This window comes from Coturnix japonica, chromosome 1 (genome assembly GCF_001577835.2).
Source record: "Coturnix japonica isolate 7356 chromosome 1, Coturnix japonica 2.1, whole genome shotgun sequence".
NCBI lineage: Eukaryota > Metazoa > Chordata > Aves > Galliformes > Phasianidae > Coturnix > Coturnix japonica.
Genome location: NC_029516.1, coordinates 65,232,277 through 65,376,455, shown reverse-complemented (window position 1 = coordinate 65,376,455; position 144,179 = coordinate 65,232,277).

Genomic DNA, 144,179 nt, shown 5'->3' with positions numbered 1-144,179 from the left:
CACACAGTCTGGGAAAAACAGCTTTAGAAAAGCACTTGACGGAGACATAAAATGCAGACCATGCGAGGAGGAAAAAAAAAAACCACACAAAAACACAAAACCAAAAACACAACAACCCATTTTTTCATATTTCTTTACCTAAAATGGCATAATAAAAAAGCAATTTGGAGTAAAATTATCTGAAAGTGAAATAAAGAGTGAGCAATTTTAGAAATAGGTTGGGATGCAGGAATGGAAAATATCAGGGAAGGCATTGTCTAATGTCATTTCGGGCTACAGCCATCAGATTTCATGGCCTTTTAAAAGCAAATCTACATTAAATAACAATGCGTAAATAATGATGATTGTGTGCTAATGAATTACGTAGTAGCACTGAGCTAAATTACACTTTGGGAAGGCGTATATGCAGAGTAAAATGTCTGCTCCACTGCAAAGTCCTCAGACTACATTACTCCTTGAACGATCGTTCTTGTTGTATTTTTACTCAGGGAAGTGAGCTACCTGAAGGTACTGACTTTTCCAGCTTCAGTATGGCCCTAGTGATACCTATACATAAGGGAGATCAGGCTTACATAGTAATTTAGCAAAACCCTTTTATTTCTGAGAAAGGAAATAAGGCACCAACTACAGGACATTTGTTCGGCGAAACAAGCAGTTTCTTTTTGTGATGGAGTTCGAATAGGAAAGAAGCGTCTAGCTCTTGAGCATCTGCATGCCCTCACTATCCTTTTGTTTCACTCCACACAGCCCTGTGACCGCATGGGCCCAGGCAGCCATCTCCTGGTCTGCTTCCAGCAAGGGCTGAGAAAAGCAGCCTCCCCCTCTGCTCAGAGAGGAAGGGAGGAACAAGAGCAGAGCAGTACAAGGGAGAATGTGGAGCTGCCTCAGTGCTCCTGCTGTTAAGGTGGTCATTAGTGCACTGCTCTGACCCTTGGATTCATCCTGTGCTTGCACTGCTTCAACATTAAGAACGATTGTTTATCCACGCAGTATGTTGTATCATTTTCATGTTAAGACTGACAGACAAGTGTAGGATTTCTCCCACCTGAATTCATGAGTTGAGACATCTCGTTTTCAAAATGAGGATTCTGTCATTTTCAGAAGCTGTGTACGTAAGCTCTGAAGAAAACTGAGCACTGATGCTGAGAATCCAGATCACTAACTAAGCTGGAGGCCTCATCTGAGCAAGCTCATAACCTGGTACTTTAATTTAGTTCCCAGGCCTAATCTCCTTGAAGCAAAAAGCATCAGAGCCCAGCACCAGAGCCAGAAGCAGCAGCCATGAGGCCTCCTGCAATCAGTAAACTACATACGTGTACAAAAATTGGCTGTACATAAGCTTATAGATTCTAAGAATTGACAGATACATTTCTAAACCTTTTCAACATCTGGTCATTCTGGGAGCAGAGTGTCAAGGGAAGCTGAGTAGATTTGTCTCGAGTTCCATTAAAGTTAGTACGATATACAAGAATTTCATAAACATCCCCCCATGTTCTTACAAGCTGTGGAAGCAACTAGCACTCCAGATAGCTTAAAAGAAAGCGCAAAAAAGAGAAGTCTGCGTTTCTGTTACTTATTAGCAAAATGTAAGGCATAACCCTTGTGAGAGACTACTGAATGCCAAAAGGAAAGTGGGAATCCCCACGGGAGCAAACTGCCATGTATGCACACACCAGTAGGTTTAAAATGGAGCATAGTAGCATGTGAAAGCACTTCAGAAATAACTGACTTAGATGTGGCAACAGATGCAAAAACTGGCTAAAATGTAAAAAAAAAAAAAAAAAAGAAAAAAGAAAAAAAAAGAATCATAGAAACACCAAGTTTGGAAAAGATTTAAAAGATCATTCAATCCAGCTGTTCACCTATCACCAATAGCTCCCACAAATCCATGGCCCTCAACACAACGTCCAATGATTCCTGGAACACCTCCAGGGTCGGTGAATCCACCCCCACCCTTGGCAGTCCATTCTAGTGCCTGACCACCCTTTCTGAGAAGTAACATATTTGGGAGTAATTCCCACTAATGGATTAAAAACCTGCCCTTCTGCCATTCTCTTTAGGAAAGGAGACATCAACTTTCTTGGACATTTGGGAGATTTGGGCCCATAGTAGTCTAAAGGCTCATTCAGGCTGAAATTCACAGAGTCACAGAATTGTAGGGGTTGGAAGGGACCTCTAGAGATCATCCGAGTCCAAACCCCCTGCCAAAGCAGGCTCCCTACACCATGTCACACAGGTAGGCGTCCAGGCGGATTCATCCCACAGTATTCAGTATAAGGTACTGAATATAACTTGTGCTTTTGGCTGCAGGTACAGTTGGTGGAACAAGGCAAAATGATAGGTGCCTTCTGAGGTGACAGAAGGCCCCTCTGCCTATACAGATAGTACAGGAAGATCTCTGTGACCCCAAGAGGTCAGACGTGTCTGTTTTACAAAGCAGCCATACTGCCCCCAGATAACTTAGATTCCACCGTGCTGAAAAAACAAATGTTAAACAAAAACTGGTACTTAATTAAAACTCTGATATTCGCCTCTTCATGGCACTGCTGCACATATTTCTGTTTTTTACATTTATTCCATTTTTAAGTAACTTTTCAGTGGCATTAGAATTGACTGCAATATTGATCCCAATTTGGCTGGATTTTTGGTGTGCTAAAGCATGCAGAAAGGCAAATATAAGAACAGGAAAGACACTGACTAGCTCCCTTTGGCTTTTCTGTATCAGTGCTTGCTAGAACAGTGTTAGTGGTGCAGGGAGTAAGCAATATTCTGCCTTGAGATGAAGTAAAGGGTGAATAGTGAAGCCACATCACTCCATATTCTGGCTTAGAAACACCTATTAGAGACTTTTGCAGAATTATAAAAGGTCTCTTTTATATTTAATAAAAGTTTGGCAAATTCACTTCATGGTTTAAAGAAAGTTTACATTGGAAGTGTACACTAAAATACACAGAGATAAATTTAATGAAGTTGTTCCAGTGTGAAAAACTGGACCGCCTTTTATAAATCTTTTCCAATACAAGTTTAAGAACCCAAATGGTTGGGTGAATTTTATAAGTACATGATATAACTTCTCCAGAACTCTCATCCTACCCTATGAGACTAGAAAAATTAAATCAAGAAAGGTGTGTAAATAACTAAAAGCTGAGTTCCCAGCTCTGCTCTCTGGCTATCACATTGTCCTGGAATGACGTTTCACACATTTTTTATCATTAAATATGCAGACCACTGTTTCTCCAAAACAGTGAAATCACTTATGAAATAAACTCCCTTTGCTTTCCTGAGCTCAGGGTACTGCTCAGTTAACATAACATACAGCCTACAGGTTTCAAGCTCACATAACATTCAGCTATTTAATCATATTATTTCTTACCATAGACAACAGAGTACAATGTATTTTCCAAAAGGTCTGCTACATTTAACAGCTCCATCAGCTAATTACAACTAGAACCGCTAATTTGGTAGTCATAAACAACTCAATTCTCTTCACCCTATTTTTCTGCCATTGCTCTTTATAAAAGAAGCACTTATCATTTTTACTACTGGCAAAGAAAGATACAACACATTCATTTAGGCTTTCAGGCGAGATAAGTTAAACTTGCACGCTTACAGTGGATGCTAAAAACACCCAGCCAAAAGAGTGTAACTTCCATGGTACTTCACACATATGTCATGTCTGACAGAAAGCTCAGGAAAGAAGGAAAAAGAAGCATTTCTTAGCATTTTTGGAAGCAGCAGATTCCACCACGCAGTTGCTCAATTTCTCATTCTGCAAGGAGAATACTCGACTGGGTGTTTCAGCCCATTTAACTTTGAATCCTGACAAAACAGCCTTTGAAGTCCAAAGGCTTTTTAAAGAAATTGCTATACATCAGATGGGGAAATCATCAGGAGCAGAGATTAGACATTAAAAGGTGTTAATGAGAATGCTTTGAATACTATTAACACCTCAGAAAGCTAAGAAGCCCATGGGTAAGACAGAAGCAAACCTGGCATTTTCAGAAGGACGCCCATACTGAAGATGAGCTCACATACCTGTAAGAATGCACTCAGAAAGACTACCTTCTAGGTTTGTTGTTCTGCCAGCTGTTCTCTAGCAGCCTTTCACTCTTTCAAGTCACAAAAGCAGCACAACACTACACATACAGCCACAGGAAAAGGACTCCAGGTTTGCTTCTGCCAGCTGCCTAGTGAAGTCAGCCTAAAACAAAGTGTAGAACCAATAGACAAGCACTGATTACTGCTTTCCTGAAATGCACTTCATTTCAGAGATGCTAATGGAGAAATGCTTGAAAAACATCATTTTGGAGGATGAAGAAAGTTGTTGTTTGCTAGGCAAGGCAAGGTAAGATCAATTGGGAGAAATATACTAAACAGCTAACATATCTTTTGAAGCAAGGCATGAATGCATGCAGCTGAACATTTCCATCCTGACTTGCCTGTGCTCCCCTATGGTTCCAGAGTTTTTTACCTCTTCAGGCAACACAAGACCTTACCAGACAGGCTGTGGAACTGTGTGTGATCTCTGCTGCCAAGCAGATCTGGGGAAATCCCAGTCTGGAAGCTGAAAATGTTGGCCCAGTTTTCAAGAAGGCAAAGAAAGAAGACCCTGGTAATTACAGGCCTGTCAGTCTCACTTCAGTGCCTGGCAAAAGTGTAAGAGAACGTTATTCTGGGAGTTACTGATAAGCATCTGACGGACAACGCAGTTACTGGTTACTGACAACAGAGACTCACAAGCGTAATGTCCTGTTATTTGAACTTAATCTCCTCTTCTGACAGGTTTACCATCAGGTTTGACCAAGGGAAGCCGGTTGATGTAATCTTCTTGGATTTCAGCAAAGCTTTAAATACTGTTTCACACAGCATCCTTCTGCACAAGATGTCCAGAACACAGATAGATAAATGCATAATGCAAAGGGTGAACAACTGGCTAACAGGTCAGACTGAAACTGCTATAGTAAATAGAATTCAGGCTGATGGCCAGGCACCGATGGAGTCCTGCAGATCTCCACTCTAGGGTATTTTCTTCAATGTTTTCATAAATGACTTGGATAGAGAACTTGAAGGTATACTAAAAAAGTTTGTGAACAACCCAAAATTAGGAGGAGCTGTTGGCTCCCTCGCAGGTACAGGCCTTACAGACATATCTTGACAGATTGGTGACTGAGCAATCACCAACCACATGAAGTTTAACAAGTGCAAGTGCTGTATTCTCTACCTGGGACTGGGCAAATCTAGCTATACGGACAGACTGTAGGACAAGAGGCTGGAGAGCAGCCCCACAGAAAGGGATCTAGGAGTTCTGGTTGATGGCAAGTTGAATCCAAGTCAGCAGTGTGCCCTGGCAGCCAAAAGGGCCAACAGTACCTGGGTTGCATCAGGCCAGCACTGGCAGCTGGGAGAAGGAAGGGTTATTGAAGAGAAAGAGCATTACCTCAGATGGGGACAGAAGGAATAAAGCTTGCTCTCAACAGGGTATTTTGTCTCAGAATAAAAAAAGTTCAAATAATACATCTCTAAAATCAAGAAGTACTGTTCTGATATTGCTGCTTCCTACGAATAAGGTTTGAATTCTTCATCTAAATTCATGCAGACACGTTTGTTTAAACGAGTTATTAAGAACAATCTAGACAAGTAAACAAGGACTGTAGAAAGGATTTTGTTCAGTCTCAGAAACAGAAATGGCCTCAGACTCTGAATGGAAGGTTTTTATTGGGTTGTGGGCGACAACATGATTGGAATTCAGTTCCTTGTCTTAAAAATATGGGATCTTTGTATAAATTCATCCAACAGAATGGACATCTCCTCACATAAAATCACAGGAATCTTGTAAATCTTTCTAAAAATGGAAATATAAATATGTAAATCTTTTTCCATAAAAGGAATATCTGAACTTGACATTAATTTTCTCAGGATATTATAAACAACCAATGGATTTAATTGGAAAAATAGGTGAATTTGATAATTTTAATTTTATAAGGATGGCACAGAAGGTATTATTTCAGATTGACTCTCACAAGAGGCGTTTGCTATGGGATTTGGGACGAGCAAGAGTTGCGAAGCAAGCAATGTCAGTGAAGTCCTGCTGGACCAAGTTACACAGTTAAAGATGTAAAAATATGGATATAGATACTTTTTAAAAGATCATTAGCAGGTGCAGCTGATTTAAATGCAATAATGACCATGCATTTAAACACTGAAACTTAAGGGGGAAAAAATATCACTGATTTTTTATTATTATTTTTTAGATCATCAAAACCTTCAGTAGTTCAAAAAAGTTCTGGTGAAAAGCCTGCTATGAACTTGCTTTGAGTTTGCATGTGAGCAACTCCTTTCTTTAAAGAAAAAGTGGTTAATTTTCAGTTTAGCTTAGCACATAAATCTCCAGGAAATACTTTTCCCAGTTACATCTGCTAATATTTTTCCAAGATTATTCTTCATGGCGTTGCGCACACTGTTTCCCTGGGGCTGTCTGTCCTCCTTTTGTGAGCCAAAAGGGACAACAGAATTCTTCAGAAAAACAAGTTGCTGCATTTCCTTGGAAAAAAAAATAAAAAATGTAGAGTTCATTATTTTCTTCTTTTCAACATAGCAGCATGGACAGCAGTGCACAGATCCTATCCCACTTCAATCCGATCGCAGATTTAATCTTCTTCATCTCAATGATAGTCTCTGAACATAAGCATCCCTAATTACTCCACCTGAAAGTCAAGTTTGGGAATGGTAGGCGCTAGGCCTAGGATCAGTGCAAGTCCTAGATCTGGGACTTGCGATAACTGACCAAATTGCATTTAACTATTCATATTATAGATGCCACCACTGCTGCAGTTCACTGCTTGAATCACACTATGTTGGGAGAAAATATATGAAAAATGGTACATGCTGAAGATATTGACAGATCCTGAGGAATATTATGTTGTCCTATGACAGTGAAGTCAGTTAAACTTTTACTCTTGCCTCCGATGAAAGTAGGATCCATCCTCTTCACTTCTGGTCTTTGCTGTAAATCAGGTTGTTGTCATGAATTATAGATCAGAGCTGTAGGAACTTATGGGTAAATGTTAAGAGACTTGCACAATTAGCATGAGACTCACATCTGTGTGACTAGGGAGACAAATCTTTCTGATTATTCATTCCATTAATTTAAGTTGCTTTCTTGTGCTCAGATACTTTCTCTAATATTCCCATAAGTAAGTTTACTGAGGTAAAAGACTGCTTCACATTACTTTTAGAAATAGACTCCAAAAAAGCCTAACAAGACTACTATCCATAATAAGACAAAATGGGAAGCAATACAAAGTTATATACCTAACTGTACAAATGGGTTGTGTGGCCAAAACATTTGGAGTGGATCATTAGGAAGCCTCCCAGTGCTGCATTTAATAGCCAAGCAATACAAGTACACCAATTGTTCTGCACGGAGGCTGTCTGTAGCGTGCCTGTGCAGTGGGAGGCATTTCCCACGCTGGTTCTGGGCTGTGGTAAATCACCTGGGTTGTTCCATACAGTTTGTCACAGAGTGACACAGGTGCCACAGTGGACGGTGGGGAGTGTGCATTCTATATGCCTCATATCCCTGTCAGAGATGGCAATTAATGGAATTCTGTAAATTAATCTCATCTTTGAAATAAGCATTTTCATTGTTAGGCTGTTCGTTCACAGATGATAATATAGAAGAAACTTAAGTTACTATGCTAAGGCCATTGTAAAAAAACCCCACACATCAGCTAAACCGGGAATAACAGAAAAGATCCGAGATCTACTTGATATTCTCCAGCACTCTCAAAAGCTCCAGTAGTCTCAGAAGTCATTCTGCAGTAATGTCAACACACTCCCTTTGATAATCTTCTGTTTTAGAAAGTATTTTTGTCCTGTCTTTGAGTCCTTTTGCGTAACATAATAGCAACAAAACATTGCCTTCTCTCCTAGGGCAGATTACTTTCATTTAACTCTCTATTCTGCTCTTTGTGGTCCGATTTCATATCATTGTTTCTTTTCTCACGTTTTTATTTCTAGAACAAATACAAAAGCTACGTGGATTGATGAAGTGATTCAAAGCCGTGATTAAGGAACACTAAAAAGGCTTTGGACTAGCTTCTTTTTTTACGTATCTGACTTTAATGCCCATGGATATCAGGTCCACGCATGCCGGTGAGTTTTCCAGATGTGGCCTCTCACATCTCTACATTGCTCATCAGATACCTGGAGAACAGTTGTTTAATAATGAAATACAAATTCTGCTCATTGCACTAATAACAGTATTTAAAATAAACTGCCACAATATTCTGCTGTCATTCATTCCCAGTAAAACCTTTTGCATTGTAGGCTCATGTTATTGATGTGAGGGAAAGAAGCACAGTTAACGTTATCTCAGAATATTACAAGAAGAGTGTTCCAGGGCAAATATGATTTCATTAGATTCTCTTTTTGGTTTACAGTCTCAATCCAAAGCATTTTAAAGTCTCCGTGTTTCATATACACTTATCATGCTGCTCTTGAACTTCATTCTTTGGACTAAAACAGACGAGGAAGAGCAAAGCAAACAAGGTAAATGTCTAACATTCTTCTACAGAATGTTTCTTCTAGCAGAAAGCAGCATCAAGTTAGGCCAGAAATATTCTTATCTATCTGCCCTTTTTCAGATGATGGAATGTGCTTTATTTTTATCATCTCAATGCCCTTTTTGAAAGGTCTGCTCCCTTGGGTAGGAGGGGCCATATCCCAACACAAGAACAGACAACTCAAGAATTTGGAGCTCTATGCTCTCTACATGGAACAGATCATGCCAAGCCCTTGAGGGTCACATTTTTTTTAAGGAGATCATCTCTCATAATCAAGGCCTGCTCTGCAGAAGCACCCAGATCTCACACACACAAAACAGAGGGAGCAGAATTTTAAATCACTGAAAATCCTGTTCCAGCTCCAGGTTTTGAGTCCCGTACGTAGTTAGCTCTAGTCTTTTAGTAAGACATGACATAAAAACTCAGTCCTGGAATGTAGATGGGGATCAATCATGTGGGACTAAACACACCAGAGGAAAGATTGCAGCACTGAGCCCTGTGTGAGCTGAGCTGTCAAGGATGCAGCCATTGCTATCACATGAGCATACATCCCAGATTTAAAGAATACAGGGAAGATACAGACTGATTATACAGACACATTTATCGCAACAACTCCACAAACTGCTTTTGTAGCAGCACAGATTATACACAAGCTCTGTGAAATCCTCCAAGGATAAAAGGGAGGAATGCAAAAAGGAATACTGTATTAAATATAACATTCTTTTTAGCAACACATTTCTTTCCATTTATTACTTTCATTACATATATATGTGTGTGTATAAATATATTTATTGTAAGTCATAATGCAGATTTCAAAGATCTGCATTATTTTTCTTAAAATGGGAAGGTGCTGTTCGGTCATAAAAGACAGTATCTGCTTACATGACACCTACAAGACAGATTGAACTCTGGATTAAAAAAAACACAAAGCCTAAGGGAAGTTCAAGACTGAGCAAAGCAGCACAGAATAAACTGAAGACCGCCTAGGTCAGTTGTGTAGCCAATGCTAATCACCTGTGACTTCTATTCACCTCCTCACAAGCAGGCACAACTACCTGCATGATATTTAAATGACATACATTTATTTAGATGTATTTAGTATTTTGTTGTATTTAGATGCCTGTTGCTGAAATGAAGCTAAATTTCTTTTGACTTGAAGAAAAAAAAAATCTCATCACTGAAGCACAACATTTGAAATGGTTTGTAAAAGATACCAACAAATGCAAAACCATATATTTGATGCCTGGTGGATAACTCAATACTTAAAGGAATTTTTGTTCAGGTCAGTAGTAAGAAAGTATGCACGAGCAAATTTAGTTAACTGAAGTACTTGGGGTTTTGGAAGAAGAAAGAAGATGATATCATATGAGAATGTTATGAGATCATATGAGAAAACAGACATTTTTCATATTATTCCTCTGAATTTTTCATGTACAAAGCAAAAGATATCAAGGTTCATCTGGCACAGTACACATGGCTTTGGTGTTCATACAACAGCATTTATATTTTGATACGTGACTTGAGCAGCCACTTTTAAAATGTCACTACCTGACTGTCTTTACCTCACACACAATTCCTGGTGTTTCCTCCCTGGCTTTAAAAAGACACCCGAGGATGGGGGACAACATTCTGTTTCACATTATTGCTAATGAAAAGTCAGTTTCATGGCTAGTTTAATACAGGAATTAATATAAAATTATTTGACTGTAAGTAGAGTTTTCTAAACATAATAAAATGCCTTAATTCTGCAAGGCAGTTCCCTTCACATGCATCAACTTTGTGCAGCAGATATGTCATCTAGTTGTAATTGTGGAGAGTTTTCTGTTCATAACCCTATTGGAATAGTTTGCAATACATTACTACAGGTTTCTAGGGCCCAGATCCTCTGTTTAAAGGAAGGAGAGCAAAACATATCCACTTAGAAGAAAAACTTTATAATTTCTGTCTTGTTAACATAAGACTTGACATATGAGGGCTCCTATGAAACTAATACCTCCTCTTTTATTATGTTGGCCCACAGGATCAGAGGCAGATGTTTGTGGTATGGCAGCAGAGGTTGAACCTTCCCACCAGTATTTCATTATATTTTGTTGCCCTGTGGCAAGACAGCAGCAGAGGGGCAGTCTGACAATATGGTGTCTGACACGGAAGTGGGTATGAAGCAAAGGTGTGCCACTGACTTCCTTCATACAGAAAAAAATGGGACCCAGCAGTGTTCATTGATGCTTGCTTCCTGTCTGGAGACAAAACTGTGGATGTAAGCATGGTGGGTGCTGTGTTTCTGCAGTGGGTGCTGTGTTTCTGCAGTGGCGATAGCAACATGAAAGACAAGCCGCATTCCAGACAGCCATGCACAGTTGTCACACCACAAAACAAAGACTGTCTCCATCAGCTCACCCACAAGAATTGGTGGATTGCAGTCAGTGTACAGAGCTGAATATCAGCTTCAATTCATGAAGTGGCATTGTGGGACCGTCTCAAAGTTTGCACCAAGTGGGCTTTGTGAATGCTCGCAAGGGCTGCTATTCATCACCAGAAAAAATACATAACTAGTGGTGATGTCTACATTGAAAAATTGCATTTTGTAGCAGAAGATTTGCTCTATGAGGTAGTGGTATTATGCTCTTTGTAATTGTTGTGGTTTCCACAGAAATAAATAGGAGGCATTGCTTTCAGAGCAACTTACATACAATTGTCTTTTTAGATAAGGCATTTAGGAAAGCAATCACCCCCTACATTGGATCGTCATCCATATTTCTATTATTCATTTTTATCACTTTGCTTCCAATTAAGTGGGTAAGAAAGCTGCCTTCATAAAAAAATGTTTTGCATATTTATAATCCAGTTTATAAATACTTTTTGTTTCGGAGTGGCAGCTTTATGTCTATTATCTGATACTGTCTGCTATCCTTTGCTATCTGTTATCCAGTAGTGTGCACTTGCAGCCTGGAAGGCCAACTGTATCCTGGGCTGCATCAAAAGAGGGGTGGGCAGAAGGGTGAGGGAGGTGATTGTGTCCCTCTGCTTTGTCATGAGGCCTCATCTGGAGTATTGTGCCCAGGCCTGGGGCACTCAGCACAGGAGGGATGTGGAGCTGTTGGAGCAGGTCCAGAGAAGGACCACAGAGATGATCAGAGGTCTGGAACATCTGTCCTACAAAGAAAACGTTGAAGGAGTTGGGCTTGTTCAGCCTGGAGAAGTCTCCAAGGAGACCTCACTGTGGTCTTCCAGTACTTAAAGGGGGCTTATAAACACGAAGGAGACAGATTTTTTTACACAGATTGTGATAGGACAAGGGGGAACGGCTTTAAACTAAAAGAAGGGAGATTTAGGTTCTATGTTATGAGGAAGATTTTACTCAGAGGATGGTGAGGCAGTGGAACAGGTTGCCTGGAGAAGTGGTTGATGCCCCACCTCTGGAGGCATTCAAAGCCAGGTTGGATGGGGCCCTGGGCAACCTGATGTAATGGCTGGTAACCCTGCCCTTGGCATGGGTGTCGGAACAAGATTATCTTTATGGTCCCTTCCAACCTCAGACATTCAATGATTCTGCTAATCACAAGATGACCAAGCTGCAAAGACCAAAACAAAACAGATAATCAGAAATGAGTGTCAATATGATATTATCACCACACATCATCTCATCAGATATTCTGTATCTGTAATGAAAATACCATAAGTATTGCTTTCTTTCCTCTGTTTTCCTATAATGTGTCATGTCTGCCACTAAAACCCTCAGGGGTGAAAGGAAAAATAGAAATAATATTTTTTAGAATCAGTAGTTAGAATCCAGCTTTTTTTATACACAAAACTCACGATTCTAAATCTCCGTGTCTCTGGAGAGAAGTAGTAACAAGTGCCGTGTGTCCCAAAAACTGCAACTTTCTCCTTTCTGTTAGCATAAAGACTTATTTCACGCAGATCTTAAACATGCCACTGAGCCATTGACTAGTGTGGACTTCTGGGCACCAGGCCAAAGTAATTTTGGGGGAGAAATTCCACATATGCAAAGGGAAAAAATGAAATCGTTCTCTGGCAGAGATGTATGTGTGTGTGTGCATGCATGTCTTGCTAAAAGTAGCTTTAAGTTACTAAAAGAGATTGTGGAAGCTCTTCCAGAGATCTTGTCTTGATGAACCAGCTACCCAGCCAAAGACACATGACCGTTACTGCTTTATTTATGGATACTGTCCAAATGTGTACATACACATACATGAGGAAACTGCACACAAACACACACGAGATAAACCATTTCAAAACTACTAAGAAAAGTAGACATTGCCGTTCCTATAGGTCAGGGAATAACTGCTGTTGTCCTTCCTGCTTCTGAAAGTGACATTCTTAATTTCAGAACAATGAAGCTCTGATAGTATTAAGTGAAACAGTAATCCTCAAAAAACCTTAGTTGTCAAAAATCAGATATGCTGAGACTGAAAAATGTTAGCGAAATACCTAGATTTCATTGGTCAGGCTCAGACACCCTGCCCATGCTGAGGGACAGCCCTCGTTTCTGATCATCCAAGCCAGAGGAAAACTGATGACGTGCTCCACAGATTCCCTTCTACACCCAGGACTGTAATTGGAAGGAAAACAGGGTTTGCCAGCAGCATGGTCACATCATGCAGTCAGCTTACAGCAAGGACACTCAGCTGGGAACAAAGTCTCAGAGGTACAAAGCAAAGGAAATCTGCCCTTCTTAGATAAACCGCAAACATCTCTTGTCCAAAGCTGACAAGAGACTCAGTTGCAGAACTGCTAGTCATCTCCAAGTTCTATTTAAATCTATTATTTCTTAATTAACTATTACCACCTCCGTGTCCATACAAAACATCCACATAGGCTACAGTGACATGGTACCTTCAAGTTGATTCTCATACAGGTTAAATAGAAAAACCAGATTTCTTCAAACTTTTTTTGAGCAAAAGTCTCAACCTTTTGCTGAGAAAGTCATAATTTCCCAAGGAACTCAGTTCTATTTAAAATGTTTATTACATTACCATATTGTCAACTAACAGCAGAGATGTTTGAGCAACACTCTCAACACGTGCAATGTGTCCTCTGTGAGGCCCACTCACTGGAGCCAGTCAGGAGCAGGTGCTGGCAGTGAATGTGGAACAGCCCCTGATTGTCACTGTGATGCAGGTCATCTTGTTCCCAGAGAGAGCAGGTCTCTCTGGAAGACTTTACAACATGCTGCCTGACAGCTCAGCCTATACAATATGAACCATATTAAACAGGGCCATGTTCACACAGTACTTTTTGAGCCTTAGGAGGTTTGAACAAAAAATCCAGTGTTTTGCTTTTTCTCTTAACTAAAACAAAGGATTCTAAAAGGTCACAAGTCCTACCAGCATTTCTGCCTATCACTGTTGCAGAACAGGAGAGAGCTGAACTGGCCTAAAGCTTTGGCCAGAACTTGTGGGGACAGACAGAAAGGGGAAAGAGAATTTTGGTTTTTAACATGCATCATTTATCACGCTGTTAAAAAACAGAGCTCAAGAATTTCCCTGGAGTTGTGGAGGGACGACAACAGAGCTAGTGGCAGACTCACAGCCACAATCTAGTGCCTTCTTACCAGCACAGTGTTCTGTCAATGGGCATATAATATTACAACTGTTTATGAGGGTGGTTAGTGATAGGACAAGGGAGAATGGTTTTAAATTGAGACAGGGGGAGGTTTAGGTTAGATATTAAGAGAAAGTTTTTCACCCAGACGGTGGTGACGCACTGGAACAGGTTGCCCAAGGAGGTTGTGGATGCCCCGTCCCTGGAGGCATTCAAGGCCAGGCTGGATGTGGCTCTGGACACTATGGTTGGCAACCCTTGGTTGAAACTAGATGGTCTTTGAGGTTCTTTTCAACCCAGGTCATTTTGTGATTCTATGATATGATAAAATTAAGTCAAAAGGACTTGTACAACCTGTCAGTTACTGGTTTGAAATTCAAGTATAATTGCAAAGCTTCTGATGGTACTCAAACGTGTCTAATTGTCTCCTTCAGCTCATCAGGACTGCTCACACAAGTTAAATGAGGCAGGAGCCGCAGTTTGCAAGATGAAAGGCCCATGGTACTATTTTCTTTGTGGCTTACAGTAAGGGCAGAGCAGGACTGCCTTCTAGCAACCAACTCAAGCACTTCTTGCCGAGATGGACTAATGACATTTTAACCAACGAATGCTACTAGGAAAGTGGAGAGCTGTGGCTGCTGCTAACTCTATTTGTTTTCTCAGACTGCTCCTCAAGCTGTCCATACTTACTTCTGTTGGCTTACATTTGCCTGGGCCTTTCTCGTCTACCAGCTGGTATTTACCCCAGTGTGACGCATGGTAGATAAACTGACACAGAGTATACCCTCTCCCCATTCAGCACTGCTTACAGATCCTTCTTAATATAAACAAACAAACAAATCATGCTATGCAACAGATGTTCATCCTTTTAGAACTGCCTTTTCAGTAAAAAAAAGAGTCTTTAACTAAAATCAGAGGATTTTATAAAGTGTTTCTTTCAGTAGTCACTAAATTAATCCAATATGACATTATAGCTTTTTTACATACTGAGTTGGGATGCAATTTCAGCTTTTGTGTCAATAATATTCTGTTTCCATAATTCAGGTTAAACGCCTCTGAAATTTAACTGGAGCAATAAAGAGAGGGCCAGCCCAAGCCGCTGTCCTCCAGAACAGTCTGAATGCATGTTCAGTTGCCTCCAGTTTCACCTCAGCACCTTTCCTTCACTGCCTTCTGCAGTCCTTTCGTCCCTTTGGCAAACATGCTTGTACACTTGAGCTCTTCTTTTCCAGTTCCAGTGTTGGGAAACTAAATTTGCGAGAGTTTTGGCTTTCATTAGCAAACCATCAGTACCAACAAAACCAAACCACAAGCAACAAAAAAAGCACATCAGTATGCTTTCCAGCGCTGTCGCTAGCTGCCGTCTTCTCCTTCCCTGAGCTTTGTGTGTTTTCAGGGTGGGGGGGGGAGGGAGATTTTTTTGTTGTTGTTGTTTTTTAATCAGTTAATCTAGACTATTGAGCATTGAGAAGGAAAAGAGAGACAGTCCTTTCATTTTATAATTAGTGGAAATTCAGTAGTAGCATTAACAGCTGTCTCTTTCAAAGAAGCGCTCAGCATCACCCATGCACAACTTACAGCACGGGCTGGGAAGAAACACTGACGACGCATTTCACATCCATACCAGTGACACACTAGCAATGGCTTTGAGCAGGGGACAGTCCAAACCAGTTGCTCAGGCAGGCTAACAGCTTTGTTTTGCTCTTTTCTTGAACGGAACTTTTCATTTTTCACTTTCTGATTAACAACACGGAGGAAAGAGCGCCCTACAGAAGCAGACAGTAAGACAGACAGAGCGTCCCACATGATGAGATCAATTAGGCAATCATTCTGGACATGTTCAGACAAAGAAGGTGGTCTCCTTGGAAACTGCAACCGCATGCACACACACTCAGAATAACTTCTCCCACATTCTATTCTCTGCTTCGTACAACAAACTTGGATGTCAGCTCCGAGGGGCAAGCCATACATCCAGTGTCTACAGGCTTGTCAGTATTTCAGAACCCATAAAACAGCTCCCTAGGCTCCTCTCCGACAAATTTAGTAAAGATTGGTTTATTAAAAGGTGCATCAGGAGCATGGCAAGGAGCGGGCAGGCATAACTTCCAGTGTTTAAAAGCCAAAACTAGGACTGTCTAGAAAACAAGATGGTATAAAAATGCCACTTATAATCCTGAAAGACTTCAGAAAACTCAGACAGAAAGCAGTTGGAGCATGTTACATGTCTAAAATGAAATACTGGCCATAACTTTACTGCTCAGAAAAAGAAAAATCCCACACACTGAGGAGCTGTATGATTTTGCCATTTGATAGAGGGAACAACAATTTTCGTCCATATTTGCAAAAAATATTTCTTCAGAGCACAGTGTCTTTATTCACTAAAAGTTCTCTAATACTGAAGCAAAACCAAACCAAAACAAAACGAGAATGGCCCTTCTTCAAAACAGTGATGTAATCTTTAGTGTTATGAGTGATGAAGTGAGATGTTACAAAAATTGGTATGAACTGTATTAACTATTATGCTGACAAAAGGTGGCTATTTGAAACAGATGAGAGCGAGCTTAAAGCCTATTTCAAGTAAGTACAATCACATAAGCCCAGACTCCCCCAATATAAAATATTTTTGAGTCTCCTGTAACATTAGATACATAGGAGACTTTTAACCATTTTTAATACCTTCATTATATTTGTTTCTTTGTATTATAAACATACTTACAGCTTAGTCGGTATAACACAGACTTGGTACATTGTACTCAGATGAAACAGAACTGAATGTCATGTTACATGAAATTAGGTGAATCTCTTCCTTAGCTTTCTATTCATAGGCTTCAATTAACCTTAAAATGAACTTGTTTTTTTTCAGGCAAAAAGGCAAAATCTTCTAATTGGAAGCTTTTATAACCACGCAGTGCCAACATAAGCACTGAAAGGGCCAACTATCCATAGCAGGAAAAAAAGATGATTTACAAGCACTCCCATTTTACTTCATGCATAGTTCATCACTGTTGTAACTCTCTGTCAGACCTATTGCAGCGACTTCAAAGTTAATGTACAATAACATGGTATGGCACAGGTATCAGTGGAGACCAGATGAACAGTCTTGGGTTGCTTCAGTAACACTGAACTCATTGGCTGATCGTTAACAAAGATACTGTTAATTTAGGGACTAAATGATAATGGAAGATGATGAATTAATCCTCCACACTACATCAGCTAGTTCTGCTGTTAAAGACATTCACTTTTCAGATGCTGTCATTAAGTTTCTTTTTTGCCACCTGAAAGCAGATGCAGATTGGAGTACATAATAAATTGTTACAAGGACTTAAAAAGGACAAAATAGAGACAAATCTGATCTGAATTTAAAGAATCAAACTATAAAAGCTCTGCTCCTCCACAGTTTCAACTTCACGACTTCATCTATTTAATTTTGCAACTGCAACACATCCTGCCTCTGAACTATAATTGGACACATTTAAAAACAAATTCTTATGTTCATAAAACTACAAATAAAGTATTTTCATTAAAGCCAAAAAAGGCCAAAGATATAGAACTGCTGCTGATTTCAGGGAGAGTCTCAAGGGCCTTGGGGTTATCTCATTTCTGCAACAGGCCCAGAGCCATCTATTGCATAAACTTGGGATGTGTTGCTTGTTATCACTGAAGAAGTACAGGGCATTGTGGGAATAAACAAAAGGAGATTCTTGGACCAATTTTCAGTGTTACACAGCTAGCCCTGCCACTAAAGAGTAAAACTGATTTGCATGTGTTGTAAATCAAATATCGGTGTGCTTTAAATAACAAAAACTTCTGAAGATGAACTGGTAGGCGTTTGTTTTCAAAATTCACAATTGTTCTTATTTCACTGATGCATTTTTCATACAGGACGGTGGCTCTAAAAACAATAGCAGTCTCCTTTAAACTTCTTCAGGGCACTTATCCATATGAAGCATTAGGAGTTCTGTCCAAGCACAACCTGCCCATTTTAGAGCTTTGTCAGTTCCATTAACTGCGCATCGGTGTCTATGAGCCTCGTCACACAGGCAGACTAAAATATCTAGGGTTTTAAAAGTCCTTCTCGATAATCTGTCACCTTTCATTAATACAGCATGTTCACATTTTGATTCTATATCCTCACGCAAGGGTGATCCTACAGTTTGTTTGCAGGGACTGATGCTGATGTCTCTGACCCGGAAGAGGTTTTCCTTATTCCCTGTTATTTAGAAGTCCCTGCAGTCAGGCTTTCTGGCCAGATGAATTGGATAAATGGCAAGAAGCTGCTTGTGTGCAGAAGTCATACATTCATCCATAGACATCTGCTTTATTCCTTTGTAGACTCACACGGCATGACTGCTGGGAGAGTAAGAGAAGGACGTTGATGGTTGAGAATAACCAACTCCTTTCCAGTTTTTTCCTCACTCCTTCTATTACAGACTTTCCTGTCTAGGAAAGCTACTAGCTAATCTGCTGAAATTTCATTTTTCCTTGTTGAAATCTTAATCATCCTAATCCATTTAAAAGGAATGTTTGTTTTTGCTATAGTCTTGAAGAATTGAAGAGTCATCATGTGAACACAACTGGTTTTACTTTACCAGACACAGCCAGGAGAGACTGCAACTTTCTAATCCAAGATGCAAAGTCCCTCAGCAAAAACGATGACTTTTATTTGAAATAGTATTTGACAGGTAGGGCTTTGCTGTTTGTTTGTTTGTTGTTCTGTTTATGTTTTCATCCAAGACTCGAAAACCTCACATTCAAATTTTAATTGTGTAGCAGAGAAAACTGCTGTTGGAAATACTAATAAAGAACAGACTGGTACTTGCAGTAGCATGGACAATATTTCTAATCACTGTTAAGCCTGATTTGCAAGTTATCATCAGTCTTCACTATGCTCAACAGCGTTCCTTTGGAGGAATTATTTACAGGAATATGTAATAATCTATGCGTTTGTATATGAAAAGTAGATGTTCCCTACTCTGAAGAGGAGATGTGATGCATAGGACAGCATAAATCACAGGGCCAGGCAGACCTCAGTGTAGGCTTTAATTTTGCACCAGAATTCTTACATGCTTTATAAAGGGTTTCTTGTATTTTTTACAGATTACAAAACTGACGCTGATGCAGATTATGGGTAAGTAATTTAATCAATGTTAGCACAAAGAGGTCTACAACAAAGCTGTGAAAGGACTTATTTCTTCTTACTGTATTAAACGCAGGCCTTCCCAGTTATTGCAGCCTCCTAAAGACCAAAGTTAAGAATTGTCTAAGTGTATGTAACACTTTCAGAATGAAACCTCACACATGAGGGATGATTTGGTGCATTTCTGCTGTAGAAGCTCATAAACATAGCATTAAAAGATATTTTCAAAAACAGCACACTTTCTACTATTAAGCATTCTGAAAAAACATTTAATTAAGGTGATAGAAATTCACACTTAATGCTTCTGTCTTAAAGAATAAAATAGTAGGCAAAAACATGTAATATCATGTTTTTGGTTAGGTAAACACTGTCGCCTAGAAGCTTGCTCAGAACCAGGAATCCCATGACAGAAAAAAATGGTTCAATAAAAAGGTGAAAATTGCTCCTCCTTTACAACATTGTGTATGTGCTACTGTAATGACTTGTTCAGAAAAGCTCTTAAGTAAAGGAAATCATACTGAAAACAAAGTACAAGTATTTGGCATAATGTAAGCTTTACTGTAAACTCAGTGAAAGCAATGAAAAAATGTTCTACTCAAATCATATTAACAGCTACCCTTCTACTGCCTCAGAAGTTACAGTATATCACCTATTCTTTCATGACTGTATACCCATATGTTTAGGCATTCTAGTTTTGCATATATGGAAAAATACAGAACTCCATTTTATTGCCAAAAATTTCTGCACGCTTTCCATTCTTTCCTACCCTGTTGAGTCATGTAGATGAAAGGATGGCATAGGTACTGCATTAGGATAGACACTTTTTCTATCCACACTGCAGACAAAAGGAGGAAAACTAAATGGGGCATAACTAGGAGCTTAACTTAATGGGTTTCTCAATGATGGAAAAATGCTCATCAGGTGCCTTCTTGGTAGATTAATGCTAAGTTTTTGGATAACTCTGTGATGAGTCATCCCGGCATGATTCTGCTCCTACCTTCTACAGATGGCCTGAGAAGAACTTGGCAATGAGTAGCTTGACCAGGTTGCTTCCTACTACTTCCATTTTCTTGGGCAGAAAGAAAACTACCCTGATTTAAGTCTGAAAAATATCTTGTGCTTCTCACAGAAAACAAAACAAAACACCTGAACACGTTGCACTCTAGACTGCTGAAAAGGTGAGCATATGTTCACTGAAGTTAATGAATAAAAATAATTCTAGAGGTTTCAGTCAGTTTTGGATTAAGTGATAGAAGCCTTCCTAAATGATAGATCAAACCAGAAACATCTGAGGTGGCATCTTTCTTGTAAATCAGTTAAGCTGTAAGTTAAATAACACACTGTCAACTTTTAGTTTCAGAAAGTCTCTTAACAATGAACTCAGAGGAAAAAAAAAAAGATGAAAGCTGAACCCCAGGAGAGCTGTGTACTTTTCATTCTAATGAGACGTAAGAAATATAGCAAACTGGATTAGCTCACAGTGTGGTACAGAGCTAGGATCCAAATTTCAGCTCTTTGTAACATCTTTGTTAAGGCGCTCTCATTCAGGCATTCTCATTAAGAAACATCTCGGAAGGCTTTCAGAAGACATGTCTTCCCATCTTAGAATGATAAAGAATTATTCTCCAGCTGTATACAGCAGTAAACAGTTACTACAAATTCTAACAGTGTTTGGGTTTGGAAGGGATCTCAGGAAGTCTCTGGTCCCACCTCCTGCTCAGCATAGGAACACACAGTAGGTTACAATCATCCAGTTGGGTTTGAAATCCTCTAAATGTGAGGATACCACAACCTCCCTATGAAGCTTGTTCCACTGCTTGGCTGCCCTCTTGGTGAAAAAGCTTTCCTTACATGGAGTCTGAACCTCTCCTTTCAGTTTACATTTGTTATCTCTACGTTCTTTCACCATCTACTGCTGTTAAGTCTCAATAACCTCTTCCTGGATACTGAAAGGCAGCTATTAGTCACTGCCTGTCTCCAGAGCTTTATTCTGGGCATGACAGACCCAGTTCCCATATCCTTTCCATAAGCAGCAGCCCCAACCATATTGATGGCCCTTTGGTGAGCTCTACTGCTTACCAGTGCCTTTCTTCTATGCAAGGGTTGTAAACTTGATGGATTTTACTAGGTGAAGACTAAAGAATGGTATGTAAGGTGAAAGGTTGTATCTTCCCTCAGTCTACTGACTATGTTCTTGCAAATACAGCCAAGGATATCTGCATTGGAGGCAAGGATACTTAGAAGACTTTTAAAATAAAGTCTTGCTAAAGTTACGATAAATTATATCTACCACTCTCCCTTCCTCATCCACAGCTTCATCCAGCTGTTTTATCATGGAAGGCAATAAGTGTAACCTTGATAAATCCATGTGAAGTGTTTCCAGTCAATTTCTTCTCCTCTCAAACAATATATTACTGTTTATTATTTACTCAGGGCCCTAACATGCCATCAGTGTGTGGAATGCAAGTAGAAGGTGACAGGCCTTGTCACTGAACCTAGCAGCACAACTGCTGCTTCAAGAAATACTGTCATGTCTGTACACACTGTGACCAAAGTCTCTCTGCACTATATAAAGCTTTGCTGATCAGCACTTGCCATAGTATTCAGCTTCAGTCAGGAAAAAATGTGTATGCGTACATAGACACGTATGTCTACAAATGAATGTATGTTTGTATATAAAAATAAAAATATATACCAGTCAGTCATTTTTCATCCTCCATTTTTTATGGGTTGTTAAAAATCAGTTTTCATTCATTTTGTCAATTCTGATTTGCTGAAGTATTTTAAGCACACGGCTGTACTACTATGCAAAGATTAAGACAAAGTATTTCATATTGCTTTCAAAATAATAAGTATTAATAACCAATTCTAACATATATACACTATGTACTACTACTATATGCACTTCAGCTCTCAAAAAATACTCTATAGCATTCAGTATGCAGTTAACTACTAACAGTTGCATGCTGCAGTTCTGGCCAATAAAGAATTAGAGATGATCAATTAATTAAATGTCTCTAAAACAAAAGCATAGTAATGAAATATATACACTTTAAAGATAATTTCCATAGAAAAGCACAGATTTATTTAATCTCAGTAAATTTCTACAGTCTTTTCCCACAGAGGGATATTGCCTGAAATGAAAAATAACACATGCAGCATGGGGTTCTTTTTAGCAACTCTTATACCTGCATGCTCTTGAGACTACATTCTTGTTTCTGCTGGTAGGTGTTATATAAATTTGTAATACAGACCATCTGATAAGTGCTTTCCAAGACTGCTTCTTCCATATGAACAGAAATAAATCCTCAACATGTGGATGTCACAGCATAAAAATGGTAATTGAAAACCAAATTTAGAAGACAAGTATCTGGAAGCAACATAAACATAAAACACTTTAGTAGTCTACATCTGACTAAGATAAGAATTGCTGCCAAAAGCGATAAACTGACCATAGTGTGAGAAATGTAATATAAAGCAAGGGAAAGCTGACCTTTCTAAATGTACTAAGTTTTCCAAATGTCTAACTCTATCAAAAGGATTCAGGTTGCCACATTTTCTGTTCACGCTTATAAAATTGCTGTTGTCTTGATAAACACAAGTAAGCTAATTCATTCTCATAAGCATATGACAACTGTGAAACACTCACATTTTGTACCATTAAATACTGGGGAAATTAACATCACTAAGTTGAGAAATTCACCATGATTTCTACCTTGGTGTCTTGAAGGAAAACGTAGTTAAGAATGAATTGTCTTGACAACCCATTCTGTGTTAGTCACAGTAATGGCAAGATTACATTTTTCTTTCTAAGATTTTAGTGCATCTTTTTCACACATGCAGTTACTGATAAACAGATACACGTCAGTTACTTCTGATGTGAACCTATGACAGAATGAAATTTACTGTGCCTTTCTATTTTATTCTGTCTTTTCTGTGTGCTATTTTATTTTAAATATATTGATTGCATCTTGGTTAATGGCTATGGATTTATTTTCAAATTTTGTCTTGCTTCTGCACTCAAGAACAAAGTAGTCCCCTGTTGATATATAACATGAGGGATTTTTTATGAAGTGGCTGAAAGTCAAAGCAGAATCTCTGTGAGATATAGTAGTACAAACTGTTTGCTCAGTTTTCCAGGAGCACTTTAATAAAAGTTATTAAATTTCAGTTACATCACTCAGATCTCCACTTCAGAAGAAGCTGTACCTAGAAAAACATGCACAATTTTAACATACTGCATTCAGAAGCCACCTCTATGGGGTAGTTTAGGCACCTTTACATTAGCTGCACAGAAGTTTGCAATATGAATATTAAAAAAAAAGCACTAAATAGTGCTTTCTGTCTACAAGCAAATTTTTGCACTTTGACAATAGTGCATTTCAGAAGTTTGAGACAGTTAACAGACCCCATGAAGAGTCTGTTTCAAAAACAGTGCCAAGCACTTCAGTTAGTAAGCTTTTAAAAACTTAATGTTTGAGAAACATCAAAATGGGAAATGGCAACAGCAAACAAAAGCAAATGATAAACAACAGTGGGATTTATTTTTTGTTTAGAAGGTCAGATGACACTGCAGTTGCATCTCTCAACCTTTGTCAAGAATAAGGCAAAAGATTTTAAAAACACTGTAAAAAGACAGGGAATCATAGAATGGATTGGGTTGGAGGGGACCTTAAATATCATCTTGTTCCGACACTGTTCCATGGGCAGAGTTGACAGCCATTAGATCAGGCTGCCTAGGGCCCCATCCAATCTGGCCATAAAAGGTTCCAGACATGGGTTATCTTCTCTGGGCAGCCTGTTTCAGTGCCCCACCACCTTCTGATTAACATCTTCCTCATAACACAGAACCTAAATCTCCTACCTTCTAGTTTAAATCTGTTTCCGCTTTAAACTGTCACTACCTATCCATGTAAAAAGCCTACCCCTCTCCTTTCTATTTTTAAGCTCCCTTTGAGTATTGGAAGGCTGCATTAAGATCTCCTCAGAGCTTTCTCTTCTCCAGGCTGAACAAGCCCAGCTCCCTCAGTTTTTCAGCACAGGAGAGATGTTCCAGCCCTCTGATCATCTTTGTGGTCCTTCTCTGGACCTGCTCCAACAGCTCCACATCCCTCCTGTGCTGAGGGCCCCAGGCCTGGGTGCAGTACTCCAGATGAGGCCTTCTGAGGGCAAAGCAGAGGGACACAATCACCTTCCTTACCCTTCTGCCCACCCCTCTTTAGATGCAGCTCAGGATACAGTCAGCAATGCAGTCTATTACACTGAAGTTAGCTGCACAACATGCAGCTCTTCATTTTAAGAGCATGTGGAACAGCCCAGGGCTTGGTACATAAAAACCAAACCAAAAAAAACAAAAGAAAAAAAAACACCTTATTTTCTGTAATCAAACTTCTCTTAAATAATAAACCTCTGTATGTAGGCACTGCTCCTTCTTATAGCATTGTTTTTAAGTAACTGGTATTTTTACTCCTTTCTAAAGGCAAAAGTAGTCTGGTCAGAAAAGATAAGGCAAGTGCAAAACAGGTGAGTGAATGGCACAACCAAATCATTCATGAGATACTCAGTTCATGCATCAGTGCTCCCTGCACATATTTAGATCAGCATGAAACACAACAGCCTTTAATCACTAATAGATATGATCTGTGAGCTACACAGCTTTACGTAATAGGCTAGACCTAACTATGTATGCAGAAAGTGGAAAAGAGGGTTCAGTTCTCTCCTTATCTTTAGGCTGCACTACAACCATTGGTACAGCAACATCAGCCAGCAGAACAGAAATGTTGAAGCCATGCTATTCTTCAAAAACAGATATGAGATTGATGGTAAGAATAAAGTGAAATCACTATGAAAGCAGGTTTGCAGGCTGGTGAACAAGATTCTCTCTAAGAATAAACCCCTCTGGTAGTTCTTGTCCACATTCCCTATCTTAAGACCTCTCTCCAGGAAAGCAATCTGTATGAAATTCTGAGTAAGCAAAATGCATAAGTGGTGTGGGAATTCTAACAGCAAACTAAAACACTGGCCTCATTTCTGGGCTGCGCTCCTTGATGTTCAAACACAGGCAGAGAACCCTGGAAATCTTCTCCAGAGTTCTTTGGACAAGTGTGGACATCCCTGGGCATGTTGGAGACCTGGCTGGCTCCATGCAGCTACTGCTCAGAGGGTAGTGCTAGAACATACCTAATTCATGACTTGTTTCCCCAGCTCTTCTAGGAGCATTACTGCCACTTTCTTAAGAAATATAATGAAAAGGTAGTTGACAGTACCTTTGTACAAGCGTGACTGCAGTCTTGTAACTCAAAACTTGACCAGCTTTCTAGAGTTTATGACTATGTTATCTGAACAAAATAGACCCACCTTTCCATCCCCTCAAATCCTTTCTGTAGATGCAAGCATTTATTTCTAGCATTCAGTGACTTACTGGAGAAAATGTAAGTGAAATAGGAGTTACTTTTCAGATTGCAGAATGTGCAGAATATGATTAAGTCTTAAAACTCTGATCAAAATGAACCATAGGATTACTTGTAACTTCTTGCGCTAAAAATACTATTTGTTGTCAAAAACATCATGGAATAAATCAAAGACATTATGAATTTAAAAATGTAGACCAATTGATATTTCAAAATCAGAATTCATTTTTGTCTTGTCCTTAAATATGGTATCAGATTGAGTAATAATTCAAGTCTCAGAGGCAGCAGGAGCATGAGAAGTTTCATAAACTTCTGTGTTGGTTTAATCATTGACTTCCCATAGAGACACTGCTTTACTAGAACAAGAGAAGAATAAAATCCACTTCTTAAAATAAATAAACAAATAGATAAATAAAGCAAAAGAGAAGGAAAAATGTTATGTTTCATGTTACCTTACAGAAGTTCAGCAGCTAAATGCTACTATGAAACAAGCCAGAGTATTTAATGAGACAGAAACCAGCAAATAATACTTTTCATGGGACTAAGTTATTCACTACACTTTGTATTTAATGTAAGAAAATGATTGCCTATAGGTCTATTAAAAAATACTAAGGACTGGTACAAAGCAGAAATGTGCTCATTTGGGAGAAACTATTGCTGTTTACACCTCAGAATTAAATTTAAAAACCAAACTAGTTGGAGCAAACAGAGTCTTTTCATTTCAGCTGAAAGGTAAGGGTAATGCCATGAACTAGTATCTACATGAAATATAACCTATGCTGTTTTAAGCAACTACTATTGAAGTTTGGTTATAAAAAAGTCAATAAAAATCTGTCCCTACCATTTAACATTTCTTACTCTGTGCTTGATGTTTTCATTTAAATCTTTAAACAGATTGTTCTCACTATTTTTTTACATCAAACTCTTTTTATAATGGTACCATTGAACATCACTTTTAGATTCCTTCTTCCTTGTTTACACTTTGGAAGTCATGTGTCTTGCCATAATTTTTGCTAAAGTTTGTACTACTCACCCACAAACTTTACTTTTCAAGTCTTGCCCTGACAATCTTTTCCATTCTGTATTACTCAATGCCTTTCCACCATATCACACTAGATGGCCATGAAACGTCTACATGCTAAGAAAGCTCATGTGCATCAGAATCCTTCTTTTCCAATGATGCTAATTAAGATACCATATTGCCAGCTCAATTTCACATTTGATTCCATCTTTCTTCTCCCCTTACACATAATGGATCTCAGTAATTTGGCTTTTCTGCTTGCTTTTCCTTGTATGTTCTGTTTTACAATTCCGTCTCACAAGTTAAAGTGCATGCTTTCATTTCATCAAGTTACTCATCAACATGCCATCAAGTGATACATCTCACCCTGCAGTCCCCTTGCACAGAATATGAAAAAGCTTTTTTGCTTTCCCTTCCTCAACTCTGATATCAGCCTTCAATGTGAAATCTTCTTGCACAATATACATTGATCCTTGTGTACAAGGCAGTGTACTCAGGGATTATTCTTGAAACAAAGTCTCTATTTTTAAAACTTGAAATTTTTGCTTGAGTTTTGCTATATCCATGCAGAACAGAAGCCAAAACTATGTAACTTTGCTCCTACAAAACTTCATGTCTTATTCAAATGTAAGGCATGTTCTTACTGGCCTTTCTACTTGCAACTCTAACAAACATTGTTTTTGCCTTTCTGTAAGACTACTAATGGCTCATTTAGAAAGAAATATGCTTTTTAAAAAAGAAATAAAAACATATATTGTATAATCTGTGTCAAGGCCAATGTGTAGTCATCCACTCTATTAGCATTTTACCATCATTTAAAACCAAATCCATAGTATTGTATCTAAAGTAAGAGAGGCCACTTACGAAGTCACGTGCAGAAGGAAGCTGCAGACTAACAATGGTGTACATCTTTCAAATCATTAAAAGTCCTGGGCTATTAGTTATGCAGTTAGACCTGGAAACAAAACAGGAAAATGCTATCCAAAATACTGATGCTGAATAGCTCTGTCCAAGGAAGAAAGTAAATGTGCAAATGACAGAAAAGAGATTTTAAGAGCAGTCATTCAAGCTAACACCTTGTGTTAAGATGTTTTACCATTAAGCCACCCCCAAAGTGTTCCACAGAAGACCCAAGGTCTCCACTTCTGTACAATATCAATTGCAATGACTCAAGGAAAGCAAATCCCAAACAGCTTCTAAGTCATGCAGAAGTGTTTTATAATGTTGTATTCTTGGAAGAGGAGAGAAGAAATACAATACAAGCAAGTATCTTGTAATTCAAAAGGGAAGTATATGAGTTGCATCTTTCTCTCAAGCCTCTTAAGATTTTTCTGCAGTTTTGTGATTTGGAGGTTCTTTTTTAAAATGCATTTTCTGTAGTTTTATTGTTGTTGATTTTTTTTTTCCTGAATTACTGGAAGTAGAAGCTGAATCACCTTGATTCTCTTGCTCTTCAAGTTGAGCACTGAAAAATCTGTCAAACAAAAATGAACCTATCCCTGGACAAATTATTCTTGCAGCTTTCGGGGTTGTATCTGGAAACTTTTCTCTTTAGCCACTGAAAACTGAGTGAGTGATTCTGCCCCTGGGAAGGTATGGTCATCGGCAGTCACATAATATTAGCATTCAACATATCCATGAGTGATCTCATCTTCCTACAATCCCAGGGTATCATTGTTTTTCCACTTTTCCAACATTCTTCTGTCTGAATTGGCATTGCAGTTCTTACCAGCATTAGTCAAGAATTTAAACTTTCAGAAAACTTGTACACAGATACAGAAAGAGTCACCTATACAGTCCAGATGGGAAAGCAGTCATAGGGGTCTTTGGCGTCTTCATGTATATAGAGCAGAGCTCAAACAAACAGTAGTGTTTGGTCTGATAGATTTTGAAAATAAGAACAATTTTAACTTTTCTGAAGAAGCGCATACCATTTCTACTCTCCAGTACAACTCAAATGTCCACAGGGGCTATTGAAAACTACTAACAAAAAAAAAAAATAATAATGAAAGCTTCTAAACAAGCTAAAAACACTTATTTTCAAAAGTCAGTGTGTATGCACACAAAGAATGATCATGTATCCAAACCAGCTGCAGGATAACCAATATTCTTTCTTAAAATCATTTGTATTACACATAGCTGAGAGCTGGGCATCTTCTGACTCACAACTTATGCTCATTAGTTGTTGAATGGAACCAAACTTATGCTTTGGCACTGGATGGTTTATGTCACAAAAACAATGAAAAGCAGAAGGAATTTAGATGATCATTACTGCAGTAGCAATAGTCTTGTGTTTATGTCTCACTAAGGAATTACTGAGGTACCAATGAGTTCTACACACAACAAAAAGACCCATCACCCTGCTCATGTGACATTGTACTACTGTTCTGGTTAAATATAATGGTAAAATGTTCTCTAACAAAAGAAGAAGCATCCTCTATCCAATTACTGGCCCAATCCCAATATGCTCAATCCTGGGACACCCTATGGGTTCACAACAGAGACATATCACAGACACTAACACCAAAAACACGTTTGTTTTACTTCTCTTCCGAAACAGCATTATGGTTTTCCCTTTTCAGGGACTCCGGTGGTAGAAAGGGGTTACAGTTTGTTGCCTTTTCCCAACTCAGAATTGGGCAATGAACATCTTAATTTTAATTCACTTGTGTTCCTAGTGGAGCTTTTATAACCATTCCACACATTTGTTGAAAAACCATGCATTGTTTTGTTGACATCAAATTTTCCAGTTTGGACAAGAGCTTAAGAGCAGTTCCCAGAGGTGAGAAACTAACACAGCGAGGGCTCCAGAAAGCTGTATTTCATACAGAAGATACAGATCCCCACAAGTAGGAAAGAGATTTGCTTGTCTGATTTGAATTTATACTGCTGAACTTTATTGGCCTTATGGTGTCAGCAGACATAACCTAATTTTAACATGTTTAACATTGAGGAGATTCCTCAAATCCAACCTGTGGACAATACTTTCCAGGTTTGTTTTTACTATTCCCAGCGTAGCATAAAAGAAAAGGGAAGTAAAGGCTAAAGACTAAAACATCTGGAAAGCACCTGTTATAATTTGTTGTGCTGCCATTTGCATTAGGAACTTTTAAATCCAGTTGTAGCACTGCAAAACACAAATTGAAGCTTTATTGCTGCTAAGTTGTGAAGGCAGTTGTACAGAAACTGTGGCTTGCCTAGTCAAAAACATTCATTTCTTCTAAAGTTTATGCAAAAGCAAAAAGAAATTTATATTTCTAATGTGACCTAGATTAAATTTAAACTAAGGGAAAACATACAGGAAAACCCCAAAGCCATCTACTGAGAGCAAATTCTAAACTTTAAAAGAGAAAAATAACAATACAATAGATATCTCAGTAATAAAACACTGCAAACATAATTTTCTCCAAGATCTAAGACTTAACACATGCTTCCCCCAACAGAAGGCTGTACCAGTGTAGTACAAAAGCAATGTGATGTTCAGTAACTAATCCCAGTCCTTAGCTGGACTGTTTACAATGTTTTCCAACGTGACAACCTCCTTATCAAAGCACCACCCAAATATGATAAAAAAGAGATCTGCCAGAAATGTAAACAAATGCTAATTTGATAAATTTACTCTGAGTTTTACAGTTAACCCAGATAAAGATGGGGTGTAAGACAGCAGTAGCTCCTGTTTCTATTTTACAGGCTGATCCATTGCATTGTATTTTGTCCAAATCTAAATACTCTGCTCATAAGAACAATTAAAATGAAAAAGGAGACAAAAATATCCACAAACTTTAGCAAAGAAATAGTTTTGCAGGATGAAAAATAAGCAATATTTAATTTATTCTTCATAAATTCACTAATATTCAAAAATTCATTTTACTTTGTAAACTGTGATTCAAAGTTATTCACCTCTTATTTTCTAACCCTATCTACATACATCTCACTTTTTATTATGGTAAATAAGTGTTGCTATCTGACAGCTTTCCTTTTGTACTACAGCTGCTTCAAGAGAAATAAAAATTGACTTTAGGACAGTGAGTCTTTGAAAAACAATACTTTAATGCTTCTATTTTAGTGTGAGCTGCGCTGCTTCTGTACTTTCTCTATGACAGAAGACAGCACAAACTTCACACTCAATACAGTTTGTCAACTGGAAGGTAGGATTTGGGCTTAATGTCCATTCTACTGCTGACATATTGAAGGTAACTCTTCAGACACTGCGTAAGAAGTTTTCTTCATTTAGGTTGGCCATCAAAGGAAAAGCCCAGAACTGCAGAGCTTCTCAGTTTTGTCTGATAACACATCTGCTACAGACTACTTATTAGAGATAGGTGTCACTGCTGTTTAGTGTTTAAATAATCTCTACTGGGAGGCTTACCAAGCTTGTAACAAAGTTTTTTATAAACCTGAAAGTAACGCCACAACATACAGCTGGTTCTTGAAGACAAATGCAGCATATAATAGCTGTTTTTAGTAGAAGCCCAAATTCCTTCTATGACCTTAAATAAAAGTCAACAACAACAACAACAAAAAACACAACCATGGTAGACCTGTTAGTTCCTACAAGGAAATAGAGCTGAATAAAAAGAAAGGAAGCATCAGTTTTCTCTTTTGTTTTATTACTAACAGGATGATAACTAGCACTGTATTCAAAATACCTAACACAGTCTTAGGTGTAACTTCTAAGTGTAACTTTTGCAATCAGTAACTTACAAGGCAGTTAGGCTGGCATGATGTACCAGTGGTGGGAAGAACAGCCCCTTCCCCACACTGCTTTCCACTGTCTCTATAACTGAGAGAAAAGCAGACTAAGAACTGTGCCAACATGGGCAGCTGGGTGAGGAAAATGAGGCTGCCCTTCAGATCTGAAATTGAGTGAGCTCCCACATACAACCCAGATGGTTTTACAGTCCATAGACTGAACTTTAAAAGAATAAATATTCTCAGTCATTTTCTAGGAGAGAGTTTGCAGGGTCTAAAATTGTGCCAGGGAGCACACTTTCAGTTTACTAGCATGTGACGATATCCACTGTTCGAGTCACCTGTATCTTGGCCCCAGTCAGTTTGGCAGGTTAGATGTTGACTTGCTTTTCAGACAGACTTGGATGTTGGTACCTGGTTCCTCAGCACAGAAGAGGAAACTTGTGTTGGAGAACCAGCAGGGTGAGCTCAGTGTCAGCAGCCCATCAGAATGCAAACAGGCATCTATATAGAAAGACAGTCTTGATAGAGAAATCTACTCTAAGCTTTATTGAAAATCACAGGGTCCATGAAGTTTCAAGGGGAAGTGGAAAAAAGAAAAACTAAGTATTTCCTTAGAGACTCCTATGTCAATTAAAGGGAACATAAACATCTGCGGGCCTAATTTAAAGAACAGCTGACTCCTTGGTTATGACTGCTACCCTGTTCTTGCCTGAGTTGTATGTACTGAGATGCAGGACATACTTTGTGTGAAGTTTGTTTTTCTTGTACAGAAAGTTAAGAACTTAAAGGAGATATGTAAGTGCAGTGCACTGAGCAAATCTCAACTCCCTTCAGAGACATGAGGGGAAGAGAAACAAGACAGGTCACTGAAGCAAACCCAGAACTTTGGTGATATCATCTGCACAGCCTCTAAAAGCTGATACAATCCAATGCCACCTACTATTGAAAAGTTATGAGAGGTTAGGATTTACTCAACCATTTCTATGAAAAGCTTTACAGATGCTCCTGCTTAGTGAAGCAGTAAAGAGCAGCTTCCAGTCTGTTTCTAGATGAGGTTCCTACCTATGTCTGTTCAGATGAAGTGACTGAGCTTATAAAAATTGGTATCGTAGTATTCAGCACTTTGGATCCCAAACAATTTTGATGTTTATTTTATAACTGAAAAAAAACATCCTGTTTATTTGTAAGGTTTAATAATATGAAGACGGTAACAAAGATAATTCAAAAAGTTATTTGTAAAGGGAAACTCACCAATAGTGATGCCTTAGCTGGAAAAGCTGGGGCAATCTCCACCAAGGAGCAATCTTAAAGAGATGCTGCCTCAGTGGCGGTCAGCCCTTAAACGAGGTCTTACAGGTGGTGGAGACAAATTCCACCCCTTCCGGGAGCACAGCTAGATTACCCTCACCTGTGCTCCCACAGCTGACCCAACACTTGCCTCAGCTGACTAATCAGAGGTTCAGGCTGTGATTACCAACTTCCCATACATTATTATAATATAAACAGTAAGATTGTGAAAGTACTTGAGCTGTATTCTGCTGTGGGCATTAGCCACAACTAGTCAGCTAATTTCCAACTGGAGATTCTTATGGCCAGTGAATGCAGCACTGAAAGAAGGCAGAGTGGTTTTCAAATTGAACCCTTTGCTGATTTGCAATAAAATGAATCTGTAAGTCATTGAGAGAAAAAAAAAACAAAGATAGGGAAGGGAATGAATTAAAAACAAAATTCCGAGGATGTCATGCTTAGTCATTCTTCCAACCATTAACACACTTTGGAAAGAATTAGCACTCATGCACAGTACAGAGACGGTCTTGTAGTTACTGCCTTTCTACAAAACTACAAACCACAGAAGTCTCAGAGAAAAAGGAATATCTCATCTTCTGCACTGCTGCAGCAGTCCCTGAGACAGAGAGAGACTACAGGATTGCAAGGGGTGCACTGTAACAAGGACTGAATTACAACACTGACAAGTGTTACGTCAGACTTCTAAGTCTATCAAGAGGTACAAATTTTACCTCTATGAGTAAGTTTAGAGTAAAATGCTACATATCTGTATTGATTTCTGAATGGGAATCTGTAAAGCCAAGGAATAACCTGATGGGAAATTTTACTCTGGAAATAAAAACATCAGTGACAGGCTGTGTGTTTTACTATTTGTCTAGCAGTACTTAGTTGTCACAGTTAGGGATCAGAGCACTGCCACTTTGAGTATAAAGAGCAGCACTTGTAAGTATGGTTGCCTACAGTCACTGGACACTCAAATCAGTGGAGAAGCTCTGCCATGGTTCTTTCTGTTCATTCTCAGTACAGAGAAATTTTGCCCAAGGAAAATAATAGTATCCATGTCAGCTGAGAGAATGTTTTCTTCCTTTTGGTCCTTTCCAAAGAGATAAACAGATAGAGCTCTCTCATCTTTGAAAGAGAATTTAGTACTGAAGCAGAACCGTAACTTAAGTTGTACTCTCAAGTCAGTTATAATGGAATACTATATCTGCCATCCTGTTCACATGTTTTCCTTTATATCTCTTAATTCCTACTTGTGGGTAGCAACTCTCATTTAACCCATCCAAAAGTATGGAACTCATTCCTTAACACTGCAGTGTTGAGGGTTTACATAATCTCTGTATCTGTTCAGATGCAGTTAAGCTGCCAATTAATGGACTGACTTGCACCAATTTTTGTGAAAATGTTTGTAATCCAGACACTTGTGCAGAAGAAATAAATACAATTTATTCACTAAAACTCTCTTACACTGAAAAATGAATAAACATTCTGATGTCTCAAACAATTATTAAAAACAAATTGGAAGAAGTGACTTCTGAAAAGTTGCAGCCACATTATCTGCTCTTGCAAACTGTGTTGGCCTTTCCTTTTCATCCAATAGTTGATGTCTCTAACAGACATATATTTCTCTAACATACATACATCTCTTCTCCTATGTAATCTAGTAACTCCATTTACTGGCATTGTATTATAAAAGCACAATTGCATGAGATGCAAAGAGAAGCATAAATCAAAAGAATGTACATGTGCATTACATTTGGGACAACATAACGATAAAAATTAAACTGTCTTTTTCCAGTTTGTCTATTCATTTAGCTTAACCCTTTAAAGAATGCTAACAGCTCTCCTTACCCACTTCCCTTTTTGTCTTTTTGGTGGCTTACCACAGATGACTTTCATCTGGCCTATAATGAAACTATTTGATGACTGCTTGTCATATAATTACTCAAATACATTTTAGGATGTAAGCACATCTGTAACTTTCACAGTCTTTAAATTTAAAAGGTTCCTGTTTCTTGTTAAGGAAAGTGGGAGATGATGCAAGTGGCTCTCTTATGAATGGAGTCATTTCTTCATTGTGAAACAAGGTCTACAGGGCAGTTCATGGCTATAAACATAGTAAAAATAAGCATAGGAAAAGATATAGAATGTAACCTAGGAATGGGATCAAACACTGAAATCTTGGTTGTAGTGAACCAATACAAGCATAAAATCAGAGAGTTTGAAATGGGTATCTGATGGATTTTTAAATCTACACACTTCAAAGTTAAATTTAAATGACAAGAAACTTAACCATAATGAGATGTCCACTTTAAATAAATACAATGTAAATGTAAGGAAAGTCCAGTTCCTACCAAAGTTAGTAGATGATTTGCTGCTGACTTCAGAGGGACCAGATACAAGGCTAGCACACTTGTTTATGTTCTCATTCCACCAAATATTTCAGGGGTGTTTTAAAGAATTTTTGTAAAATTCCTGTAAATGACTGCCTGGATATTCTTATTTCAGTTAAAATTATATTTATTTCATTTAGATTATGTCAAGAAAGTGAACTAAGCTGAAATAAAAGCTATTTCTTTAACCTAGAATGAAACACACCAAGCATTAAACTATTTGTTTATATTTTCATGGATATTGTTCACGCTTCACTGGTAGAGCAATTCCAGAATATATATGTATGTGTATATATATATATATATATATATATGTATGTATGTATTGCACAGAAAGATGTCAGTCAGAAACTGAAAGAGCAGTGTGTCCCCTGAAACAGTATGAAGTTTGACCAAATCAGTTTCATTTTGTCACTACAAAGAGTGACCGAAAAGCCCCAAACAAACAAACCCAAACGAAATAACAAGAACAAAAAATAACCCAAACCAAACCAAAACAAAAAAACAAAACAAAAAACCATGGTGTGAAGCTGTAACAACAAGAAGCTGCGTTATTGTTTGAAAACTAAAGTGACAATTACTAGCAAAAAATTATTTCTAACACAGAGGATTTAATGGATTGACTTTTTACACAGTCTGACAGTGACGGGACAATGGGAAATGGCTTTAAACTAAAAAAGGGGAGATTTAGGTTATATGTTATGAGGCAGTTTCTTATTCATAGCATGGTGAGGTGCTAGAACAGTTTCCCAAGAGAAGTTGTGGATGCCCCCAGTTGGGTGGGGTCCGGGGTAACCTGATCTAATGGCTGGCAACACTGCCTATGGTATGGGGATAGGAAAAAGTCAATCCTTGAGGTTCTTTTCAACCTAAGCCAAGCCATTCTGTGATTCTATGACACTGATTCCTCCAGGAGAAAAAAAAAAAGAGAGAGAGAAAGAAAGAAAGAATGAAAATGCCTTTTCTACTTCCTGGGGAGGAAACCTTCTCCTTGCAGAAATGAGCACAGTGTAACAGAATAATTCTATTTTAAAAGAGATGTTGCTGGTCTGTAAGCAAACCTGAATACTTAACTCTGTATCTATTATTGTTAAGCATCGGCCTCACTGCAGCAGCATCTCTGAAAGAAAATAGTGCAAGAGGAACAGAAGCTGGGAATTTATTTACAAAGCTTATTTGAGTTATAGAGTTAAATATTCAGAAACAGCTAAAAAATTTCATCTTTGTGAAGAAATGCATAATTATTTTGTGGCTTTTACTGCAATGATAGAAACACAGACATATTTTATCAAGAGAGTAAGTGGAAAATCCAGCCTAAATGCTTTTAAAAATCTCTCCTCAGGCTGTGTCAACTCAAATATTGTTTGGATTCCTCCTATCCCCATCTCCCCTCTTTAACAGCACACTGGGCAAGTCCACTAAAAGTAAATGTTAAACCCAAATTAAAAAAAATATAAAATAATAGCACTGGATTGAGGCATGCATAATTCTATTGGTATTTCTCTTCTAATGATGGCGTACTTACTATTTACATACTCTCCAATTCCAAACAGATTTGTAAGCGGGTTGTTTTGGTAATAGTGATAAGTAAAAAAAAAAAAACAAACTCCCCAGACTAGAATTGACTATTTCCAGGAACATGAATAAAAAAGTTCTTGGGCAGATACTCACCTCTTTCCTCTGGAATCAGACAAACAAATGGATCTTCCCCTGACTTCTCCTTTCTACAAAGCAAATGCAAAAAGCTCACAAACTTACTGAATTACTGCAATTATTCAGGAGTCAGACAGTTTAGCTATTTAGTGGTCTGGTGATCCATTTTGCCATCAGAATCACTGAATGCCTTAGTTTTCTCCCATCCTTGCTTGCCACACAAAAAGACCTTTTGTCTCCCAACTACCATTAGATACACCATGTGATGCTGATGTCTAGTTTACTGCATTCATAACCTCTCTTTGACAATAACCTTACAGTAATAACAGCTTTTGTTTACACACGAGATAAGCTGCCATAAAATGACTCTAGTAAAGTATTTATTTGTTATAGTCTTTCTCAGTGGAAATAACTGCATGTGGAGAATTCTTAGGGATTGCAATTACAGAAGACTTGGAATTACCAATTACTTTGGGGAGAGCATATACATTAAAATTAGTGCTGACAAAACTTTTGATGAATGTGTAGTCAACTAATACACATTCAGACTTACAATAAATGTGACAAGTAACATGGTGATGGCCATTGTACACACTACTGTTATGCCCTTTTCCACTCTTAATTCCCCCTAATTCTTTGTCCTTCTTCTCTTTCCAGCTGTCAAAGCCAGCGTGAGTTAAAGAACGTAATTTCTGTTCTTCACCTGCATGCTTCTAAGAAGAAAATCAGTCATTACAAGATGCCGAAGGCTATTTCTTTGTCTTTGAGGTTCTGCTTTTCAATTCTATTTTATGTTCCTCTTCACTTTTTGAACATGAGGGAATAGTCAGTGTCACCTGACTGGTTGCTTTGGCTCCTGTCCTGAAAGATAACTATGCCTTTCTCTCTGACTGGCCACCACCAGAGTTAAGAATCTTTTTCCAGGAACTGAAAAGGAAAATAGCAGCTGCTAGGATGAAAAGAAACAAAGTGCCTGTGTTTCACAAGAGAAGTGCATATGGCACCTGAAAGCCAGGTGTAACAATTTGGAGGCACACAATGGAGAAGGAAAATATGTCTGCATCTGAAGTTTGTTTGAATCTGAGACAAAGAGCTGTGGCACAGTGCATCAACCAGCAGTGTCAATTCTTTTTTAGCCTAATGGTCAATAATTTTGAGTAGTAAGACTGTGATTACAAAAATAGAAATAGCTTAACACACAAAAATTTCATCTATAAAACTCTTTAAAACTTGAAGTGAATCAGTTCTATCAAGCAAATCCATGACCTGATGTGACCACTTATCAAATGTTTTCTGTCTTATTTCCACTCTCCTAGCACAGGTACTCCATTCATCATGCCACATTTCATGTAATAGACTTTGGCATTACCGGTGATTTTAATGTTGCCTGACCAACAATATTCCACATCCATTTTCGTAATCATCTTTTATATCTCAGCACTAAGAGTGGCAGTACGTGTTCACATAAGGCAACACTTACTAGATGCAAAGACAATAGGAACTGACTCAATAATCTTCTTTTTTTTTAAATTAAATATTGTTACAACAGTCACATACAAACAATTCTTAGCCTGTATGTCATTCAGTCTGCAAACTGATGTCTCTGCTATTAACAATAAATTATATATTATATTGCATATTCATATATATCCATTATAGGTTTCCATCTCTAGTTAACTGGTTACAACTAGCAATAGCTTTTGGTTTCCGCTTTTATTGGTGGTTTCTTGTGCTGCTTTGTTTTTAAAATTTTCTCTTTTTTTCTTTTCTTTTTTGTTTTACTTTGTTTTGTTTCTGTTCCTAGGCGAACAACTCCAGTTTGAGTCCAGGGCCATGATTACGTGGCAAACCTGACCTGATTTTCTCATTGAATGGCTCTTGACTTTATACCTCTGCTCTTTGCTTTGTTATTCTCCTGGACTGAAAAGGAAATTCATTATAAACAAAGCTTTCTGTGATGGAAAATTTTATCTATCTCTTTTCTGTGCCATACTGTAAGTATTATTGAACATACTTTAAACCACAAATATATATATTTTTATCTTACTGAAAAAATCATGACCTATGGAGAACTGCCATAGAGTTGTCACCAGTTTCTCTCAACTTTTCCTTCATTTTATAACTTCATCCCATCACCTGGGGTACTCCAATAGGAATGATCCATTCAGAGTCTGACTTAAAGTCAATTTTGTTTTTCCTATTCTAGAACAGTTTTGTTAGCCAAGAAGTTAGGTGACCTAATTAATATCTGTTACATGAAATGTTTAAGCATGGCTCCACAAAGAAAAACAAAAAACCAAAAAACAACAACTGTAAGAAATGTTACCAAAGCTTACACAAATCCTGCATATTTAAACTATCAAAGAAGTTTGTCTATTTACATCCACAGAGCTCCCTGCAGACCCACTGCCATAAATATATAGAGATTAAATTCCTTATAATCACAGTACTCAAGGCTGGTCAATTTGTTACTCTGAAGAATGAATAACAGTGACTTTGAAATTCCCTTTGTTATATTCTCTGGACAACTTTTGCCTTTTATGTACACCCAGATTCTTTCTCACCAATATATACACTGAAATCACTCAAACATTCTCAATAATAAATCCAGAAAATGAAATAGAAAATAATATCACTCAGTCGATTAGAAGACCTGCTGGACCAATTCTGCTTTTCAGTTTATTTCAAATTATTTCTGGTAACAGTTCACAAAAATAAATGCATGTAGGAGACTAAACCTAGAGATTAAACTACCTGGATTGTGATCTCTAGACAGCACAACACTACTGTTCAGTACACTGCTCCCTTGCTTGGGCTAGAAAATGAGTCTTTGATGCTTTACATTCTCTACAAGAAAACAAGGGAAGACAGTGGGACAAGTTCATGCTAGTTTCACCTGCGAGTTAACCTGATGACTCATTGTTAATTTCATACCTCTTTCTAAAGCATTCCATAAATCTAATGTTCATGGTCCAATCTTTATTACATCAAGTTTTTAAACTTCTATCTTTCCTGCCTCTGAAAGACTGATGTCATTTTACATGAATTACATTCAAAACAGCATTACTAACTGCCCTTTACTGATATTGAGAGATTGCTTGAGAAGAAAATCTTCTAAGGGAACACACACTGTCACAACGCAGCACTACACCATTATTCAGGAACAACTCTTTTTTGCATCTTGAATGAAGTTCAATTCATCTTTAATCTTAATGAGTCTTTCAAGGTTCGTGTATACTCATGGTTGGGAAGATACCATTGACAATATAACACTGATTTCAATTACACAATTAGAATTGATTCAGAGATAAGTGACTGTTATTGGATACTTTGTTGCAAGTGTATTTTTTTTACCAAAGATTTCGTCAATGATTTCACTAAATGCTTCCTGTCCTCATAGAAGTCTTACACAACATGCATTACTACACTCTTACATCAAAGGTTTCACATAGAATAGTTCAACTTTTCTAACTTTTTACAACTTCTGCATTTCAAACTACTTGATAGGAATCATTAGAAAAGTTTAGAAGAGAGGATAAGAAAGAGGGAAACAGAAAGAAAGAAGAAAGAGAGATAGAAGGATAGAGATTATGTCTATTCAGGAAACCAAGTCTCAACAGACCATAGGAGCAGGCACAGAAAATTCCTTCAAAATGTTTTTATTGTGATACGTTATTTGAAGCAAGCAACAAAGTATTGCAAAACAAGCTAAAGAATATTTAGGCAGAACATACTGCAAAGAAACAAATCTCCTGATGACAGATAAGGCACACAGTGGTACTCTCTGGAGTAAATTATACTTTTTCCTTGCTCTTTCTTTCAGCACACAAGCCAACAGATTTGCTGAGAAACTGAAAGTTTTCCACTGTTTTGTTATTCTTCCCCTTTGTATATTCAAAGAAAACGTGAATTTGTGCTAAACAGAATGAGTCCTTAATAAATGCAAAGTGCTTCCCATAAAAGCATAATCAGTCTATGTAATAGACCTTACTTTGAAGTTTGTTGTCTCATTACGTTTTATAATTTCTAAGGAAAAACTGAAATGAATTAAAGAGAACTCAGCATGATGAGTAAGGACTTCTGGGATTAGTCCTAATATAATAAATTATATTATCTTAAAATGTATACAATCTATTTCATTTTGAAGGGTGGTCTCAGGGTTAGTGCATTCATGTAATCAAGATATCAACAAGATTGTAAGTGTTCTGTCAACATGTTACTTCATTTGGAAATGCCAGGTCACTGTTAGGAGTTTTCATGCACCAGATAAAATTTCTAGTTAGAGAGAACAACCCCCTACAGCAGACAATGGCTCAGTCATTAGGGCACTCATCTGCACTGTAGGAGATATGGCTTACAAATGCTTCATGTTATGCCTGGTATTCTTTTCTATTCATGTTTTACAGTTTGCATACTTAATTACATGTTCATTGGGCTGCAGAGATGGATTTTCACAGTCTGATGATTTGGACACTTATCTAGGAAGTAAGAGATCCAGGTGAAAGTTCCCATGCTGTCTAACTATTCAGAAAGATTTCAAGCCTGACGGCTTACAATGGTCAACAAGGTCTTCTGGTGTAACCTAATTTCTTCTCTCTTCCCTCTGAAAACTCTCAGAAAATTTCCTCGTCTACAAATATGCAGACTAAAACCTTAGTGTTATTCTGAACAAACCCTCCTTCACAGTCTAAGTACCACATCAACACAGTGCAGCACCAGCACCTTATAATATCAGAGAACCATAGAATGGCTTGGGCTGAAAAGGACCTTAAAGGTCATCTAATTTCAACCTTTCTGCCATGAGCAGGGTTGCCAACCACTAGAAAACCACCTTGGAAAAGCAAAGCCACACTCAGACTGCCAAATCTTCAGCAGATCATACAGCTGGTCTACGAAATTTCCACAGCTCTACAAATCCAATTGGAATAACAGGGACACAAGTTTTTCTTTCTCCTTCTGCATAGATGATACCCTTATTCTTCTTCAAGTATGAGGCCACAAATGCCGTGCAGACTTTGCTTTTCCCTATCCTCAAAAAGAAAAAGAGAGATCTTTGGGATCCTTTGTTCATGGCTTTAAACACCATTCTGAGGCATCTTTAAGTTCATGATAATCAGAAACTGTCTGCCTTCTAATGTTGGGGAAGTACTATTCCTTTTTTTTCTCTCTCTCTTTTTTTTTTTTTTTTTTTTGTTTTGTTTGTTTGTTTGTTTGTTTTAAGTATTTTTAATTGTATCAAAGGCTGGTCCTAGGTCACAGAAGTCATGCCCAAAACTTTGGTTTATATGGACAAACCTTTGATAAACTGAGAAGGTTGACATGGGATACAACACAACTGACCAGGAGGGGCAAGAATGTATGAGGCTGGGCTCACCCTTAGGGCTTTAAACTAGATTTGATGGGGGAAGGGGATGTACTGCTGAGTGACAGAGAAGAGCCAGGGAACACTGTCACTTTAGGAAGCAGCAGGGGAAAACCTCAGATTTGTCCCAGAGGATTTTGGGAGGGCTCCTCCAAGAAGGTAATGCGGCTGAAAGCCCAGCTGAAGTGCCTCTATACCAATGCATGCAGCATGGGAAATAAACAGGAGAATAGGAAACCATGGTGCAATTGGAAAACTATGATCTTATTGCTATCACAGAAACATGGTGGGATGATTCACATAACTGGAATACCATGATTGAGGGCTATAAGCTTTTTAGAAGGGATAGGCAAGGTAGGAGGGGTAGGAGCAGAGGCAAGGCAGGAGGGGTAGGAGTAGTTGCTCATCAAAATATCCCAGAGGAACTCACTGTTGTGGTTGCCAAGCTGCTCTCCATCATATTTGAAAAACTGTGGCTGTCAGGCAAAGTCCCCAGTGAGTGGAAAAAGGGACTGCTGAGTGGTGCAGTTGGCAAAACAGAAGGGAGGGACACCATCCAGAGGGACTTGGACAGTCTGAAAAATTGGGCACATAACAACTTAATGAGTTTTAACAAGGCCAAGTGCAAGGTGTTGCACTAGGGTCGAGGCAATTCTAGATATAAGTTGAGCATAGGAGAAGAAGTCATTGACAATAGCCTTGTGGAGAAGGACTTAGAGGACCTGATGGAAGAAAAGCTAGACATGAACCAGCAGTGTGCTCTTGAAGACCAGAAGGCCAACAGTATCCTGGGCTGCGTCAAAAGAGGAGTGGCCAGCAGGGAGAGCAAGATGATTGACCTCCTTGTCAGGCCCCATCTGGAGTGCTGCGTCCAAGACTGAGGTCCCCAGTACAGGCAGGATGGGTCCCAAGGAGGGCCACAAGGATGTTCAGAGCGCTGGAGCACCTCTACTAAATGAAGAAAGGTTGAGGGAGTTGGGTGTGTTCAGCCTGAAGAAGAGAAGGCTCTGGGGAAACTTTGCTGCAGTCTTCCAGTACTTGAAGGGAGCTTACAGTCAGGAGAGGGACCGACTTTTAATATGGTCTGATAGTGATATGACAAGGGGAAATAGCTATAAACTAAAGGAAGGGAGATTAAGATTACATGTCAGGAAGAATTTTTTTCACTCAGAGGTAGGGGACACTCTAGAACAGTTTGCCCAGAGAGTTTGAGGATGCCCCATCTCTGGAAGCATTCAGAGTCAGGTGGATGGGATTGTGGGCGGCCTAATATGGAGGCTGGCAACTCTGCCTGTGGCATGGGGTTTAGAATTAGATGATTTTTAAAGTCCCCTCTAAAATAATCCATTCTGTGATCCTGTGCTATGATAACTGGTTTATGTTTCCAAGATAATCTTTTAAACAAAGATAAGGAAATAATATACATGAATCTAGACACTGGTAATACAAGTAGACACTTATGTTGCCTTTTGTGAAAGAAAGCTTGGAATATGTATTTCTATAAAATGATACAGTGCTTATGTACAAGACCTCAACAGATAAGGTGTTTTTCAGTCATTTAAGTAAACAAGTACCTTTATTTTATTAGTAGTCATGTTCACATCTGGGCATAGATACAGAACTGACTATCCTAGGAAGAAAAAATAACCACCACTTCTATGCAGAGCAGAAGATTTTACATGCACTTCTCTCTCGCAGCTCAGCTTGGCAGGAATACGCAATGGAAAGAGACATTCACATCACCAGAAGAACCCTGCATAATTTAGCAACAAGAATTTCCACTCATTTCTGAATGAAGTGCCAAAGCCAGGGAATGCTGGTTACGGGAGTACAAGCAACTTAAATCAATATAATTCACCTGAGGCACATGAATTTTAATGGATGATAACTTACATAAACAGCGCTTTGTCTAAAACATCCAGCTCTCAATAACTTCTTTAAATCAGAGGGGATGTCTCAATAACACAATTCAGCAACTGATACAGAAATACAGATCTCTTGTCATACTTACCAGTCAGATTTGCTTCAGCGGGAGAACAACTTCAGAAAGTCCCATTTTACCATTTATGTTGGGTATTGGGTAGGTGGTGCCTGTGTGCACCTGGGGTGGAGTGAGGGAGGTCATGAGTATGTGATAGGGGCGGTCACAGGTACCACTATATAGGGTTTGTAGCGTGGCATTAAATTCGTATGTGTGTGAGTCCCGTCTGATCCCATGTGCGGAGGCACGGTACTTTCACACAGCAGCCTTGATTTGTCGCCGGATCGGGAGGCGACAGTTTACAAGAAAAAAGTGGTAGTTTGCCACATTCAAAAAGGGTTCCCTTTCTAGAAGCATCCTCAATACTAAAAAAATAGAATTCACCTTTAATATTCAGCAAGAAAATTTAGGCTTAAAACTTGCAACTAAATGAGATTCTTCTGGGAAAGGTAATTTTATACTTTTAATTTCTTTTATGAATTGATCACTCAATTCTAGTAGAACCTTTCAGTGTTTGTACAGGTAAAATTTTGCACTTCTGAAGAACTGCATTGAAAACAGAAACAGAAGTGACATATGAAAAACGTAGTATCTATTTAAACCTACCACCTTAAAGAATAACTAACTAAACTATTTTCCATTAAGTCAGGCAAATTGAGCAAGTAACAATTGAACTTAAATCATTTCCTTATGCTTAAGACACTGTTCTCTTATGTGGTTTTAAGAACTTCAGATGACAGAAAGTTAACCTTAACTGTTCCTTGTTTAGCTTGCACCATTTAAATAAATAACACATCTGTTTTCATAGATACAGCATATTTATACGTTCCTCTCCACGCCCACATTGGGAGGAAGAAGGGCATTTGTCTGCTAATTTTGGTCTCTGTACATGGGAAATGTTATTCATCATACTGAACATGGATACAATTAAGTAACCATATTGAGAGCTGCTGTTCTGTCTCTTAAAGCCCTAAGTTAACTTGAGCTGACTTTGTCCTTATCAGAGTGGAATGGTTCCTTCAACCAAGCTGGCAAAGTTTGACTGAAATGTTGCGCCTGTAATGCATACACTAACGACAGACAGATGCAGACAAATAAGAGAAGATAAAAAGAATGATAAGGACTTTAGAAAACAGTACTTTCCAGTTGGAGTGGACTGGGCATCTCTATGCTAGCAAGAAAAAGTTTAGGAGATATTATCACGATCATAAATGTATTTGAAAATGGTTATTAATGACAGCAATGTGAAAATGGTTATTAACAAAAGCTTGATTGACACCAGGTTGTGTGGTGTATTAGACATGCCTGAAGGACAGGATACCATCCAGACAGACCTAGACAATCTCAAGCAACGGGCCCAGGTAAACCTCACGAGTTTCAACAAATAGAACAGCAATGTCTTACACCTGGGTCATGGCAAACACTGCTGTCAGGACAAGCTGGGATAAGTAAGCTGGGCCAGGCTCTGAGCAACCTGGTCTAGCTGCAGATGTCCCTGTTCATTGGAAGAGAGTTGTACTACATGACGTTTAAGGGTCGCTTCCAACAAAAATGAGTTTATGATTCTATGATTAAGACACTGAATGTCCAGTTTTGCAATGCCCGAGTGGTAGAACATGTGGGAGTTTTATCCCACGGGGGTTAATGGCATTACTTTACAGAAAGGGAAACTTTGGTTGTCTAGCTCTTATGAAAGCATGAAGAAAGAAACTGACTAAAACAGGTTATCCAAATATGGCTGTGGAACATGCACTATTCGATTTTTTTAATTTTTTTTTTTTTAAATAAGCTAAATAAGCACCTCTCAGAAGTAAGAAAGGTGTTGCACGATTAATGTTTGTAGGTATTATACTCCCCTCTAAAGGTTTTTTTTGTTGTTTTTTTGTTTTGTTTTGTTTTCTTTGTTCTTTACAGTTCAGGAATTTAAAAATACTGATTGTGGATAAAATAGCTTTTCCTCTTAGAGTAGGAAAGTAAAGCATGTGTCTCTATGCCATCTGTTTTTCCCTCTCAAAGGTAAATCAGCTTGTATACAAGATAAAATGAATACAAAATTGGTATCTGAAGAAATTCCACAGTTTTATTCCTAAGACCCTTAGAAGAACAAAATAGACTGATTAGACTTACTGTGAAGCTAAAACTCACTGAAATCATATATATAGGCTTTACTCAAATTCTATATGTTAGCCTGTTGAGGTTTTCATACTGTTCTTTAAAAATAAAAGCCTTTTCAATGGACTTCCAGGATATTAAGACATTACCTCCAATTATGCAATTTTTCTAAAAAAAAACACAAATTTCTTTAGATGCAAAAGAAGTGGACTGCAAACAGACCGCTAAGTGAGCACAACTGCCTGTCCCTCTCTCTGTCCCTGTCCACCTTGTCACCAACCTCAAGACTTCTTCCCACCTTCCTAGGCACTGGAATGGACTGCCCATGGAGGTGGTGCAGTCACCAACCCTGGGAGTGTTCAAGGAGCGACTGGATGATGCATTTACAGACATGGTTTAGTGGGAGCTATTGGTAATAGGTGAATGGTTGGACTGGATGATATTTTATCTCTTTTCCAACCTTGGTGACTGTATTATTCTATTCTATGATTCCTTATATCCAGTCTAAATCTCCACCCTTTTACTTTGAAACCATTTTCCCTTGTTTTACAACAACAGGCCATGCTGAAGAGCCTGTCCCCTTCTTTTTTATAGCTCCCTTTAGATACTGAAAGGCCACAGTCAGGTCTCCTCAAGGCCTCCTCTTCTCCAGGCTGAACAGCCCCAGCTGTCTTGGCCTGTCCTTGTAGGAGAGTTGTTTCATTCCACTGATCATTTTTGCAGCCCTCTCTAGACACACTCCAACAGGTCCATTTCTCTCCTGTATTCAGGACTCCACATCTGGACACATTACTCCAGATGAGGCCTCACCAGCAGATAGACAGAATCACAACCCTCAACCTGCTGGCCACGCTTCTTTTGATGCAGCCCAGGATACAGTTGACTTTCTGGGCTGCAAGGGCACATTGCTGGTTCATGACCAGCTTGATATCCACCTGTACCTCCAAGCTGTTTTTAACAGGGCTGTGCTCTATCCTTTCATTCTCCAGCTTGTGCTGATAGTGGGGGTTGCCACATTCCAGGAGCAAGCCTTTGTACTTAGCTCTAACTAACTCACAAACTAACCTCATGAAGTTTTCCTTGATCCATTCCTTGAGCTTGTCTAGGTCTCTCTGGATGGCATGTCAACTACACCGCAGTTTGGTGTCATCAGTACACTTGCTGAGGGTGCACTCAGTCCCATTGTTGACATCACTTGATGAACATATTAAAAGCATCAATCTCAGTACTGACCCAAGGGACACCACTTGTCACTGACCTCCATCCAGATATTGAGACATTGACCACCATACTCCCATACTCTGAGTATGACCTTGCAATAGCTTCCTTGCCCATTCAACAGTTCATACATCAGATCCATGCCTTTCTAATTTAGAGTGAAGGATGTTATAAGTCCAGATATATGACATCAGTGTCTCATTCCTTGTCTGCTGATGCAGTCATGCCATCAAAGAAGGCTACTAAATTAGTCAGGCAGGACTTACCCTTGATGAAGCCATACTGGTTGTCCTCCATCAGCTCACTCTCTTCCATGTGCATAGTTTCCAGAAGGATCTGTTCCATCATCTTCCCTGGCACAGAGGTGAGGATGGCATGTCAGTATTTTCCAAGGGTTGTTCTTCCTATCCTTCTTAAAAAACGATACTTCACCTGACTGCCATGACTTTTCAAGCTGAGAGTGGCTTGGCAACTACATCAGCCAATTCCCTCAGGACTCTGGGATGCATCTCATCAGGACCCATAGACTTATGGATGACCAGATTCTTCAGGTGGATGCAGTCCTGGTCTTTGTTTTCAGTAGGAAGGACACAGAACTTCCAGTCCCCACCTTCTGATTGATCTGCTCAAGGGCTATCTGAAGAGCAGTTTCAAGGATTTCATTTGAAGCAGAGGTGAACAACAGCATTGTTGCTCCAAAGGATGGTGGAAAACCTCTGGAAAATGGCCTTCCTATATAGAAATAGCAGTGGACACAAAGATTCTGGAAAAAAAAAAAAAAAATCAATTTAAGAAAGAAAAATAGGCAAAAGTGATAAATCATGAAGTTGAAATAAGCTGGATTCTGAGCTACTGAATGAGAAAAAAATGATTATTAAAGCACATGATCACTTAGTACTGAAGAATAATAAAAGAGAAGAGGGTAAGGCCAACAGAACAACATGTGGTGCCACAGAGGAAAGGTCACCAAGAGAAACGTAAAGAAAATTGTGGAGGACAGAGGCTCTGAAGCATTTTCACCGGTGAACTTTATCTGTAGCATTCAGAACAAGTACAGAACAATGTGATGGGAGAGAAGGACCTGTGCACTCACTAACTGATATATCTTTTCTTGTGCCAAGATCTCTTAATAGTTCCATGCAACTCTAAAATCCCTCAGTTTTGTAATTCTTGCTTATTGAGGTACCTAAAATAGCTCTGTAATGTTTTGTGGCCTGGAGTCACAGATATTTAGCCTCATATTTAATTCTTTTAATGCAGACTTTGCCAAGAATATATGCCAGCATGTTACAAAACTGTTAAACAAATAACTTTAGTGAAGTTACTTTTTAAAGCACAGTGCTTGGTTTGAGGTAATCACAAGGTGCTTTGGCTGCCATGGCTACAGACTATTAAGGACAGAACATGGGAGCAACTGTTCCCATTCTTGGAGAGGACCCAGGAGGTGGTATTAGGCAAAAGCCTTTTCATCTAGAAAACTCATGGTCTGGGTAACAGAGTGCTCCAATCCTGTTTGTGCACATGAGTCACTGTGGTGCTGTGGCAAAATGCTGGTGTTAAATCCCCTAGTCTTTCTCGTTCAGTTTCAGTGGGATATTGCCCTGCCGCCTTTCTGTCCCAAAACCAGTGCAGCTTGGGCAGATTTGCTGGGCAATTTTAAACAGCTGTTGTACATCACTGGGGATTCATCATATTTCTGTGGCAGGTGAAAAGAATTATATATTTCAATATAACTGTATATAGAAATGATAAACTACAACTTTTAAAAAGCACTGACAATAGGTTTTTAAAGCATTTTAATAATCTTAGAAGAGAGCAAAGGTATTGTAACAGCAATTGGAACAGTAATAAGTCCTACAGTAATAGAGTCCTACACTCTACTGATGGAATTCCAGGGTCAATGATTTGTGGTCATCTTACAATTTCTACTTAGAGAAGAAAATCAAGCTATACTTTTTTTTTCCCCTAAAATAATCCTTTTCTGCCTAAGTTTGCTAAGTTATAAAAATATAGATGGGAAAGACTGATTGGTTCCTGGCTTATCACTTTTCCCAAGTAAGCATTTCATGTCAAATGTACTGTAAACCTGCTAGATATTAGAAAAAATCACCAAACTAAAAACTGCATTGCAGAATACCTCGCATAGAGCAGAATACTGTCTGAAACATACATGGAATGGATTAACTCCATTTAAGAGCAAACACAGTCCTAAAATGGCTGGTATTTTACCTGTTTTTATATCCTACACTTTCTCTATGGGTCAGCACAAAAAAAGGACACTGCATATTTTTGTTAGTTTCTTTTCTGTGCTCAACTGGTGTCTTAATATGAGAGAGTAAGAGCCTCCAGAAGTAAAGTGGTAAATTTTTAGTAACACAGCTATACCTGAAGAAAGGATTCATTTTAACAGTAAAAAAAATACTGTATTAAAATCTAGCATGAATAAGACAGTTGAGATATAAGAAGTGTTAACATGCAGAGTATAAATTCTGCAGCCCAGAAGTATCCCATAATAAGGCACGTGAATTATAAGCATGCTTCTAAGTAATTACCTATTGTCAAGACGCACACACTTCTAATACCTGAATAACCTCCTGGTAACGACTAGCCCTCTTGATGATACAAGCAAGTTGTAATTCAAGTGCCTCAAGGTAGGTGGGATTTTTCCTTCTACCTGGCCTTTTAACTCAATTTCATCACCATCAACTTCACAGATCTTTTCCATATCCTAAGGAAGCTGTTGTCTTAAGGAACTTTTGTCTTAAACAGATTTTCACAGAATGCCTTACTTAGATGAAAACAGAGCATTACCAACTCAGGCCATCCAGCTGAGTCACTGTACATCATTAAACACTGCTTCTATAGAAATAATGCATCAGGAAGACAAGACATTGTGAAGTGCCACACAAGTTTTCCTGGCACTAGAACAGATTTTCCATATTACCCACAAGTGATAAAATCATAGGTAATCTTACAGGTTATTTATTGTTGATAAAATCTTGACACATCATGTCTTTCTCCAGCAGGACTATGCCTTAAGAAAGACTACAGAAGTTAAACTCATCCATGGGAAAATCCCTACCTCATAAAATGACTATTCTTGCTCTTGGTAGTCTTTTTGCTCAATGTTTGACTCTAGTTTCTGTTCTTTTTCCTTAAGGAGAAAGAAGTGGTGCCTTTTTGTCTTTGTGAAACTAAACTTCAACAGTACCTAACCAAATCAAAAGCAACAAAAATCTGTTTAATATCTTTAGAGATACTTTTTAAAGACACTTATGCACTAAGAATGCAGATGATCTTTTACAGCTTAGTTAAAACAACCTCTTATGTCACAAACAGTGGCAGCACTGGGCCATGCTCAGGCAGGTGAAATAACTTCTTAAAAAGGCACATTTCAGAACATAAATACAGTCTCTTTTAACACTGAACACCTACAGAATTGTTCTCTGCAGCTCCTAAAAATAGAATTCTCTTTAAATTGCCTTTAGGGAAAAGGTGTAGGTATCAATCTCAGCATACTGCCATCAGTGCTTGTTTAAAGTAAGCAATTTACTGCATTATTTGCCAGGAACCTTTCTCTCTATTATTTGATGGTTGAGGTTGTTTTTTTTTCAGAGATGACAGTTTGCCATTTTTGCACTTTTTCATTTAAACACTACTGATCTTATACACTAACATACATTGCTCAAATCAAGTGGACTACAGATTATCTCCCTGCATATGAGTACAACAAGATCCTCATGCCTTGCTAAGAGGCTAGGGTAAAGATCTTCACAGCACTGCTATCTTAAGACAATTAATGCAGCTGATAATTTCATTGTGCATGCTCTAGGAAAGTACAGAATGTAAAACAATTTTGTAGCGTCCCACTTCTTAGAGAACTTTGAAACCTTCAGGAATCCCTGAGAAAGCCAGGCAGATTTTGCAATGTTACTTTTAAAGCAGGGAAGGCTTACAAAGTATTGCATTAAGTCCCCTCCCAGTTTTTGGCAAGATTTCTGGTTCATCTTTAGGAGTCATGTCCACAGACTTGAGCCACTTGAGCAATATAAATACAAGGCTCTGCTTTTGCCTTCATTCTGGCAGCCCGCATTCCCTGTCCACCTTTTCAAGTCCAGCTAAGGTTTAAAGAGTAACAGAATGCTGAACCCTGCCTTAACCCTCCCTTTCAGCATCTTTTTAGGTTGACATTTCATTGAAACACACACTTACCAGATGTTGTTTCACTATAACTGTAGTTACACTCTATTTTCCAGCATACTTCTTTGAACTTGCTTTGCACAAGGCTGAAATGATAATTTCGGTGGGTGAACAAAGAAAGTAAAGAGAAAAGAGATGCCCGCCAGTGTGCTTATCCCCATGTCTTCCTTCCTGGCCATGCTGCCTGAGGCAACTGAAATACAACTGATACTAAGTATAAAAATTTTTCTAGAACAGCAAGTTCCAGGTAATAAATCATTATCTGAGTAGTGAAGAACATAAGACAGTAAGATGATAGGTCCCTTCGTGTCCTTTATATCTACTATTTGTCTCAAAGCAAGATCAATTACTGTACTTTGAAACAGCTATGATCTTAAGGTAAGGCTTGAAAAGGGCACAATGGCACTCACACATTCTTAGCAATTCTCTGCTCAAGTAATCTCCCATCTCTCAACTCTGCAAAGATAGTACCTCAAACTGCATTGCACTGTTATAGATCACTTATACTATTTAAGTCTTCCACATAATACAGGTGAATAGGTATGAAAAATTGCCTTCAATTGACTAGATAATTAAGCAGCAGGTGTTCTGTTTATATTGTGGTGTTCTGTGTCAGAAATTGTATAAACCTGTTGACTGACATCAATACTGACATTCAATCACTGAAAAGAGTATTTATAAAAGAGACTTGCTATTCATGAACTTGTCAGTTACTAGTTACTCAAGAAACTAGCTATTGGAGTTACTAGCTATTCAAGACACTGATGAATAAGAGCTGTACTCCAATAAGAGCTATACTCCAGAATGTAAAAATCGCTACCACCACTAACATTCAAAGAGATTAGATGGTTCAGGTAAAAAACCCACGATCTACAGAAAGCAAAATAAAACACAGAGGCTACGTCTATAAGCTTAACAGCTGACACAAGTGAGTGCAATCTACAGGTCCCTTGACAAAATGCAGAACACACTGCAGAACATTTCCGCAGAGGTATGCCAATGTAGCAGTGGAAATGAAGTGTGTTTAGGACCGATACTGATGCCATGCAAGACAACCAGTGGATTTAGACTGCATTCAACCAATGATTTGATTACATCATTTAAGACACAGACGAGGACACGATGTACAGTTTATCTGTTCTCTGGAGGCTTGAAGTGTGAATGAGATCACTGATTACATCCAGACTAGAGCCACTGAGGCAGAATTGCAGCAAAAACATCTGTAGATTGAAAAGCTCCAGGCAAAAAGTGAAGTCTGAAACTGGGGTTCATCACCCCAAATCATATTTGGTAGGCAACTCCATTAGCCAGGCACATTATGCAGGCTGCTAGGTGACCACATGCATGTACTTAAAGAACAGGGCTTTACAAAGAGCGTTTTCATTGTGTTTTGATTTCCTGCGTTTTGTAATACTTTATTTTCAAAGACTATGAATTCTTTAAAAAAGAAAGCTTTATACAGGTATGCCTTTATATATCATAGACTTTGCGCAGGAAGGAATTATCATTAGTTCCATTAAATGATATGAAAAAGGAAGCATAGAAAACTGAACTGTTTACCCACTACAGCAGACATAGGGAGGATCAGAACCAGGTCATCTACTTTACAGACCAGGCCTCATTGCCCCTAGATGGAGAAACTGAAAAGGAACAGAAATAAAATGACTGCCTTACTACTGCAGCAAAGTAGTATAGTTATCTAAAGGCTCAGGAAGAGTACAGACCTGCTGCAATCAAAGAAAATTATTTTATCCCCGAGTTTCTTTCCACGTATGGATGCACAAACAAATAAGCACTTATTTACAATAAAAGCCTGACTTCACAGCTATAAAGCTAGACTGATAAACAGGAGGATCACACTTAGCAATTCGGTAACACTAGTGTCCAAATACTGCAAGCTTTAAGTTGCACCAGGAGAGGTTCAGTTTGGATATTAGAAAAAAACTGTTTTCAGAAAGAGTGGTAATGCATTGGAACTGGCTGCCCAGGGAGGTGGTGGAGTCACCATCCCTGTAAGTGTTTAGGAAATCGGTGGATGTGACGCTGAAAGACATAGTTAATGGGCATGGCAATGATGGGTTGATGGTTGGACTAGCTGATCTTAGTGGTCTTTTCAAAATTCAATGATTCTATTCCATTCTACTTGAGAGCTACCTTCTATTCAGCGCAAAATATGCGTAAGATGCTATTTATAACACCTACCACCTGGAACGGTACACCAATAGGATTATGTTACTGACAGCAAAATTTTTTTTTTTCCCCACTCACATTACTAATCACATAAAGGTTATTTAACTCAGTTAGTAGCAAAATAAAAGCAATCTAAATGACATACCACACTTTTTAAGTATGTGCATTCTTACAGTGCTTAAAGCAGCAAGAATTCACTTGAATTTACCATTTTGTCCACCAAGCAATATGCATTACACCAGATGTACATGTTTCTGCATACAAAAGCAGAGCAATTTGGACAACTGACTTAATCAAGTTTAATCAGAATGGAATAGAACAACTTTCCTACAAGGACAGGCCAAAACAGCTGGGGCTGTTCAGCCTGGAGAAGAGAAGGCCTTGAGGAAAACTGACTGTGGCCTTTCAGCATCTAAAGTGGAGCTACAGGAAAGATGGGTGTGGGGTCTGTAGTGACAGAACAAGGGGAAATGGTTTCAAGCTCAAAGAGGGTAGATTTAGGTTAGATATAAGGAAGAAGTCTTCTTTTATACTGAGGGCCATGAGGCACTGGAACAGGCTGCCCAGTGATGCAGTTGGTGCTCCATCCCTGGAGACTTCCAAGGCGAGGCTGGATAAAGCCCTACGCAACCTGTCTTAGCTGTGGTGTCCCTCATCATTGCAGGGGGATGGACTAGATGGTCTTCAGAAGTCCCTTCCAACTCTAAGCATTCTATGATTCTATGAGTCTATGAAAAACACAGTATACTGGGATTTGCAACCAAAGGAAACCAATGAATTGTTTTTCAGTAGTACAAAGCTCCTATTTGTTTCTAGTAATAAAACAGGAAACAAACAAACAAACAAAAAAAAGTTTTTTTAAGAGTTCTAACATAAATATTATTCCAAAATGTGTTACTGAACCACGTATGAGTTTTGCCTGTCCTTGACCTCAGGCACATACAAAACAATGCAGGAAATTCCATATTCCACTCAGGGAGAATAAAACGGTACTGTCTTTTTCCTTTTTTTCCCCATCACTTACTGCAGTGGCAGCTGCTTGAAATTCACGCAGTTAAAATCTTAAAATCAATGTCATGGTGTTAAATTACAATTGACAAAAAATCAAAAGGTGAAATATGTCTTCTATCAGTCTGATTTCATATACACCGTAATGTCTACATGCATTTACCCACAGACAACTGTGCAGAATATCAGTTCTGCCAGGATGTCAACTAGCGTCCTCTCAATGCTTCCACTCCTTAGGACGTCTACAGCTTAATCAACTGAGCACCGTGACTATAGTAAAAAATTAAGGTCATGCATGTAAATCCATTCAGGAACAATGATTTGCCAATGATTCAACTTCAGGACAAGTTGCTCAAACTGATTTTTTTTTTTTTAAAGGTAACATTCTCTTTTTTTTTTCAGTCTCAGCTTAATATGTTGGAGCATATGGGAAAACATTTATTTTTCTGAGAAGAATATATCTTATATTTCACCTTCTTCTGAGCCACTTTACCTCTTCTATCACAAACTGAGCTCTATTGAAAAATCCAAATGGCATTATGCATGTCTAATCTATCAGTTCTGTTTTTCTTTTTATACATTAGTCTAATTCTCTATTTTAAAAATGAAAACTGGAAGGCTTTTTTATACTCTGCAAAAATAGTCTGTAATAAATTTCTCCATAACCTGCAGCAATGGAGTGGATTCTGAAAAGCATTATTTGAGTAATTTCAGAGAATACACTTCTCAACATCTGCAGAATTATAGGGGTGCGGGTTCTTTTTGTCTTTTGTTTGTTTGCTTTTTAAATAACTTCTTATGCATTATTATTACTGCCTGCCTTAAAGTCAAATACAGAGTAAGACAAAAATTAATTTCTCACTCTCATTTGATAAAAATAATTAAAATTTTACTTGTTCTCACTTAAGGGAAGCCTATGCTTTTAAGAATGCTTAATAGATGTTGATATGTATGTGACATGAGGAAAAGTATAGTAGAAAAGTCTCACATCCCTTTTATATTTCAGCAAGCAGTTTTCCTTAAAACTTGGTAATATTCTTACGAGTCTATCAGAGACTATAATACCAAAAACCTCAACAGTGAGAGTTGATTGAGCCCTTAAGAATGACTGGGTTTCATTGAAAATAGAAATAAAAAAGAAAAATCACAGAAGAATTGTAACAGCTTCTAAAAAGTACATAATTTCTTTGAAGCAGTAAATACTTTGTAAGACAACTTCATATGCAATCAAACATTATCCTCACAAAGGGTCTAGTGGAGTCAATGGTGTGCCTTCTGAGGAGAGATGCTACCCAAGTTGGATATATGTAAACTATCTGACCTTCTGGAGGTAAAAGAAAAGCCCCTGGAATGTTAGTACAATTAGGAGATTTTGGTTTTGATTACAATCTCAAACCTCATAGGCCACTCAGTATTATTATCATTATTTTTTTATTGCATTTCATGAAGAAAATAAAAATATTAATCAACACTCTTACATTGAAAGCCATTACTGGATACAAAATAATTCAAAATACACAGATCAGATGTTGTGCCAGAAACTGATACAACATCTCGCCTGTAGTCGCATTTTACAGCAATAGACTTTAAAATAAAATAACAGAATATAACGCAAGTTTCAGAAAATTCTTAGGTAATCTGAAGGTAGTTCTAAATCTTGATCTCACAACTATGAATTATTTCCATCAAAACTTAAATGGCAATGAGCATTATTTCAATACAAAAAAAATAACCAATTCTTAGTAATCACTTTGAAATTTCATGCTTTCTCTGACTAATCATATGTTCACCTCTTACATATACAAAATCTCTCTATTTGTACATTCATTTGTATCTTCACACAACACACTGCTTCACTGCCTTATTTCATTACACTGATATTTATGTCTGCATCCAGAAAAATGAATATAGATTAAAAAAAAAAAATCTCCTGGCTAATGATTTTTCAAATTTGTACTTAGCCTGTTGTGTCTTTCATTATTCAGAGGCATTATAAAAACATGTGCATTAACAAACAAGAGTGCTTCAGCTCACTAACTGATGTTTAAAAAAAAACAAACCACAACTAAACCTCCAAATATTTCTGACTCCCTAAGAACTTCATACAATTTCTTTTTCCTACCTGTCTTTCCTATCACAAAACGTTCAAAATGAAGGAATGAACAAAAATCAAGCCTGCTGCTCGCAATATAAAAGATGATTACTGGGAAGAACTCGAAAGAAAAGGAATTTATTCAGACTGAAAGCATTAAAAGCAATTCGAACTTTCTGGATTACATCATTGGAAGCAGTATGTAATTTGTTCCAATTGATGTCATTTGCTCACATAAAGCCATTATTTTACAAAGCACCTTAGCATATTTATGCTTTCCTTCCTCTAAATGCTCAGATCAGACTCAATCACACCTGACATGTCAAACACAGGAGAAAAACAACAGAATAAAAATAAGTCTAACAAGTAAACTTTTGCCCAAATCCAACTAATATTAATATGTAAAATGCTGCTTCACATATATTTTAAAGCATCCTTTTGAACCCAAAGATGTGAAAAGAACTGTCCGCATTCTGTTCATACAATGACCTTGGATAACTCAGATCTGTTCTTGCGGGATTTGCAACTCTTTTCCTGAATGGATTCAAGATGAGGTAATGCCATTCAAAAGGGGCTGAGCAGTGAAATGTTACATGTAGAACTCAACTATCCTGGCCTCAGTTCTAAACTTGTAATTATATTTAACTGGGTCAGTGGAATTTCTTAGCTTCCACTACTTGCCTCTTTGCTTCCAGATTTTAAAAGAGTCAGGTTCGTACGGACAATAAAATGATAGACAATATTTCAAAGTAACACTAAGAAAAAAGCAATGAACTGCAAAAAACACAGATACGTGCAAATGATACACGGGTCACAGCAATTACACTTTTGCTGCTCGCCTACAAGGCGGCTGGTAAGCTGCAGCGTGACACTGGCTGTGCTCCGCTCACTGCACTGGGGCAGGGGCAGGCCCTCATTGTTCCACTGCATCACTAAGACAGCCACCCAACTGCAAGCGCTGTTTTTCAATACTAAGTGATATTCCTTCTTAGCAGTGCCTTAAACAACAGAACCTGTCTGAAACGTTGGATAATTGTTTGTTTAAAATTACCCTGAAGTCCATTAAAAAGAAGCTACTTCACTGTACGCTGTTAGAACTGAATGAAGTTGGGGAAAAAAAAATATGTTCTGTTTCATTTGATCTGGCGAAAAGGAAATCCAGCAGTTGAAACTCTCTAGAAACATAGTGGCATGGTCAATAGAACTGTTAAAATATCACATTTCTTTGCACATATTATGAAAAAAGTAAGCTATCTGTCCCAAGCTATTTACCCCAGAAATATATCATAATATATAAAACCCCAAAAAGAGAACTCTCAGTAAGCAGAACTTCAACAGGGCATAAGCTTGTGCCATGTCAGGCAAGATATCCATGAGCAAGTTGTACGGATATACAGATGCAAATAGATACACAGATAGATAGATATAAGTTCTCCACTCTGTTTTCTTTGCAGGAAATTCATCAGCTAAGCATTTGAAGGTTATGCAATGCAGCCTTAGAGCATTAAAACAAGAATTCAATTTGTATTTGGTAAAGTTGTAGCATTGTTATTATTATTATTATTATTATTATTATTATTATTATTATTATTATTATTATTATTATTATTTTAAATGCATACATCTTGTATTAAAAAAAATACAGAAAAAAATGTCAATTTGAAAAAAAAATAATTAAAAAGAGTAATAGGAGTAATTACATCTCTCCCTTACTTATCGCTGTCAGGCCGTGGTTAATATTTGTCTATTTAAAAAAATCCTTTTATAAAATGTAACTTTGAACCAGCATGCCTGACAATGCTCTAAATCAGAAATGTAGCACAAATAACTGTATATACACAGCATTAAAAGGCACATACCTATGGTTTCAATCCTGCACTTTCTTCAATTAAAAAAAAAAAAAAAAAGAAAGAAAATAAAAAAAAATAATTAAAAAAAAAGAGATCATAGTAGAAAACTATAAAGTATGCAGAAGAATGACAGTATTGCATAGTCTCTCTAAAGTGCAGATGGTACTAAAGCAGATTTTAAGATGAAAATTAAACCTCATTCACTCCTCCTGGTTTCTCTTCTGGGAATACAAACACACACACCCCCACACAGCACCAAAGAAAAAGCAATATCAAACACATTCAGTGTATAAGTTATTTGCAGCTTCTCACACTGGGCGATCTAAGTAAGAGAAACACTAAGTAAGAAACATGAGAGAGAAACAACTTAGAGCTTAGAAACTTTGTTTTCTGAACTGGGCATAAGTTGACAGCCCCAGTTACAATTAATACATCTCCAGTTTCTTCTGCTATAATGAATTTGTGCAGCAGAACATCAGAATTAATCATTCTTCACATAATACAACTAGTGATACATCAGAAGTTTCATAGACAAACACTGGTGTAAATATATTTAAAATAAGTTTCGTTTTAAAACTTCTGTCAGAAATCAGAAGTGAGCGGTTAGAGCCCTTTCCACTCCAAGGTTATATATCAAAAGTCAGCATGCCTTGGACATTTCCCCTTTCCAATTAAACTTGGACTTACCTTGCATAGTCAAAAACAGCTAGTGAAACTAAGCCGCTAGAAATCTCAGTTCTTTTGTCCGCTATCTCATCTCGATGCGCTTATTTTTCCATTCTGCTGCCATCTGCTGGCAGCACCCTTTTTCTACATGGCAGCAGGCTGTTCTCCTGCTGTACTTAACACTGTAACGATATGAACCTTATTTTCCATGTTTCTTGGCCAGACGATCAACTGCTGTTAAACTTCCAACTCTGATATTTTCAACATTAAGCGACTGTATTTAAGGATGGACAATACTTTCTTGGCTCTGAAAAACTATGCTTCTAAAATGCTGTGCATGAAATATCTAATACGCAGAGTTAAAAAAATCCCTCTTTTTCACATCAAGACGGTAAGCATATTTTTAAGCACTTGTAGAACTCTCTGTATGCCCTAGCTGATCTCATCAAGTGCAATATTCTACCTTGAAGTTTATATGCAACCACTTCCTCGTGAGGTTTTGTTCATTTTCAGATGATAAAATTCACACGAGCAGTTAGGTGTTATCCTGAGACCTAAAAGCATAAGTAAAATCCAATGTAACTCCAGAAAAATAAGCTTAACAACTTGCGCAGCATACAGTACTCTTAAGCTAACTAGTTTTTAATTAAGATTCCACATTAAGAAAGTAAAGTGTGTTCTAATCTACTGCATTACAAACATCGTGTTTATGCCTGAGCAATGAAAAAAGAAAAAAAAAAAGAAAAGAAAAAAAAAACAACAAAGAAAAATGCTTTTACAAAGGCAAAACACTTTGCAACACTACTTGTAGAAAACAACACTCTAATGAGAAAATTCAGCATTATTACACTGAAGAGTTATGAGGATGAGCCCCTGGACTACAGTTGTACTTAGCTCAGTAGTGATAGGAGGCAGCATTGTTGGTTTTCTAGAAGTTCCAAGGACAACTGTACACAGACAACACACACAAAAAAAACCCTCCTTAATGTAGGCAGCTTTTGTCTCTGTATGTGGAGAAACATTTTATATCTTACTACAGACATCAAGGCACTCTTTTTAATAGCCAATAGCAAGGTGTTCAATATATGCGGCACTGTCCCAAGGGCTACACTGACAGATCACTACAAGGAGCCTGTGTGTCTTTACTGAGCTGTCATTCTATCATTTTCAGGTACCACTCTATGGTAACAAGACCCAAGCTTTGCAAAGTTCTCAAACTACAAATGTACACAACTGAACAGCCACACTGTGTGCTTGAAATTTTTCCATCACTTTTGAGGCACCTGACAAGCTCTTTCTTCATCACACTGATTTAGCTAAGAGAAATTTAGTTCTCACATACTCTGTGTGGACCACAGTGAGGCATTACTTTGGCTATAATTTTCCCCAGCTAAAATTCACAAAAGCCTTTGCTACTGATTTTTTACCTTCTCATGCAAGAGAACTGAAGGATCCCCAGTAGAGTAGACCATAACACATTGCACTGATAGAGCTTTACTCCAAACAGAACACATACCGTGATTTCTCCCAAAGCTGCATGAAACTGCACTGACACATGTCTGCTGCCTCAGTACTGGACACAATGTTTCACTAAGAAGTCAGAAGGCTGCCCAGCAAAGAGCCTTCAAAAGGCAAAAGGCCTTGTGAGTCACTAGGCTGATAGAAATTTTGCTGGTAAGGACCATCTCTGTTATCTGTGCTCTGACTAATCTGAAACTACAAGCTGGAAAACTACAAGAGTCTTCTAAGTGCAATTTATCTATCAGCATCAGTAAACATTTCAGTACAGTCCTACATCCTACAAAACCTGCATGCACAAAAATATCTATGCTCACATATGCGTGTTTACCTATGTAGGGCATACTGAAATACCTTTGCTCAAGACAATAGCAAAATTTATCCTATAGGAGAAAGTAGGAACAACTGATGGCTAAGGACAGGAGCTCCGTACTGCAAAAGCAAAAGAAAAATATATACAATAAGGAAGGATTTTGGTGGAGCTTTGAGGTACTTCAACAACAGGAGCTACAAATACAGTTTTCAAGAGAACTTCAACAGCAGCAAGATTTGAACAATCTGCTCTTTGGAAAGTTGATGTAGAAATGTCCATTTTTTTTCATGTGCAGGAGCTGGAGTAGAACCAAGCAGAGGAAGTAAAGTTCAGATACAGCAGTTAAAGAGGAACTTACCACTGAACATGTAACAGATCCTTCATTACATCCACACAGGTATATTACTGGATTTCAGAGAAAGGAATCTGAGGAGAGAACACTGACTGTTCCATCTCCTTGAACATTTGTGCACTCCTGCAAACTGTCATCCTGGTGCATTAGAACTACTGCAGCACACACAGCCACTTTAATCCCAAGGTAATCTAAATTCAGTGATTACTGTGAGAAAAAATATCATCTTGATAGGAAACTAAACACAAGATTCCTTGACTTTAGTGATATTGATAGAATTTCCTTTATTTTGTTCCTAAAAGAACTACATGATTCCAATAACATATTCCATATGTATCTGCTAAAATTTAGCTTGAAGACATTCTGAGCAACCCTTCCATAACAAATATTCTTATTTGCATGGAAAACATGTCAAAAACCTGAAATGTAGGAAAAAGAAATATACAAGAATAAACAAAGACATGAACACAGACATGCATGCTTTGCCATGCATTTAGGTAGGCAGACAAGGAGGAGTTTTCTAGGTACCACCATATAATTGACAGATACGTGTCCCACTTTACTTCAAAATTCTCTCATGTCCAGTACTGAGACAAGTAGCTTTTTAAACTGGAACACGGTTTACACAGACCAGATGCGACCATAAAAATACAAGCCACTTGAACCTTAATAAAATACACAGTAATGAAAATGTCGTAAAACAGATACTAAAAACATAAAATCCTAACAAGCTTAATCACAATGAAACAGGGTCAAAGCCACTAAGTCCAGCCGTCATTTGCAGAAAGCCAACAAACACCAGATGTATTTTGGTTTGGGGCAGAGGGAGGACAAAATTAACTATTTTGAGAATTGTAACAATCTAAAAATGATGGGCAGACAAAATAGCTAGAGCTTTTAGTATTTCAATAACTTGAGAAGTTCCAGTTTTGTAATAAAATTCATTCAGTCACAACTCATAATCTGTCCTATAAAAGAGACATCTGGTATGTGTTAATAGTATACAAACCGAGGGACGGTTGGGAATTCTCGCCCCACAACCCCTTATTCAATAGCATCTTTGAAGAACTTTGCAAAACTCCTCTGAAACAAGCAAGTCCACTTCAATGCAGATCTAAGAATTCCTGAGCGTTACTTTTAAGTCACAGATTCTTACCGTTTAGTATTGATACCCCTGCATGTATATGAGGTTATTTTATGCCATGAAGAAGTATGTTTACGTGAAAAATGCCTGAAAATGAAGAAATACTCACATTTAAAAACAAATGACAGTGTGACAAAGCAGGGAACAACCTTCCATATTTCTCCTGAGACTGAGTTTGAAAGACTTGGATAATCTACCACATCCAAACAATTCACAGTTTTTTTTGGTTTTTTTTGTAGGAGTACAGTTTTCTGACTACCAAACTTTCTAAATCCCTTTAGCCTTTAATTCCTTCTAGGTGGGTGCTACACACCTTAGTATGATTTGATGATGCTATGATTGCAAACACCATTTCCCATGGTTTCAGAAAATAGCATTTATGAACAGCTCTTCAGGACAACATCATTCTTAATGAGGATTCTGCAAGAAGCAGAAACATATTTTTATGGTTATAGATTACAGAAGTTTGGAATTCTATTCTCTGGGTTTACTTCTGTGCTTGTATAGAAACTGGGGAAGATTTTCGCATAAGTGGAGGATCAAAACCTCTAACAATATGTGGCACAAGCATTTTAAAAGCAAGCTTTAAAAAGTGGCTGCTAATTCCTTTGTCTTCTTTTTAAGCCCATTTAAGTGTTATTCCTACAGATGGGATGGAGAGAGCACAATGTGATGGACATCTTAATTTCTTTTTCCTTCATAAATACAAGTGAAGATTTGTGGCTTACCAACTGCAGATTCAGGAGAAACACCAAATAAGGCAGACACGAAAATCATGAAGAACTGGCAAGAATTTGTTATTGTAGAATTGAAGTATGAGATTGCCAAAGGAACTGAACAATTATCTAGCAGCCAGGTTGCTCACAGTTTTCTAAAAGCAAATAGCATCGCATCCCAAATCATCACAAGAAATTATGTAGGAGATTTAGGGGACTCTAGAGGGGCAGGGAGAGTTAAAATTAAGGATAAATACAGGAATCACAGTTGAGAATTGTCTAGGAAGACTGTGGGATCTCACTCAGAGGTTTTTATGAATAGGTTAGACAGAAATCTTTTGGGAATGAAGTAAATACTTTTTATCCCCTCTATAGGAAAAAGGAGCAGTTGCCATAACATCTGGGTGTCTCTTTCAACCCTACTTTCTGTGGCTTCTACAAACCAAGCCTTGTAACTGGAGGAAGAAAAAATTCTTTTTAACAATATTAAAGCTTTGTCATCATGTGAAAAAAAATGGGCTTTTAAAAGAAAAGCAGGGCTGTGAAAGTTCTAAAAGTTCAAGCTGGACATTCTTTACTTGATATCACTGTTTTCTAGCTCAATGGATGTTATTTCTTGGATTACTTGTTAAATCTCCAAACATGATAACAACTGACAGGTTTGAAATCCTTCCTGCTAAGAATTCTCTAGATGTTACAGTATTTTTTCTTTTTTTCCTCCCCCTTTATCTGCAAAGGAAATTCTTTAATTCTCCTTTAGGATACACGTGCAGAGACAAGCAGCTATTTAAAAATAATCTATCAACCCTGCACTGATCTGTCACCCACCAGCCATCACCCTGTAAATCTCCCAAAACAGTTTTGTTACTGTCAGCTAATACTCTTTCTAAACACTGACCTTTAATCGCTGCTCTAAGTGGTTACATCTTGAACTGGGCGGATAGACACTGTCACCTGATATTTAAGATATCCATCTTAATTTTGTTTATGTGCGCACGTGTGTATGTATAGAAAAAAAACCCTCTCTGGGGAGAAAGAATAATTGTAGGAAATATGACTAACATCATAGCAAAGAACAGAGGAGATGAACCCAGGTGAAGCACTTTCTCACTGAAATCAATGGAGCTTCAGTCATTTTTAGCAGGGCTCACTCTGGTCTTGATTCTGACGCATCCTCCTTGAAATTTTTATTTTAAGACCTTTTTCTCTCCTTCCAGTGAGACCAAAAAAAGCAACTCAAACACAGACCTAAAGGTGGACTGTATCAGATCAAATTCATTCTGCATGAATCAGAAGGGAAAAGTGAACTCAGAGGTTTGTGGCAGGACCGCTGTCAGGCCCAAGTGACTTCTTCAGAGGCCCTGGAGCAGCCAAAGCTGAACCAACTGTGAAATGCTGAAAGTGAAAACTAAAATAAGCAGAAAACTTCCCTCAGTGACAATTCCTGTGAAGAAGCTCAAATAAATGGCCTGAGTGATTAGACAAACATATTCAAAGGGCTCACCCTGCCCTGTAGGAATTTGCTTCTGCTCAGCTGCAACCTGCTATTTCTGCAAGGCACAGTGGCTGAAACAGGGCAATAGAGCAACTGATGTGAGCCACTGATCTCCGCTATCCCACAGTCAGCCTGGTGCAGCCTATTAGAAGCCAGATCCCAGCTCAGACGTGGTGACGAGCTGATGCTCAGCACTCCTAAGTAGAAACTCATCCCACACCTCAGCACTGCAGCCTATAAGGGCAATGTTGCCTCCCTCTTCCAATGCCAGCTCCAACTCTGATGACACCATGTTTGGCAGCACAACCAGAGTATAATCTATTCCTATCCATAGTCATTTTGCATTGAGATCTGAAATCTGATTTAGACCTGCAGAAGGGAGAGAACTGGAAACAAAACAGAACTTCTGGGTTGAGATAGAAACTATTTACTGAGACAGAAGAGGAAAGATTAAACAAAACTGTAGCTGTAATATACACAGCGGCAGTGCAATCACACCCCCTGCCTACTGACATCCTGCAGCCATCTCCTGCCACCTCCCCATAGTGTCAGTGCCATCCACATGGTGCCACAGGGTTCAGATAACCCCAGCCTCATGCAGGCCCTGTCCCAGCTCTGCTCCTCCCCTGCCCCGCACCATCACAGCGGCAGCTCTGCCCCATCGCTCAGCAACAACTCAGCATCGATGTACAATTAATGCCATTTCAGCTGAAACCAAGATACATAAATAATCCTTTTCTTTACATTTTCAAGTAGGTGTTTCTCTGCACTTCCATACAGTGTCTGCAAATTGTATATCCATTTTCTGTTTCTAGGTATCTTTTCTAACAGGCCAACTACTGTTACAGGGTACCACGTTAGATGAATCAAATGATGTACAAATTTGAATCTTACTTCAAATTCTCTGAGGAAAAGGTCACTTCTAATATTTTCACCACAGTTCCTACTTTCTCTTTATGCCATTTATTTCTGTGTTTCAGAACCATCTAAAGGCTTCTCTTCAAATTATGCTTAAGCCACCTCCCATCCCATCAAAGCTTTTCACTTGGGAACTATCACCTCCAGATCGTACTTCTTGCATACAGGTTGTTTCCTAGGCTGCACTAACTAGTTGGTTTAAGGAAATGATTTGTCATCTCCTATTTCAAAGCCAGAGCCCACTGGGCAGGAATCCATCCCACTTCTAATGTTGCAGATACACTGAAGATGTCAAATGCAAAAGGTTTATGAATCTACGAAACTTTAAGAAATCATTTTCTATCTTTTTGTATAAGAAGGCAATAGCCTGTATCTTTTCTATTTAACAGTTTCATTTGGAATTTACAAAGCCAAATGTCTTCATATTTATTTCAATTACAGACTGTTTTGACACACTTACTAACATTTCTCTATTTTAAAGCAGATTCTAAAAATCCCTGAAGATAGTTTTTTGTTCCCAGTTGTAACCAAGCCATTTGGGTGCAAAAGCACCTCTTAAAATGCAGACACATGCATGCAACTCTGTAATAGAATATGCCCTAATTGGCTATTGTAACTTACAACACCACTGCTATAATTAAAATAACGATCAGTTCTTTCATAAAGCCATCTAAACTTACACCGACTCCTTTTTATTGTAAAAAAATTCTTTCTTTATCTACAAACATACAGGAAAAAATGAACATATGTATATATTATACCTGATGAACATATTCAGATATGTAGATAAGTAGCATCATCAAAATAATTTCTTTCTTTGAGTAAAAGCCTCCAGAATAGAGAGGAAAAGAAAATATTTCCTACAGATAAAACAACTGTTCATATTCCTTTCCTTGATAGATTAATTACATTTGAATTATTCAGAGATGTATCTTACCTTTAAAAGAATACTACTAGATTTATCATTCTACATCTGAAAGAAGCAGATTTTGGTTTAATTTCTCCTTAGATAAACCATTAATTTCATACAGATATTAAAATATTTGCAGTCTAATTATATTTAGTTTGACAGTTCTTCTGTATGAGTCACAGGGAAAAATGTATAAATCCTTCAGGAAGTTTTTAAAGAATGCTCTTTCTTTTCTGCTTATCAACATACTTATGAGCAGTTATCTATTCAGTTTAGCTTTACATTAGTGTTCCTTTCATATAGCCTCATGAGTTCCTATGGTAAAGATCCTACTATTCTGCAAGGAGATTAGAATGTTTTGAGATATTCCTCACAACTTCCTCCATGCAAACAGTCCATTCAATGTAAATAACCTTCATTTCTTGACAGTGAAAAAGTAATTTGATACATAGGAAAAACACAGTTAGCAATAGCTGGAATCACAGTTTTAGTAAGAGCACAATGAAATCACAGTGAGCATCTATGTAAAATCATGCTTAGTCAACCTGCGCAGTAGCTGTTTTAAGAACAATTATTAGATACAATTCTTTTCCGCCTCTCAACTCATATAAAAATGGTAGCTTAACAGACAGTAAGAACTACCCATCATTTAATAACATTCAGTGTAAAATAGACTCTTTCTTCCATACACCTCCTCTGAATTTCAGAACTTCCTTCTACTAAAAGGGTTATCCCTCAAACAAGAAAAATAAATCAATAAAGTGATCCTTTAGCTGAAGTGCACCTACTATGACAAATATCATAATGTCAGCAGGATAGGCTGGCTTAACAAGAATGAAAGAGACTGAGATCTCGGAAGGATGCTCCTGTTTTTTGGCCCTTTTATTTAACAGTAGTTAGGTATCTCACAATCTTTGTCTTCGTGTTATAATTGCAAAGGAGAGATTATTACAATTTCAACCTCACAAATAAAAGAGAGACTTAGGGGTTGCATTTTAAAAGTGAGTGGTACAGGAATGCATAAGGAAAGGTGCTGTGCTGAACCTTGTCCTCACCAAAGAGGAAGTGCTCTCGAGTATTATGAAGCTCAAGGGCAGCCTTGGCTGCAGTGACCACGAAATGGTGGAGTTCAAGATCCTTAGGGCATCAAAGAGGGTGCACAGCAAGCTTGCTACTCTGGACTTCAGGAGAGCAGACTTTGAACTCTTCAGGGAACTGCTTGGCAGGGTGACATGGGAGAAAGCCCTGGAGGGAAGAGGGACACAAGAAAGCTGGTCAGTATTCAAGGACCATTTCCTCCAAGTCCAGAAGCAGTACATCCCAAGAAAAAAGAAGGCAGGCAAGAATGCCAGGAGGCCTCTATGGATCAACAAGGAGCTCCTGGACTTACTTAAGCACAAAAAGAAAGTCTACAGGGAGTAGAAGCAGGAATGGGTTACCTGGGAGGACTACAAAGAAGCTGTCCAAGCAGCCAGGGATCAGGTTAGGAAAGCTAAAACTCAGACAGAATTAAATCTAGACATGGACATAAAGAGGAACAAGAAGACATTCTACAGGTGTATCAGTGATAAAAGGAAGGTCAAAGAAGATTTGGGCCCTCTCTAAAAGGAAGCTGAAGACCTGGTCATGGAGAAAGTTGAGGTGCTCAATGACTTCTTTGCTTCAGGCCTCACTGGCAAGTGCTCTAGGCACAGAGCCCAAACTGCAGAAAGCAACAGTAAAACTTGGAGAAGGTGGATCTGCCTGCTGTAAGTGAAGATCAGGTTCAAGACCATGTAAAGATTCATCTAAAGAACTCTGAAATTTGAGTTTGTAATATTCAACTAAATCTCTACATCTATTTTACTTGCAGCTTTAATGCTTTGTTATTTAATCATAGCATGTTTTGTTTTTCTCTGAATTAAAATATAAATCTTGAGTTGTATCAGTTTATACACAACAAATAGTATACAGCTAAGAAATCTGCCATTAGCATCTCAGGCACTATTTAGCACTTGATAGGTTAGAAATACTTGCATAAAATCTCCCAATAGAAATACTGCATTTAGGGATGGACAGCATGGGTAGGAATCCACAGATAGCTACCTTAAATGATCCTGGAAACAATAATAATTCAAACCCCCCAAATAAGAATGAAATATTAGAAGGCTGACATTTATTCTTCAATCTCAATATGCATATCACCTCAAAATAAAAAATGGATAGCAAAAGTTTTCCATCTTCATTGCCTTTATAACTACTATAAAATAGAACTGTTCAACATATCCAAACTACTATCACTTGGAATAAATGACTGTTGTGTCTAGCTGAGTGACAGGAGTATTAGTCAACTATAATTCTGCTCTATCAGGATATGTGACATGAAATAAATTGGCTTGAGTCTGAAGTTCTCCTTGGTGCCACATATTTGCCTGAGCTACCACCACTTTCTCACAAATAGGTCACTGTACTTGAACATCTCAGTGGTGGCAAGCATGCATAACCACACTATTCCTCCAGTGACAGATCAGCCACTGAAATTCTCAAGAGAATGAAATGCTGGTTTTTAGTACCAAACAAAAGCCAGTCCTGAATTTAATGCTGTATATAACTATTTAACAATACTAATAATGAATAAGGATTTTAAAATTGATTATAACTACTGTTCACTCAACTTTAATGGCTGTTTGAAAGAAGGTAGTTATCTTACTTACTTTCAACTTCACAACTCCAATCTAATCAATTAAGATTTTTAGTAAGAAAAAGAAAGCAAAATTATCACAGAGAAAACAAAAGCTTCTAATGCCATGCTAAAATAATGATCATGCTTGGATAAGCAAAAACAATATTGCAGAGATATACTGAGATTTTTGTTTTTCTTTTCTAGGTCCTTGAAGCCTCTCTAGATCTTTAGGGCAGATGTTCAGATTTTCAAAACCATTTTATTTTAAAAAGTTAATATTCACAGCTATTGTATGTAAGCCCTAGTAAATGGGGTTCCCCTCTAAGGTGAGACATAAAGCTAGTCATGTCCCAGACAAATTTTCACCGCTTCTTCTCACCTTAAGAGAACAAGCATCTCCACACTGTTTCTAAACTCTGCAGTCTGAGTATACTGAACCAACATCCCCTAATTTACCCAGCTCTTTCTTCTACAGCTTAGAAGCTAATTCAACCTTACAAACAGATTAAGAGCTTCCCCATTCCAAACCATTAATGATAATTCTTGGACTGGGCTTTACAATATGTTACACCTAGGTATGACCAACACAAAGCCAATGGACCACATGCAGCCTGGCCCAGCTCATGATGGGGACTGCCCCCTGCCTCACCTCATCATAGCAGCAGCTCTGCCCAGAGGTTCAGCCCAGCTCCTCAGCACCAACCAAACATTGGTGCACTATGAACCCCATCTGGGCTGAAACCAGGGCACATTGTGCAGTGCAGTGACAACTCAAGTTACGGCAAATAAGATTGACGAGAGAAGCATGATTCAGGTGCCAAAATATAGGTGTCTACTGCCATTTAAAAAAAAAAACACAAGGTGTCCTGCCAGTTCTCCTTTAAGAGCATTTCATGTCTGCCAGCCCTTTCCAGTTGTTTCATACCCAAGGCCAGAAGAAAAACATCATCAGGTGCTCGTATGTAGACACCTGAATCCCACTCATTGTTTCAGAGACATTTCTGAGAGTAACTGATTGTTATTATTATTACGCTTTGACTAAGAAAAATGTTCATTTACAATAATTTCAGCTAAAGTTTAATTCTACCAGTCTGGATGGTTCTACAAGGGTTACAAAAGGGCAGGAAGGAAAAGTCAGTAACAGCATTATGATCAGAGCTCTCAATAGCTCCTATACCAAAGAGTGGGAAAAGAATTACCAAAATAGAGATATGGCTTTCTAACTCTGTATCTGTCTTACTAAATAGCTTTTATCTCAATCTACAAGTTCTACTTTCTTGTGTTTTCTTTTCCTGATTCTCTCAGTGGTACTGTTGAGTGAGTGAACAACTGTGTGGTGTTTAGATGCCTGACGAGTTAAACCACAACACACCCACAAATCTGTTTTCTAGTTCCCTCCTTCCACTGCTGCTGTCTTACTACAAGATAATTTGTGTTTGAAGGAGGTGCTTTTAATACAATACACCATGAAGCACAGATTCCCAAGAGGTTATGTGACTAAAGTCTCACTAATGTAAAGAGAGACAAGAGTTGATCTGATTAACTAAGAAACCTGAAATTCCCCTTTGAAGTATAAAATGCTCACAACACATCCACTGAGAGTAAGACACAGGAAAATGGCTCTCAGCAAGCTCTTCTCTGCAATTACACATATATAACATGTCTACAGTAGGCACTATTACCATTCCCTATATCCACATGAAATCAGGGGTGGGAAGAAGTTGGAGAGAGGCTGTAGCACTGCACAGCAGCATGTATTGTGGCTGCATCAACCGGGGCCAAGCTCTCAGAGGAATTCTACTAAAAAAAAACAGGCCTCTGCTGTGGATTAGCACTGCAACGCTTTCCCATCACTTACTTTCTCACAACCCACCTTCTGTCACAATTTGGGAAGGTCTTACCAAAGAGAAGAGCTTAAAGGAGAAAGAAAAATTACATATCTTGGTGCATGCAGTGCTGTCCTCCAACACTCCAACACTCCAGGTTGAAGGCAGAAGTCCTTCAAACTTTCCTAACAAAGTATCCAACTTTGTTATTTGAAAATGCCAACGCTATTTCATTTCTTTGTTCACTGTGAAATTTATCCCAATGGACTGGCAAGAGTCATTCCGTTCAGAGGGCCTATGTGTAGTTTCTTATTTCAGAGAGGAGATTCCAATGAAAATGAGGAACAGGAAGAAGCCAGTCAACTCTACCTTCATCAAAGTGGTAAGCAGAATTTCTTTCAGTCCTCACAAACTCATTATATGAAGCTCCTCCAAACTCCACCACAATTCTCTAAGTTGTTTAAAATGCAGTTCAAGGGACCTATTTACTAAAGCCCCAGATGAGAAACTTACCTTCCTACAGACACTTAATGGAGGGCTACAATATATGTTAAACAAATCACACTGGAAAAACCTTGAAGCAAATTCTCAAAAGATGCTATTGGGAGTCATTCAGTCAGTGCAACATGATGATAAAAAAAGCAGGTAAAACTGAATATAAAACATTGCAAACAGATTATATGACATGACTTTATGGCAAGGAGAAGCACTTTCAGAAAGGTGGCCACCCTATATCTGGTGGACATTACACACAGCACTTATAACACATCCTAATCCTAAAGGCAAAAAGAAATACTCTTATCTGGAAGTTCCTAAGCACCACCAAAAATAAGCATATTTGTTTATAAAAATTCTGGTCATCTAGAAGATTGCATTAAAGGCTGAAGTGCTCCTTGAGAATGATGCCTATTACCTTATTTATGTTTGTGATGGGGCAAGCATGTTAGGAAGTTTTAACAGTTACAATGCAAAATGGGTAATTCACTTGCTGGAATTACCAACACAACCTTTGCTTTATGCCATCAGTTATTTTATCTTTAAATACAAGCGTATGCATCATGTTTTACATGATATAAATCAGAATCTACAATTTCATTCATGTTAAGTTTTTTAACTTGTGCTACAGCATAATTTAACAAATATTCCGCCATTAAAAAACAAACAAACAAAAAAATCCTAAAAACATTTGATGATATTGAATTTCTTTATTTTTAACTTATTTTAACTTAAAATCAAATACTGCTTTTCCAGGAGTTTGTCTGGTAAGAGACCAACTTTCTGATATGTTTTGCATCATTGCTGCTGTTACGTTAGCACACACTGTACTTTCTTACTGATCAAGTATGCACAGCAATTTCAACAAGACGTATTTTGGGAGAGTGGTTACAGATCTCTATCATTTAACTAAGAATACTCTTCTATTAGATTCACTTACATCTCAAGACAGCACTTTTGTATCTAATTGCTGAATTCTTTTATATGTGTTTACCTATCCCCTTGAGAATACAGTCAGTGATACCTTTTCTGCCTGAGTAAACAATCAGAAGCCTCTCTCACGTTCTCTTCCAACACAAGTTGCAGTTTCTCAGCTTTACTAATTCTCTTCACCAACACCAGAAACTGACCCTCCCTTCTTATTACAAACTCTTAACCATCAATGGCCATCACTGTGTACTATATTTGGTTATGGGCTTTAGGCTTGTGGGCTGAACAAGTGGCTTGGAGTTCATTAAAAGGGGAAAAAATGTGGAGATAATTTTGACAAGAGAATGAGTTAAAGGTCTCATGAACGGGAAAAGAATGTAAATAAGGAGACAGGAACAAGACAAGGAGACAATTATGAATGTACAGGAAAATAAATAAAAGCTCCTCAGGAAAGGGAGCATTATAGAAGAGTGAGGACCAGGTGGTGAGGGAAGGAACATGGGAATACACCAGCAGAAGACTCTGGAAAATGTATCTGAAAAAGGAATATAAGGACAAGTTTGCAATGCTCATACTTGCATGCATTTGTTATTCCCTTTATTATTATGTAATATTTTAACTTGGGCCATAACAAAATTCTCCAGTGTTTTTGAGACCTCCACCATTACATAAAGCGGAGAGTCCCTTAAATAAACGATATGATCATTATAATTGCTGTTATCCTAGTACTTGCAATCAACAATAATCAACAGCCTGAAAATATATATATATATAGAGAGAGAGAGAGAAAAATTAGGGGAAAAAGAAAAAAAAAAGAAAAGAAAAAAAAAGAATATCTTCCAGTCTCTTTTGAAGAAGAAAACAAAACAGACAAAAATAAATAAATAAATGCATCAAAACCAAAAAGCTACAACCAACCACAGCTATCCTAGAGAAGCAGTATCCAGCAGCAGCAGCAGCAGCAGCTGATGTCTGGGTTGCTCAGTAAGTGACCAGAGTTTAAGAGAAAGCAGATAATCTTCAACTTATCAGTTTACTGGTACTTAGGTGTCAACGTACGTTCATTAGGTGTCAACATACGTTCATTAGGTCAACAAGCAGTACCACAACCTATTAGCTACATCTCTTCAAGTTTATAGAGCTGAAATGTGTAAATAATTCTACGTCGTTGTTACATTATTTATCCTGCAGTCAAAAAAAATCTAATCCATTTCCATGTTGTAGCTAGTTAGCTAACCTGGGAGTTTTCCTGTACGTTGATCATTTAATTCTAAAAAAGTGAGTTATTGACATTTAGAGTCATCACAAAAACTCTTATAACTCAGCAAATCTGTTCCTGTGAGTATTTTAAAAACAGCTGGCCTTAATGCAGGTGATTACATGAATCCAAAAGAAAGCACACTAAGAGAAGGCTAAATGGAAATTTCAACAATCTTCTAATCCTCTCACAATTCTTTATATTACCATAACTCTCCAGGAAATCCACCATCAAAATCAGGCAATTGCAAACAGATGTGTGTTGTATTTTAAACCCTTGTTGATGTCTTGGTTACTAAGTTAAAGTACCAAACAGCTCACAAAACATGAACAAAAGGAGGTAACAATGCTCCCTGATTTACTCAAGTAAGAGGAATCATACACTATCAACTTCCTAACACTACTTATAGATCCAGAAGGCACTTGTTCTACTTTTGTAAACAATTATTCTTTCCTTCTTTTGGATAAGAGTAACAATTTATTTTGGCATTTGAACAAATATATAATCATATAATCACATGATGAAACTCCACATACTGGCTAGCAGTTAATACTAGACTAGTTAATGGAAGACCATGGTGTGAACGTAACTAGAAAATAAGTCAAGGCTTGAAGTAACATTTTCAATACAATAGATCCGTCCACATTTCAAGGTTTAATACATACCACTAAGCTACAATCAATATGAATTATATCATGAATGCACTCTTAGTGTGTGAAATATGTCCAAAAATTTGCTTTTATCTACCAAGCCTACATATGCAAATTTGGGAGTCCAAATAAATCTGTATTTGCTATTGCTACTATTCCTTCAGCTGGAAAAAAATGAGTAGGTATAAAACAGGGGAACAGCAAAAATACAGAGAATAAAGAGGAGAACATAGAACAGAATAAATATGACAGAATATTGTTTTCAGATTATATAATATAAATAGAAATACTTAAATAAAATGATAATCTCTATGAAAACAATGAAGCGAAAGAATAACTAAGATCTTGACCTTAAAAACATTCAAAGATGCATTCACCTCAGTTACCTGCATCAGTCAAAAAAATTGGACATCTCTTCTAAGAATTTCAGTCCACTTCTTTCTGAAGCCTGTCATTCCAGAAGCAAACTGATTATCTCCACTGGGGCCACTGATTTTAAGATGGTATGATTCACTGCTTCCTCTGACTTTGGAGAGGCACAAAGCTTTCAGATGGTTAAAACAATATGTGACAAAAATCCGGGGTTTTCTATTACTATTTCAGTCTATTTTCCCTGGAAGACTGCAGAGAGACAGTGAAGAGCTACATCCATTCTGAGATGGTTAGATTCTGAAATCTGCTCTTCCAACCCCAGACTGGCTTTCTTGAATAATCTTAGAAAATATATAGACAAACAAAGTATTTTTTAATATTGTTTTTTGTGGAGCACTGAGAATATATTCCAGCAACAAAGATGGGTAACTATTATCAATTTATTTATGTATTTTTAATATTATTATTTTTTCTAATCTTGAATGAGTACAAAAATGAAGAACAAAATAGGAGAGTTTGAAAAAGACTCCATATGTACCTGAGAATGATCAACACATTTGTTTGGTTTGCTGTTCAGACACATAATTTTAGAAATGGATACTCATGGAAAGATCAGCAAGAGTACCAACTAGATAAGGAGTAAAAATGTAGCTTATGAAAAAGATGTTTTATTTCTTCTTTACAAAGCAAATGAACTGAATGATCCAAAAAAAGACAAAACTTCTATATTACAAAAAAAATTATATAAAGTTGTGTGAGACAAATTTGTTAAATGAGGCCCTAAAAAAGAAAGATCTCATACTTCATTGCCATCCCATCAACAGCTAATGCATAATTAATTAGGGAAAAAGGCAGAACAAGCCAAAATTTCTACAGCAAAGTCAAAAAGAATGCAATGATCTTTTTCTATAATCTAGGCACAAGTCTGAATGTTAGAACCTTCCTTCCGCTATTTTATACTTATACTTAGTCAAGTTTGTACAAGACTCCTTTTTGTGTAGATAGGCACCTTCTTCTCCTTTTAGTTTCCGACATCAGTTTTCCTAAATTGATTTCATAAAACTAAAAAAAAAAAAAAAAAACAACAAAAAAAACCCAACACACTACATTCTCTCATCTTTCTAACTAAGTAAATGCATTTTAGAAGACAGATGATGTTTTAGCAGGAATAGTTTCAGACATAACCAGAAAAACGCAGCAACTATAGGAAAGGTTATTCAGTCCAAAGTCATTGAGAACCTCTGGGTAAACTTGCAGAGTTTGACCAGTCCCAAAGCAAAGCATAAAAAAAAACAACACAAAAACAAGGACAAAAACTCCCATCAGCATCTATATTTGCAATGTTTGGACACACAAATACCTTCAATGCCATCCTATCAATCGCTTTGCTCTTGTGTGCAATTCATCATTTAGTTTGTTCCGTGATAGAAAGGACAAAAAAATATGGCGACCTCATTTAGGCTTAGCCAGGTAAACATTGAGATCTGAAGAAAAGAATTAAGTCTGCATATTTCTGAAGCATACTGTCAGAAGCATTATGCCAAACACTAGCTATCATCTTGGCACTGTACGTTGCCACATATTTTTGTATACCACTTAATAAAGAATTTCTAGCCAATATGTCCATCTGTCATGTAAATGAAAATAATCCCATACAAATAAAACATGGAAAATATGCTTACAAATCTAAAACAAAGTTGTTTTTCTATTACTAGTACCAAAATTTTATGAATGCATGAATATAATGTTATGTACAGAATTAAGTGTAAATATTCGATTAAGAGTTAGTGGTACAAAATCATATCTGAAGTCTATTTGAAGATTAGCACAAGTTACACAAAGCTTGAAGTATTTTTAAATAATGATATGTTGAAAATAGTTACTTAAATACAACTCTGAAGCTGAAAGTTCACATCTTAAAACAGTCTGGGAAACCTGTAATTCAAACCTGATCTAGGAAGTTAAAAGTCTACTGTGAAAAAAAAAGCTACCTGTGGCAATAAATCTTGCACTAAAGTTAGAGTTGTTCAGTCAATGGACTAGAACAAAAGACAACATTTAGGGACTGGTCAATCTGCTTGTGACAGTGACAGAACCAATTTGCTATAGACAGCTTGTTTCCTTCCTCTGCTACCAAACGTTTTGGCATTTGTTTATTTTTAACTTGGACCTCATAGTTATCACATCCAGAAAGTTAAACAATACTCAACCAACATTTAAAAATAACAGAGGAATATTTAAATTCAGCATAGAGGGCAAGTATATGAGAAGTCTACATTCACTCAAAGTTTTGATATTTCACTGAATTCAACCTCTAAACCAAAATGTTTTCTTTAGGAATGACAAGCTTGAGCTGTCAAAAAGCACTGAGTTGAAACCCCATTCAAAAGTACTGTGAGAAAGCCAAGCCCAAATAAAGGCGTCTCTCTTTTCTTCCAGGGGAGAATGAACTTGTACTGAATTTACAGGTGAAAAATACAGACTGAAGGAATACTTCCATATTTGTTAAAGGTCTGTATCTTGTAAAATTAAATAATATCTAAATCCAATTCTTAAATATTGACTTTAAATTATAAGAGCATTAACAGTTTATACTAAAATGATATTACATCTGAATGAAACCTTAGATAAACACATAAAAAATACATGGACTATAAAAACTTTGTACAAACTCCTGAAATATTTACAGGTTAATGAGTTATTTTCAGTATAAAACGTTAAGATAAAACAGACTAAATGATCTCTTTGGATGCTATACCATACAGACACACACAATGATTTTTTTTACCATACTACTATCTCTAAGAATCTCACCACCACTTGCAGTCATTCTGTAGCACCAAGTTAATTAGGAATATCTTATTTCTTTTTCACGAAGGAAAATAAATGTTATCTCCCAGGCAGGTTACATAAATTAAAAACCTTTAGTTATTAGCTATTATAGCTGCCAATCAAAATTACTTTATAATGGCAAAAAAAAAAACAAACCAAAAAAAAAAACAAACCATCCAGTATCCATTTGATACTCCTTGACAAACTGAAGCATCTTTGTATCGTGAATAAAATGTGTAGCAGCTAATGGCACTATGGTCCTCAAGTCTTCAGGGTATCTGAAGAGATCCACAAGCTGTATAAAAACTTTCATGCAGTTGGTAGCTGTATCCTTGCTGTGATCAGATAGCTCTCTGAAACTAATCATCCCAGTTGGCATCCTCATGAATAATCTTTGAAGAGGCTCTGAACTGCTTGAGTGTGGGACTTACCTGTTCATCTCCTGTATTTCCTACAGGCTACCAGCTCTACACAGGAAACCTTAATTTAAAAAAAAAAAAAAAAACAACCCCAAAACATTTTCTCAGTGCAGTAGACTCCTCCTTATTTCAGTTGCAAGTGCTTTAAAGACAGTCCCCCAAAAGAAAAGATTCTCATTTCTCTTAGTCATGCTTTTATTTAAAAAAATCAAACATAAAAAGTATATATAGGACAAAACCTAATCAGTACAGAGCACTGACAAAAGATGTCCATTACTAGCTAAAATCCTTTTGACAGAATATTTGAAAGTGTCCTGAGAGTAACAGAGAACTGCCCGCAGCCTTCAATACACTTAATAAAGCAAAAGTCTGGACATTTCTCAAGAAAGAAACTATACAAAGAGCTCTATAGAAAGGGGAGGAAATGCTCTTCATGCATTTTGAATTTTACCTTCTACAATTAGACACAGTACACTGAAAAAAAATCATTACTGGTTCAACTTGCTGCTATGGAAACTGTACTGGATAGCTATTCCCCCTTGGCAATGGAGATACTCTGATTACAACAGTTGAAGGAGAAGTAAAGTTCTATTTGCTTTCACCTGATCTAAAGAAAACTCTTACTTCAGCATCCAAAGCAGACTCAAACCATTCTTCCACAATGAACTGGAAGCAGCCTGTCTAAAACACATCACAAATTCTTACCATCATATTACTGATGTAAAAAGGACATAAAAAAGGTGAGTCTACATCATCAAAATAGCATCTAAGCTGAATAAGTACTTAATAAGTAAATGGGCCACGTACACTGTGCTAATTTTTAAGTTTAAGACGTTGGTAGCCGTTTATTATTTTAAATTTATCTGTATATAAAAAATGTATGTTCAACAACACAAGTCATATATATTGTAAAAGTACTGCAAGATAATCCCAGCTGGTTCTAGCTTTACCACACATTACCATTAAAGAACCCATGTTAAAAGAAACACATATTGAATTACAATCATACTTGTCTAAAAGCAGACATCGAATACTTAGTGTTGCTGCTCTTCTAGGAATATATCTTGCCTACAGTCATATCAGTCTCTGTAGGACAGATTACCCACCTAGCTGTTTATCTTCTCCCAGTGTACTGAAGACTATTGTACATGACACAGCGTATGACAAAATATTATTCTTGGTACACACGCACTAAAAAGGCTCTCGGTGATCCATCCCTGCATAGACATGGCAGACTTAAACAAGATACACATTTTCAGAGCTTTTCTATTTAAAAAAGAAAAAAGAAAAATACATCCAGACTCAGGTATTTTTGTTCGTGGTACTTGAAAGAATTAAATACACCTAACAATGTTCTCAAATGCAATGGTCATAGAACATTTTACTTTAAAAATTAAGTCTCCAAGTTGTGTGAGTACAAGTAAAAAAGAAGTCTTTGCTTCTAATAGAGTAGGTAAGTTGTTCAGGCTCCGGTTCCCCATAGAGAAATATGACCTCTGTAATTGCTGTCAAGGTCAATAAGAACAGTGAAAGAACTTAAGTGCTGAATGTATAATTCACATCATGCTGGAAGAACATCAACATGATTTTCAGCTTTCTCAACCTGTTTAATGCTTATTCCAATGCTACAGTTTGGGAAAATATAATTATTTTGAAAAAATAAAAGTTATTGTGTGAGCCTGTTTGACAACAACTGCTTTCAAATATGTGCAATGTTAATATTCTTTTTTTTTTTTTCCCAATAATTTATAACAAGTTTTAGGAGAATTGTGGAATTGAATAATTAAACTTTAAGCAAATGACATCAGTTTCTCTTTTGAAATATCTGCAAGTCAATGGAAAAAAAAAAAAAAAAAAACGAAAAGAAAGAAACAAACAAAAAAAACCAAACAGAAATAGAAATGGTAATTTTTATTTCCTCACAATTTCAGGTCATATTTTTTGTGCAGTTAGTTAACTGCCATTAACATTTATTGAATATAGCTGAAATATCTCAGTTCTGAAATACAGTCTTCAAAGTTCAGTCCCTGGGCTACATCCGTTAAGAAAATGCTGCTAAGAGAAAGCACATTTGTTTAGGTTACAAAGGAATGTGTTCCCAGTGGACTCTGGTAATAAGGCTTCATTGGCAGTGAAATGATAGATACCTCCAAGGATGAATTTTGACCCAAAGGTAGGGTTTATTTACCATTCCTCGTTAACACCTCCTTAAATCTACTTGGTGCAGTTCTAAGATCAAAGTGAGCTGGGATAGTAACAAAACAAAATTGATACATAGCTCATTAACTAGAGCAGAAAACATTTTTCTTTACAGTATTAAAAAAGGGAGAGGAGGAAAGGAAGCAAAAGAAAGACTGTTAGTGACAGAACCATAACAATAGGTAAACATTAATGCTAAGGAAAAGGCAACAATGCAGAAAAATGTTTGTTTTTTTTTTTGTTTTTTTTTTTGTTCCTACCTATAAGTAAGAACACACACAACACTAAGACTATGCTAAACTTACCATAAATGCAGTCCAACCCTGTTCAAGTAGGGACACCTAGCACAGCTTGCCAAGGACTGAGTCAAGTTTTGACCATCTCAACAGATAGAGATTCCACAACCATCGTTGGCAGCCTCTTCCAGCTTCACTGAATCACAGGGGTTAGAAGGGACCTCAAGAGATCACTGAGTTCAACAACTCTGCTAAAGCAGGTACCCTACAATAGGTCACACAGGTAGGCATCCAGATAGATCTTCAGTATTTCCATAGAAGACTCCACAATCCCTCTGGGCAACCTATTTCAGTGCTCCATCATCTTACTGTGAAGTTCTTCCGCATGTTACTACAGAACTTCCTACGTTTTAGTTTAGGCCATTGCTCATTGCCCTATCATCATGCATCTCCAAGAAGATCCTTCTTTGTGTATTTGTAAACATTTATCAGATCTCCTCTCAGTCTTCCCCAGGCTGAACAGACCCAGGTTACTCAGCCTTTCCTCATACAGGAGATGTTCCAGGCCCTTTATCATCTTTGTGACCCTCCACTGGATTCCTTCCAGGAGATTCCTGTCTTTTTGGAACTGGGAAGCCCAGAACTGGACTCAGTAGTCTAAATGTGGCCTGGGCTGGCAGAGTAGAGGAGGAGGATCACCTCCTTCAGCTTGCTGTTCTTAATGCACCCCAGGATTCCATTGGCCTTTTTAGCCACAGGGGCACACTGCTGGCTCATGGTCAATCTATTGTCCACCAGAACCTCCAGGTCCTTCTCTGCAGAGCTCCTGTCCAGCAGGTCATTCCCTAACCTGTACTGATGCATGTGGTTATTCCTCCCCAGGTGCAAGACTCTACACTTGCTCTTGTTAAACCTCATCAGGTTCCTCCCTGCCCAACTCTCCAGTCTGTCCAGGTCTTGCTGAATGGTAGCACAGTCTTCAGCTGTGTCAGCCACTCCTCCCAGCTTTGTATAAATTGCAAACTTGCTAAGGGTGAACTCTATCTCTTCATCCAGATCATTGATTAAGATATTGAACAAGACTGGATCCAACACCAACCTCTGGGTAGCACCACTAGTTACAAGCCTCCAACCAGGGTTTTTGACAGCTCTCACAAAAGCAAGGTGATGATCCTTCTTGGTTTTCTTGAAGATAGAATGGTGTTTGCTTTATTACAGCCTTCAGAAGCCTCTCACTTTTCAAAGATAATCAAGAATTGTCCCACAATACATCACCAGACAGCACAATACTTTTGAGTGCAATCTGTCAACCCCATCAGCTTATATGCGTCCAGCTTTAGTGATCTCCAACCTGATTCTCCTCCGCCATAAATGAGTTTTCTTGGCTCCATACTTCTCCTTGGGTCTCTGGGGCTGTGGATTTCTACAGACATGCCCCTATATTCACAGAATCACAGAACTGTAGGGGTTGGAAGGGACCTCCAGAGATCATCGACTCCAACCCCCCTGCCAAAGCAGGCTCCCTACACCAGGTCACAAAAGTAGGTGTCCAGGCAGGTCTTGAATATCTCCAGAGGAGACTCCACAACCTCCCTGGGCAGCCTGTTCCAGTGCTCTGTCACTCTCACCATAAAGAAGTTATTGCACACATTAGTGCAGAATTTCCTATGGTGCAGTTTCTGTCTGTTTCCCCTTGTCCCTCCTCCACACACTGCTGAAAAGAGTCTGGCCTCACCTCTTTGCCCCCCACACCTCAAATATTTATAGACCTGGATCAGGTCCCCTCTCAGTCCTCTTTTCTCAAGGCTAAATAGACCCAGTTCACTTAGCTTATCTTCATAAGGGAGATGCTCCAGGGCCTTCACCATCTTTGTGATCCTCCGCTGGACTCTTTCCAAGAGATCCCTGTCTTTTTTGTACTGGGGAGTCCAGAACTGGACACAGTAATCCAGATGAGGCCTCACCAGGCAGAGAAGAGGGGGAGGATCACGGCCCTCGACCTGCTGGCCACGCTCTTTCTAATGCACCCCAGAATGCCATTGGCCTTTTTGGCCATGAGGGCACACTGCTGGCTCATGACCAACCTGTCGTCCATCAGCACACCCAGGTCTCCCTCTGCAGAGCTCCTCACCAGCAAGTCATCCCCATATTAATGCATATTAATGCATATCTTAACATAATGACCAAAACCAGTGCATTTCTAGTTCTAATCCTATTTCATACTCACTCCATAAAAGACTGCACACAAACAGTAGCATTTTCCTTCCGTATTTCTCTAAGTGTGGTTATTTTAAGATAGCAACTGACTTTGCAGTTTACGATAATATCACAATATGTAGTAAAGAAATATGTGTAATACTTCTGCAAGCAAAGGAAAGTTTACAGAAGACAAATTCCATCAATGGACCTATTCAAAACAAACAAAACACAACAGAACACAATAGAATTCTGGCTTAAAGAACAAGACGTAGCTGTGTAAGGTTACAAGATTAAATTGCTTTTAAATAATCTTTAGAGTAGCTACATAAATTACTTCTGACAGTGATGAAAAGAAATATTACCCTCACACATGAGTTTTTTGCATGGTTTTCCTTGTGGAGGTTATTAAGGCTACAGATAGATTCGTAGCAAATTAAGGATTAAAATAGAGACATACCAAAAATTATAACTACAGTGTGTCTCATGTGAAGCCCACCAGAAAAAGCATTCTGCCAAATTGGATAGTAAATTCTATGGCCCTTCAACAAAGCTTGGAGACAATCAAGCTCAATTAATTCATTTACAAACATAATAATATGTCAAGCAATTTTACATGGTTTTATTTATTTTTTGCTGTCTCTCTCCCCTCCAAATCTGTTGAAGTTGTGTTACATTCACCTGATACAGTTGCTGTGAAAAGCTCTTAAAGAAACAAAAATTTCTCATCCAGGTGACTGCAATACTACGCCACACACGGACCCATTTTAAGACTTCCTGTAGCAGTTTTTGTTATTCACAGAGATGACACACAGGAAGTAAGTACATAAGTAAATTCAGATTAATTGGAACAGCAGAATGAAAGACTGAGATTCTATCAATACTGTAAAATCACTGCTTTTCACAGTGCCATCTGGCAAATATCATTTAATGTAACATTAAGGGGAAGTATAAACACGAGAAAAAGACATATGTACTTCCAGATTCTGTGGTTACTGAATTAATTTCTAATGAAGGCTTGGAATATGCCAGGTAAGATTCTGATAGACACTCCAGCAGGATTATAACAACATGCCTAACAGTCATTCAGATATAAGTAATTCTGCTATGCCAGACTTTGATTAGAGACAAACTTTGAAGCAACGAATCTTTGTTGCATATGCAAGGCTGCAGCAAATTACATACATGCATCCTAAGTACCAGAAGCGTTCTTTCACACATGGAAAAATATTGTCTATTGAGGACAAAAGAAAGTATGGATCCAAAATCTGGGTGCCAGACATGCTGTAAAACTGGATAAAAATATGGAGAGAGGAAAAAGAGAAAAAGCAACAAAACAGCACGCGCACGCACACAAAACAAAGAACGCAAAGCCATACAGTGACCAGCTGCAATAAGCCAATGAATACCTCAATAAGAAGCAGAGTTTTTCCCAGCAGTGACTGGAAATACATCGTCAACTCCAAGGCATACTGCAGACAAAAATGAACGAAGCCCTAAAAATGTAGCAGGCCTATTATGGAAGTGACAGGAAAATTAACTTCACAGAAATCAGCACATGGAACTGCATTGTTTCTTGGTATGCAGAAATCAAACTAACGAGTGGTTTTTGTTGTTGTTATTAAGGGTGTTCCACCCCTCTCTTGCCTTCCTCCCCAGATACCAACAGTCAGTAGAATTCTTTCTAATATCAAGAACAGAAACATCTATATGGGGATGGGTCATCAGGCACACTGGCACGATTAAACAACTGTCCCAGTTTGTATGTAGCTCTCAGATTTTTACCAAATGCCCTATTAGTGTGATGTTAGAGTTAATGGAACTAGGTTTCCTCAGTGTTCTTTGCTACAACTCTGCTTATTTAGATTTTCTGACAAGTCTTTATGCCGATGCATTTAATTGAAAAATGCAGAATTATAACTTTAATCACCGTAATATCTACAAAAAAATATTTTTTCAATCATAAAGTAATAATCATATTTCACCCATTTGCTTTTATTTCATATTAACTGCAAACACAAATCAGATACATCAGCATTTCCTCGTTTCCTTGATTTTTCACTTGACTTTTAAAGTCTAGAAAGCCACTAAGAAAGCCTAGATGGTAGGCAATATAAACAAATTGAAATTATAAAACTAAATACTGCAACAATTCCTCATGAGAATTTGAATTGATTTTTACAATTACTCTGAATTTATCTTCTATCAGAAAACACCTGTTTTGTTAACAGGGGAACCTCAAATTCAGAGGCGTAAATGGAAGGATCGTATTGGAGAAGGGAAGACAGACATGACCAGAACACTGTCATCAAACAGATGGTAATGGCTTTGGAGTAAGTAGTAAGTGTTGTAGTCTGCATTAAGCAGAAAAGCTAATGGGAGCAAAATGGAAGATCAAGGTAGAGCTTAGCTAACTTCCAATTAAATACAAAGATGTGTATTTACTACATATTCTGCATGTTTAGGAATAATTTTTAATTCACTAGAGTATGTCTGGACATGTAATGACTTTGGGATCAAAATAATAATACTCCTGGCTTTTCTATGTGGTAGTAAAACACAGCATCAGTATTCTTTTCAGTTTCTGTTTACACAATATGACTTATTAAGTGTTGTTTCAGTGTCATTATTCTAAAACCATAAAGGGGTAAATGTTAACATCGGTCTGAAATGAGTGACAGCTGTGCAAAGACCACCACTTCAGTTAGAATAAAGATCACTATCACTATTCTTAAAATACTTAGAGTGTGTTTTTAGGTGAGGCTTACAAACTATTACAAAATAAATACACCACACATTCACACACCACTATACATACATAAAACCACAATATCCAATAGATGTTTTACTTCCTTTTTACCTAGGAAAATGCGACAGTTCAACAGAGTTAATCCACTCATGCTTTCATCACCTCAAACATGTGACAAAAATAGGAATACTGAACTCCCCATTATCATTATTTTCCTTTCATTTTGCTGCATTATGGGAATATCTACTTGCCACAAGTTATTGTTCCCTCAAGTTGTGCTGAGGGATTAAGTTAACTGATAGGATGCTAAGCTCACAACCACTTAACAAAATGAACTTCCACTGTTTTTTTCAATAGGTTAAAGACTGTAAGTTTTATATCTACACAGTTATGATAGAAAAAATCAGTATCATTATTCAAGTCTTGCTAAAGGAGCTCCTCAGGCTCAAAGTGACTGACAGGCCCTGCCCGTGAAGTCCTGACAGCCCATATAATGCAACTAGAAGACTCTGCTTCTATAGCCTCAGTGTGTGGGACAGACAGCAGGCAGCACTCCCATAGCACAGGTGGCCCCAAGTTAGGAACATAACAACTACAAACACAGAACTTCCCTGCTCTGAGGCAAAAGTAAGAATAGACCTACCAGTTTTCAAATGCATCCTGTCTTTACATGCAAACTTCTTAACTGAAGATTCCATTATAGAAAGTAGGTCTCTCTTCATATTTCTGGAATAAGAAAATGGCTTTGACTTCAAGAACTGCAAAGGGAAAGGTGGCACACTGGGTACAGCCCTGACAAAGAGGTATCACAATTATTTACCATTAGAGGAAAAACTTAACTTTATTGACACAAATGATTATTGAGAGGTACAGAGAATAACTACAGTGTGACTCTCAGAGAAATCAACACAATGGGTAGAGCTGCTGGGAAAGGAGGAAAGTCAGGCAGAACAGGGAATGAGCAAACCAGTAACAGGGCAAAGAGCAAGCAAAAGCACAAATGGGCATGCTTTATGACCTTTAATGAAGAAGTGCAGAAAACACCCCCACTTTTAACTGTAGAATGGAACAAATTATTGAATTCATCAGTTCTTCAAGTTCTTTTAGGACTTTGAGTTAAAAGTTAACAGTAAATGTTGACAATATTAACTTAGCAGCAACCTTTTATGAAATACAATGAAGAAGACTGACTCGATGATGTACCAATGGCATGACTTCTTTGGGCTGGTACTGGTAGTTTTAAAGTGGCCACACAAAAACTCTTCTGCTCCGTGTTTTATTTAGAACAAGAAACCTATCAGATACAGTTACATCAAGGACAGGACAGGATCAAAGGATGTTAGGAGACAGTAAATCCGATAACATTAGTCACTTAGCTTGAATGTCATGAAGAGAAGTATTTTTGTTGGGGATATTAAGCATACATTAAAAATATAAGTATAAATAATAAGACTAATATTAAGTTGGCACTTTGGCCAATTTTATGGAAATAAAAAGAAGAAAGAAGAGGAATTCAGTTTCTTCACACTCACTTCGCTCAAAAAGGTCAGTCAGATACTCGCTGGCAGGGAAAATATCCCATAAACAGAACGCTGATTTGATCTGAGATTATGGCTAGTTTTGTACAGAAATGAGACAAAATACCCAATGGGTACGTTGTTGATTTAGGTCTGTCAGTCCCAGAATGACTAAAGATTTTTTCTGCTAATAAGGAAGAGTGAGAGATTTTTTCTTTCATATTGGTTTCCCGAGTTTTCAGTTCTGCTAACTATCATTTTCTAGTGTGCTTTTATACTGCTTGTGATGATTAGTCACCTTGGATACACAATTATACTTCTCTATTCTGCGATTCTATGCCAATTTTCAATTAAAAAATACAGCAACTTAACACACAAGTAAAGACTTCATAATGATCCCAAACTTCAGAAAGAAACCTTTGACCAAAATGCATAACAACAGGAATGTTAGTGACATTATTACTTCATTTCATCCATGTTTTCATAATCAAAATATTGATTTTGCAGATACATTCTGAAAACTAATAAATGGTCATGAACATCAAAGAAAATTCTCACTTTTTGCTTAATAAAATGTTGGCTGGTTATTCATGCTATATTCACCAAGTCGTAATTAGAATTTTCTGTGGTAAGAGCAACACTGAATCCTCTGCAAAGTTTTCTCTATAGGGGAATATATATAATAATTTATTATGTATAATCTCTGTATATGGTGAAACATGTCTGTTTATAGCAAGCAATATAAAAAGGATTAAGTAGGATTTGTGATAAGGATTTGTGCATGATTTGTTCCAGTTTAGCACTTTTTAGACACTATGACATCATAGTTAATTCCAAACCTCTTAATATAGTTAACCTGATTTATAAGAGTATTGTATTCCCACTGGGTTACATGAGAAACAGATACTAAATATCACAGCCGATACCGCTCCCAAAGGCACCATCAAATATTTCACTGAAGATCTTAAGCTGTAATAACCCCAAAGCCCAGCCATTAACAAACCTTCACACATGAATGTATCCACTTACCGTTTCAACACTTCTAATACCAAAGCTGCAGCTCTCCCAAACAAGATTGCTTGTTTCACTTTGTTACTGTCTACGCGCATATGAGGCAATGGAACTGAATCTAAGGAAAATGAGCCATTACTCACACATTGCATTTATTATCTTACTAATGAAATTAGAAATTATGCAAAATAAGTAATACTCAAAACTGCAGCATGGGATTTACTTTCCTGTGCCAGTGGCAGCCAATGTGCACACAGTATGGCTGAAGTACAAACCTAGACTTAAACTTCCCCAGAGCGATCAGTTCTGTAAATGGAGCAAAATATTCCCTCTACTGTCAGTTACCTCTATTCTTTATTTTCAAGTATTTCTGCACATAAGACTCCATCACTGACTGCAGCCCCCAGGTAAGCAAATAAAGCTTCCTTCCCTCGGTTACTCCCTCAGAAAAGCAGTTATCACAGTTAATCTGCTGCCAAGATTTCAGTGAACTACTGCGCTGTTGTTTCAGTAAGTATGCTGCAGAAAGGCAACTTTATCAGGCAGATTTAAACAAAATCTGAGATAAGACGCTACAGAAAAAAACTCGTTTTGAATTAGCAGTAATGAAGTCCAGCATAGAAACATGCCACACACCATCCTTATCCTTACACATTACAGAAAAAAATACACTTACTAAATTGACTGCATAAGCTCTGCATGTCCTGATGCAGTTTCAAAGCTAATACAGTGCCTTTGCACCCAGCAGATGACACCTAAAGAGCTGAGTATTCAGGCATCTGCCACCAGCGACTGGAATTGCATTCAGTTGCTCTGTCCAACCTAAGGAAAGCCCAGTGAGGCCATGCAATATTTGCTCCTTGGACTGCAGCAAACATTTTGTACAAAATGTAATGATTTCAAGTACAAATGTTACCTCTTCAAAAACACGTCATATTCAACAGTACAAATGAGCAGGATATTTGGCTGCTGCTGGACTGGTTTCACTAAAGAATACGTCTCTAAGTGAAAGCAGGGATTTTGTATTGGTAACATCAATTATGAAAAACCATCTTCCCACTGAAAGGTGTAGGACACAGCTGAAGCCATATATCATTGGTCTTTCTGAATGCTGAGCTCAAGAGCATGCTTTGCTTTCCCTCAGCTTGCCATCAATATCCATCATCAGCAGATCCAAAGCACACAGTCCTTCCCATGCATACTGATAAAATACCTTTTCCACAAGACCTGCTGCAGCAATTTGGAGCTGCCCCTGCTTCCTGTATTATTTTCTACTTTCACTTTAGCATGTTTATTTTTTTCTTTCTCCCCAGACTCAATGCGCCACAAGAACTCCCCAATTACACAACCTCTCATTCCACAAAATGCAAAGAGAACTGCTGGCTGTACAGTGTGAATCCTCTTCGGGGGGACTGTCTTGGTCCTAGGAAGGTGACCGCTTAGGCCCATATAGGATGTGCCTTTTGACATGCCCCACTGAACTTGTCCTTCAAGGCTGGCTCATTCAAATTCAACTATTTCATCCGCTCCATTCTCACTGTCATCATTTTAGCATTTGGGATTAAAATATGAAAATTGGGGATGAGAGAAATAAATAGCAGGGATAAGAACTGACTCAATTTTGGAGCTACAAACAGGGTCACGTAACAGATGTTCAGTGAGGCGTCATTAAAGCCAATTTGATGGGTTGCTATTGTTAGATGTCTTTTCAAATATATATATATATTATATTTATATCATTATATTATATACATAATATATACACATATGATATATACTATTATACAATATATATATATTATTGTACAAAATATATGAAATATATATAAAGCTATTATATTATTTATAAATCTTTAATTTATAAAATCAGAATATGTGCTGAAATATATAAAAAGTATTTAACATTACAAGTATGCTTTATTTTCAGGAACATAGCATTTTTAATTTTCTATTAGTCAAGGATACCTTTATAAAATCTGTAACTCAGGTGGAATGAATTTAAGAATTTCCAGTAAAGTTTTCTGTTCCCTTAGAAAGACAAACTGTGGGACCTGGCCATAACTGTATGATCTGAAATGGAATTTGGCACAAGTACATTTTAGCTAGGAGAGCTTTTATTTTTTGAAATGTACACTTAGAAAATTTAGCCCAGCAATTTATTGCCTTATGGATCTGTAAAGAAATGAGAACCACATGAAAAAGTTCCATTAGAAACTGAGCAAGAGGATGCTTCATTTCTATCAGCATCCACAGGTAGGCTTACAGGTTTGCAGTAGTCTGCATACAGAAGTACATTAGAAGGCTGCAGCATGAACACTGACTTTTTCAGACACTTAAGAATCTCCAGGACAGCAAAAGATTTTTTTGTGTGTCAAATCAAGGCTGAGCTCACACACGGTGAGGATAACAATGCAAGCTCTCTTCTTTAATTCAGACAATTCCTTTTTCCAGAGTTATACTAAAAGCTTTCCCAACTTAAGCGAATGGTCATCTAAGAATTTCAGTTCATCAGCAGTGGGCCATGCTTCTCCTCATCACAATGTACCTCAAGTCCTTTTGATAATTCCTATGCTCCCAATAACTGGAAATTAGTTTTGTCTTGCATGTTTCCTGGGCAAACAGCAGCCTGTGTTGCACCCTCAATACATGGCACTTTGCATCTCTGACACAGCCATGCAAGACAGCTTATGGGCCAGGCCTTGGGTCAAAAAGTTGTATCAAAATAGCCACTTCTGTCAAATTTGGCTAAAACTGGATAAAACCAATTAAGAGGTTCCTGATGGGAATGTGAAAGACAGACAGCTGCTAAGTAATTCATATCTCAGGATATCAGGTCAAAATAGATGTTTGAGGCACTACTGGTCTTGAAGACATTCTTCTCTGAAATTGTGCAAGTCAGAATTCTAAAACAATAGTGCTGCACTGTGTAGTCTAAAAGCTTAAGTTTCAAAACGATAGAGAGCAATACCAGCACAACAACAACAAAGACAAGAAAAACTAAACCACTAAGAAAAAAGAAAAAAAGCAAAAAGAATTTTCTGAGTTGCTAGTGCCATTTTCTTTGTTTCCCATTGTGTTCTTTGGTTGAGTTGCATTGCCAGATAGGGTCTGATAGTGTAAACACTTCCAGATGTAAAGATCAGATTTAATGCCCCATGTGGATGTAAATCTTATTCCCACTAGTTACTGTTTGTATAACCCTTCTGAGTTCAGCCTTTAAAAAAAAAAAATAAAAAAAATAGAAGTCTATATCCATTATAATGTTATTAACTTCCTTATCCTCTGTCAGAGATAAAGGAATGCAGGCCTAGGCAATCAATCAAGGTTCACAAATCATCAATTTTATTAAGATTAAATTTTCTTTGACTATCATGGAAGTGGGGCTTCACCCAGTTTATCGACAATCTGAATGAGGACCAACAGAGAACAGGAACATGGGGTAGAGCACAACCAGCTCCTTAATCTTTCAGTGGATCCACAGAAACAGTTCATGCTTATAAGTCTCTATACCAGTACTCTATACCAGTACATGTGACCTACCATCCTATGGTAAATATCCCACAAGACATTCTAAAGGGGCAAAAGAAAGCTTTTACCCAACTAACCATGCAACCGAAACAGCGGAGCACTTCTTACACATGGCATTCTTTCACCACCCAAGTAGTAACATTAGCTTCATACTGGATCCAATGCTGCTTTCAGTACCATCTAAGCAATCTTTGAGCACTGGTATAGTTATTTCTTATTTTCCCTATTAATTTTGAATCCTCCTTGAAACTCAGACCAGAGGCTCAGTGAGGTTACAGATGTAGTAGTTCTAGAAGGCACTTTCAGAAAACTGCTGTGATCGGGTATATGGTGCTTACAGCCCATCTGTGTCCCCCTGCACTCTGAAATGAGAAATCAAATGGTTCCTTTAAATGTCAGGAGCGTGACATGATCTCTAAGACTTTGGACTCTGCTGCAAACAATAAAAATTTCTACTACTGTCCAAAAATTCAAGAAGTGTCTCAAATAATGTAACTTCCCTAGACAAGCACAAGTAAATATACACATCAAGAACTGCCAACGTGTTACAGGATGCCCAGGGATTTTCCGTGTGTTCTGTTCACTGCAGCAAAATAATTTTTTGAGATATATCATTTTGTCTCTTTGGAAAAAAAAGAAGTCAATACTTTTTCTTCTAAAAATAATTTCAAAGATGCTCTGCTAATGTAAAATTAAGAAATATTACAAAAAGTAAACCCAAAAGCACATTCTAGACAGCTTATGAAAGAAATCTCAAAAGCACCTCTTGGGTGCTGGAAGCATTCATGCTTCAGCCTTTTTGCCTTTACTGTGGCCCCATCATGTGTTAATGATTACATACATTTAGTAACAAAAAGTAGTTTCCTCTTGAATTATGCACAAAGAACATCTGTCCACAGTGAATCTGAAGCTTGACTAGTCTGCTTTGGTTACAGTTACTCCTCGTGTGCTATCAATACGAAAACGTTTACAAGCTTAATAGTAATGGTTACACAACCGGTAGATTAAGAAAATATACAAAAGAAGCCATGCAGTTTTAGTGTGCTCAGTGTCTTACAAGAAATGACTGCTGGGGCTGGAGAAGGGAGAAGGATTTGAAGGACATTTTTCCAAGTGCAGACATACATCATTTCAGGTGTCAGACTATTTATACATATTTTAAAAGTTAACAGCATAGAAGGCCCTTGAAGATTTCCTTACATTGCTTTGAAACCCTCTATTTCTCCCCCTCTTTTTTTCTTTTTCTTTTTTTTTTTTTTTTTTTTTTCCTGGATGCAGTGAAAAATTGCTCCATTCCTGCTTGGAATCAAAAGGAGAACAGGAAGTAACGTCTGAGCTCCATAGAGATTCATTTTTATTTGCTTACAGGACGTGGCAGATTCAAAAACTGGCTTTATTTTTCAGTATCCTTAAAGGACCTGGCTTTTTCTTTTCTTTTTTTTTTTTTTTCCCTCCTCTTTTTGGCGGGGAGCACAGCTGGAACTTCAAGTTCAGCCAAAATAGACAATAAAACAGTAAGAAGGCATAATGCCAAAAATGCAAAGGCATCAGCATCCAGAGCATAATTCCGCCCTTCTCCCTCCCCCAATGATTTACACAGGAAGACATAAAAAGCAGAAAACCCTCTCTGTCCTAGAATGAACTCATCATATTTTAAAACAGCCGATGAACATCTCAGACCCACTGGAGGCGAGCTAAAGAATGACACCGCTCATTTGAGCTGACAGACTTTTTTTAAAAAAAAAAATCCATATGTTTTATTGTTATGCTCTTTTGAATATCATACTTTGTTCTGCTTCTTGGGAGAAAACAGTTGTATGAAGTAACAACATGTGGAATCTCTCACACCACACAATATGCGATTTGGTTTAAGACTAACTTTTTTTTCCTCTTCCCTCACAATACAGTTTTAAACATAATTCTCACTGGCAGGAAGCCTGAGCCGACCTCTAAGCCAAAAGAGTCCCATTTATTAAAACTCTCATTTTATTGCTGCAAAAATGATTTCATTTTATTTTATTTTTTAATTATTTAAAGGGGCTTAACCAGCAGATAATGCCATGAAAACAATGAGCAACTGCTAACAAAGATGTAAAGCTTCTCTGTGAGGATGTGTGCAAATGTTTCCTCACATTTACAACAGGAAGTCAGGCGGGATGGGACTGGGGGAAAGTCTGGAAGCTTTATAGCGGAGTGGAGGGAAAGACAAAAATAGATTTTGAAGAGGATATTGTCCTCCGTGCTGCATAAGTCCTTCTTTGGAATTAGAAGCTAACTATGTCAGCATTTCCTTTCCATTGTGTAAAAGTCAACCTATATAATCTGCAGAAAGTATCCAGAAACTGCACAACGCCTTCCTTTTATTAATAAGAGTCAAAGAACAACCATCGCCAAAGCGTGTATCCAACTTGGACAGGAAACAAAAATGGCAAAACGTGGGCTATCTGTTTCTCTCAAGAAAGGCACAGCACACCTGAAAAAAAGCATTAACTTTTTTGCTTTCCTACAAATAATGTAAAGTAACGCTGCAACATTTTGCATTAAAAGGTTTCATGACACTGACATTCGGGATTTCCAGATTCTGAAAACAGTAGCAGGTACAGTAAATTTAAATACAGAACAGATGGCATCTGCATAGCTGCGTGCTGGTCCTGCGAATAAAACAAGGGAAATCAAAACAACAAGCCAACCAATCAAAAATACGGGAAGAAAAAAAAGAAAGGGAGGAAAGTAGGCTCAGAAAGGACAAAAGAATGGGTTGCTGCAGATTATTTAGCAAATCCCTGCAACTTTAAAGGGGGGAATAACAGATTACGAGGGCTACTCCAAAAGTAATGTCTCCTTTTTTATTACATGGCCCATGACATCAGAGGTGGATGTTGATGATATGGCAGTAAAGGCTAAATCTTCCTGCCAAGATACCGTTATATTTCATTATTGTGCAACAGATGGCAGCAGGAGGGCAGTCCAACGAAATGGCTTCTGACATGGATGTGCACATGAGGCAACGGCCTGTCCTTAAATCTTCCATAGGGGAAAAAAACCAAAAGGTACCTATTAACATTCATCAATTCTTGCTGAACGTGTATGGAGACCAAACAGTGGATATGAGCACAGTGAGCGGTGTGTTTCACAGGGCTTCAACTCTGCCGGTGCAGATGTTTATGAGTGCAGCATGCAGGATTGTATATCACTGGCCAAAATGCATAACTATGGTGGTGGCTACACTGAAAAACAGTGTTTTGTAGGTTAGAATTTGCTATCAAATATTACTGTTGTGCAATTCTGTACCTGTTGAGGTTTCCTTGGAAATAAGCAGGAGACATTACTTTTGGAGCAGCACACATACATTCATATACCATAAGTGAGTATTAACGAGAGATGCATGTTTCACCAGTGTTACATCAAAAATACATTTGGTTGCAAGAACAAAGAGTATAAAGCATTGTTTACTAATATGGACTACGTCAAAATAAAAACCACAGTGGAAGCTCACAATATATCTGGTAAAAGGACATAGAACAGGCTTCCAGAGCAAGAAATTTAATTTTAGTTTTGTGTGGGTCTCACACAAAGCTCTGCTTCATGTGAATCATCACGATATCTCATGAAAATGCAAAGTCCCTTAGACATCCATTCCACAAAAGAGTTCTGCTTCCTGACTGAACTCAGCTCCCCCCAGTGAACTCTAGTAGCTTAGCTCTAGTAACACATTACAAAAACGCACCAAGCAGCACAATTATTGACTCTCCTGTGGCAACTGGAAACCTATGATGTTGTTACATGCACAGCAACACATTTTTAAACAAATGCACGCGAGTTCTGCCTGCTCTCCAAACTGTCTGTGTGTCTGTGTCTGTGTGCTAACAAAGACATACTACTGTTTTGAGGCAATCCTCAAATATTCTGCATTCAGTTGTCTACAGCCACAAGCCTAAGGTTATTTACAAAAGACTGCATATATGAACACTGTATTTTCAAGCACTTTTTGTTGAACTGTCAGCTTATGTCTCAAACTTATCCCATGGAAAAATACATACTTCTCCAGTTCTAACCTAGAAACAAAGAATAAAAATAAGCAGTACAAAAGAAAGAGCTGAAATCCAGTGTGTTGTTGGGTTTGCTGTTTTTTTTTTTTTTTAATTCAATGTCATTTTGTGGACTTTCTTATTTGTTTTGCTGACTTCTAATGTACATGAAAACTAGCTACGAGAAGAGAGTGTAAGAACACGTCTCACTTCTGCAAGAATAAAAGACTCATCTGAGTTCTGGGAGCAAAGCAATGGGACAGTTAATGCTAGAGCTGATAAATTTTCACTCTAATAGAGACTCGGTGTTAGCAGAAACTATATACTTATTTACTCACACCACGTTCTTCATTAATGACATGAGAGAAAAAATCCTGCCCCTGCATCCTGCATGCCACCCCCGTGAACATACTGCCCTAATGACAATAGAATGGCTAAGAGCCCTAGAAGGCCTACAACCAAGAAAGCAAGCTGAGGATGGGAGATAGGGAATCAAGCCAATTGTCTAGACAGCAGGCAAAAACAAACAAACAAAAACACTGGCTAAATTTAATCAGCTGCCACTTTTATTTTCTTAAGAGAATGGGTAGGTTGTTGCCAGGGTGACGCAAAATTTGTGATTGAAATTTCTTATTTAGTTGTTATTTAAAAAGAAAGGAACTTCATCCCAGTTCAGTACCTGTCGTACTCGTTTTTGCATACTGAAATCAAGAGCCGTTCTTCAAAATAAACACTGGCTAGGGACAGACAGCCTCCAAATTCAGCAGTGATTCTATGCTACTCATATCTACACGTATTCTTCTTCTGATCCTCCCACTTAACACCTGAACAGAAATGGTCCCACTTTTTCAGGATACCCACAGCTTTCAGTTCTCCACAAAAGGTCCTCCAGGATTCAGACTAGCAGGTTCTTTCTTGAGAAGTGGGCAAACATGGAGAAAAAGAAATAATGTGATTTATAATATGTACTGGCTGTAAGTTGCACAGACTACAGTACGTAACAGCTGGCAGGACAATGAAGGACAATTACTGAGTTTAAATAGCAGGTTTCTAACAAGGACTGTCTCCAAATTTTCACCCAAAGGCCTTAAAAGAAAAGTTGAAATTGTAAAAATTTCTTGAGAAAAAAAATCTTCTGGCGATGCCAAAGTCAAAGCCTCCCAGCACTTATGTTTTTCATGTGAAAATAATCTGAGGCTGAAATTGTTGACCCTGTAAAAATAGCACCTTTTGTAAACTTTTTATTTAAAGAAAAGCGTAACTTTCATTGGCTTCTCAGGTTGCAGTGTAAGACTCTATCATGATCCTGTTTTAAAAGCAGAGAATGCTATCAACAATAAATCCTTATTCAATGTGAGGATATGGTATAAAAAGTATATGATATTAAAGTTCTTTAATCTAGAAAAGCATCACTAAAATATATAATTAACGTCAGTTTAAAAAGTGCACTTATGTGTGCTAAGCAATATTTTCTACGACAAGCTTGTGATAACTCACTCGAATATTTATTCAAAAAGCAATTGTTAAGTAAATATTATAGACAAACACTGAAAACATATTAAAGGTCATAATCAGAAACACTGATATTAAAATTTCATTTCCCACACTCAGAGATCATGCGTCATGGAATTCACATTGCAATTTAAATAATCTCTATTTCACAAAGTATCAGCAGAAACAAGATGAACTGAGAGCTATTTATAGGCTTTTCATAGGATGTCTGTAAAACACGAACTTAAGTAAATGGCATCCAATTCACAGATAATCTCTGGACAAAGAGATTATATTTAAGTGAATTGCTATGAATTCCTATATTCGCAGAAGGTTTGTGTAATCACAAAATAAAACACTTTCTGCTTACCAAAAGAAAGCATAGATACTTTATTAAATTAATAAATTCCCCTCTAAAGTATCTGTCAACACAATTACAATATGTCAGTAATGGCAGTTTAAATGTATGTATATAGTGTACTTCCATATGTACAGATAAACCCCAGTTCTTTAATTTTTTAATAGCTGCAAATTCTGGGGGGGGGGGGGGAGGGCAGAAGAGAGCAAGTGAATCTATATGGAACCAGCAGATCACTGTTAGATTAATCTAGAAAAAAAGCACCACAGATGATGTGGTGTCAGCATGGCAGCCTTCCGTTGTCTTTTGTATCAGGTTTGCATGGCATTCCATGATGCACTTGCATGTTGCAAGTCAGCAGGAATGAAATGTGTATCATCTGTAAGACAGGCTACAATCCTAAATTGTTTTTTTACTGGAATCACACTTTTGCCCTAAAAATGATCCAGTTGCTCAGTGTTTGGTACAGCTTCTGTGACTGCTTCACCTCTCAATATGGAATTACTGCCATAGAGGATAAAACAAACTTCAGAACAGGCTATGAATTCCATATTCAAATCGTAAGGCATCTAAAATACTGCCTTTATCTAGAGCAGGTTTCATCCTTCATTGACTAACTTGGATGTATTATTATGCAAGAGTAGGCAAGAAGGTACACATAGTGAGCTAAACATGAAACAGCAAGACAATAAGATGAAGCAAAAGTGTTACACTCATGAGAGTGAACGGCTATGCTAGCAACTCTGTAAAAAGCCACAAAAACAGGCAGAAAAAACAAACAAAACATCCATGTAAGGATGAGAATCTGAATTATATTATGAATATAATATATCTCATAATATGAATGAGAATATAAATGACCTAGAAGAGCAAAGTGATATGTATTTGATACATATAAAAGGGATACAAGTTAAATGAATAGACATGTACTGGCAAAAGGCCAGCTCCTAACAGAACACAAACCTCCTAAGACTTGAGTTCTGGTTTTGATTTGAAACCCGTGAACTTTAAGTGGATTTGAAATTAAGCAAAACATGTTCATCCATTCCTCCTCATAACAGGAAGAGAAGCAAGTTCTAGTTTGGAAAAGGCAGCTGTGACACAAATCATTCTTTTGCTTTCCAACCTAAAGACTGGTAAAGCGGAGCAGCTGGACAACGCAAAGGAGCAGCTCACTACTGGCAGCTCTCCTACCAGAAGACTGAGAAGTGTGCCGGCCTGCTGGTTCTGAATCTCCCAGAAGCAATCTTTGGTCTGCTTTTATTATTGTTGTTATTGGTCGGGGGGGAGGAGGAGAGAAGTTACCCCTTTTCCCACCCATCTTTTTAATCAGGCAAAGAAGAGGGATGATAAAACTCCTGTAGAGCTGTAATAAAGGCAAGACCAGTTCAAGAAGCATTGTGCACACACTGTAGCAATGACATTACTGTAACCACTGTGGTCACAAGACATGATAGACAGATTACTAGAGATTATTTCAGGCATATGCTCACTTCTACTGGAGGCCTGAAGAAAAGCTGGTGTATCTGAAATCTTACTAGATATTTTCATGTCACCAGCTGGTCTACTACGAAGTATTGTTACCCTCTGAACGTATTTTCAAACTAAGAAGTTATTGAAAATAAATGTATGACTTTATATTTTGAAGCCCACATTAGGTTTCAGAACTGAGTGGTAGACACGCAGCTAGTTCTGCCACTGGTCCTTCTGCTATGCTCAGCTGCAGTCTTCCACAAAGATGCTTTGTGCTTAACCTGAAAAGATTCTCTTTTTACAGAATTCTTGTAATTACACTTGTAATTACCTGAGAAATGCAGGTATGAAGAATGACAGCACCGTAGTTAGAACACGTTCCAGCCTGATATCCCATATCATTCACACTAGGATGTTTCCCAAACACTACATCTCTGGAATAGCTAGTGCAAATAATGCAACAGTGCACAGAGGTTACTGCCTGCAGCAGAGAATACCAGCACTGTTAACGACAAATAAGAGCATGAAACTCATTCTTCAGCTTTTTCCTCTTTCCAATGAGTTCAATCAGAGCAAATTCTTTGGCAAGGAAGTGAACAAAAAGATCCAAGAAATCAAACATAAATCTGGTAATCTTCTGAGAGGGGAAGAGTACTGGCAGGCTGTATTGCTAAATACACTGTGTGTTATCTAGCAGATCCAAGATTAACATACAGAGATTGGATTCTGTACAGGAAATCTATTACACCAATTGCTCTCCAGCTCTGTATATTGATGATTTCAGAAAGCCAAATGTCTAACTCCGGATGCACGAGGAATGAATGCGTTTCCATTGAGACAGACTTAGACAAAATACTTCCATGGAAGTTGTTCCTCAGCAGTAAAACAGCTTTTCAGCTTTCTCCTTTTTCCTTTTTCTTTTTGTGAAAAGTATCTGCATTTGGATGCATTACTGACATGAGATCCAGCTCGAAAACCAGGGCCCTGGAGCAAATAAACTTATTTTTATAATCATAGCATGAAACATTCCGTTTCTCATTTTAAAATTCTAACTCTTCATTGGGAACAATCCTGGCTGTGACCTCTTCTTAAACCATTTCCATGCAGAAAATCCCTTCAGAACTCTGTCATTTTAGTAGACTTTAGGGATGTAAGCCATCCTCTTTTTCCTCAATACCGGTTTTCTATTGAGTAGAATTTCAAGGGAACACTGATCACATAAGATCAAAATCTATCCTGATCTTTTTAAGTGCAAAGGTCGGTTGGTACCTCTGCACTTCTGCCATCAACCACTGGCTGCCCTGCTCAGAGGGAACTCCAGGAGAGTTCAGAAGATGTTTTCTTAGCATGGGAGCATCCTTTATTTGCCCCATAACTGGCTTTGTCTCACTGCACGGTCCTGTGAGCCAGTAAAAACCTGCAGAAAAAGAGCTTTCACTGACACATTAGCTCAGTGTTTTTCAATGCAAGAATTATTGCCAGGAGGCCTTAGACATTTAAACACTAAAGGTTTCTCAAGATAGACACTGACTGACATTCTACGAGGCTTACTCTCCTCTGGGTGACACTTAAATGACAGTTTAGGTGATTCCTCAGCTGTGCTTTCCATAATTCTACAACAACTTGCTTCAACCGACTAATGGAAATTAGACAAGGATTTCACATCCTTGTGTTTCAAAAGGTATCATTAAAGTTTTTATTCCTCACCATTGAAAAATAGACTATATTTAAAACAAATATTACATGTTTATACTTATTAATCTTTCCATTTTTGAAATCAAGAAAATCTTAAATTAGGATCTTTTAAGCTACAAAGATTTTCTATCTAGTTGCTAAAAGCCCAGCCTTTGCTATTTCAGCCAGAAAAAAGTGCTCCTAGGCAGAAACCACAATATGAATCCACAACAAGAGCAAAGTGTTATGGAAAAAGTTATAAATCCCTGTAGAGGACTATCTGATAACTGAAGTGCTGCCACAGACTACTCTGTAGCAAAAGGAATAAAAAGACCTTAGAGCAAAGCAAGGTACTTTTGACTTCCAAAAATCAGTGTCCAGATAAACTGCATCTCAAAAGTAATTTTTCCTTAGACACATCAAATAAACATAGCAAGATTCAGTGGTAATGAAGAAGCAGGCCATGTTGATTTCATCAACAGACTAACAAAACTAATTGCTTTGCTACATTTTTATTGAAATCAAAGGCTTTTACACGCTTGACATTCCGGAGTTCATTTTTGAAATATTCAAGTTTTCTTCCTTGGAGAAGTCCTCCAAAACTGTGATCCAAAAGATTCTTACAATTAAGATATGATCAATAGTTGCCACAAACACTTTATATCTGCTCTGTGTAGTTTCCATTTAAAGAAACATAAATATGGTATATATTATATATAATAGTATATCACAGTATAGTATATCACAGTATCACAGAATCGTGTGGGTTGGAAGGGACCTTAGAGATCATAGAGTCCAACCCCCGGGATTTGAGCCCCTGTGTAGCAGGGCGGCACTTCTACCACTTGCGCCACAGGGGGGATTCGAACCCGGGTATATTTCCCCCTCCTCAAATCAACAAGTGTTTCCACTGTATCAGCTGCAAAACATCTGACATTCTAAGGCATTCCTGCCATGAACTTTTCATTGCAGTATGAATTCTACTGGTTAGCTACAGCAACATGTACTTCTATGACATTTTTCCAATGTAGCCAACAGTTTTGTGCTATTTTCTATAGCTGTGATGCATCACATTATTATTATTTGTATTCAAGATGTTGATCTTGTACTGTGAAAGAGCACTGATTAATCTCAGAAGGACCCCTATAGTCAGATTTGCTTGGCTGTGTTACAGAATTCAGCACCTAAAATTCAAAGGAGCACCATCTACTCTGGTTTAACATACATTACCTATAATTCAAAACTGATCCACTCAACTACGCTGACTCCATAGCCATAAAACTATTGAGTCTGCCTTTTACGACATATAAAGCAGATCTGTGTTCACAAACTTGCAGCTGAGTACTGAGGTGGATTCACAAGTAACTCCCTTTGTGGTGGGATATACATAGGTCACTTACAGAGCAATGCCTCCGACTGATTTCCTTGGAAACTATTACAGATGTCAGCAGCACAACACCACTATTTGATAGAGCAAATTCTCAGCTACAAACCACTAGTTTTGAATGTAGTCATCACCGTTAGCAATGCATGTTTGCCAGTGATGAACAAGAGCCTGCATGCCATGCTCATAAACTTCTGCACTGGAGGTGACCCACTATTGCTGTCACCACAGCTGAAAAGCACCAACCACTGAATTTCATACCCACTGCCATGTCAGACACCATTCCGTCAGACTGCCCCTCTGCTGCCATCTGTCACAGCAACAAAATGTAACAGAATACTGACAGGAAGGTTCAACCTCTACTGCCATACCACCAACATCCACCTCTGATGTGGGCCAACATAGGAAAACAGGAGGAATTACTTTCAGAGCAGCCTTCATATTTTAACATTTATGAAAGGATACATAGGATAACTGCAGAAAAACAGAGGCTGTATTTGCAATATATTATTAAGAAGCCAACGCAGCTTAAGCTACTCTAAACTATTCCAACACTTCAACACTTTTGTTGTTGCAAAGTGAGAGAGAAGCCTGTGAACAGACAGTATGCACCCACTTCATCAATCCTTGTACGCCTCTTTCCAGTATATCTGGAATGGTATGGATAACTTAGCTTCTCTCTAATTCATCTAAGCAGAGGGACAGCCTTCGCTCTTGGCACACCATTTGAATCCAATGTTTTTATAACCTCCATTAGCTGTAACACTTCTCGAAAGTGAAAAATGTTACATAAATAAGGCAAGCGAGTGCTGGATTACAGCAGAACTATGCTGGTATATATTGTTAAGCAATCATTCATCACTAAGCGTCTCACTCCTACTAAAAGGATTATTTGTTTACTTTAAGGATACACACAGAAAACCAGAGGAATCAAAACACTGAAATTATCAGCACCAATCTCCACTGAGCAGGATAGGGAAGGGCTTCTTAACAGTTGGACTCCAGAGCCATGATACACAATGAAAGAGACTATTTTGAACTCATCAGGGTGACAGTTCTGAAAGGTTCCAATGACCAAGTTAAGAAAAATCCTTTAATGTAAGAAAATCGTTTCTAATGTACCGTGTGGCAAACAAGCAGTATTTTCTGCACAGTACTACACATACAGCGGCTCTGATAATAAGTGTGCCACCATTGCCACTTATAGGTGTTAAATAACCAACACATGTAGCTAAAGGCTTATGGTTTTCACAAGCTAGTTCAGCAAGCAATATATTTTATCCATATTTAAAATCAATTTTGATTTGTACAAGCAGAGCAAAGATAAATTAGCACATGCTTGGTCTCTGGATAAGGGCACAATTCAGACGTAAGAATGTGCATTACAATATCATTCACTATCACAGTATCACATACAAAAGATCACAGAATCACAGAATGACCTGGGTTGGAAGGGACCTCAAGGATCATGTAGTTCCAACCCCCCTGCCTGGCAGGGCCACCAAACATACACCTTTACTAGATCAGGTTGCCCAAAGGCCCGTCCAACCTGGTCTTGAACACCTCCAAGGACGGGCATCCACAACCTCCCTGGGCAGCCTGTTCAGGGCCTAACCACTCTCCTAGTGAAGAACTTCCTCCTAACATCCAACCTAACATCTCTCTTTTAACTTAAAACCATTCCCTAGTACTCGCTATTATCATTCGAAGAGTTTACTCCCCTCCTGGGTGTAGGTTCCCTTCAGGTACTGAAAGGCTGCAATGAGGTCACCCCGCAACCTTCTCTTCTCCAGGCTGAACAAGCCCAACTACCTCAGCCCTTCCTCATAGGATAGGTGCTCAGCCCCCTGATCATCTTCGTCAGATAATACAGAGATCTAATGTATAAAGATAATACATTAATCCTGATAAAAGTAAGACCTGGCTGAAAAAATAGCTATAGGTATTGTTTCTTAAGATGTCCTGCTACAAACTTTTAAGCTAGCCAAGGCAATTTTGACTCAATAGGCTGGAGCAGCTATATCTGTAGCTTTGTTGGCAGAACTGAAGGGTGGTAGCCACTGGCAAAGTTAAAAGTAAAACAAAACAGCATAAAAGGCAACTGCAAACAAGTTTAGTTGGCAGCCACATACCAGTTGTAGCCAAGAGCATGACCAACCCTAACTTCCATCATTAAAAATAAACCTTAGAGAGAGATCCTTTCCTCCACTACTGGAAATGTTCGGTGGGATCTCTTCAGATTTTACAAGGCAAGCAGCGAGTGAGGCTTCACCCTTTCAGTCCGCTGCAGGAGTTGCGACATGACTCCACTCTTTAAGAGACATCTACAAGTCTCAACAGGAAAAAATCAGCGCTTGCCTGCCTGACAAGAAAATATTCTATTCCATTCATAGCTAGCAGTTGCTTCTTATGCAGTAACAGGCATTTCCTTCAGAAACTGGAAGAAGGATATGACTGATAAAAAAAGAGACTGGCAAGCCAGAAACTGGGTATTTAATGCATATTCCATTATATTACTATATTCAGAGCCTGTATTTTGATCATATGCAGGATGATGGAAAGCTGCCAGCAAGTACACGTAGGACTGAGAGCAATTAGACTGCTGGTTTAGGGTGGTCATGGCTATACGCTATCTAGGTGAAGATGTTTTACTTAAAAGCCAAACGATATCCACTCCTGTTTGTTGCTTTTATTTCACATTAAAATACCAGCAAGTATTAAGAAATTATTAAGAAATAAAAAGAGAAACAGACACAATACCTTTACTTTATTGGAAGTATCAGGAGACACTAATAATTATTTCAAATAGAAATTAGACCTCTCCAAACTTGCTGTGCTGAGCAGATCTTTACTCCCAGGAACAAAAAATTACAGACCTAGTAGTCATCAGTGTACACTCTTTTACTGTTGAACCCCAAACATGGGTCTGTGAATCTTCAAGAAACAGTTGTTTTATGCAAACCAATGTATCATTTGGTAGAACAAAAGAGGTGCTACCATCTGGATTTCAATCACCTTTTTGAACAGAAGTAATGACCATAGACCAGAGTTTCTCATATCTGAACCACAACCCTCAATGAAGTAACAAGAGGATACAAAGGGTGGGTAGGAACTGTGAGCAGGTAGGGGAAAACTTAATTAAAAATTAAGCTATTAAATAGTAACAAAAGCAAACAATAAAACCAAATTACCCTGTTTTATGGCTGGAAGGAGCTCACTTCCTCCAGGGGCGTCAGAAGCTGTACGTATTTACTTTAGCTAGTGAACTACCAGCTCCCTCAAACTGCTAACAGCAGGTTATTTCCTGATGGGCCATACAAGGAGCACATGAGAATGACTGCTGATTTCCACACCTTGAGGAGCTCTGCCACTGTGATTAAAAGTAGCACAATACTAATTTCTTCTTTGGGGAGTGCACAAAAGTAGATGAACTCAAATTGCTCATATTCGTTCACTGAGTTTTTGTTCACACTCATCTACCCTATTCACTGCTTCATCAGTAAAGAGAATCTACGTCATCTTGCAAAAAAAGCTGATTAATGCAATTAAACATGCCTGAAACCAGAAACATGCTATTTTTCAAAGCTTATGAGAAGTTTTCTGTCTAGATATAATGGAATTGCGCAGTAATTTGGGGCCAGAAAACGCACAGATATCCAGATATAACAGAACCTGTTATACTTTGTTCTACCTGAGCACTGCGTAAGAACACCATGTGTGCATGTCTCTCCTCTCAAGCCATAGGTGTTTCCAAGAAACCATCCACATCACAAAAGTGATATGATATAGCATCACAGAGTTACTGCAGAATCAACTCCGATGTAGCAGAGGTTTCACCTCTCATTCCCCTCTAGAATCCCTGCCATGGGACAGGGAGATGCTGTGCCCACACCACATTAATCACAACAGGTCTTGCAGCCTGAAGTACCAACCTTTGCCTTCATTGACACATACCTGGCCAAGTTAAAGCTCAGAAGGAAATCCCTACTTCTGCTCTGTGACAACTTCGACTTATAAAGAGCAGGAAAAAGGCCGTCCAGCAGAGGAGAACGACTGCCGTCTGCCTGCAGTACTGCCCCTTCCGTCCTTAGGGAAGGCACCACACACACCTGTCACCCCGCCCAGCCAGCCCCCACCACAAGGCTCCTTCGCACAGCCCCACTCACCGGGCACTCTTCCTCTCTTCCACCACAGACCCTTCCTCAAACCTTCCGTCTTCCCGTCACTCTTCGACCCTCACACCTGGGTGGAGGGGACACTCGAGGCCGCTTTCCTCAGTCATCCGCCGCTTGCAGCTCTCTGCCCCTTTGAGGAACCTCCCTCCGGACGCAGCCGAGCTGCGGCGGGCTCCCCTCAGCCCCACTCCGGAGAAGAAAACCTTTCCTTTATTCTGGATAGCGGCAGGGATTCTGTGATACGATTCTCGGTGAACCTGGGTTCTTCAGAATAATAACGCCGGTTCTGCTCAACGCAATGCCCCCTCACAGCCCCTCCTGCACCGCTCACCAGCCTTCACCCCTCAGCCGGGAACGGCGCCGCGCTCACCTGCTGCCGGCGGCCGTCGGGCAGAGGCTGCGGGAAGGGGAGAGCGAGAGGGGAACGTGAAATTAAATCCGAATGGCGGCGATGCAGTGGCTTATCCTCAAGCCTGAGAAGCAGAAAACTTGGAGAGCTCGCAGCACGGTGCTCCGCCGGTGAGCCGCGCCCGCAGCCAGCGCCTCAGGGGTGCTCAGGCGAAGGGAAGGAGGGCCGGGGCAACGACGCTCAGCCTGTGCTTTCCTGTGACTTCAGGGATATTTGGGGGGTGCTCGTGCTGTAAATGTCTTAAAATGAACTTTGGAAACATTGAAGAGACTGATGAAAGGCATTTGAAAGTATTTCCTACCAAAGAAAGCTCATCTGAAAAACTTTGTTCCAACATCTGTGCAGTCCAACCCAGTTTACAAGGCAGGGCCATGGCTTTGGTCTGTAAAGTGTCTCCTTGCAAGGCCCTACAGCAGGCTGTAAGCATTCAAAAGATCCAAGTTCATACGGGATTGTGTCACCAACAAGCCATGGGCATTTCAGGATAAAGAACAGCACCCCAAGAGCCTAGTCTAGTGAGCTGCACCTTGCCCATGGCAGGGGGTTGGTACCCGGTGAGCTTTAAGGTCCATACCAGCCTAAGCTGTTCTGTTATTCTGTTATTCTATTAGAAAGAGTGATAAGCACTCCATGCTGTAGCAGAAAGGGTGAAAGCAAAATTTCTTAGGAGAATCAGCTGGAAATGATGAACAGAGGGTAATTTTAAAACGAGAAACATCAGAATTTTGCAGTGTGTCATGACAAAATCCCATTACCATAGTTAAAGTGATTTTGCTATTGAAAAGCTATAAATTGGGCAAGAAGAATTAAATATGTGAGGGTATTAGATGATAATCATTTTCATTAGCTCTCTCCTTCAAACTTAAAGATTCACAAAACATAACAAGAGATCCAAGTTAAAATAGACGTCAGTGAGACCTAATACCCTGTCTCATACAGGATTAGCATCTGGTCACATAAATGAAAACAGACGACAGCAACTCACATTTGAATTAGGATCTAGATAAAAAACAGTGCATTGCAATTTTGGATTACTTGACACTTATTTTTGAACAAGTCTCTGACTGCAGTTAAGCAACTGAGTGCTAGCCACAACTCAGGCTGACCTAGCATGGGATCAATAATCAGGTTCCAACTGATCAGGAACGGCTTGTATTAGTAAATGCTAGAAATTTAACAGAAATTAAACTGGAAAGGTATGTATTTCAAAGTCTTAGACACCTTAAAACTCGCAACTTGCAAAAGACCCACACTGATTCCTAAATATATGTATCCATCTTTTCTTTCAAAAAAAAAGTGGCAAATCAATTTTAAAGGCAACTAAAGAAATAGGTTTTCACCATTTTACACAGTCCCTCACATGTTCATCTAAAATAAAACTAGATGACCAACTATAACACAGACCTCCTCCTCAGTGCCTACAACACTAAGTTTCCAGGTCATTCTCACTTTGTTTTTCTCTCTGTAGTCCAGAAAGACTCCAGTTCCCCATGTACCTGTCTGTGTTTCCAAGAATGCTGAGAAAGAAATGGTGCTTATTTGATGCAGCAGTTAAGGACAAGTACTGTAATTGCTTTCAGTTTTTTTAAGCAAAACTGCCTAGAAAACTCTTTTTTTCTTCATTTTTTCCTTCCTGACTCGCTGGCTGTCTCAGAAAGGATAAGAGTCCTGATGGATGCATGTTTTCAATGAAATCTGTTCTTAAACCATAAAATGTCGAAGCAGATGACAACAATCTGTATTGTTCCTGAAATTTCATAAGAGTTTCTGCATGTGTTATATGGGCATTCTGAGTCAAGCAAGTGAATTTCTACACCTCTGAAAATCCACGGGTAAAAGGGCTTCAGCAGGCTATGGAAGTCCACCTGCATAGACCTGACTGTGTGGCTGATGTCATAAATTGCAGACTGATTATCTAGCCTTCTCCAGCACTGTTTTCATTGAGCCTCAAAGGTCTGCATCTCACTGAAAAATATTAGTACAAATAATCACAAAATCTCCATCAGATCTTGATAAGTTTATAATAAAGCCCATGTTTAGCATTTTTAATCCTCCCTCAGTTGCCTATGTAGATAAGCCAAGCAGCAAAATACCCATGAGATCTCACAGGATCAAGATTTGCAGAGAGAAAATCAGAACGGAAAAGATTTTGTTTAAATCGCACCTACAATTACAGTAAAATAAGTAGAAATGTTTAAAAGTTACTGAAATCCAGTTTCCCACAAAAATCAGAAGCATCAATTTTCTGTGGCTGCTACAGTCATTAAGTGTTATGCATCTGGCATGATTAACAACAGTCAGCACACCGATTAGAACTTGGTCCACTTCAGCATAGACTGTGTCACAAGAGGGACTAGAATACTGCGCTCCATAAAAAGGTCACTGAGAGTGCTGAGATTAAGAGTATGCCAAAAGGGTAAGGTCTTCTAACTGCTGCACTGGTAAAGATCCATACAATTTTCGTCAGCTCTGATGTGGAACCACAGAGGCCCAGAAGATTAAAACAGAGCTTGAGTATGATTAAAAATATAAGCTCAGACATTGCTGTTTTATTTGTAATGCAAGAGGGCAGTAATATAATGACCACTGGTTAATAATCATACAGAAATGTAAGTATTTATTCACATGCTGTATTTCATATCTTAAGAGTCCAACACAGTTACAGCTTTCAGTTCTTTAGGATATAATAAATGAGTAGGAAAATAAAATCACTATTTGTAGAACAGAATGTCCAAAATGTCCTTTTCTAAAAAACCCAAAATATTTCTTAATCATTCCCAATTGTCAACAACATACGTTTATACCTATTTACAGCAGGAGTTACTTTTTTTCTTTTTCACCGTGTCTTGAATTAGCCATCATCAGAGTATGGCCAGCCCTGAATCAAGTACTGTATAATTGGTTAAACTGATATAGGAAGAAGCTGCCTCACTTATGAGAGAAGTAATGTTTTTGGTGAATAGACCAAATCTGTGTTACCAACATTCTGGTTACTCAGAGCATCGAACAGAAAGAAGCGTAAGGATGTGTATTAGCGTTAGCATTCTTCCATCTTAATGTGTCAGAGCAGTGCTGCCAACATATGTGCAAGCAGTTTTAAAGACTGCTTTTAACCTGTCGATATTAGCTTAATGGCTGAACAACAAGAGGAAAAAAGGAAAGTATTTATTGTACCATAATTATATAGTACAATCGGCAATATCTACCAAACGTTAACAGGTTTGGGCCTGCTGTTGAAACTGAATCAGCTGGAAACATTCTATGCACCTTTGGGAGAGATCTACAACAAGAATGATGGAAACTACAAATTTAACAGGTTTTATTTAGTGCTCTCATATTTCACTGCATTAGAAAGCATGAATGCTTTAAAAAGATGAGTTTACCAGGTAAGCACATTGTCAAAACTTGTTTCTGTAATATATTTCTTTTTAATAATACACCAGTCTATAATAACCCAGAATAGTAACTCAAACTGACGTTATCTATAAGGTGTAAGCTCCAATATGATTCAATTAAATACCAATCTAACAAATTTTATGCAAATTTCTTTACTGCATCTTGCACATTCTTTTCTCTCCAGGGATCATTCTCAATTTCCTTTTCTGAAGCTTTCCTAGCGCTACGCTGCATTTTGGTAATATCACCACTGAAGCTGGAGACAATATTTCAACTATTAAGCCTACCAGAAAATTAGAGTTAGATTTATATCTGTTTTACTCATACAGCTTTACTTTCCAATGATTTTTCAAAGTACTTTTCCATAAAGTCTAGAAAGTTAAGATAGGATACGAACATTGTTTTTAATCTACTCTTTCAGACTTGTTTTGGGGTATTTCGGCCTTTGTACAAGCATGCTTGTTAGAAAAATGGCTGTTAGCATATCCTAGATTGCCAGACTTCCAAATTCTAAGCTCTAGTTGCTTATAATTTTGCCAGATATTAAATGTTTGGGCTGAAATTTTCCATTCAGTGCCTGTGCCTCAAGCTGAGATGTGTTGGAAAGTTTAAGTTACAAAAATACAGCTGTTTCCAAGAAAGATGGTAGGGGGAAAATCAGTGTTTCAGTCATGACAAAAGGAAAACAAATTCAGCCATTTTCACTGAAAGCTTACTTGTTGTCATGCACTACCCTGAAACTGGCAGGAAGCAATCCTTTTGTTAGGGAGTTTGCTGTTTCACTTTCCTCATGAAAATCAACCTATTATGGACTGCTTATCGGCCCTTGAAAAGTTGTGGCCCATGTGCTTTACTAGAGCATGGGACTGGCAGGAGTTGCCCAATGGTTTGAATGGATTCCCATGCAGTCGTGACAAATGTGCAGATGCACAGGTCTGAGAGATCCACAGAAACTTGGCAAGTACTCCTGTAAGCCCTTGGCCACAGAGCACTTTATAAAACTGCTATAGCATACTGAAAACATGGAGAATGAAATTAAATACATTATGTAGGCATGCTAACAGGAATTAAAAAAAAAAAAGGAAAAAAAAGTTGTAAAAATACTGCTGGGGAGAAATTGCTAATATAGTCATAAATTTCCAGGTGACCTAAGGGCCAGACTGCTGGGCAGACTTTGGTTTACAGGGGAGGGCAATGGCACTTGGCAATGTGATCTAGGAGGAAGAAGATTCCTCTTGACCCCAGATATGGACTTGTGTTCCAGTAGGAACCATTACTGGCAATTATACCCACTCTGAATGAGAAAGAATTAGATATTCATCTCTAGCCTGGGCATGACCAGGACATACTTGTGAACAGAAAATGTCTCTCCAGTACTTTCAGTGACCCACTGCTGCTGACAAAGGAAAGTGATTAATTCAGTAACCAAGGGGAACAAGACAGCCCCGCAGCAGCAGCAATGTATGTGAACAAAGGGAATCAAATGGGAAGAGAAACAAGTCGGTCTGAGTATGAGTCTTGTAGGGGCAAGAGAAAACTGCAGCACTCAACAACCCACATATGGCACACACATGGCATTTTTAACTTAACTTTGATATCCGAATGATCTCAGAAGCAAGGCTGTCCTGCCATCAGCCTTTCACAGATACAAGCCATCACTTTTCTGCAACCACAAAATAGCTGTTTGCAAAGACTGACTTCCTTGATACTCGGTTTTGACAAAAAGCAGGCAGTACCTCAGAATCAGAATGGGCACTAAAGTCCTTATGAGGGTATGTCATCAAGGAAGAGAGAAATTTCAACTTATCTGAATCTGTTTTATGCCATCAATTCCTATTTTGGTATTCTTAGGCAGTTTTGCCCATGTTCCATGCAGCTTTCTCATAGAGTACTCTAGTTATGTTTTTTAGCACTTTGTGGTTTCTTCAGAGGGTCTATATACAGACACAGTCACTCCAAGTGAGGCCAGAGCATTGTTCTCTGCTATTTTGTGAAGGGACTTCATGCTAATGAAAACCTGTTGTTACAAGGGCATAAAATGGTTAGCTGCCATCAGCCCAGCATTTGACACTAACTGTACTATCCACAAACCGAGTGAAGACTGAGAACCAACTTCAAAGTAGCAATCATGGCTCATTTCTGTACCAGTTCAGGCTATTACTATAAATGCAGTGGTTGAAGAGGTTTGGAGTGAGTTCATGTAAATTTATTTTTGCATGTGGAAATTCTAGAACCATTGCTGGTCAGGCAGAAAGATTACTAACCATTTGTTTTCTCCTCATCTGCATCCTATAGCTGCCACACGCCATGATTACGGAGTAAACCACATCAACTGTGTGTTCTGTTTTCTTCCTCCAGATCCTGCATTCTCTATCACCACTCCCAAATATTAAGGAACTGAAGATGTCTACTATGATGAGGTAATAAAATTGCAAGTGGAAAAGACATAGTTTGTATACCTTGAGTTCAGGGCAAAGCAACAGTGTTAATTTTCTGTGGAGAAGTGCTATAGATGTGACAGAAATCAGATAAAGAGCAAGATTTGCCTCTTCTGTAGAGGTCCTGTGTGGTAGAAGAAACTTTTTCCACAGCCAGACACCTAATCATGTGGTGCTTTTCTGACTGGATTCAAGGATTGGATTCAAGATTCAGCAGTATGCCCTTGTAGCCAAAAAGGCCAACGGCATACTGGGGTGCATAAAAAAGAGTGTGGCCAGCAGGTCAAGGGAGGTGATCCTCCCCCTCTACTCTGCCCTGGTGAGGCCTCATCTGGAGTACTGTGTCCAGTTCTGGGCTCCCCAGTGCAAAAAAGACAGGGATCTCTTCTAAGAGTCCAGTGGAGGGTCACAAAGATGGTGAAGGGCCTGGAGCATCTCCTCTATGAGGAGAGACTAAGTGAAGTGTGTCTGTTTAGCCTTGAGAAAAGAAGGCTGAGAGGGGATTTGATCCAGGTTTATAAATACCTGAGGTGTGGGAGACATAGTGACGAGGCTGGTCTCTTTTCAGTAGTGCGTCGGGACAGGACTAGGGGTAATGAGATGAAACTACAGCATAGGAAGTTCTGCACGAATGTGCGGAAGAACTTCTTTACGGTGTGGGTGATGGAGCACTGGAACAGGCTGCCCAGGGAGGTGGTGGAGTCTCCTTCTCTGGAGACATTCAAGACCCTCCTGGACGCCTACCTGTGCGACATAGTATAGGGAACCTGCTTTGGCAGGGGGGTTGGACTTGATGATCTCTAGAAGTCCCTTCCAACCCCTACAATTCTGTGATTCTGTGACAAGATGTACAAAAATGCAGAACTGCCACAGCTAAAGCTACAATGAAGATGTGAGCTCTAAAAGCTCAGGAACCTTGAATTAGGCATTTGAAATCTGTGACTGCTGGCCATCATGCAGTCTTTATTTTTGCATATTGACAATTTGGAACTTTTCAAATTAAATTCCCTGAACTAGAGGAGGAAGGACTCAGTGCCATTGAGCAGCCTGTCCCAGTTTAGGTGTCTCTCATGCAAAGGCTTTATAGGTTTTGACCTGTATAAAAACATGTGCTTATGTACATAACTGAGTTGCTAAAATATTAGTATGAACATTAATCCTATAGAATTAATGTGAGGAAAACAACAATGGAACTCTTAGTTAAAAATGAAAGTCTATGTTTAGGAAGTTCAAAGAAATAATACAACACAGTGGTAATTCAGCAACACAGAAGAACTGCCTCTTACAGTATATCCTATGCCACTCAAAAGTTTCTATTCAAATAAAGTGGTATATGAAGTTATGATGACTGAGTTAACTTTGAAGGTAGCTTCTTGAATTTCTTAAGAGCTTGGCCTCTCAAAATCAATGCAAAGAATTGTGCAGTGTGATTAGTCATTAATCTTGTTTTGAAATTAATAAGGAAATTAGGAACTACAGTGAATATACACTTTGTTAAATATTTAAGGAACTATATTACAGTTAAATCTTCGTAATGAGGGAAGAAATCCTAACTATGCTAAGACACTGTAAATTCTTGTCTCCTTAGGAGTTTGGAGCAGCTCAGTCATGATAAGACAATAAAAGTACAGAAATTTTAATTGGTTAAGTCCAATTCTTAAGCGATCCTATACAAGTTAAATGCTTGGATTATTCCCAAATTTTTGGTTGATTTATCCAGTCAAAACAATCATGAGGTCAAAATTATAAGCCTCAGAAGTTAGGTCTAATTTCCCTCCATATCTCTAGCCAAAAGTCTATAACTGACACGTAACCACATCTTCAGTGGTCAGAGCTCAGCCTACTCTGAATATTACTTTCCAGGTTGGATAAATTTAGACCAAGAGCTTCTGTCTTCACTAAATGCTTGTAACTGAACACAAGATCCGAATCCTGCCTCAAGTATTTATTTAGGGTCAAGCAAAAAACCTGAAATCAAATACTGAACTGTCTGCCAGTCTTAGCTCTCAAATCAGATCCTAACTGGTATTTTGTGATCCAGGAAGTATACCGGGAATATTAAAAAGATAGCACTTGTACAATTGAAAGCTATGTGCAAGTAAAATGGAATTTTACAAGCTACATTACTTACTATGTAAATAGTTAAAAAGAAAAACACAGCAAGCAGCAGCTGTTGTCAGAATGATCCTTCCACATATGTTAGTCAGGTGCATATTGATAGGCCGAGATAAAAATCCTGTCTATTACGTAATGGAGAGTTGTAACTATCATGTAAAGCATGTATTGATAATCAAATTGTGTCCACAACCATCCTCATACACGCAGCCCCTTCCACAGTATGCTACTGTTAAAATACTATGTTTGGAAGTCTAGCCTAACTTCTTTTAAGATTCGCTGATATGATTTTCTTTGTTTTCTGATTGTAATTATTAGTAGTAAAAGTAATTTACAGACCCTCCATAGTTAAATACCAGACTAAAACTCAGTTTAAAGCCATTTTAACAGGGAAATCGCTATAAACAAAAAAAATTACAGCTGCACAGTCAGTAAGCCAGAGGGTATGTGAGGATTAAAGCATTATTTTAGGAAACTTGTAGAAAAAAATTAACCAAATTGATTATAAGTAGGTCAGTAATATAGTAGAGAATAAAATACATATTTATTAGGACAGTGGCCCTTCAATTATAATCATTATATTTCAGAAGAAAGGGAGCTTCCAAAGCTAATACATTTGAGCAAACAGATCCTATAGACTGCTACTTTTTAATCTTGCAGACAGCAGAAGATTCCCTCACATAAATCAGTATTTCATTAATGGCAATGCTGTGTTTATACATCTTCTGACTTCTTGCAGAAAATTAGTTTATGACCAGTAAGAGATCTGCATAGATAGGTAGTAAATTTTGGCCACCACACATGGGTTGGAGTCCTAACAACTCAATGTAGAATTGCTCCATGTACCAAGAGCCTAAATCTGTAGGATATAATCTCAGAGGATCTATGGTTACATTACTGGGAAAATGTTACACTTCATTTTCACGGCTTTGAAATTAATCAGAAGACATCACTAAAGAGAAGTTATTCTTCTAAGAACCACTAAACTAGTCTTCTCTGGTTTTGTTTCAAATCACCTTAAGCAGCAGTTTCTTATAGCTAGATGCTGTGCAGTCTTGTTTGCACGTTTAATAGAACATAATGCAGGGGACAAACAGACAATGAACGAAAACCACGTGGTAGTACTTATTTTCTTTGTTACTGTAAGAAGCTCGAGTGGACAAATTTATGGCCTTATTAAAAAAATTATTGAAGAAAGATTTGAAAAAATTAGTCATGTCTAAGGCAGTTGTCACCTAGAATAGTTGTAAGGAATACAAACAAACAAAGGAAGATGTCTGAACTAAGGAATCCTGGCTGTGGAGCCATAAGAAGGGCTTGCAGTAAGAGGAAGACAAGGGGTCAGTAACAAAAGATTGCACTTCCTGATTCAAATATTATTTTAATTTACGTGTTTTAGATTTACTGACATAATTCACAACCACAGAGTGGCACAGGTTGGTAGGGACCAGTAGGGTCCATCTGGGCCACCTGGAGTAGGTGGGAGGAGGAGGAGTAGGCCCCAACTACATGAAAACACCTTTGAAACTCCACGAGAAAGACACCACTGCCTCTTGACAACCTCCATGTAGACTCACATGCTTTCCTGGTATTATCAACTCTAAATACGCAAAGGTAGAAGTCATTCTTGCAGGTGACAACCTAAAAATAACCAGATTGTTAAAAACATCTTGCATTATTTCTCTGTTTCTAAACATACAGATAGTAATGAAGTCAAAACTGCATTCAGCCGTTTTTCCTATAGCCATAAAAACCAAAGATGTTAATTAAAAATATATTGTTTTAGGAGATGACATTTCTGCCTTCTGTCACAAGTTTAAGACGTGAGACAAACATGCAGCTTCCACTGCTACAAGCTAATTTACGTAGCTTCCTCCTGTGATCAATCTGTTTTACTGGAACTAGCCGTAATTATGCCCTTCGCTTAATGTTTGTGGCTGCCTGAGTGCATCTCAGCTTAACAGTGAAACTGCCATGTATCTAGCAAACCACTCAGCACTACTGCTCAAACAAGATCAGTCTCTAGCCCATGTGAGGCTAGAGAAGAACCATTACTAGTCTTTATTATACTTATAATCCATAATGAGATCATTGCATCTAGCGTCTTATAATTCCTAAGAGCCATTGATATTTAGGAAGCACTAGAAATTACAAAATACCTACTTATTACAAGTTTCCTGAATTTTGAACAAAAACATTGGATATTTAAAAATTGCCAAGCAAATACTGTATTAAACAGCATAAATACACCTGAAAAAAGGTTATTTGCATAAAGACTATTTGCCTCCAGACAAGAGATTGCATCCTAAGAGGCTAGGGCTGTTGGTTATTCAGGCAGCTAGTAGTCACAGCTATTCTATTCTTTGTCCTACACCTTGGGGAGAAGATACTGGAGACATCATGGAAACTGGAATATTTTCCTTCCACTTCACTGTAAGCAATAGCAACTCGCAGATAGACCAGATATTGTTTTTGCATACCAAACACTAATGTGCTTGAATTTTAGCTGAATATAAAGCTGCGGCCTGATGTTTACTCAGTGTTTATGTTTAGTTAGTTGTTTCATGGCAAAATTCTGTTTTGACAGCTTTCCTATGTTCTAGCAGCTACTCAGAAGATAGTGGTTTCTTCATGGCATGCTGACTTTACCCAGGCACTTACTAGTCATCCAGTACCACAAGAAATTATAATCAATTAATAGCATAAAGCTCTAATGAATTTGAGCAAGTACTTACATGCTAATGAAGTCTTTAGGTCTTAGGCCAGCATACGGTTTATTACTTTAAGTTTCTAAGGAAACCCACAATAAAAATAATTTGGGCTTAAACTTTCAGTGTGTTCACAGTACATTTTCAGAATTAATCTGTGGAACTACAGAGATTTTTATTTTTTTTTTCCCCATGGATATTATTCTTATTTTGTTATTGTACTTCTGAGTTTATCTGCTTATTAGATTAGAGAATAATTGACATGCCTTCCTCTCTACCCCTTCCCATACATGTGCTGAAAAGGGAGCAACGTGTTGACAAACATACAATGAAGGCTTGAAACACTCTTTTAGTAGCAGTCATGCTTTGTAACTACTATAATATCAAAAGAGTGCTAGCCTGTTCTGTCCAAAGGCCTTCTTTTGCTTTGTCTCCAGTCAGCTAAGGGAGCTGCCTTTAGGCAATCAACATGCAGGCAATTATGGCTGAGAAAAAAAATAAACCTGAAAAGGGGTGGCCTTTATTTACACACAGTGCTGCCTGCTGTCTTGCCCACTTCTCTGCCTTAACCTGTTGGTCTTGCAGCTGAGGGCCAAGGTTGAGCCCATGTTTTGCTCCAGAATCTGGTAACAGCTAATTTGATCTGTAAGTATACTGGAAATCATTCCAATTGAGTATAATGTGATCCTTGTTTCTTCTCAGCAAGCTGGATATAAGTAGGACCTCCCTTGAAAGTTACTTCTACTACTAGCCATGTTACTGCCATGCCTGTATACATTCCAAGGTCAGTGGCTTCTGCATGCCCTCCTGGCTCCAGAGAAATCATCTGAAGCTGTTCTGTTAATGCTATCATGTGCCTGTGTTACCTCTTAGGGCAGTCTTGGTGGAGGTTGATCTGGGAAGACTGAACAGAGTTGCCCTTCTTTGGTGAGTTTTAGTATTTCCAGGCCATGATCGTAGTTAGTTTACCCCAGCTGTAATGCAGTGTGGGCTTTCTGGAAGCACCAGGTAGTCCAAGGGTGAACATGGACTTCATTGTCCACATTACAGGAAGAAAAGGATAGGATCTCAGAAGTATCCTGTAAATCAAAGTGATCACTAAGAATCTGTTTTAAAGATGATGTAAGTTCCTGATATGCATCTGTTGTATGTTATTCATTTTGCTCCATAAGTGCTATGAATAGCATGATCAATCACTTTATTTGTAACAGCACTCACATAACATAATCTGCTTTACAAATACAGCCAGAGAACATCATTCCTGACAGACTGTTTCAAGAACAATGTCAGCCAATTCTGTACTTTATTCAGCAAAATCATTTTCTACAAGTAAAGCAGCTGGCGATGAGAACACAAACCTCTGAGGCACCCAGATCTGCCCACTGGGACCCCAACATTTATTCTGGTCAAGCAGGATTAGATTGCCTTGTTGAAATTAACAACCTAACTTGCTTGAATAACATTAACATTTGGAAGCTATTGCACAAACCATAGTCCAGATCATGGAACAGTGTGCCTAATCTTGATGTACTCTATAGAATTTACTTGTTTATTATCATTATTTAAGGAGAGGCTGTAAGTTTAAGCTATATCTGTAAAGAAAGGAATTGCACGTATGAGGACTTCAGGTGTGCTACAATATATCAGTTTTAAAAAATAATTTATATCAGGAAAATCCAAAAAATCAGTAAAAGCTAGTAACATGTTTAACTATTATTTTACTTACAGAAATCCAAGATTATCCAACTGTCTTTGCATAGATACATGCAAGTATATATTTACATTAATCATCATCTACTTCTAATATGAATATGGAGTCAGAGTCAAATGGAAGTGTCCCCTTCACTTAGGACCACAATAAACTAGAATTCCCTTTTAAAAGTAAGGTTGACATGAACATGGCAAATCAAACCTTTATAGTCTTTTTAACTGCCCTGGAGGTGTAGAAAACAATCTCTAATATCCCAAACAAAGACTTTGTGGTGATGTGGGGGTTAATTACAAACAACAGAAGTTCATTATACATTCCACAATGTTGTTCTCACACACAAAAGAAGCTCCCGCTTGTTAAATGTCTAGCCTAGACTATCAGAAATTGCATTACACTGCATGCCCCTCCTCTTATTCCCGGACTTTCTTACCCTAGCCTTTTTTTTTTTTCTCCCTCCCATCTCTATTGAAAGATAGTAATTAAACACTAAAGCCTCTCAGTTTCTGCAGCACTGCAGGGGAACTCCTCCCTGTAATAAGCTCCAATTACTGGCTGCGACTGCAGCTGATGAAGGATTATCCTCTCACTCAGCTACGGCAAGCTCTAGGGTATAATCTTCAATTAGTTCAATTCATGTAGCACACTGGCAGGCAGGCCACTACATTTCCCACGACTTACACAAACAGCCTTTCTTTGACACCCCCCAACTCCGCACAGATGGTCCCAGGACTGTCTGTTGCAAAGTTCAGTGCATCTGGCCCCTAAACCCACCTAATGCAGGCAGCAAAACAAAGAGTGGGACTCAAGTGCTCTACAGTACCTATTTGTTTCAGTAACAGCAGGCTTTTTCTTTTCTTTTTTTCTTCTTTTTTTTTTGTTTTAATAAAAGAAAGAATTTATTCAAGGAGTCAGAAAACAGGTGGATAAACAAAAAAACAACCAACAAATAGTCTGGAGCGTTGCTATAAATTACTTCATCTGGTCAGTTTTAACCATGTGAAAATTTAAAAAATTCAGTTTTATGCTAATATAATATGTCTGCAACAGGCAAAAGCCAAGGAAGGCAAAATTGAAACTTCAAGCACATTTTCAGCTTTCCCTTTGTACTTAGGTATTTCAGATAACCTCAAGAAACAGTTTGTCTTCAATGCAGAATGTTTGTACAGTGCTTAGAGCAAAGACTGTTGCGTTCATATTCGGCCTAATTTCTAAGTTCTTGGCTTCTGCGTTCTGATATTTTATATGCTGTACGTATCAACGTTCTATTTCTTTAACTGCCTGTTGTAAAAAGGAACACAGGTTACAATGTAATGAGTATTTTCTTTGTGTTTCTGATATGATTTTGCTACACAGCAGCTAAAAATAATAACTGAATAGATAAAATAGATTAGTACCACCAACACTTAACACTGAATAATTCTGTTGCAACTGCTTTCACTTTAGAGGAGTTGTGATGACCAGAGGGAAGCCAGTACCTGAAGGCATGCTGTCCCAAACACCTGCTTTTATGGCCTGATATTTACATCTGTCAGCTGCAGTTCCCACTGCTGCCTCCACAATGCTGCCTAAGAAGAAAAAGAGGGTGTTATTTCCCAAATGTCTTCACATGTAAACAAGTGGTTTAACCTCTAATTATAGCAAATAGTTAACCAACATTATGAGAAAAATAAGATCATAATGGTAACTGCTTTGGTACTGTCTCCTTGCACAAACTGGATGCAGAGATCTCCCATTTCCAAACCAGTAAGTCTAAAACTGTGCATTAAGATGATCTGCCCAATGCTCCACTCTGCATTAGTAACAGCATCAAGTTCATATTTAGAAAATGATCCCTCATTTCGAGGCCTCTACTCCATGCCTCATTCCACTGAGCACAGCGGGATATCCTTGTGCAGGATCACTGCTCAGCAGCTCCTCTTCTGCCACCCCGAGTGCAAATTTGGGCACAGCCCAGCAGAGCAAGAAACATCAAGAATGTGAACGTGTAAGACACCAGGCAGTACAGCTGCACAGCTTCTGAGTGCGTGTGAAACCAGAGCACAGTTTTTCTCAGCGTCAGGTTGCGCACTTTTGTGTATTTGGTACACAGGCTCTTATAAAGGGCTTGTATGTCTAGAATTATTATTATTTCAAAAGCATTGATATTAAAAATGCCAAGCAAATACTGTATTAAACACATACATGACACCTGAAAAAAAGTTATTTGCATAAATACAATTTTGCCCTCCCAGACAAGAGATTGCAGTCCTAAAGCTAAGGGCTTTTGTATCAGGCAGCTCAGTATCACAGCTAACATCTATCTGGTCCTACACCTTTGAGAACGATACTGCTGAGAATCATGGAACTGAATATTTTCCCTCCCACTCACTGTAAGCACTGCAACTCCGCCGATAACCAGATATGTTTTGGCATACCCAAACACTAAAGTTGCGAATTTTAGGCTGATAACGCTGCGCCTGATTTACTCAGTGCTTCATGTTAGTTAGTTGTTTCATGCAAAATTTCTGTTTTTGACAGCTTTCCTATGTCTAGGTACTACTCCATAAGATAGTGTTTCTCATTGCATAGCTGGACTTACCTCAGGCACTTACAGTCATCCATAAACCACAAAAATTATAATCATCTAAATCAGCATAACACTCTAAGAATTTGAGCAAGTACTTTACATGCATAGGGAAGTCTTAGGTCTTAGGCCCAGCATCGGTTTATACTTTCAAGTTTCTAAGGAAACCCACAATAAAAATAATTGGGCTTTCAAACTTTCAGGTCTCACAGTAACATTTTCAGAATAACCTGTGGAACTCACAGAGATTTATTTTTTTTTCCCCATGGATATACTTATTTGTATTGACCTTCAGTTACTGCTCATAGCATTAGGAGAATAATGACATCCTCCTCTTCTCCCCTTCCCATACATGTGCGAAAGGGAGCAACTGTTGACAAACAGACAAAAGGCTACAACACTTTAGTACAGTCATGCTTTGTAACTACAAAAATCAAAAACTAGCCTGTCTGTCCAAAGCCGCTCCTTTTGCTTGTCTCGGCGGAGCACTAAGTTAGCTGCCTTAGCCTCAACACAGGCAATCATGGCTGAGCAAAAAAAATAAACCTGAAAAGGGTTGCCTTATTTACACACACAGGCTGCCGCTGTTGCCCACTTTCTCTTAACCTTGGTCTGCCCACTTACAACTCCTGCAGCTGAAGGCCAAGGTGATCCCTTTTTGCGCCAGAACTGTACAGCTAATTGATCTGAAGTAACTGGAAAATCATTCCAATTGATAAAGTTGATCCTGTTTCTTCCAGCAAGCTGGAATATAAGTAGCACTTCCTAAGTTACCTTCTGACACTAGCCCATTTCACTTGGGGGCAGCCTGTATAACATCCACAGGTCAGGCTCGCAGCCCCCTGGCTCCAGAAAACACGACCGGTTCGTTAATGCTATAATCATGTGGCCTGTGTCCTCTTAGGGCAGTCCTGGTGGAGTTGAATCTGGGAAGAACTGAACAGTCCCTTCTTTGTGAGTTTATAGTTTCCTAGGCCACCACAGATCGTAGTCTAGTTACCCAGCTGTACTGCAGTGTGGGCTTCGCAGCACCAGGGAGTCAAGGGTGAACCAGGACTCATTGTCCACCATACAAAGAAAGGATAGGATCAAAGTATCTGAATCAAAGGATCACTAAACTGTTTAAAAGAATGTAAGTTCCTGATATCACTGTGTAGATTCTTGCTCCATAATCTATGGATAGCATGGACAATCCTTTATTGCTAACAGCACGCACATAAACAATAATCTGCTTTACAACTAAGCACAGCCGAAACACCAATCCTGACGAACAGACGTTATCAAGAACACTGTCAGCCATTTCTGTACTTATTCAGCAAAATCATTTTCCACAAGTAAAGCAGCATGCGATGAAGAAACACAAAACCCTGAACGTAACCACATCTTCAGTGGTCAGAGCTCAGCCTACTCTGAATATTACTTTCCAGGTTGGATAAATTTAGACCAAGAGCTTCTGTCTTCACTAAATGCTTGTAACTGAACACAAGATCCGAATCCTGCCTCAAGTATTTATTTAGGGTCAAGCAAAAAACCTGAAATCAAATACTGAACTGTCTGCCAGTCTTAGCTCTCAAATCAGATCCTAACTGGTATTTTGTGATCCAGGAAGTATACCGGGAATATTAAAAAGATAGCACTTGTACAATTGAAAGCTATGTGCAAGTAAAATGGAATTTTACAAGCTACATTACTTACTATGTAAATAGTTAAAAAGAAAAACACAGCAAGCAGCAGCTGTTGTCAGAATGATCCTTCCACATATGTTAGTCAGGTGCATATTGATAGGCCGAGATAAAAATCCTGTCTATTACGTAATGGAGAGTTGTAACTATCATGTAAAGCATGTATTGATAATCAAATTGTGTCCACAACCATCCTCATACACGCAGCCCCTTCCACAGTATGCTACTGTTAAAATACTATGTTTGGAAGTCTAGCCTAACTTCTTTTAAGATTCGCTGATATGATTTTCTTTGTTTTCTGATTGTAATTATTAGTAGTAAAAGTAATTTACAGACCCTCCATAGTTAAATACCAGACTAAAACTCAGTTTAAAGCCATTTTAACAGGGAAATCGCTATAAACAAAAAAAATTACAGCTGCACAGTCAGTAAGCCAGAGGGTATGTGAGGATTAAAGCATTATTTTAGGAAACTTGTAGAAAAAAATTAACCAAATTGATTATAAGTAGGTCAGTAATATAGTAGAGAATAAAATACATATTTATTAGGACAGTGGCCCTTCAATTATAATCATTATATTTCAGAAGAAAGGGAGCTTCCAAAGCTAATACATTTGAGCAAACAGATCCTATAGACTGCTACTTTTTAATCTTGCAGACAGCAGAAGATTCCCTCACATAAATCAGTATTTCATTAATGGCAATGCTGTGTTTATACATCTTCTGACTTCTTGCAGAAAATTAGTTTATGACCAGTAAGAGATCTGCATAGATAGGTAGTAAATTTTGGCCACCACACATGGGTTGGAGTCCTAACAACTCAATGTAGAATTGCTCCATGTACCAAGAGCCTAAATCTGTAGGATATAATCTCAGAGGATCTATGGTTACATTACTGGGAAAATGTTACACTTCATTTTCACGGCTTTGAAATTAATCAGAAGACATCACTAAAGAGAAGTTATTCTTCTAAGAACCACTAAACTAGTCTTCTCTGGTTTTGTTTCAAATCACCTTAAGCAGCAGTTTCTTATAGCTAGATGCTGTGCAGTCTTGTTTGCACGTTTAATAGAACATAATGCAGGGGACAAACAGACAATGAACGAAAACCACGTGGTAGTACTTATTTTCTTTGTTACTGTAAGAAGCTCGAGTGGACAAATTTATGGCCTTATTAAAAAAATTATTGAAGAAAGATTTGAAAAAATTAGTCATGTCTAAGGCAGTTGTCACCTAGAATAGTTGTAAGGAATACAAACAAACAAAGGAAGATGTCTGAACTAAGGAATCCTGGCTGTGGAGCCATAAGAAGGGCTTGCAGTAAGAGGAAGACAAGGGGTCAGTAACAAAAGATTGCACTTCCTGATTCAAATATTATTTTAATTTACGTGTTTTAGATTTACTGACATAATTCACAACCACAGAGTGGCACAGGTTGGTAGGGACCAGTAGGGTCCATCTGGGCCACCTGGAGTAGGTGGGAGGAGGAGGAGTAGGCCCCAACTACATGAAAACACCTTTGAAACTCCACGAGAAAGACACCACTGCCTCTTGACAACCTCCATGTAGACTCACATGCTTTCCTGGTATTATCAACTCTAAATACGCAAAGGTAGAAGTCATTCTTGCAGGTGACAACCTAAAAATAACCAGATTGTTAAAAACATCTTGCATTATTTCTCTGTTTCTAAACATACAGATAGTAATGAAGTCAAAACTGCATTCAGCCGTTTTTCCTATAGCCATAAAAACCAAAGATGTTAATTAAAAATATATTGTTTTAGGAGATGACATTTCTGCCTTCTGTCACAAGTTTAAGACGTGAGACAAACATGCAGCTTCCACTGCTACAAGCTAATTTACGTAGCTTCCTCCTGTGATCAATCTGTTTTACTGGAACTAGCCGTAATTATGCCCTTCGCTTAATGTTTGTGGCTGCCTGAGTGCATCTCAGCTTAACAGTGAAACTGCCATGTATCTAGCAAACCACTCAGCACTACTGCTCAAACAAGATCAGTCTCTAGCCCATGTGAGGCTAGAGAAGAACCATTACTAGTCTTTATTATACTTATAATCCATAATGAGATCATTGCATCTAGCGTCTTATAATTCCTAAGAGCCATTGATATTTAGGAAGCACTAGAAATTACAAAATACCTACTTATTACAAGTTTCCTGAATTTTGAACAAAAACATTGGATATTTAAAAATTGCCAAGCAAATACTGTATTAAACAGCATAAATACACCTGAAAAAAGGTTATTTGCATAAAGACTATTTGCCTCCAGACAAGAGATTGCATCCTAAGAGGCTAGGGCTGTTGGTTATTCAGGCAGCTAGTAGTCACAGCTATTCTATTCTTTGTCCTACACCTTGGGGAGAAGATACTGGAGACATCATGGAAACTGGAATATTTTCCTTCCACTTCACTGTAAGCAATAGCAACTCGCAGATAGACCAGATATTGTTTTTGCATACCAAACACTAATGTGCTTGAATTTTAGCTGAATATAAAGCTGCGGCCTGATGTTTACTCAGTGTTTATGTTTAGTTAGTTGTTTCATGGCAAAATTCTGTTTTGACAGCTTTCCTATGTTCTAGCAGCTACTCAGAAGATAGTGGTTTCTTCATGGCATGCTGACTTTACCCAGGCACTTACTAGTCATCCAGTACCACAAGAAATTATAATCAATTAATAGCATAAAGCTCTAATGAATTTGAGCAAGTACTTACATGCTAATGAAGTCTTTAGGTCTTAGGCCAGCATACGGTTTATTACTTTAAGTTTCTAAGGAAACCCACAATAAAAATAATTTGGGCTTAAACTTTCAGTGTGTTCACAGTACATTTTCAGAATTAATCTGTGGAACTACAGAGATTTTTATTTTTTTTTTCCCCATGGATATTATTCTTATTTTGTTATTGTACTTCTGAGTTTATCTGCTTATTAGATTAGAGAATAATTGACATGCCTTCCTCTCTACCCCTTCCCATACATGTGCTGAAAAGGGAGCAACGTGTTGACAAACATACAATGAAGGCTTGAAACACTCTTTTAGTAGCAGTCATGCTTTGTAACTACTATAATATCAAAAGAGTGCTAGCCTGTTCTGTCCAAAGGCCTTCTTTTGCTTTGTCTCCAGTCAGCTAAGGGAGCTGCCTTTAGGCAATCAACATGCAGGCAATTATGGCTGAGAAAAAAAATAAACCTGAAAAGGGGTGGCCTTTATTTACACACAGTGCTGCCTGCTGTCTTGCCCACTTCTCTGCCTTAACCTGTTGGTCTTGCAGCTGAGGGCCAAGGTTGAGCCCATGTTTTGCTCCAGAATCTGGTAACAGCTAATTTGATCTGTAAGTATACTGGAAATCATTCCAATTGAGTATAATGTGATCCTTGTTTCTTCTCAGCAAGCTGGATATAAGTAGGACCTCCCTTGAAAGTTACTTCTACTACTAGCCATGTTACTGCCATGCCTGTATACATTCCAAGGTCAGTGGCTTCTGCATGCCCTCCTGGCTCCAGAGAAATCATCTGAAGCTGTTCTGTTAATGCTATCATGTGCCTGTGTTACCTCTTAGGGCAGTCTTGGTGGAGGTTGATCTGGGAAGACTGAACAGAGTTGCCCTTCTTTGGTGAGTTTTAGTATTTCCAGGCCATGATCGTAGTTAGTTTACCCCAGCTGTAATGCAGTGTGGGCTTTCTGGAAGCACCAGGTAGTCCAAGGGTGAACATGGACTTCATTGTCCACATTACAGGAAGAAAAGGATAGGATCTCAGAAGTATCCTGTAAATCAAAGTGATCACTAAGAATCTGTTTTAAAGATGATGTAAGTTCCTGATATGCATCTGTTGTATGTTATTCATTTTGCTCCATAAGTGCTATGAATAGCATGATCAATCACTTTATTTGTAACAGCACTCACATAACATAATCTGCTTTACAAATACAGCCAGAGAACATCATTCCTGACAGACTGTTTCAAGAACAATGTCAGCCAATTCTGTACTTTATTCAGCAAAATCATTTTCTACAAGTAAAGCAGCTGGCGATGAGAACACAAACCTCTGAGGCACCCAGATCTGCCCACTGGGACCCCAACATTTATTCTGGTCAAGCAGGATTAGATTGCCTTGTTGAAATTAACAACCTAACTTGCTTGAATAACATTAACATTTGGAAGCTATTGCACAAACCATAGTCCAGATCATGGAACAGTGTGCCTAATCTTGATGTACTCTATAGAATTTACTTGTTTATTATCATTATTTAAGGAGAGGCTGTAAGTTTAAGCTATATCTGTAAAGAAAGGAATTGCACGTATGAGGACTTCAGGTGTGCTACAATATATCAGTTTTAAAAAATAATTTATATCAGGAAAATCCAAAAAATCAGTAAAAGCTAGTAACATGTTTAACTATTATTTTACTTACAGAAATCCAAGATTATCCAACTGTCTTTGCATAGATACATGCAAGTATATATTTACATTAATCATCATCTACTTCTAATATGAATATGGAGTCAGAGTCAAATGGAAGTGTCCCCTTCACTTAGGACCACAATAAACTAGAATTCCCTTTTAAAAGTAAGGTTGACATGAACATGGCAAATCAAACCTTTATAGTCTTTTTAACTGCCCTGGAGGTGTAGAAAACAATCTCTAATATCCCAAACAAAGACTTTGTGGTGATGTGGGGGTTAATTACAAACAACAGAAGTTCATTATACATTCCACAATGTTGTTCTCACACACAAAAGAAGCTCCCGCTTGTTAAATGTCTAGCCTAGACTATCAGAAATTGCATTACACTGCATGCCCCTCCTCTTATTCCCGGACTTTCTTACCCTAGCCTTTTTTTTTTTTCTCCCTCCCATCTCTATTGAAAGATAGTAATTAAACACTAAAGCCTCTCAGTTTCTGCAGCACTGCAGGGGAACTCCTCCCTGTAATAAGCTCCAATTACTGGCTGCGACTGCAGCTGATGAAGGATTATCCTCTCACTCAGCTACGGCAAGCTCTAGGGTATAATCTTCAATTAGTTCAATTCATGTAGCACACTGGCAGGCAGGCCACTACATTTCCCACGACTTACACAAACAGCCTTTCTTTGACACCCCCCAACTCCGCACAGATGGTCCCAGGACTGTCTGTTGCAAAGTTCAGTGCATCTGGCCCCTAAACCCACCTAATGCAGGCAGCAAAACAAAGAGTGGGACTCAAGTGCTCTACAGTACCTATTTGTTTCAGTAACAGCAGGCTTTTTCTTTTCTTTTTTTCTTCTTTTTTTTTTGTTTTAATAAAAGAAAGAATTTATTCAAGGAGTCAGAAAACAGGTGGATAAACAAAAAAACAACCAACAAATAGTCTGGAGCGTTGCTATAAATTACTTCATCTGGTCAGTTTTAACCATGTGAAAATTTAAAAAATTCAGTTTTATGCTAATATAATATGTCTGCAACAGGCAAAAGCCAAGGAAGGCAAAATTGAAACTTCAAGCACATTTTCAGCTTTCCCTTTGTACTTAGGTATTTCAGATAACCTCAAGAAACAGTTTGTCTTCAATGCAGAATGTTTGTACAGTGCTTAGAGCAAAGACTGTTGCGTTCATATTCGGCCTAATTTCTAAGTTCTTGGCTTCTGCGTTCTGATATTTTATATGCTGTACGTATCAACGTTCTATTTCTTTAACTGCCTGTTGTAAAAAGGAACACAGGTTACAATGTAATGAGTATTTTCTTTGTGTTTCTGATATGATTTTGCTACACAGCAGCTAAAAATAATAACTGAATAGATAAAATAGATTAGTACCACCAACACTTAACACTGAATAATTCTGTTGCAACTGCTTTCACTTTAGAGGAGTTGTGATGACCAGAGGGAAGCCAGTACCTGAAGGCATGCTGTCCCAAACACCTGCTTTTATGGCCTGATATTTACATCTGTCAGCTGCAGTTCCCACTGCTGCCTCCACAATGCTGCCTAAGAAGAAAAAGAGGGTGTTATTTCCCAAATGTCTTCACATGTAAACAAGTGGTTTAACCTCTAATTATAGCAAATAGTTAACCAACATTATGAGAAAAATAAGATCATAATGGTAACTGCTTTGGTACTGTCTCCTTGCACAAACTGGATGCAGAGATCTCCCATTTCCAAACCAGTAAGTCTAAAACTGTGCATTAAGATGATCTGCCCAATGCTCCACTCTGCATTAGTAACAGCATCAAGTTCATATTTAGAAAATGATCCCTCATTTCGAGGCCTCTACTCCATGCCTCATTCCACTGAGCACAGCGGGATATCCTTGTGCAGGATCACTGCTCAGCAGCTCCTCTTCTGCCACCCCGAGTGCAAATTTGGGCACAGCCCAGCAGAGCAAGAAACATCAAGAATGTGAACGTGTAAGACACCAGGCAGTACAGCTGCACAGCTTCTGAGTGCGTGTGAAACCAGAGCACAGTTTTTCTCAGCGTCAGGTTGCGCACTTTTGTGTATTTGGTACACAGGCTCTTATACATCATCAGATCTAAAAAAGGGCTTGTATGTCTAGAATTATTATTATTTCCATCCACATTAACTGATTTAATGAGGTGTGTTCAATTCACAAATCTTGATTCAGCCACATCTTTGTACTCTTATGTAATACTAAGAAGGAAACCACTATACACACTTCAGTCCTAAAAACAGACAGAAGCACCACATTCCACAGAATCAATTTGGAGGGGACACACAAGGATCATCAAGTCCAAACCCTGGCTCCACTCAGGGCCACCCAAAATCCAAGCCCTGTCTGAGAGCGTTTTCCATGACCTCCAGCAGTGTGCCATCTGTGCCCTGTGCAGCCTGTTCCAAGGCCCGACCACCCTGTGGTGCAGCCCCTTTCCCTGACCCCCAGCTGCCCCTCCCCTGGCACAGCTCCATGCCGTTCCCTCGGGCCCTGTCACTGTCACACAGAGCAGAGCTCAGCGCTGCCCCTCCACTCCTTGTGCAGCTGCAGCCGCCATCAGGCCTCCATCAGCTCCTCTGCTCTGGGCCCAGCACACCAAGGGACCTCAGCTGCTCCTTGGACACCTTGCCCTCTAGAACCTTCCCCATCTTTGTAGTTCTCCTTTGGGTTCTCTCTCACAGAAGCACATCCTTCTTTTATTTTGGAAGCTAAACCTGCACACAGTGCTTGAGATGAGGCAGCACCACGCAGAGCAGTGAGACAATCTCCTCACCGAGCTTGCAGTGTTGGGCTTGATTCATCCCAGGGTACAGTTGGCTTTTTTGGCTGCCAGGGAACACTACTGGCTCAGATTCAACGCTACATTAACCTTAGATCCCTTTCCATGGGGCTACTGTCCAGCTGCTCATACTCCATTTTGTACGTGTGCCCAGAGTTGCCCTGTCCCAGGTGCATAATCCAGCACTTGCTCTTGTTAAACTTCATGCAGTTGGTGATTGCCCAACCTTCCAATTGGTCAAGGTCCCCTGCAAGATCTTTCTACCCACAAGGGTGTCAACAGCTCCTCCCAGTTTAGGGTCATTTGTTTCAGCTGGACCGTGTATTTTGGATTGTTGAAAGAGAACTAAAAATGTAGTACTCTGCAACTTTCAAATGAATGTTCTGTAGCTGTACCTTACTGTCGTACTGCTAACTCAGTCTTTTGTAGTACTAGAGGTGTTTTCACAGAGGGAAAAAAAGAAACAGAACAGCCACAGAATCAAGTTATAACAGTGCTTTTCAGGATACAATCTCATTTTGTAGTAGTTCGGGCTTTTAGACTTCAGACACCCTAGGTTAGTCCTGTGCACAAGTTTCAGATAATATTAGTAGAGAGGGACTGAAAGGATACCTTTCCTCTTCCTAATACACCCAAGAGCTGAATGATGCTACACTGTAGATTTCTAATTTTGAGGAAATCTAGGAATCCCACCATTATAAAAACAAGGAAATGTAATGTATAAATAAATATTCCATAAATATTTCTTTTCTGCTGCGAACTTGTAGAACAGCCAAAAGTGGACTATCCTCACTCTTCACATAGGCCATGTGTTTACATCTCTCCTCTAAATGTTGGAACAGGAATTTAGTTTCATTAAAATCAGAACAACTTCTTCAGTACTGCCATGTACATCCAACTGTAAGATCTGATAAAACGTCATGTTTAGAACTATTTAGCATGAATCCCAAACTAAAAGCAGAGAAGATTATTTCATTTTATAACTCCATAGACTAATGCTGAACAAAATCCTTAACCTAACCAGTTAGAAAAATGTTGTATCTGATGAACTAAATTTCTGCACTGCGCTTCCTGAGCAGGTTAAATGTAAGGTTACCATTCTTAATAAGTAAGGATAGATCACAAGTTCAGCTGTATTTTGATGCCTGTAATCTCTCTCAAATTGAACAGTTTGACTACTAAATGGTCAAATAAGATAGCAGGAATGGGCTCTTGTGTCCATTGTCTACTGGGCATTTTAGTTGCAGAGAATCAGAGGCAAGTACAAGTAAGAGGGAAAAGTATTGCCTTCCAAGTAGTGTAGCCTCTGAATTTTGAGCAAATGGAAAACAAACTAAAGAAAATCAGTGAGAAGTGTCAAGTGAGCACCTAATTACTGATCCTTGTCAGCTACAGCCAGGGGCAAGCAGCAAGTCCTGACTGTCACCATGCAAGCATTGCATCTACTGCATGATAAAAGGTCACAGGTACTATGGCTCCATTCTCCACTCAGTTGGGAAGAAAATTTAAGTGAGGAAGATGTTTGTCAGGCTTATAAAGACTTTAAAAATTTGTGAAAAACCACAAAGGCAGACTCTATAGAGTACATGTAAGCAGTGATGGATTTTTTAGCCTTCCATATACCCTGAGAACAAAACCTCTGGCCTAAAAGTAGTAGTATTTTGATAATTGAATACGCAATATATATAGAAGGCACATTGGATTATATTCATATGAAAATAGCACTACAACAGCAATTGCTGGGGACCCATTTTTTCTTTATTTATTTAGTTTGTGTATAAGAAGCAGTTGGAATTCTGCCTTAAATATGACTTATCACAATGCATCACAGACAGATTCTAGTCTTCTAAAATCTGGGTTGTAAATCCCCAGACCCTAAAATCTTTAGTTCAAGCTCTAGAACCCTATTGGGTGTCAATCTCAGCTAGTAGTAAGACAGCTGTCACAGGAACCTAACAGAAATCACTTCACCTGATGAAGCATCCCATATATATACATCCACGACATTATGCACCTTAGAATTTTCAGGTTTAGCTGATATGATATGATTTAGTAAAATAGTAAGCTGAACACAAATCACTGGATAGTGACCAAAATCACAAAAGAAACATTTACTTCTTCAAGGGGCCAAAAAGCCTCCTGAATGTACCTGTTTTAATACAAGTTCAGCTAACTTCAGTTGTTAAATACTCACTCTGAGATTAGAAACACTGGTTTAACTGGTGGTTAATCTTTCATTACCTTATTGGTTACTTGACTGCTCTTCTACAGAACATCTAGTTCTGGATGCATCAAAATTGAATTCTGCAGTGTTTGCAGTCCACCAAAAGCTGTAGCTTCGCAGATATCGTCTCATTTTTTATACACACCTGTAATTTCAGCAGAATGTGACCATAGACTCCTTCCTGAGATCTCCTATGTCCATACAAGCAGGGAATACACCAGGGAAGCTCACAGCATCCAAAAAACATTATTGTTTTATTGCCTGTCCTGTCTATAGGCTAGAGAAGTGAAGACAGTGAATTATAAACAAAGCCCAGCTATAAGAAGCTATATTCATTAAACAAAGTGACGATGAAGATGGTCATGAAACATGAAAAAGTGCACTGAGGAGCATGTGCTGTACAAGACACAGTCAGAGACCTTATCACTGTGAGGGGTGCTTTGTTCTGGGTGTCCTTCAGGGAGACAAGATGTCAAGAGTTTCTTTTCTAGGAAAAATTGCCCAGTCAGACCTACTTCAGAAATAGGATAGCTGACCTGAGTCAAATATGATGATGGTACTAATGCTGTGACTAAGCAGAGAAGCAGTAGCTCCAGAGCCACCAGTCTCTGAACAGCACTAACACAAAACAAATGCATTTTAGTAGCAGGGAGTTTACAATGGAAATAACATTTCCATGAGAAGATAAAAGTAAATATAAGATAAAAGCAATTTTACAGACTTGAAGGACTGAAAATGAGCAGAATCTGAAAACTGTTTGTGAAGAGAACAATTAATTTTCATTTAAAGCACAGTCCAACAAAGAACAGTGAGTTTCAAGGATCCAGTCACCTGCTCAAAGCTAGGTGCATACATAAAATCTTTTCTGGATCAAGATCGTTTTTGGCTGTTGATATAAATACTTGAAAGGACTGTGTCAAATAGGTTATAAAGCATCTGAGGAGCAAATTGTGTCTTGAACACTGCACTTGTATTATTGTATTCTGGCTTGATGAAGCATACGTAATTATAGTGTTTGCTATCAACAAAGTACTATGCTTCATGTAGACGCTGTAAATAGGAGGCCAACTGAACAAAGAATTGTGGAGTTGTTTCATATTTTAATTGAAAGCAGAAGTTTAAAACCTTTAGATATCATCAGTCTTGCTCTTTTTAAACTGTTGAGTCATTGAAGTACAGCTTTTTCTCTAGCTCTATAGGAAACAGAAATAAAACATAATCTATTAGTACTGAAAAGACATTAAGGAAACTTGCAAACCTTACTAACTTTGCAATATCAGGGGCTTTATTCACCAGGATGTAGATATAATTTATTCCCTGTAAAAACTTATCATAAATATTGAACACTGTGTGTAACAAATGACTGGGCAATAACAAAACAAAAAAGAGCTTTATTTCAGGACACAGAGGCAAGCTGACCCTTTATTATTATTATTAATATTATTATTATTCTACCCTAAAGAAAAGGAATTCTCATTCAGCAGAGTTAAATTGCAATAGGGAATCTGAATGATAATCCTGAAGAGGACTGTACTTGTTAGAACTGTGTGGAAAGGTAACAAGTCGTAACAGAAAACGTTAGCAATCCAGTTAACCATGAATATGATCAAAGCTGTAAAAAAAATAATCTATTTTGACATTTGACTGTTGTGTTTAACACGTGTGGATCTGAGGCATTTAAAATATGTTTGTGAACAACTTAGCTGAGGGAGTGCCTATTGGTATAATTTTTTCTTTACATGACAAGATGAAAAGATGGAAAATATTTTAAGAAACTCAGTGTCTCTGCATAACACGTCTTGATACACCTTTTTAGAGCATATGCATTTTGTATATGCAAAGTTACTGAGTATTTGGAAGCCTTACTGCAACACCGGCTGGAAAATGAAGTCTCAAAGCTCATGTAATTTTCTTTTGGAGAAATGTCTTTAAATAATCAAGCTGTGTAGTGTGCAAGAATATCAGGATAGCCAGAAGCTTTCTTCTTTCCAGTCTACAGGAAAGAATGCAGTTTGCTAAGTATTGAAATCCAAGATAAGCATTGTAACTGCCAGTCTAATATAACTCAGTACAATAGTTTAACTTAGTTTAGCATCAAGTTCAATTGCACTAGACATTACATTGAAATGTAACACAAGAACTGTAAGGTGGTAAGGCACTCAGTTGCTTCTAATTGGTACCATATTTTTGATGCAATATCCTAGTTGTGGAAGTCAAAGAGCTTTTGCGTTGACCAGGGTGACATGTCTATAATTGTAACTCCCAAATAATAACTCAAAAAAAAAAAAAAAACAACTCAAATGTGATGTGTGTAACAGGAAATAAGAAATTGTAGGAAATTAGAGCAAGAATGACTTTTTCAGTGTTTCTTTATATTGTGCATATCTGAGGCAGGGCTTCAACTATCAATGTTTCTGGCAGAACTTTGAATAAAATATCCCACTCTACAACCTTGTGAAGGCAGCTTGATTCAGCTAAGACCCCATTCACTGAACGCAGAACAAATAGTTCTGTCACCCTCACCACTAGGCACAGAGGTATTAAAGAAGTAAAGTTTAGATTACAAGATTCCTGACTATGTAAATCCTGAGAGCCAGCATTTTAAGACACTGGAAGATGACAACAAAAAAGTCCCAAAACCATGCTCACCTATGCTGACTGCTCACCATCAGCCAGTAAAATCCAGGGGCCCAGTTCCAGTTTCCTTCTTTTCTGTTTCCCTTGCTGATTGTCATTTCTGAAGTGAAAGGGATGGAAAAATAATCTTTTCATTGTGGAAAGCAAATAGAAGAGGGCTAAAAAGCTGGTATCCTGTCTTTATCTGTCACAGTGCTGATTGCTTCCTGCTCTCATTGCTCCCTTGCACCCTGACCAGGTGCAAAAAGCAAGCTAGAAGTGATAAATACTAATCACTTATCTGCCCTAGTACCATGCCAAAAAGGCTTTGAAAGAGGAGCACCATGGAAATGAGCAGCCTTGTCTCACAAAAATAGGGTTTTGAGTGAGTGAAGAATAGACAAGTGCGGCAGGATGAACACACTGAGCTGGCTTCACTGCTTCATACATCCCACTCAAACAAACGCTGATAAATCTGAAGCAAAGACTTCATGGTTCCAATTAGAGGCCACATTGCTACATATGAAGTCTCAGATCTTAGGAGTGGTAACTTGAGCACACTAAACATAAATCAGGAAAAAAACTAGTCACATGGAAGCAGTGATGTAAAGAATTTCTACCCCCATACGACCTTCTACAGGCACCTAAAACACTCCATCATAAGCCTTGGAAAATGAAGTTTGGATACAAACATAGACTTGACAGTTTCGAATGAGACCTCTGAATTAGTCTCAGAGAAAGCTGACAGGCTGTCCTTGCTCTTGGAGTATGAAACACTGATGGGCCTGTCCTGCTGTCACTTGTGCCACATGCAGCTTAGCTCTGGGTGTCACTTAAAACACAAGTCAGCTTGTCACTCCCAGCTTATGCAGAAGTGAGCAAATCTCAAGCAGAGAAATGTTAACCAAGAGGAGGGGTTTTTTTGTTTGTTTGTTTTGGTCCAGATGAAGTAATTACAGCCATTCTGTATTTGAAAAGCTTATTCTACCACCCCTTGCAAAGCATACCTTAGTGTGCAACTTAGAGTGTTGCTGAGCAGGGCTTCACAAAGCAAACCCAGACTCATTTTGGTGATGCATATCACTTGACACAGCAGTCTGCCATAACTTGGGTGAATGCAACTCTCCTGTGCTCCCCCTTTGCAGGGTACTTGCTGTGGCTTGCTGGCTTGCTGTGTTCACAGCCCTACCCCCGGCCAGTCTGGATAGGCAGCTGCCTGGTTCACTTTTCTCTAATGCTCTCCCCACAATCATTTTCCTTCCCCTTCACATTTTCCTCTCTCCAATTTCCTATGCTTCACATTTTCTTTTTATGCCTTGTCATTTTCTTCACTCTTTTTCCTTTTCACGTATTCCAGTACATACACGAGTTTATATCTCTCCTCTCCAAGGGCATTTCCAAATTTCTTATAACATCCTGGCTGATTTCTCAAATCACGACTTCTTACTGCTCCTGCAAGAATGCTAATAATGCCACATCCACACCTCCCTGTGGACACCTCCTACTTCATTTCTCAGTGGCAGCTTACCTGCATCCTGGCGCACACACAAACAGCCTTGCCAGTCTTAGACCGTAAGAGATCACAATGACAGTTAGAAGTACAGAGACTTTCCTAAAACCAAAACTCTGTAGAATCATTTTGCTTTCCTTCTGTGATGATTTTTTTGAGCTTTAGGGTCAAACTTTTTCTCTCAAAACAAACAAACACACAAATAACCCTCAGCCCATGAGCATTAGAATGCTTTTTCTTTTTAATTTAAAACACAATGAATTTGTTTTTCATACAGTATCATGATTGGCATTACCAATCTGGAAAATTACCTAGCTACAACTTTCTGTATTCCTCTCAAGATTATAAAAGGCCCTTTTGTTCTGTTGGTACAGCACCTGAGTCCTGTCAAAAATATTGTATGAACGCTAATAATCAGAGCTGATAACACTGTTACTTGGCTTTGATTTCTCACAGCATACTTCATACCTTGGTTAAATCTTCTCTCAAAGTTTAGAAAGCAATCTTATGATTCTGACTGCCTATTTTCATCTTGGAAATGATTACTCAGAAGACAGAAAGAAGCAGATTGGTCTCAATAACAGCAGTAAGAGCTAGAGAGAATCTTTAGTGAGGAATGCATAATATTTCGGTCAATTTTATTGCTACACTACTGCAATAATTGTTTTGGCACAAATTACATGCAGCCAAGTTACTCAGTTGGGAAATAATCCTGCCAAAGTGTTTATACTGCTTCCACAGTCATAGCAAAGCTGACACAAGAGCTTAGAAATGTTTGAAACACAAGCTGGTTAACATTCAGTTGTGTGTCAATGCACTGATTTCTTCATAATTATTATTATTATTATTTAATTTTGCATAATATGATAGGTTTGAGACTTGCAGCAGTCACACTGGAAGATGCAGAAAGCACTGAGCCCATTGTGCTTCACTGCCAAACTCAGGAAACATGCTGAGAAATATGTAATTACATTTACTATGCAGTAGTCCTTTTAGATCTTGTATCTATGGTGATATCCTTTCTAATAAAGTCATGACAAGGGAAAAGAAAAAAAGGAAAAGAAAAAAATGAAAAGAAAAAAAGGAAAAGAAAAAAGAAGTGCATAATATCTGGATGAGAAGCCTTCAAGAAAGCAACAAAACCAAAACCATACTGCTCCAGATTTTGCCCTTAAGCTCTTCCTATGCAGCTCTTCAGGGAATAGTTACACTGAGGGCTGATGGGATTGATGTACAGCCACCTTAAGTTCACAGAAAACAAAATAAAGTAAAGGGAAATAACAAGGCTAGGCAGCACTGTTTGGTACTGATATATGTTGGGCTTGAAAGAAATGAGAAGAGGCAACACTAAAAGTACAACAGTTAAGGCTCAGACTGGAAGAGATCTGCAAAAAGTTTTCCTGAAACAGCATCATGATCTGCTGCCAGAAGGACACACAGACAGAAACCTGAAGCTGAATATAGTCAGAAAGTCATGTTGTTGTTATTACAGTACTAGGTTATATTAAGAATAGGGTTATAAGAGACCTTCGGCAGCAAATTAAAATAGGAGGAAAGTGACAGTACTGCAGGTAGGACTTTGTTATTATAGAACAGAAATGGCAGATTTGTCAAGGATTCACTGAATCTTTAGAATTGGTTTTGGTAAATAGTGAAGATGTGATAGATAATTGCAGAAAGACTGATTTAATGTTAATGGAAGATTGATAAAGCTGCACACTGTGGAGAGGGGAGTCTGGGTATGCCAAGATGTGTTTGGTAGAGTCAGAATAAAAGGATGAAAGAATGCTATATTATCTATATAGCATGGGACAAATATTTTGGATCCAAACTAGGGGCTCTTAAGGCAGAAGTGAGAAGAGTCATCAGGTTATTTTATCACACATTGACTGTGATTTGCTGATACGATGCAGCTATGGAAAGACACTGGGATATATTAATGTTTCCATAAAAAATAATTGTGAAATCCATTACAAAAGCACTTATGAGACTTCATGCAGATTGTCTTTGTGTGCTTCTGGTCATACTAAGACAAAAAGAGAGAAACATGTTAGCAGAGGAATTTAAAGTAGACTGGAAGAGAGTTTGACCTGTGCAGCCTTGGTTTAAGACTCAATAAGAAATATACAAGACTACAGCTGCTTGAGATCAATAGTAGAAGAGGAGAAGAGCCATTTAAATGAAAAACAATTTCACTCCTGCAGAAGATGATAAAATATGACCAAAACTGGGACCAAAATTAGAAAGAAAAATCATTTAAGATCAGCCAGGTTGTTGAAATGCTAAGCAAAATCCCTCTACTTCTGAGTTGGTGATGCAACCTTACAACAGATGAGCTTAGGCTTGGGAGTATTAACTAGTCACGTGTCCCAAAATAGGTAGATTTGAAGAGAGCTGGTATTAAAAAATTGCATGAAAACCTGTTTTAAGGAAGCTGCATAATGGAACGGAGACAGTGTGACACTTGCCCTTAGTTTTGGCACCTCTTAATTTTAAACCTCCCACACCATAAAACTCAGAAGTTTTTTTTACAAACTTGGGTACACATTCAAGTTTATGTAGCTTTGATGAAAGATAGCATTAAGCTAGCTAAAAGACTATGAAACGCACATGGGTGATGGTTTATCTGACAGACTGATTGTAGGAGGCAAATTCAGGCAGTGAAGCACATTTTCACTGGGGTTTAATAATTCTGTTTTGGAGCAGGGCTGAAATTCTTTCTAGTTTGTTTCATAACACTGCCCAGCTGGAATTTCCATTTCAAGTTATTATAATACAAAGCTTTACAGTGGTATTTTAACCATTCATTTCAGATGGTTTTCACACAGAGAAGTTTACTTGAATACCAGATATACTGTAAACATACTGAACATCTGGTAATTAAGTATAGTGCACAGTAATCTCTGTAAAGCCTGTATCTGTGGTGAAATCTTTTTAATAAATAGTTGATAATGGAATGAAGCTATTAAAAGAATTACAGTGCACATGGCAAAACATAGCAATTATTAATTCTGCAGCATGAATAAAAACTTTTAACTGTCCATTTTACCAAGAATATTTAAGATGGAACTGTTCTGAAATGAATGTCAGTATAGAAATATCACATTTGCAGCAGAAAAAAGTAGACTACATAATCCACTGTTGTAACCGTTCACATCCCACTTCACGATAGCATAACCCCCAAAGCCTTCTCTAATCTGGCCAAGAACATCATTCACTTCACAAAATGGAAATGGAGGGTTCCTGGGATCTCCACCCTTCTGCTTCATTCTCTTGTAAGAAGTATTTCACTGTAAAGTTGTTAATGCACATCATTTTGTTTGTCCCTTTCCACCCACATGAGCAGCAGAGGAGTTCTCTTTGGACCGTACTGAGACCATGCCAGAACAACTGTGAGTGCCTACTCCTCCTTGTTTAAGATTTCTGAAGAGGACTGTAAATGCAGTGGCACTGCGCAGATATGGATTCATTCATTTACCCACACACTGAAGGTTTTAAACTTTAAGCTCAATTCATAGTCAGCTGACAGTATCCTGTACAAGACATTATGCCATTGGTCTTCAATATGCATTTCCTGTTGTTCTCCTATATTTCATTTGAAGAAACACTCATCGCAAGACACAAAATAAACAACTGCTCCCCAGCACTGGCAGCGTACTTTAATGGAGATAGAGAATGTCTCTTTTCTAGTACTGCTGGAGATTATCTTCCAACATTGTTCATATCCTGGAGCTGGCACATGGTTCCTGGTGGTGGATGGGTGCTGAGCACAGGTTGACTACAAAGCTCCTGTTCATCTCACCAGCACTTTCTGCTCCAAGTAGTTTGAGGAATAGCTATTACATGGCCCTGAGGAAGTGATAGCTATGATTTGCCTCCACCATGCATATGCCTACAATGAAGGAGGCAGGAAGAGCTGTCAGCCATGCATCTGACCTGTGACAAGTTGTTTCTCCAAGCAAGAACTAGTGAAGCCCCAGAACAAGGCAGGGACGTTCAAGTTCAGCAACATTGTTCCTTAGGTCAATTCCTACAGCTGTCTCACCCTCCCACCCACATGTATGCTCCCTCATCCAAAAAAGCATTAGTTCAGGTTTGTTTCTGAGGAGTATTAGAGCTTGTTTCAATCCTAGAACAACCATGTGGCTCGAGTTTATATTTCCCCATGCTGGCACCTCACAGAAAAGGGCTAGAATATGGGCCAAAATTTTTTATGGCAACACCAAAATCCACACAGGGCATGTTTTTGAAATGTATAAATACTGCATAACTTTTGATAAATTCAGTAGGTATTCACCAGAACTGATATAAAAGCAAACAATACAGGAACCAGAATTTAGCTATCCAAGTTCAGATAAGTTGGCCCCAACTAAGTTTGAACCTCCCTCAGCCCTTCCTTACCTTTCCACCAGAAGAAAACCTCTCTTTCATGTGGCAATCCACCCAGCTGTACAAACAACACAAACTGCCACAAACCTTACAGTTGTTTGACATGCAATTTATACAGGGGAGAAAGGCAAAAGAAAAAAAAAAAAAAAAAAAAAAAAGGAGGTATTTCATCAGGACTTCAAACTCCACTTTGATCTGACTGCTATTGTAATAGGGCCAATGAATGGCTCCACCATCCAGCCATCACTGCATCCTTGTTTCAGCTAAAGCATGTGTCTGGAAAACCACCCTGGACTCTTAAAATGAGAAGATTTTTAGTTTTGCAGTAGTGCAATGTGAAGTGTTAATTCACCACCAGCTCTAGAGCTGTAATGGAGTTTTTGGCACAAAAGTAATCATGGAGGTCCTGTTCAGTTGTTTTTACTACTTGGCATAATCCTTTAACTTGCAGTGGCTTTTCTCCAACAATAAGCAAAAATGAGGACAAAGCTTGTGCAATGCACTTATGATACTAGAAATCCAGTAGGTGGCAAGGGAGAACTTACTTAAAATCTTTTTATTTCATTAAAATACTTTCCCATTGCCAGGTTCATTAAGATCTTTCTGTCACTCCCACCAAATGATGCTTCTACAAATACACAGCAGAGGATGGTGGGAGAATTCTGCTTCATTTTCCCATTCAGCTCTTCAGTTCGCCATTTTCAAAGTTCATATGTCGATTCAATATGTTTGAAATTAGAGGAAAGGACTTATAAAACACAGGGTGATTTTTCCCAAACTTAGTGGGTTCTTCGTTTTCAGATGAAAAATGTACTGCCGACATGATGTAGCATTTGTTTGCTATGCGTGCCTTGCCAGTTCAAATTTGTTCTCCAGAACTGTGAGATCAGCTGGGTATTCAGTGCCAGAGGGGTTACCTATTCATGCTACTGTAACACTCTGTATCCTCTTCCTTTCTACCTAGCTAGTTCAAAAGTAAAAGGCAGTGTAACTTCACATTCTGCACCCAAATCAATGTGATGAAACTTGTAGAGGTGCTCACATCTGAGTCAGTCACTGTGTAGAGGCTCACTGACCGGCAAAGCTGATGAAACAAGAGTGAACAGAGATACAGGCTATAAGCAACCGTAATGACTAGGTCATGAAGCAACTATCTGCAAGTTTGTACCTTGAGCTGTAAACCTTTTGGCTAAACTAGAGCACAGACAGCAAGCCTTCATTCTGTAATGCTGGGCTAACCTCATGAACCATGCTCTTGGATGAGGTAATGAAGTCTGACCTGAGCTCTTTTCTACATATGTAGCTGTGCTGCTACCTGAAATATCCACTTTAGCAGATTTAGAGTACTTCATAAAACATTCTGCCTCTATATCTCTGGAACAGGTTGCCCAAGGAGGCTGTGGATGCCCCATCCCTGGAGGCATTCAAGGCCAGGCTAGATGTGGCTCTGGGCAGCCTGGTCTAGTGGTTGGCAACCCTGCACATAGCAGGGGGTTGAAACTAGATGATCTTTGAGGTCCTTTTTAGCCCAGGCCATTCTATGATCCTAAGAAATTAGTTTGTTTTAATCCAAACTAATTGTCTACAGCTGAGCAGTTTAGATATATTGGTAATACAATTCCACTTAAACAGCAAATCCTATATATTTACAGTGAAGCAAAGCCAATTTAACTGCAGGTGGTGTCCATATAAACAGAAGAGATGAGCTTCCACGGTCTTATTTCTTAACTTCAAAGGCCTCATCCTGTATGTACCACATTCTATCTATCTGTTGTACCACTCATGAGCTAAGGGAAACATTTGCATACAAAACATATCTGGGAGGGAAAATACAATATATTTATTCTTTTTTAATTTGCTTTTCCACTCAGGTACTTTCTTTTTGTGAAGGCCATTTCTTGCAAAAATATTCATCAGAGCTATTTGGGGAAAACAGGTCAATGTTTCCTTCAGTACCACCACTTTTGTATGATCTTGCCTTGGCCCTATAACTGACCTGGGCCTCTCAAGTCCTGAAAGAGTTCATTTTTTTTCTGGATGCAGTCACTGAACAAAACCCACCATTCAAATTTGAAATGTTACCTTACAAGGACCTGAAGCAGTATCTGCCTTCATACAGATACCATATCTCCCTTTGCCTGTCAGATCACTAAGCTAAATGAGACATAACCACACAGAACAAAAGCAATTGTGGTTAACCGCATCGCAGAAGTCTTCTCAGGTAAAATATTTTCTGCTGTAATAAGATGCTTTGTGACTACTTTGCAAAATACAGCAATCATACCTAATGCTCCGCTATGTCATCTTATGTATATTAAATTAAAACTTTAACAGATCTCCAGGCTGTATATGGTATGGAATTAGCAATGGCTGCCCACTAGCAGAGAAAAAAAGAAGAATAAGGAAAGAGAAAAAATAAATAAATTGGACGTTAAGCATATAGCCCTAAATGTAAGACTTTGAAATAACTCAAGGGGGTTCCCTAAAATAAGCACAGTGATTCTATCTAAGAAAAGAAAAAGAAACGTTTTCTGAAGAGATTAAGATGGTGAGCCAGATTTTCATTTACTGCAAACCAAAATTGATCAGATTACTTCTAATCACCAGTTTTCACCAGTTGGGGCTCAAACTCAGAAGCTGGAGTTCTTTTTTTTCTTCTTTGTACATGGTAGACATTTATTATTGTTTGCTGATTTTCCATAATTAGAAACAGAGTGCATGGAAAGGAGCAGCACAGGTAAGCCTGCACTCTCATCTAGATTGAAGCAAATACTGCTGCACAGAATAAAAGGAAAAGAAAGCAAGCATTTCTTTTTACTGAGAAGCTTCATTCTGCTTACTGAGGAAAAAAATTTTATCTAGAAATATTTAGACATTGCAAACAAAGGTGAAGGGAAGAGAGAACATGTACTCATACTTAACTCCCAACGAAAGGATTTTACGATGCTTAGATTGAAATT